This window comes from Amphiprion ocellaris, chromosome 15, assembly GCF_022539595.1.
Source record: "Amphiprion ocellaris isolate individual 3 ecotype Okinawa chromosome 15, ASM2253959v1, whole genome shotgun sequence".
In the NCBI taxonomy this organism is placed as follows: domain Eukaryota; kingdom Metazoa; phylum Chordata; class Actinopteri; family Pomacentridae; genus Amphiprion; species Amphiprion ocellaris.
In genome coordinates this window covers 7746649-7875402 of record NC_072780.1, presented here as the reverse complement: position 1 = coordinate 7875402, position 128754 = coordinate 7746649, and the positions used below count along the sequence as shown (strand labels likewise).

The following is a 128754-nucleotide window of genomic DNA, read 5'->3' as shown; positions in this document are numbered from 1 at the left end:
GGAATTACTGGAATTTTTTTTTTCTTTTTCAAAGGTTTTGCAAATTTTCCGAAATTTGGGGAATTTTTTTGCTGAATTTTTGGATTTTTTTCAGACAAGGAAACGGTATTTTTTGGTGCCTGTAAATGAAGACCACAAGAGGGTTAAATGTTTTTTTTAACTAAAACTTGAGGAAAAGCAATACTGGTGCCACACTGAGAGTAAACGGCTTTTCCAGGCTGAGTGTGGATGTGTTGGTTTACTGTAAATAGGAAATAGTTGTTCCAGTGCACTTTAATCAAGGTTATGAAGTGCTGCAGGGCCGATCCATTCTCTGAGTACAGTGATGAGAAGGTCTGTGTTAATTGAACCGAAAAGGACACCTCATTCTGCTTCTAATTATAGAACAGCGCAATGCCGTGGCAAGGAGGACCCTTTACAGCTTTTGCATATAAAAACAGTCACTGCAGTCTCATGACATTTGTGTTGTCATGAAAGAGTCTCTTTACATAAATCCCATGTTTTCTCATTTCCTTCATGTTGCACTCATCTAGCAATGCAGACGCAGGTGGTTTGGCTTTTGTTTTCGCTGAATTTAAACCTGCAGTGCAGAACTTTCCTCTCCCCCTTTTGGCAGCCCGAGTAATTACACAGATACAGTACAAAGTGTTCCTCACTATCTGTTGTTTTGTTTTTAAAATGTCATTCTTCTTCTGTATGCTGAGGTTTGTTTGTTGTTCTACCTGGAACATCAGAGCCTTGTCTTAAATATTTCCTACGTTTTTCCGCCACTAGTTGCTGCTGTCTGCTCCATCTCCGTTGCTATGGTTTCTTTAGTTCTCAGCTCTGACGTTAAACATATCATCACCAATGTGTAATAATGTAACTACAAATTAAAAACTCTAGTATACTCTGACAGTTAAAGTTGAGAATATAGACGAAAATGTGGCAAAAACTCATAGTTTAGTATGTCATCCAAAATATCACAAAAACATCATAGTTTAGTATGTCGCCCAAAATATGAAAAACACGTTGTAGTTTGGGATGCCGTCCAAAATGTGACAAAAAAGTCATAGTTTAGTATGTCGTCATTTTTCAACATGTTCTGAAAACATGCCATATGATGAAATAATGTAAAGCAGGCTGTGAAAAACACTCCAGAAAGGTTTTCTTTGAAAGAAAATCATCATGAATTTGGGTGCAAAAAAACGCCTTACTATACTATGTCGAAAAAAAATTCGATTTTTCAAACATGTTGTACAAACGTGCCATATGATGAAATAATGTAAAGGAGGCTGTGAAAAACACTCCAGAAAGGTTTTCTTTGAAAAAAAAATCATGAATTTTGATGCAAAAACACGCCATAGTATACTATGTCGAAAACACAATGCGATTTTTCAAACATGTCGTAAAAACGTGCCATATGATGAAATAATGTAAAGGAGGCTGTGAAAAACACTATGGTAAGGTTTTCTTTGGAAAAAAAAAATCATCATGAATTTTGGCCCAAAAAAACGCCATAGTGTACTGTCGAAAAATGTCATTTTTCAACATGTTCCGAAAACATGCCATGTGATGAAATAATGTAAAGCAGGCTATGAAAAACACTCCAGAAAGTTTTTCTTTGAAAAAAAATAATGAATTTTGGCCCAAAAAATACGCCATAGTATACTATGTCAAAAAAAATGCTATTTTTCAACATGATGTAAAAACGTGCCATATGATGAAATAATGTAGAGGAGGCCATGAAAAACACTCCAGAAAGGTTTTCTTTAACATCTGTAAACAAAACAAAAACGTATCAACAAAGTTTTCTGTTGTGTTCTTCTTCTGTTGTTTAACTCCGTCATTTACGGCAAATGAATATCTACTCCAAATCTCTCACTAATAATCATTATCAGCCTTAAAAACCCAGAAAACACCCCTTTATACTCGACCACACTTAGTATAGTCCGGTTCCCCCTTCTATAAATCTGCTTGGAATCTTCCACTTCCTGTTTGTCAAAGTGGCCTTCTACCTGGACAGGTTTTGTTGGAGCTCATGCAACAAACATTTTGGGTAACTGCACTTTAATATGGATGGATGACACTGAATTAGAGACTGTTTTAATGAGGCTGAGTTAAGATGTGTAGCTCTGTCCTTGAATAGGAAATTATTTCCCAGAATTCACAGAGGAAAGTCTGAAATGTTTGCTAGGTTAGCTTCCCACATGTTCTTTGGCTCAGCTAAAGCTAACTCTCTCCAACTTCTGGATCTCTTGAGTTGCTTGTTAAAATATTGTGCTAGAAGTGCTGAAGCTCAGAAAGTCTGAGATGTTTGTTGAGAATAAGTTCATTCTCAAGTCTTATCTGAACTGTCCTCTTTTGTTTTAACTTTCCTTAAACTTAGGAGTTAATGACAGAGCAGCACATCCAGACTCAGTCTCATTTATGTAGAGATTAAACTTCAGTGTCATTCATTGGTGTTAAAGTGCAGTTTTTCAAATGTTTGTTGCACATGGTCCCGATCAAACCAGTCCAGGTGGAAGACGATGTGAAGAGAAAGCTCCAGAGGATGAATATCACACATTTACATTGGAAATAAATGTCCTTTTATTAGACATTGTCATGCAAAATGTGGATTTCCCTTTAATGATGTTCAAATCTTTGAGTGTTTTGTTGATGTTGGTTTCTAAATGTTTTCTGACACTCGGCCCCAAAGATTGAAACCTTCTACGGCTCACAAGCTGCAACAATTCACACATTATCAACTATAATTCTGACTAAACTAAGATAAAAAGTGAAAAACTGTCTGATTCCCGCATCATGAATGTAAATCTTTTTGGTTTTTATGACAGTAAACTGAATATATTTGGGTTTGACATTTTATAAACCAAAACAAGAAATGAATTACTGGAGAAAACAATCAACAGATTAATGGACAAAGAAAATGTGTTTTCCAACATATATGGCTGAATTACTCCAACATTACAAGATACATACAATTTGAATTCAATTTTATTTATATAACGCCAATTACAGGTCAAATTGTCTCAAGATGCTTTATATTTTTTGTCATATTTAAAATATGACAAAGAAATTTAAAATTCTTGACTAATCCAATTTATTGTTTTTTAAGAGACTAATGGACAATTAAAATAACTTTCTCCACTAAAACTAATAAACATGAGGTCAAATAGAAGGAACAGTTTTAAATACTGCAGTCCCACAACAAGAATAAAGTTTGTAAACTACACTAAATCTGCTGGATTCCATTAAAGTCCTAAGAAATGATAATAAAGTGTGATACTAAAGGTTTGTGGTGCTAAAAATGTCAAAGTAAAGATATCAAGTTGAACATGTGGATGGAGGTTGATAAAAGTTGACCTCCCTTCATTTCTCTGGAGTCGACTCCATGGATTTTATGGATGGTGGTTAAAGACCTGCTCTTCTAGTCGTCTTCCTTCTCGTCGCTGTAAAAAGTCAGTCCATCCTGGCTGACTTCAACACCTCTTCATGACAAATTGTCCTGCCTCCGACCTCGTGGAAACTCCAGAAACTCAGGAAAACTCGTGGCGACTCGAAGAACTCGTGGAGACTCGAAGAACTCGTCGGGCGGGGGAAGGTGTGGTGGGTGGTGGGGGGAGGTGGGGGAGTAGAGGGGGGAGGCCGCCACCCACCTCCCCGCCCACTCTCCGCCCTGACTCCACCCAGACTCCGCCTTGGCTCCACCCATGTGGTCACTTGAGGAACTACGATGTCAAAGGGACGACGAAATCATTTCTTTTCATCTGATCTGTAGCTCAGTGAGTTAAGGATTTGCCTATGGAGCTGCAGGTCGCTGGTTCAAGACCAGACACTGGTTAAGTTTTATCAAAATTCTGACAAAGACAAACAAAGAAAAAAGGCCAGTGGCGGGTCTTGAACCAGCGACCTTCCAGTCACTAGTCCATCTTCTTATCCCCTGAGCTATTCGCTCAGATACTAATTCTTCTTTTTTTTGCGCATTTATCATCTATTTTTTGCCATTTTCGAGTTTTTTTTTAACTCGAGTCGCGACTCGACCGATTTTCTCAGGAGGTGGGACTTCAGCCTTTGTGCTGGAGGGTTGAACCCTCAGTTCCAAGACTTTCCAAAGCCTCCAGACCTCCCAAGTCTTCAGGACCTGAGCTTTCACACAGTCTGAGGGCTGAAATTTTCTAAGTCCCACAGTAGTTCTCTGTTAGATTTAACTTTCAGACAGTCCAAGGACTGATATCTTCTCAGTTCCTGAGTAGTTCTCTGTTAGTTTGAACCTTCAGACAGTCTGAGGACTGAAATTTTAAAAGTTTCTCAGTACTTCTCTGTTAGTTTGAACTTTCTGGTTAACAGAAGCCTTAAAACTTGTGACCATGAGTCTTGATTTCACATTTAGACCATCCATCTGAGTTCTTCTCAGACCTTCACCTGTGGGTTTTTTAGAAATCCTCAACAAACTTTGATTCTCTTCACTGAACAGTAAAGTTTGTGGCGATCCGAAGGTAACATTAGTTTGATCAATGCCTTCAACTACTAGTAGTCTTTATCTGGAAAGCAGTTTTCTGAAATGAGCACTTAGTAAATCTGTCTACAACCAAACCAAGAACATAGAAAGAGGAAATGTTTGAAGAAACAACGATGTTTTCATTTCAGACTAGAAAACGCTTTTAGATCTTTATCTGTTTTTGCTCTTTTTGATCGTTTTGTTGTCTCTTCTGTTTAATTTGATCTTCTAAAGTCTAATTGGTGTCTTTTCAAATGTTTTGTCTTTAGTTTGATTCTTCTTAAATGTTTAGTTTTGCTCTTCTCACACCTTTTATTCTTTTCTAATGTCGGATTTGATTTCCAAATGTTTTGTCTTTTTAATGTTTAATTGTTTTTTCAAATGTTTTATCGGCTTGTTTGAATTTTTGTTTTTCTTTCCCAATGTTTAATTTTTCGATTAAACCTTTAAGGTTTTTCTTTTAAATGTTTTACCACCTTTTAATGTTTAATTTTCTTTTTAAAGGCTTCATTGTATTTTCAGTTTATTTCCTATTTTAAAGTTTTATTGTCTTTAAGATTTAATTTTCTAATTAAACATTGGATTTTTTAATTAAATGTTTTGTCTTTTTAAAGGTTTAATAATTTAATTAAATGTTTTGTATTTTTTTTAATGTTTAATATTCTTCTTGTTTAATTGTATTTTTTAAATGTTTAATTATTGAAAATATTTCCTCTGTAATTTTTCATATTTTTATTTAAAAATGTTTAATTTCATAATGACATGTTTTGTATCTTGTTTATCTGATTCAATATTTTGTCTGTTTAATGTAGTTTAATTGTATTTAAGGTTTATTTACATTGAACAGACAAAATATTGAATCAGATAATTAAACAAGATACAAAACATGTCATTATGAAACTAAAGAAAAATTTTAAAATAAAAAAATTAAAAATTACAGAGAAAATATTTTCAATAATTGAACATTTAAAAAATACTTTTTAATAATACAACTTCTTCAAAGTTTTATTGTATTAAATTTTGTTTCCTTTGATTTAATTGCTTTTTCTTATGTAGTTTATTTCTTTAATCTTCTTTTTCTTTCAAGATTTTAACCCCAACCTTAAAAATGAAATAAACCCTTAAATCACAATGAAAATACTTCTGTTGTCACAATCATGAGTTAGTCAATTATTCAGTTTATCAATTCTTTATTTGTTTAGCACCTTTTACACAGATGACAAAACTAAACAAGCAAAGAGAAAAAAAACTATGCTAAAACTAAGATTAAAACTCAAAAACATTATTAAAAAAAAAAAAAAAAAAAAAAAAGATTTAACATGGTAATAAAATATGTTGTGTCCAGGGGATGGAGGGAGTTTATTGAAGTCTTCTTGGGCTTACATGGTAAATCATTTAAAATATAAACTTGATATTCAGTCTAAGGAAACTGCAGAGTGACAGAAGAACCAACAATATCTCCTGTTTTCTCCCTTAATGAGTCAACTCTTCTTGTGCTTTCAGACCAAAGAACTACAGACTCTTCACAACCTGCTCAAACTCTTGGTACAGGACCTCACCACACAGGTCAAGAAGGTTTCCGTCTCATTTCTACTCTGAAGCTCACCTTCTCCTGCTCAAACTGCTGACAAATGTTTCTGCTGCTCTAAAGTCTGCTCTCCAGAACTTCCTAAAAACTCTCAAAGTCTCTTCTGCTGCAGGTTGCTTTGTAGAACTGTTACAGAAAACCTCACTAAACCACATGGAGGGGACTCAAGATAGTCGTCCAAATGAAGCCGTACAAAAACCAAACTAGTACAACCCAAACGCTAAAGTCTCCTGCAGCCTACCAGAGAACCTCTGAGAACAGAGAATCAGGACAGGAACTCTTACCTTCTGGACAACCAACGCTGGTTCACAAACAAGAATACAGAATGTGTCTGACCAAAAACCTCTAAAGACTCACTACAGCCAAGATAAAGACACAACTCAGCTGCATCAAATCCACTAATCACTGCACACATTAGCACCATGTGCAAACTGTGGCTAAAGAACCACATTTACCAAGACAGCTATCCAGTACAAAACCCTAAAACACACCAAGAAACACATTAAAGACGATTTTACTGCTGGAAGCTGCAAGCCAACGCCTAAAGAAGAAACTAAAGCAACGGACCCAAACCCGGTTCGGTGGTGAAGAGAAGCAGAGGAAATGTTTGTCTGCAGCTAAATAAAGCAGGAAGACACCAAGCTGCTCAGGTGTTCCTGATAATACCAAGCAGCCACCTGGAGAGCCAATAGGAACACAGCTTACTGGAAGTGCAGAAGGCTGGGTTAGTGAAGGAAATTTAATTTAAAGTTGAAGCAGAAAGTTAAAGAAAGTTGAAAACCACCTTCTGATACTTGAAATCTCTGAATTTTCACACAAAGAACACCTGAACATGTCAAACTGGTTCCATAGTAGAACCATCATTGTAAAAACGCCCGAGTATACTATGTCGAAAAAAAAATGTGATTTTTCAAACATGTTGTAAAAACGTGCCATATGATGAAATAATGTAAAGGAGGCTGTGAAAAACACTCCAGAAAGGTTTTCTTTGAAAAAAAAATCATGAATTTTGGCGCAAAAAAATGCCTTACTATACTATGTCGAAAAAAATGCGATTTTTCAAACATGTCGTAAAAACGTGCCATATGATGAAATAATGTAAAGGAGGCCGTGAAAAACACTCCAGAAAGGTTTTCTTTGGAAAAAAAAATCATCATGAATTTGGTCGCAAAAAAACGCCTTACTATACTATGTCGAAAAAAAATGTGATTTTTCAAACATGTCGTAAAAACGTGCCATATGATGAAGTCATGTAAAGGAGGCCCTGAAAAACACTCCAGAAAGGTTTTCTTTAAAAAAAAAAAAACATCATGAATTTTGGCACAAAAAAAACGCCTTACTATACTATGTCGAAAAAAAATGTGATTTTTCAAACATGTCGTAAAAACGTGCCATATGATGAAATAATGTAAAGGAGGTCGTGAAAAACACTCCAGAAAGGTTTTCTTTGAAAAAAAAATCATCATGAATTTTGGCGCAAAAAACGCCTTACTATACTATGTCGAAAAAAAATGTGATTTTTCAAACATGTCGTAAAAACGTGCCATATGATGAAGTCATGTAAAGGAGGCCCTGAAAAACACTCCAGAAAGGTTTTCTTTGAAAAAAAAATCATCATGAATTTTGGCGCAAAAAAACGCCTTACTATACTATGTCGAAAAAAAATGTGATTTTTCAAACATGTCGTAAAAACGTGCCATATGATGAAATAATGTAAAGGAGGCCGTGAAAAACACTCCAGAAAGGTTTTCTTTGGAAAAAAAAATCATCATGAATTTTGGCGCAAAAAAACGCCTTACTACAGTATGTCGAAAAAAAATGTGATTTTTCAAACATGTCGTAAAAACGTGCCATATGATGAAGTCATGTAAAGGAGGCCCTGAAAAACACTCCAGAAAGGTTTTCTTTGAAAAAAAAATCATCATGAATTTTGGCGCAAAAAGACGCCTTACTATACTATGTCGAAAAAAAATGTGATTTTTCAAACATGTCGTAAAAACGTGCCATATGATGAAATAATGTAAAGGAGGTCGTGAAAAACACTCCAGAAAGATTTTCTTTGAAAAAAAAAATCATCATGAATTTTGGTGCAAAAAAAATGCCTTACTATACTATGTCGAAAAAAAATGCGATTTTTCAAACATGTCGTAAAAACGTGCCATATGATGAAATAATGTAAAGGAGGCCGTGAAAAACACTCCAGAAAGGTTTTCTTTGGAAAAAAAATCATCATGAATTTGGGCGCAAAAAAATGCCTTACTATAGTATGTCGAAAAAAAATGTGATTTTTCAAACATGTCGTAAAAACGTGCCATATGATGAAGTCATGTAAAGGAGGCCCTGAAAAACACTCCAGAAAGGTTTTCTTTGAAAAAAAAATCATCATGAATTTTGGCGCAAAAAAACGCCTTACTATACTATGTCGAAAAAAAATGTGATTTTTCAAACATGTCGTAAAAACGTGCCATATGATGAAATAATGTAAAGGAGGTCGTGAAAAACACTCCAGAAAGGTTTTCTTTGAAAAAAAAATCATCATGAATTTTGGTGCAAAAAAAATGCCTTACTATACTATGTCGAAAAAAAATGGGATTTTTCAAACATGTCGTAAAAACGTGCCATATGATGAAATAATGTAAAGGAGGCCGTGAAAAACACTCCAGAAAGGTTTTCTTTGGAAAAAAAAATCATCATGAATTTGGGCGCAAAAAAACGCCTTACTATAGTATGTCGAAAAAAAATGTGATTTTTCAAACATGTCGTACAAACGTGCCATATGATGAAGTCATGTAAAGGAGGCCCTGAAAAACACTCCAGAAAGGTTTTCTTTGAAAAAAAAATCATCATGAATTTTGGCGCAAAAAAAACGCCTTACTATAGTATGTCGAAAAAAAATGTGATTTTTCAAACATGTCGTAAAAACGTGCCATATGATGAAATAATGTAAAGGAGGCCGTGAAAAACACTCCAGAAAGGTTTTCTTTGGAAAAAAAAAATCATCATGAATTTGGGCGCAAAAAAACGCCTTACTATAGTATGTCGAAAAAAAATGTGATTTTTCAAACATGTCGTAAAAACGTGCCATATGATGAAGTCATGTAAAGGAGGCCCTGAAAAACACTCCAGAAAGGTTTTCTTTGAAAAAAAAAAAATCATCATGAATTTTGGCGCAAAAAAACGCCTTACTATACTATGTCAAAAAAAAATGTGATTTTTCAAACATGTCGTAAAAACGTGCCATATGATGAAATAATGTAAAGGAGGCCGTGAAAAACACTCCAGAAAGGTTTTCTTTGGAAAAAAAAATCATCATGAATTTTGGCGCAAAAAAACGCCTTACTATACTATGTCGAAAAAAAATGTGATTTTTCAAACATGTCGTAAAAATGTGCCATATGATGAAATAATGTAAAGGAGGCTGTGAAAAACACTCCAGAAAGGTTTTCTTTGAAAAAAAATCATCATGAATTTTGGCGCAAACAAATGCCTTACTATACTGTCGAAAAAAAATGCGATTTTTCAAACATGTAAAAACGTACCATATGATGAAATAATGTAAAGGAGGCCGTGAAAAACACTCCAGAAAGATTTTCTTTGAAAAAAAATCATGAATTTTGGCGCAAAAAAAACCCTTACTATACTATGTCGAAAAAAAATGGGATTTTTCAAACGTCGTAAAAACGTGCCATATGATGAAATAATGTAAAGGAGGCCGTGAAAAACACTCCAGAAAGGTTTTCTTTGGAAAAAAAAAATCATCATGAATTTGGGCGCAAAAAAACGGCTTACTATACTATGTCGAAAAAAAATGTGATTTTTCAAACATGTCGTAAAAACGAGCCATATGATGAAGTCATGTAAAGGAGGCCCTGAAAAACACTCCAGAAAGGTTTTCTTTGAAAAAAAAAATCATCATGAATTTTGGCGCAAAAAAACGCCTTACTATAGTATGTCGAAAAAAATGCGATTTTTCAAACATGTCGTAAAAACGTGCCATATGATGAAATAATGTAAAGGAGGTCGTGAAAAACACTCCAGAAAGGTTTTATTTGAAAAAAAAATCATCATGAATTTTGGTGCAAAAAAAATGCCTTACTATACTATGTCGAAAAAAAATGTGATTTTTCAAACATGTCGTAAAAACGTGCCATATGATGAAATAATGTAAAGGAGCCCCTGAAAAACACTCCAGAAAGGTTTTCTTTGAAAAAAAAACCATCATGAATTTTGGCGCAAAAAAACGCCTTACTATACTATGTCGAAAAAAAATGTGATTTTTCAAACATGTCGTAAAAACGTGCCATATGATGAAATAATGTAAAGGAGGCTGTGAAAAACACTCCAGAAAGGTTTTCTTTGAAAAAAAAATCATCATGAATTTTGGCGCAAAAAAATGCCTTACTATACTATGTCGAAAAAAATGGGATTTTTCAAACATGTCGTAAAAACGTGCCATATGATGAAATAATGTAAAGGAGGCCGTGAAAAACACTCCAGAAAGGTTTTCTTTGGAAAAAAAAATCATCATGAATTTGGGCGCAAAAAAACGCCTTACTATAGTATGTCGAAAAAAAATGTGATTTTTCAAACATGTCGTAAAAACGTGCCATATGATGAAGTCATGTAAAGGAGGCCCTGAAAAACACTCCAGAAAGGTTTTCTTTGAAAAAAAAAAATCATCATGAATTTTGGCGCAAAAAAACGCCTTACTATACTATGTCGAAAAAAAATGTGATTTTTCAAACATGTCGTAAAAACGTGCCATATGATGAAATAATGTAAAGTAGGCCGTGAAAAACACTCCAGAAAGGTTTTCTTTGGAAAAAAAAAATCATCATGAATTTGGGCGCAAAAAAACGCCTTACTACAGTATGTCGAAAAAAAATGTGATTTTTCAAACATGTCGTAAAAACGTGCCATATGATGAAGTCATGTAAAGGAGGCCCTGAAAAACACTCCAGAAAGGTTTTTTTTGGAAAAAAAAAATCATGAATTTTGGCGCAAAAAAACGCCTTACTATACTATGTCGAAAAAAAATGCCATTTTTCAAACATGTAAAAACGTGCCATATGATGAAATCATGTAAAGGAGGCCCTGAAAAACACTCCAGAAAGGTTTTCTTTGAAAAAAAAAACCATCATGAATTTTGGCGCAAAAAAACGCCTTACTATACTATGTCGAAAAAAAATGTGATTTTTCAAACATGTCGTAAAAACGTGCCATATGATGAAATAATGTAAAGGAGGCCCTGAAAAACACTCCAGAAAGGTTTTCTTTGAAAAAAAATCATCATGAATTTTGGCGCAAAAAAATGCCTTACTATACTATGTCGAAAAAAAATGCGATTTTTCAAACATGTAAAAACGTACCATATGATGAAATAATGTAAAGGAGGCCGTGAAAAACACTCCAGAAAGATTTTCTTTGAAAAAAAAATCATGAATTTTGGCGCAAATAAAACCCTTACTATACTATGTCGAAAAAAATGGGATTTTTCAAACATGTCGTAAAAACGTGCCATATGATGAAATAATGTAAAGGAGGCCGTGAAAAACACTCCAGAAAGGTTTTCTTTGGAAAAAAAAATCATCATGAATTTGGGCGCAAAAAAACGCCTTACTATACTATGTCAAAAAAAAATGTGATTTTTCAAACATGTCGTAAAAACGAGCCATATGATGAAGTCATGTAAAGGAGGCCCTGAAAAACACTCCAGAAAGGTTTTCTTTGAAAAAAAAAACATCATGAATTTTGGCGCAAAAAAATGCCTTACTATACTATGTCGAAAAAAAATGGGATTTTTCAAACATGTCGTAAAAACGTGCCATATGATGAAATAATGTAAAGGAGGCCGTGAAAAACACTCCAGAAAGGTTTTCTTTGGAAAAAAAAATCATCATGAATTTGGGCGCAAAAAAACGCCTTACTATACTATGTCGAAAAAAAATGCCATTTTTCAAACATGTAAAAACGTGCCATATGATGAAATCATGTAAAGGAGGCCCTGAAAAACACTCCAGAAAGGTTTTCTTTGAAAAAAAAACCATCATGAATTTTGGGGCAAAAAAACGCCTTACTGTACTATGTCGAAAAAAAATGTGATTTTTCAAACATGTCGTAAAAACGTGCCAAATGATGAAATAATGTAAAGGAGGGTGTGAAAAACACTCCAGAAAGGTTTTCTTTGAAAAAAAATCATCATGAATTTTGGCGCAAAAAAATGCCTTACTATACTATGTCGAAAAAAAATGCGATTTTTCAAACATGTAAAAACGTACCATATGATGAAATAATGTAAAAGAGGCCGTGAAAAACACTCCAGAAAGATTTTCTTTGAAAAAAAAATCATGAATTTTGGCGCAAATAAAACCCTTACTATACTATGTCGAAAAAAATGGGATTTTTCAAACATGTCGTAAAAACGTGCCATATGATGAAATAATGTAAAGGAGGCCGTGAAAAACACTCCAGAAAGGTTTTCTTTGGAAAAAAAAATCATCATGAATTTGGGCGCAAAAAAACGCCTTACTATACTGTCGAAAAAAAATGTGATTTTTCAAACATGTCGTAAAAACGAGCCATATGATGAAGTCATGTAAAGGAGGCCCTGAAAAACACTCCAGAAAGGTTTTCTTTGAAAAAAAAAACATCATGAATTTTGGCGCAAAAAAATGCCTTACTATACTATGTCGAAAAAAAATGGGATTTTTCAAACATGTCGTAAAAACGTGCCATATGATGAAATAATGTAAAGGAGGCCGTGAAAAACACTCCAGAAAGGTTTTCTTTGGAAAAAAAAATCATCATGAATTTGGGCGCAAAAAAACGCCTTACTATACTATGTCGAAAAAAAATGCCATTTTTCAAACATGTAAAAACGTGCCATATGATGAAATCATGTAAAGGAGGCCCTGAAAAACACTCCAGAAAGGTTTTCTTTGAAAAAAAAACCATCATGAATTTTGGGGCAAAAAAACGCCTTACTGTACAATGTCGAAAAAAAATGTGATTTTTCAAACATGTCGTAAAAACGTGCCAAATGATGAAATAATGTAAAGGAGGGTGTGAAAAACACTCCAGAAAGGTTTTCTTTGAAAAAAAATCATCATGAATTTTGGCGCAAAAAAATGCCTTACTATACTATGTCGAAAAAAAATGCGATTTTTCAAACATGTAAAAACGTACCATATGATGAAATAATGTAAAGGAGGCCGTGAAAAACACTCCAGAAAGATTTTCTTTGAAAAAAAAATCATGAATTTTGGCGCAAATAAAACCCTTACTATACTATGTCGAAAAAAATGGGATTTTTCAAACATGTCGTAAAAACGTGCCATATGATGAAATAATGTAAAGGAGGCCGTGAAAAACACTCCAGAAAGGTTTTCTTTGGAAAAAAAAAATCATCATGAATTTGGGCGCAAAAAAACGCCTTACTATACTATGTCGAAAAAAAATGTGATTTTTCAAACATGTCGTAAAAACGTGCCATATGATGAAATAATGTAAAGGAGGCCGTGAAAAACACTCCAGAAAGGTTTTCTTTGGAAAAAAAAATCATCATGAATTTGGGCGCAAAAAAACGCCTTACTATAGTATGTCGAAAAAAAATGTGATTTTTCAAACATGTCGTAAAAACGTGCCATATGATGAAGTCATGTAAAGGAGGCCCTGAAAAACACTCCAGAAAGGTTTTCTTTGAAAAAAAAATCATCATGAATTTTGGCGCAAAAAAACGCCTTACTATACTATGTCGAAAAAAAATGTGATTTTTCAAACATGTCATAAAAACGTGCCATATGATGAAGTCATGTAAAGGAGGCCCTGAAAAACACTCCAGAAAGGTTTTCTTTGAAAAGAAAAAATCATCATGAATTTGGGCACAAAAAAACGCCTTACTATACTATGTCGAAAAAAATGCAATTTTTCAAACATGTCGTAAAAACGTGCCATATGATGAAATAATGTAAAGGAGGCCCTGAAAAACACTCCAGAAAGGTTTTCTTTGAAAAAAAAATCATCATGAATTTTGGCGCAAAAAAATGCCTTACTATACTATGTCGAAAAAAAATGTGATTTTTCAAACATGTCGTAAAAACGTGCCATATGATGAAGTCATGTAAAGGAGGCCCTGAAAAACACTCCAGAAAGGTTTTCTTTGAAAAGAAAAAATCATCATGAATTTGGGCGAAAAAAAACGCCTTACTATACTATGTCGAAAAAAAATATGATTTTTCAAACATGTCGTAAAAACGTGCCATATGATGAAATAATGTAAAGGGGGCCATGAAAAACACTCCAGAAAGATTTTCTTTGAAAAAAAAAAATCATGAATTTTGGCGCAAAAAAAACCCTTACTATACTATGTCGAAAAAAAATGGGATTTTTCAAACATGTCATAAAAACGTGCCATATGATGAAGTCATGTAAAGGAGGCCCTGAAAAACACTCCAGAAAGGTTTTCTTTGAAAAAAAAAAACATCATGAATTTTGGCGCAAAAAAATGCCTTACTATACTATGTCGAAAAAAAATATGATTTTTCAAACATGTCGTAAAAACGTGCCATATGATGAAATAATGTAAAGGGGGCCATGAAAAACACTCCAGAAAGATTTTCTTTGAAAAAAAAAAAATCATGAATTTTGGCGCAAAAAAAACCCTTACTATACTATGTCGAAAAAAAATGGGATTTTTCAAACATGTCATAAAAACGTGCCATATGATGAAGTCATGTAAAGGAGGCCCTGAAAAACACTCCAGAAAGGTTTTCTTTGAAAAAAAAAAACATCATGAATTTTGGCGCAAAAAAATGCCTTACTATACTATGTCGAAAAAAAATGGGATTTTTCAAACATGTCGTAAAAACGTGCCATATGATGAAATAATGTAAAGGAGGCCGTGAAAAACACTCCAGAAAGGTTTTCTTTGAAAAAAAATCATCATGAATTTTGGCGCAAAAAAACAATGTCATAGTATGTCGTCCAAAATGTCACAAAAACATAATAGTTTAGTATCTCGTCCAAAATGTGTAAAAAAAGTCAGTTTAGTATGTCGTCCAAAATGTGACAAAAACGTCATAGTTTAGTATGTTTTCCAAAACGTGGAAAAAATGTCATAGTTTAGTATGTCGTCCAAAATGTGGAAAAAATGTCATAGTTTAGTATGTCGTCCAAAATGTGAAAAAAACATCATAGTTTATGTCATCCAAAATGTCACTAAAAAGTCATAGTTTAGTATGTCGTCCAAATTGTGAAAAAAATGTGATAGTTTAGTATGTCTTCCAAAATGTCACAAAAACAACATAGTTTAGTATGTTGTCCAAAATTTGACCAGAAACGTCATAGTTTAGTATGTGGCTGATAGTCTGCATCCATAGCTTTGTTCAGGATTTCCCATTGCGAGATATCGCTGCCGACACAGCATCGCTGTGTCGTGAACACTGTGTCAATTACCTGCTGAAGTTCACATGATTGCGATCCTACTACAAATTGACTGGGATTTTTCAGTTGGAAATCATACGAGGAACAAATGATCAAACTGTGGAGTGTTTCTGAGTCCCATCAATTCCTGCCGCCCGCTACATATTTAGGCCATGTGATGTAGCAAACCCCAGCCAGACAATGGTGAAGCTCCTGATGTTTCACAAAGCCTTTATTTACGTTCAGCCGTCAGCCTCATTTTGAACACAAATTCACCTTTCTGTCCTTCACTCCTTTCTTCAGGAGACACTGTAAGAGCTTGTCCCCATTCCAGCTAGGTGCTTCTAAGTTTAGACACATCCTTTGCTAGACAGCAACAGCGTGGAACCATTTTCTTTCATTTTCATATGAATTTTCGGACTTTTCGGCAGCGTCTTCGTCCTGTCAAGAAACCGCTTCTTAGATAAACACTTCCTGTGCCGCTGAAATAGTGACAAAATAAAAGCCTGTACCATTAAAAATATGCCTTCAGAATAAAAGCATAGAGGGAACGGTTATTTTAACACCAGCAAAACAAAGGCTTGCCAAAAGTGATGAACTGATCAACAGACCTTTATAAGAGTAATTTACACGCAGTTCGGTATCCATACATAATATGCAGATGCGTGACACATGCCTGTACAAAGCACAAGGTAATTTTTTGATTAAATATTTCATCCGTCAGAAATGATATCTCAACTGAGCAGCCTTGGCGGAGTACTGTGCTCTCTGAGTGCTTTTCTAGTTTTTGCCATTAACCTAATTCATGTGCACTTGTTTCCGTTAAGCTGAATGTGAGTTTCTGTTGCTGTTTTGCTGCTGTCCTCTGCTTCTCCTTCACTCTGCTATGTCTTTATGGTGACATTCAGAACCACCAGCATCTCAGACCAAAACAAACGGGTACACTAGCCACACTTCGGCCATATTTTTAGGTGTTATTTACAATCAGAAAGTTTCTGTACATGAGGACAAAAAATGATCCAGCAACAACTATTAGCCCACAGTAGCATTGTTTTACCTTCTGTGTCTCCTTTACTGTGTTACAAACTTATGGTGAAACCGACACACATGGACTGGAGTGGAGGCAAGTGCAGTGAAGTCAAGGCAACATTACTTGAGCTGGCATGGCATTTTAGTGTATTTTATGATGCTTCCATGGACTAACAGTTGTGGATGGGTTAGTCTTTATTGGTTCTTGTGTATGCTAACTTTCTGCTTGTAAATGAACTGCAAAAAGAAAGGGAAGGTGTGCCTCGGTGCTCTTGCGACATCCAGCACTTCTTAATGTCACATACAGCACCTCTAAAACTCTTCTTATCAAAGAGCTTCCAATTAATTTTCTGTCAATCAATTATTTAGGTAGCTGTATTAGGTCTAGAGAAGATATGGCCAGAGGTAAGTGACAAAAGAATTCTGTAATTTCAGTGAAAACCTAAATGATGAGCCTGATAAAATCATTTGTTCTTGCAGTGATGTCAGACGTCTGCACACAAAGAGACACACAAGCAGGTTGGAAAGAAATGACAGTGAATTGTCGGTAAGTTTTTATTAAACCTTAAGTACAAACTGCAAAAGTAAAAAACTGTCAATATAACCAACATGAGACTCTCTTTCCGAATGGAGGGAAAGGCCGAGATACGGCACTAATAAATTAAGTCACCAGAGACCCCACTGTGAGCAAGTAGTTTATATTGTAGAAAATGGAAGTAACAAACAAAAAAAAAAGAGAACTGAAGAACAAACAAAAAAATCCCATCAAAATAAAATATATTGTAAGGCCATAAAAACTTGACAACCACTTTTTTTATGTTGAAAACACCCGACTTGGTATTTCATTAAATAGTCCTAAAACAGTTCAGTCTTCTGCAAGGGACAACAACCAACAAACTGGATTATAGGATTTTTCCTTGACAGTCACCACTGGCAAGCTCAGTGCAACATGAGTAGCTACTACATTTTTGTTGAATTTTCAGTAATGAAAATGTAAAAACCCATTTTTTTGTGAAGATATCTTTTTTTCCCTTTTCTTTAAAAAAGTAAAGCTAAACAAACAAAACTAGGTTGGGGGGCAGTCGTTGGCTACTCAATATCTTCTTTCTTAGTGATATAAGCAGCACTTAAAATTTTTATACACATTTACCAGAGCAACCCTGTAAGCGTCAAACTCACATGGATGAAGAAAGGGAAATGTAAGGCTTTTTCTTCATCAAGCACTCTCCTCTGAACATTTTCTCTATTTCTTCCTTCCTTTCTTTCTTACTTAACCCCAGAAAAAGGCTCAAGTATTTAAAGAAATTTACAGGATTATGTACAAAAAAGTTGATGTTTGTTTGTGTTGGACTTCTTTTTCCTCTCTCTAAAAATCACTCGTAATATATCTGGAAAAGGGAAAATATGCAAAAGCCAAAAAAAGGACGATGAAAGAAAAAAAAACTTGGATTTGATATTTCACATTTTACACTCTTTGACTAGTGGCTCTACTTGAGATAACACATCAGATCAACAAAAGTAAAAAAAAAACAACAAAATAATAATAATATAATAATTAATGTTTACTGGTACAGATGAAACAAGAGGACTGGAAGAATGGAATGTTAACACGATTGCACATCTAGAACCAGAAAAGCCTGGAAGCCTTTCTGCCCTGTGGGGTGGGGGCGCGTGAGCTAGCAGTTAGCCGACAGCAGGCGCTAACCCCCAGATTTTTTACTTTTTGTGTTGTTATACAGTAATTATAACCAACAGCACCAATAGAATGGATCTCCTCGCTAAGTATCAGGCACCGTTTTCACTTGCTAGCGAAGAGGGGATCCCTCCACACAACCAGGAAGTGAGGTGAGCGGTGACCTTTCACAGGTCAAGCAGCTGTAGCTCTGCCCCTCTCACATCCACCAATGAACAGAAACATCCACAATGACAAAAAAAAAAACTACCAAAAACAAAGCTAAAATTCAAAATAGAACTTGGGGGAAAAAAAAAAAACGTAGCCAACCAACAGTAAACCAACATCGTCTTTCAAGTTTTTACCTTGCATCACCAACCCTCCTTAAAAAAATAAAACAAACAATGCAGGAACTGCATCATAAAATCAATAAAAAAAGGACTCTTCTTCCTCCAACCAAGGACAGAGAGAAACTTTGGGTAACTACTTGATGTCATTTTCATTTCACAAAACGGGAGGAGGGAAAAAAAAGGCCGCCTTTTCATTCGTCCCATGTTCACAGTTGAGTGACGCGTGATGAGAAGGAATTGGGGTTCAGTCTCAGGGGCGAGAGGAGGGCAGGAACGAGTGATGCAAGAAAAAGGTAACAAATGTAACCCATTTCAGTTAAGGAGGGTGGAGGTAAAGGGTAGAACAGGACCCGTCAAGTCTTCCTGTGAACGTCACACTTAATGCTTGTAATGTTGATTGGAGGAGGGGCGGGAGAGGAGAGGAGCGGTGGGGGGGGTGTGATCTAAAATCATCCAGAATAAAAACAAATTCTTCTTTCACACTAGTGCAAAAAAGACATCTTGCTTTTCTTTTTTCCATTTTTCTTTTTACAAACAAGCCTGTCATTACTAAAGGAGAAGTGAGTATTTTTGGAGATGGGGGACTTTCAAAGCTCAAAAACAACCTGGAAGGGATTGTTGACAGTGATCCTGCTTAATGTTTAAAAAGAAAAAAAAAAACAAACTAAGGGTTGGGGCAGATGGAGGGACGTGGGCACAGCACACAGAGGGGTGATGTCGAGGCGTCGCCCTCACGATACAGCCGCTGCCTTGGGTATGTGGCTGGAGGACAGGCGAGCCAGGGACACCTCTACAGTGGCGCGTTTTCGGGGCCCTCGCTTGGCCGGCGATGCTTTGGCAGGGCTTAGGCCGAGGCAGGGGTCCCCCCCTCCTCCACTGACGATGACTCCTCCACCGCCTCCACCTCCGTTCTTCAACATGGCCCGACCACACACCTGGTTCACCAAACTGTTGATTTGCTCCTGTTTGGGAAAGACATAGAAAAAAGTAAGATTTGAATTTATTTATTTGGAAATGACACGAATATATACAAACATTGATGTGAAGGGAGAGGGAAAAAAACAACTGGTTACTGATTATGTAAATGTGAGAGAAAATCTAAATCATTCATCCTTAGAATATTTCATTTATTAAAATCTCTGCTTTTAAAAGATTTAAAAACTTGGAACCCAGTGAGAATAGGGGTTCAGTCTGTTTGGAGGGTCAATATATAATTGAAGGACTTTTGAAGTCCATGGAATATATCTTACATACATTTTTATTAAAAGCAAAAAAACTAATGTTTTTATGTTCATTATGATCATGTCTTTACAAATTCCATAATTATTTATTATGGAAACAATCACTTATTAATTAATTAATTAAATTAATTAAAAAATTAATTAATTAAAAAAATGACTGGATATCACTAAAATGTCAATAACCACCCGAATTTAACACAACCACCTTCTAATTAGCTAAACAATAATAAAATGAGTTTATTCAAAAGTTGTTTTGATTGTGTTCTTTTTATTAAGTTGAGATCATCATGACAGATATTTCTTTTTTGGCAATATATCAAATTTTATATGAAAAACAAATTGTATCTGTGTCTGAGAAATCACTTTCAACTAAGTTAGCCATTACAAAAACACCTCTCAAGGAAGTGTGTTAATTCCAGATCACATGACCTGCTCTACATGATGTCATTTCCTCCTGAAGAAAAGACTGGCAAGACTCCAAGGCTTTCTGAGTTATTTAATATAAAGTAATGTGTGAATCAAGTGTGGATTTATGGCATGTCAACAGGTTTACTACAATATCTTTATAAATAACTTTGTTTCAATTTTACTCAATTTTATATATAATATTTAGAAGAATCTTTCTGTAAAAATGCCATGTGGTGTTTGGTTATAGGAGGCCGTGTTGATTTTAGGCCTGAAAACAGCAAAAATGTCAACTATGATACCTGTCAACTATGATACAAAAAGTCCCGCAATTATACATTGACCCTTTGTATGTATTTGGGGGATGAACATTAACTGTCTGTGTGGTGGAGTAAAAGTGAACCAGTGAGTTTCAAAATAAAACCTAAGATATAAAGCAAATTGTGAGAAGATGAGCGTTAAACTAGCATAGATGAACAGTAGAGTTTTATAAATAAAATTTTGCTAAGAGTTGTGAGAAGTGTAGCTCCCTAAATTATTTTGCAACTTGAAAAGTGAACACAGATTACAGAATAAGGAACTGTTTTGTTTACAGAGTCTCTCCACCTCCTTACAGTTGGACCAAAAGAAGGAAGATAAACATAAATTTGACTGATAGCATTATTTTTCTAGTTTTTAAAAAATATATTGTGAAAATATTATGAATTCTTTCAAGTAGTGAAAGTCTGAAATCATGACAGCTCTACTATAAAGCCATAGTTTCAAGATAACAGCTATATATGTTAATTAAACTAAAAAAAACTAACTTCTCAGCTGACATAATAAATGTGACCTTCTCTGTAAATGTTCTCATCACTCATGTTCTGAGGACATTATTTTTTGACACTTTAAGCATACCCTTAGACGAAAGTGTGATTTTTGATTAGTTTCAATAACGTTTTTTATCCACTTTAAATACACACACTAGGACTGACACCACTGGCAGAACAGCCCATACATAACCACAGTCATGGTGAATGATCTGCTTTGTAAACCTGGCTGATGTCTCCCCCGTCTGGACAGAGAGGGAACTGAACCAAACGGCGGCAGCTTACCTCATCGTATCGATACATCATCTTAAGGCCTCTGCAGGACTTGTGCTTCTCCACGTAGCGCAGGGCACACTCCAGACAGAAGACCACGTTGTCAGTCTCCTGAACCACCTGCACAGGCGAGACACGGAGAAAAAGACATTACCATAGAAACCAGGGACTCGGCTCGGCTTATTACTATAAGGTGGGAACCCTGATAAATCATTTAAATGTCTTCTACTCCTACTCCTTTATGCCACTGGCAAGTAGAAAGTGTGTCTGCATTCATTTCAGCTACATTGCTGGAAAATTTCATCAACTTTCATCACTTGGTTGATACACTTTGGTTTAGATGCTTTTAAAATATTGAGACAGAAAATGCAGTAATGCAGTCTCACCTATTAAATCAGATTAAATGATGTATAACAGAGTTACGACAGTATGCATATAGAAACAATGATCACTAATCATGACTTTGGTTGGCAAAACTCAGTGGCACCATTTCTGGTATGTTAAGTCGTCACATTATAACTATAGTGTGTTAAGCTCTCACCATGGACAAGTAGCAAAGATGCTGACAGATTTGGCAGCGTCTCTCTGAGGACTCCAGTGCCAGCCATTTGCCACGGGGCTTCTTGCGTCCCTCGCCGGGCGCCAGGCTGCCGTCGTGTGTGCCGTAGCGGGCAGAGGAGAGCAAACCTGCCTGGTAAAGTTCCTGACGTTGGCGCATCTCAATGTTCCTGTTGGGCAAAAGAGATGCTAATTAAATAAGAGCCAGGAAGCCTCTGTTGCTATCGAGTGAAGCAGAAACTACCACAGTGCAGTAAACTGGGTGATTGTTGCTACTCTGGGAAAACAGGAAGAGTGGGGCTTCCTCTATTAAAAACATCTATTACCATCATAACTTGGATGGCTGTGCTACGTTTTACTTTCGCTGTTCACAGACCGAATTCCATTTTTAAAAAGTATTATTGTGCATTCAAGGACAAACTTCGTTGTACTTCTGCACAATGACAATAAAGTCTCTTTATCACAGAATTAATACATTTGGCCAGTAGGTGACAGACCAAACCAGTAAAGAAAATAAGTTGCTTAACTCTATAAATCAACCAAAACATAGCAGCAATCAAGCCCAGTCGCTGAATTGATTTTAAAAAATACTAGAGTCCATTTTATTCTCATTTACAGGATTATAATTTTATTTTATTTTTTGGTCAATGAGCATGCGCTACCATGCTTTAATGTTCAAGAAAACTTTGTCTACCAACAAAAGTGAGCCAAAAGGAAGTGCAGACAAAGAGATGTGGCAGAATTAGCTCTAGTGAGGTAATAATGGTGCTCTGCAAGGAAACTGTTAATTCTTTGTTAGGAGGAACAGCTAGCTGCTAGGCAGGTAATATGCAGATGTGTTACATGGTGACATAAATAAGAAACAGAAAAAAAGCCTGGACTTCAAACAGGGCTTTCAGACGGGTAAGGAGCAGTGTTTTCTGTGGGAGGAAATACCTCCCTTCATGTGGACTTTGGGACCTTTTACTTTCACAAAAACACTAACACACTCATAGAAACTGTACACACACTCCTTTAAAAGGGTCTCTGATGACCAAACTGATCTTTACTTTGACATCACTTTAGACTTCTGTCTCCAATTGCAAATAAAATTGGATTTGTAGCTTTGTTGTGCTTTTAAATGTGTTAGTGTGTGTGTGCGGTGCTTTACGTGCCTGAGGTCTTTGAGTAGGGCGGAGATGGTGGTGAGGAGAAGGCCGTTGTCCCTTTTGGACTCAGCTGTGGCGATCTGATACAGTAGCTTCTCCATGGAGAAGGGTTTGGCTATACAACGACATTTCAGGTCCTGAGCAAAAAAAAATCACAACAGATTACAAATTATTTCATTATAATGAATTCATTAACAGTTTATTTTTTGAATTTTTGTTCAGATGGAAATCAAAAACACAACACTTTTTCACCAAAACATCAGTCATTTATTGAACCATTTTTGTCCATCTTTCAATGCTTTACATATATACAGAATTAGTTTTTTATACAAGGGGTGGACTAATGAGCTCCAACAATGCAGACAATGTCCTTCAGAATCCAATAGTTTGCATAAAACCAAGGACTATGTAAGCTCAGATCTATATTTCCTGTAAAAATGTTATTTGGAAGAAAGTATTACAGGCAGTGCACCACAATGCAGTACATTGTATGAATGTCATATTACCCTTGAGGACAATCTTGGTGTGGCTATGAATATGATGGTAATGCTGAAGGTATATGCACTTCCATCACCATAATGCGCATAATGACAGTAAGGAACATTTTCTTCTCTTCTATTACAGCTATAATGAGGTCTAATGGTCCAAAGGGTTGGTCATGATCACACAAAAAAAATAATTCTAAATACACCCCCCAAGGAGACGTATGCCTGCAATTACTCCTTAAAGTTCAGCATGCCGACTGATTAGAGAATCAAGCTCTAAGTTCTAAGTTCATTTCAGTTTCAACATAAATCAGAGCTTTATCTGCTGCAGTCCACCGGGGCCAGAGCTGAAAGGAATTGAAGCGCTGCAGCGAAACAAAACAAACAACTATCATGCAAAATCTGTCATTATTAATTCAACGTGGACGGGCCTTGGCGCTGCTCGGCCCATTACTGATTTATATGCTGACCTTTGCGGCTTGGTAACCCAGGTTCATCCAGTGTGGTGTGGCAAAGTGCACCGTCTCAGACACGCTGTAGCCACAGCACACTTTAGAGACAAAGGCACCGGGGAAGCAGACCACAAACTGGCCACTCCGCTGGACCGTACGGTAAACCTTGATGCCTTCACGGCAGAGCACCTCTGGAGAGATCTGGAGGATTACAGAGAGGGAGAGAAGGAAACGGTGTCACATTTCTGTAGCCGTATACTTCTGCTAATATACTGGATCCAGAGTCAGACTGAATAAATGAGGGGCAGACTGCAGATCCTAACCATGATATTCTTCTCCAGCATTTCTAGTCCTGGGGTGCCATTGGCCTGAAGCAGTGTATGGACCACCTTGTCCAGCTTAGCCTTCTCCTCAGCAGGGACAGAATACCTGAAGACACACAGAGGCACCAGCATGCACATTCAAAATGCATTTCTCTTAGTTTTTATGTTTGATTTCTTTAGGGTCTCTTTAATTTTACATGAAAGGGACAGAGTGTAGTGAGGTCATAGCCATGTCCATACTCACCAAATGCAATCAGCACCAGTGTGTAAGTAATCAATATATGGAAGGCGATTTTGGTCTCGAGACCAGCATGAGGTAGAAAAGACCATGCCAATGTTTAGCCAGGGAATGGTCACCCCTGCAGAGAAGAGATGGATTGAGAAAGAGAAGCAGGAACACTAACAACAGATTTCTGGAACACACACTTCAAACTATGTTACAAATGACTTAGTGGTTTCACTTGTGTAGAGAAATCTACAGCTCTTTTTAGCTTAACTCTGCTATCAAGCTGCTGCAATCTTTGCACTGCATGAAACAGCCTTTCTAAGTGTACATGCAGGGTTCAGAGGCATCCTCACCAGGCACAGCACCCAGATGCCTCAGTATGGATCCAGAGTTATTGGGGAGGACAGTGAGGTTCCATCCATGTCTGAGGAAGGGAGCAAAAGGAGTCATTTGTTGATTTGTAAGAATTTCTGAGACATACATACTGAACAGCAACAGGAGGCAGCTAAATAACACCTCTGTGGTTCCTCTACAGGAAGCAGACAGAGTTGCTTTCATAGATTCATAACAGATCTTCAAGATAACAGGTCAAAGCTACAGTGGAACTGGTTGACGAGCGGCGCGGACTAATACGTCATCACACAGCGCCAGACGGCTTTGTTTACATTCTTCAGTTGTACGCCACCTTGGATTGTAATATATTCGCTAACTTTTTGCCCTTCATTATGGCTCCGAAGCGCAAGTCAGACTCTTCTGATGGCAGCGCTTCGAAGAAAAGGAAAGTCATCTCCATGGAAGTGAAATTAGATATAATAAAACGCTCAGAACAGGGCGAAACACCGACGAACATCGGTCAAGTTATAAAAACAGTGCAACATATTGTAGCGATCCTCTGTGATGAATGAGTGAGACTTTATCCCGTTCTCCGGTCGCTTATTGAACCTTCACACAGGCTACTGTGGGCCGTAGTTAACGCCAAAATAACTACAAAACAAACACAACTTAGCTCCAGAATTAGCCGCTGTTCCCAGCTCTCTCTCGCTCGACACACACACACTACTGCTGACTCTCAGCCAATCAGAGGTGAGCTAACTAAACATGGCACGTTCACTGACATTAGGTAAATCTCAAACTGAACAACATCAAAACCTCAACATCAACAACAATATCAGTCCATTGCAATATTCTGTTATCTTCTTGTAAATGACTCATACATACATGAAAGTCCTCGGTATTCATGACTTTTCAAAAAAACTGATCATAACATGATGCACATAACGAGTTTGTTTACATTTTCGCCACAGTTCCGACTTGCGGCGAAAATCGACGTACATCAGACTGTTGGAAGGGAACTTCGACGTAAGTCAAGGACCCCCTGTAATGTCACAATATTTTGTCCAAAGTTATTAGGTAGATAGAAGATACTTACTTTGAAAATGGCTCTGACTTTCCTGTGGGGAAACCACTGCCATGTGTACTGGTGTCCACCTTCCCACAATGCACTGCCACGTGGCTGTCCCTCTGTTCCACGATCCTCCAGTACTCTTGCTGCATGAGGGAAATGAGAAAGTTTCAGGTGTGGCACGCAGTTACTTATGCTGCTAACTGCAAAAATGCTGCTAGCTGATGTCTGTAAGAAGACAGCAGGTTTTCTTTAATTGTTCTTTATTTAATTTCAACTAATGTTATATGGCAATAACTAAATGTTTTGTTTAAAAAACTGAAGTGCATCCTTTTAGGTCAAACCAATAAAAGCAGTTGCAGAGAAAGCAGTTAACTCTCAGTACAAGTGTGTGATTAAGGTGTTCGCATTCTGACCTCAACCTCAGCAGCTCCTGGCTCCTTGTTAAAGCACATTGTCATGGTGTTCCGGGCTATCCTGAAGAAGTTGGTCAAAGACACTGATTTCCCCTGCAACAAGGAGACGTGAAGCATCATGAGTCACAGCACTCTAAATATTTATAGTATTCAGTCATGGAAAAAGCAACTACAGGGAACCAAGAGTGGAATGTGAATAAAAAATGAGCAACGAAAACACTGCTCGGACATCAGTGGCTTCTCCTCTTCCCCACTTTGTGTTTGCATGAGTTAAGAATTCAAAGGGAATCCATTCTGGGAAAAAGACTGCATGCATGTTCACAGTCAAATGTATGAGCGGCACGTGTTTGAATGCGTCTCTACAAGGCTCCACCTCTGTGCCTCCTTCTATTAGTCTCAGACACATTTCCCCTGGATTTGACCCTCTCTCCCATGGACACTCCTCGTACAGAGAATCTTTGAAAGTGACCATAAATCTGCCAGCTCCAGGCCTGGAGATATACAGGCCCTGCTGACAGATGACCTTGTGGATACCTTAATGCTCAAAGTGACAGTTTGTCTTTCTTTTCTTTTTTCCTCCTTAGGTGTCCAGATGTTTTCAAACAGGGACCGATCTTGATTTTTTATTTTTTTTTTTTTTTAATGATTGCTTGAGCTGCAGGGCTGTGCAATAATGCAGCTAAATGATAAAGTAGAAGTAGTAGTCTTGTAAGCGCTGACAAGACTTTCTTTTTTCCACTCGGTAGCAGCACTTTTCTGGGCTTTTCCTGCCGTAATTAGAGTTAATAACACCCATGACGTGCACTTTGTTCTCGTGATTGAAAAAGTGAAATTGAACCTCCTCTTGGGGGCCACTTGTGATGAAAAATGCATACAAATCTGAGCTGGGCAGAAAAGTGATGAGTCATATTTTGACAGGCCTGCCCTGCCAGGATGGTGACGGCCATTCACATGTCAGGACGCTGAATAGTCGTTCCATAACTCAGAGCTCTATGGACTGTACAGGGTCATGTCTGTTGACAATATCTCAGCTCTACAGAGGGAGGTCATATACAGAGATTTAGTTACCAAAGGAACTGGGGGGGATCAAATGAGATCCAGATTTGAGATGGGTGGAGTGCAGCGTGTGAGAGAGCCAACGGAACCAAAGTTATGTTAATTACAAAAACAGTTACTGTTTCACCTCATCAAGACGCTGCGGCAAAATGCAGCATGAATGAAGTAGGTTTTTATGCATACAGTGTGCATGACAGAACTGCATTTTTTACATGTGCATGCAGCGTTAAGCCTTGCAGCTGGGGGCACAATAGCTTGGCAGAGGTTTGGCAGGAGGACGGTGCATGAGGAGAGCGGGTTTGGAGAGGAACGAGAGGCCTGGAGATTTGAGAAATGGCTAAGAGCAAGGACACCGGCTGAAGGAGAGAAGCCATGGGGAGACGGGGCTGGATTAAAAGGAGCTGAGGGGTGGCGAGGGCTTTGGAAGGCGGGGCTTTTATGAAGGGGGGGCGGGGCAGGGGTTGTTGAGGGGAAGGGCTGTTTTGGGGAGGGCTGCCTTTTCTCTGACCTACATTTCAGCCAGCCAAAATCAACAGAGCTGCCAGTAGGCCGCAGAGGTGGGAACACATCCTGAGTGTATACACACACGAGCAACACTACTGACCAGCTCACCACACACACACGGCTGGACAGAAATATTCAACAAAACCACAAGATGTACAAGGTACAAAAACTGCTGCCCCTCATTCTCACACACAAAGAACTGCTTTTTTTTTTCACAGTTGCACAAGTGTTGCTGCATGTACACAGGTGTGGTGTGCGAACTCCTTTAGTTTGCTTTTATACTCTACAAACTATGAGAGTTAACAGCACGATGTTACCAAGAACAGAGTAAGAATTTCAATAGACATTAACGTCTTTGCTTTTAGCACCACGCCAACATCCTCCCTAAGTGCAAACCAGCCACAGTGTTGTAGCAGTTCAGAACAGAAGAGGAAGATAAGGTGCACATTTTACTTAGGAGCTGGCACAGAGATAGCAAAACACTCACATTTCTGTGACAAGACTATGAAAGGTGCAGACTCTTAGCACCTCATGTGCAACGTTAGTCTTGATTCAGTTAATAGTGAGATGGCAGAGACCTGACTGAGCAGGAATAATGTCTTTGAAGAGCACTCAAGCATCAACAACAGACTACAACAGGTATAATCACAAGGGCATTAACTGTATAAACACGGTAATGTGAATAATGTTTGAATCAAGGAGTACAACAAACCCGATAATGGGTGCCAAAATATGAAACAGTCACACCCATGATGAAGCAACATTCAGAGAAACTTCTCTGAATGAAGCAACATTCAGAGATGTTTCCACACCTCGGGGCTACTAAAGATGTGAAGATGGCAAACTGTAAACCGCTGACCTTTAAACAGTTTTAACAACACTTACTGATCTAATATTATTAGGAAGAAAGCAGAAAAGTAAATAAACATCAGTGAAAAGAAATGACACACCATAATAGTAAACTATGAATCAATTTCAATGTTAGTTAGTACTTTGTACGTATCATCTATCTTATCATGCATGTATCCAGCTGTGTGTTATATATTCCTTGTTCCCCACCTTCCTCTTCTCCCATCCCTCCCCCTCTCTACCCCTCCACCCTCCTACCCCTCTATCTCTACCTTTCTACGTCTCTTCTGTCCCTCTCAACCCGCCGGCCAGCAGGCAGATGGGTTCCCCCCACATTAAGAGCCGGGTTCTGCTCAAGGTTTCTTCCCTGTTAAAAGGTGTTTTCCTTGCCACTGTCGCCTTAGGGCTTGCTCCGGGGGTTCAGGCATATGGGTTCTGTAAAGCATCTTGAGACAATTTGACCTGTAATTGGTGCTATATAAATAAAATTGAATTGAATTGACACTTACATGCCTCTTGTCTGTATGCTTCAAATGTGTGGCGTAAACAGCAAATGTCTTCTCCATCCTCACCTTGTAAATACATTTGTGCTGGTCACTGAGAACGCCCCTGTCCTCCTCCTCCTGCTCCTCCCCATGCTGCCTCTCCTCTTTGCCTTGTTTTTCCTGAGCGAAGAGCCGGCGCCGGCCCGCTTTGACCTGAGCCTCCAGCTCCTTCAGACGGTGAAACACTCCATTGGTGCGGTGGTGCCCCGTCGTCGCTCCCACTAATCCACCCACCAGCCCGTTTTTGGGCTCATAGCGTGGCAGCGAGAGCGCGCTAGGTGCTGAGGAATCCGAAAGACCCTCCAGAGGGCCCCGGCGAGACTCCAGGTTCTTTTTCTCCTGCAGCACCTCGGCCTGCAGTCGGAGGCGCTCCTCAGCACTGAGCGAGTCATAGGAGAGGATGTACTGGAGGTAAGCCTCCTGCAGCTTGGCCAGCCGGTCCTGCGCCGATTTAGGGATGCGCAGAAGGTCGGCGAGCTTGGTCCATTTCTTCAGGTCCATCACCTGCTGCATGCCGCCCATGTCATTGATGAGCTGGAAAAAACGTGACAGGTCCACTTCACAGCCACCTGGATGAGCAGAAAGACAAGGAGAAGGTCAGTTTAAAAGAACAAGAGCAGTAAGCTTCGTGTGGTTAAATACCAACAGGGTGACATTTCAATAGAATTAAACATGTCTCAACGATTAACATGAGAATCAACATAACAGAAATTTTAACCCATTCAACATAGCTATGTGGGTCTACAGAAATTGTCTATTTTCACTTTTATAAAAACAAAAAATCGAGTCAAGAAGGCTGCCATCTTCGGCCATCTGCTCCTTTGGCAAAACATGCCATTTTCTCCAGCCCAGTTCATTTTATTTGAAACGGCCAATTCACCTTTTAAAAATGATCTGAACCAACACTGTGCCAAACACAGGCACAAATTACTGTTAATGTAGAACTGATCTGCTGGGGACAGTAAAGGAAGTCGTTTGGAACCAGGGTATCCTGGCTGGCTGAAGCTGTTCCACTGTGGATCGCTGGCTGCCAGGTCTCTCTGGCTAACAGCTGCATACCAACAGTACTCACACTGGGCTGGTCTGTACGAAGCTGTATATAAAAGCTACAAACACAGCACAACAAATCCATAAAGCCAAGCGGTGTAAAACTATCAAATTTCAACAACCGTGTATCTGCATGCACAGGAGCATTTGCGCATACAGAAAACTCACACCTACGGATTCTGTCTGAACTGGGGCTGTTTAAATGCTCATAAAACGCTGATGTCATTGTGAGAAATGGAAGGTGACAGGGCAATCTGGGAGAAATATTGTTTTCATTGGTCGTCAGGCTCCTCGCTGAGTTGTTCCACATTGTTACTGTCATCTATAAAAAGATTTGGGTATAAAACGGGGTGAAATGCGACGGCAGCTTTTAAAACACCACTGATGCCAACGGGAACAGCAATATTTGTGACACTTGCATACGGGCTGCTTTCATTCATGGCTTTAAAGAGCCCAGAAAGAGTGACAAAATACAGTTAAACTGCAGGAAACTACAGTTTTATGTTATTGTGTTTTATCTTATTATGATGTGAAGACTCTAGTTCATCATCTTGATAACTTTCAAAAACAGCTATCAAATAGAAATAACTGTGAGTATACACAATGCTAAGAGGGGCCTCAATTTGGAATTGGAAGCCTGAGTTCAAGTCACTCCTGTAAAATCAATGGCTCTGGTCCTCTGTGGCAGCCTGCAGGAAAAAACCTGTGGCTTACTGTTTAGTTAATTTAAGCAATACAGGAAGCATTTTTGTTGACTAAATTGCCTTGCATACATTCACATATACGTGTGTGTGTGTTTGGCTCACTTACCAATGACAGGTGGCTCATCCATGGTAATGCCCTGAGATTTAAGGTGCTTGCGGATGCAAGCCAGACGCTGCACATTGGGGCCCCAGCGTCGGCCCAGCATGTGGACCCTCTGCACCTGTGTAACAAAGCGCATCTCCTCGCTCAGCTTGCACTCTGGCCGCCAGTCTGGTGGGGGCACCACACGGCACATGCCATACACCTCGGCCTGTTCCCTCACTGCATCCAAGTACACCAGGGGGTCCTGGAACTCCCTCTGAGCTGGTCGGAAGACAGGGACCTCACCCAGCGCTGGCCAGCCCTCTGGTTTGCTCCGCTGGCGCTCCCACTCCTTCTCCTGCTCACGTTCCTTCTGGCGCGTCATCTCTTTCTCACGCTCCCACTCCTTGTCGCGGTCAGCGGGCCGCGATGCTGCTGGTTTGAGCTGTCCAGGGCTGTTGGTGGAAGTAAGATGAGAGGAGGTGGAGGAGGAGGAGGACGAGGACACAGAGGTCTGTTGGGGGTCTGAGGTAGTGCTGGCACGACTGGGATTCGGCGAGTGATTCTGGCCTAATGAGGGGGAGGAAGAGGAGGAGCTCCGACTGTGAGACCTGCTCTGCTGCTGCTGTGCTTGTCGTATCAACATCAGCTTGCCAGCCGATGCCCGCTTCGGTCGCTGGTTCACCGGTTCCACACTGGCTGCTGGTGTAGAAGGAGGTGGGGTTTGTTGAGGAGGGGGAGTAGAGGGTGGAAGTGGGGTAACAGGCTGAGTTTGTTTAGGGGAAGGGGTCGTTTCTGATTCATGTCCATTAGTAACTGGAGTGGTGGGGGTGGAGTTTTGTGTGGTAGCTTTCTCTTGATTGGCCACCTTCTTGCTGCTGCTGCGCGTCTCCAGAGGCGTGGTCTGAATCTTGGCCTTCTTGGCCTCAGTGCCAGTTGTTTTGGCTTTCTGCTCAACAACCCCTGTCCCCACCGTGTTGAGCACCACCTCCAGACGCCGTTTGGAGTTGCGCAGCCCTTCTCGACCTGGACACTCCCCCTGGCCCTGCTGGCACTGTCTCTGCCCGTCCTCCTTGGCCACGGTGTTGTGCCGCTGCCCGTTTAGCCTGCCGTTGAGTCGGGGGCTGGCAGTCACATTGTGCAGCCCATTGGATAGTAGCACCTGTTTGCGGGTTTTTGCATTGCTGTGGTGGGCTGGTGCCACTGCTTTTCCTGAGTTGGCCAGCCCATTGCTGGCTGCTGGCTGGCTGTGCTGATTGTGATTGTTCGCTGACGATGGTGCCGAGGCGGCGCTATTGTGTTTGTTGCTGCTGCTGAGTTTGGTTTTCTTGCCCAGTTCTTTCTGTTTGGCTTTGGTGTAGGTGACGTGGCCCTTGGACACGGTGGCTGTGTACTTCTTCACAGTTTTGGACGGCAGTCGGAAGTCGCGGCTCTTTTTGGCACCACTGACAGCTTGTGCCGAGCCTGCCCGCGTCAGCCCGTTCACTTTAGAGACCTGAGATCCACAGAAAGACAGAGGGCATGTTAGACCAACAGAATAGAGCTGTACCCCAATACTGTGCATTGATATATATATGAAAATGAGTCTTTGTTGGAAAGGAAGCTGATAAAACTTAAATCTGAAAGAATCCTGTCTGCTTTGGATCTTACACCTGCCAGTGATAAGAAATACTGTTGCAGGAAACACAGTATAAACATACACACACACACACACACACACTCCACAATGATGAGGCTGTGCAGTACATTTGGCTGGTCAGACCAAAGCTATTTGTGGTAACCTACGCTATTCATTAGAGAACCAATCATTGGTCTAGATTACTATACTTTCAAACGCAGTGCACTTTTGCAAACTGCAGTTCAAACTGCTGTCAACACAATGGCTGAGATTTAGAAAAGGATATGTGCAAACCAAAACCAAAACCACTACATCCCGAGATAAACAACAGTTTAGATCGAGTTGAAAAAAAGGAGATGGGAGACATGAAATGGAAAGCAGGGTCGGCTCCGTGGTTTCTGCTAGCAGATGGCTGGACAGTATGAGGTAGGAGGTCACTGGAATGGAATAAAATCCCATCCGGGCGTATAAAAATAGCCTTTTATTTGCTATGGGCTTTCTAAAATGCTCAAATTCAATTTTTGTGCTACAAATAAAGGTCCTGTGTGTGCTTAAATGCGCACATATGTGAGAGAGCTCAAGACCTAGAAAGAAGGCAAAAAATGTGTATGTGCACATATGGGAGTGAAGTATTTAAGACCCCCAGCTGTAGATCTGAGGTTTGGTACAGTGGTGTCTAGTTCCACGGCTGGTTTGCTGGATACAGCTGTGGAAAGAAACGCAGTCATTCTCCGCCTCAGTTCAAAGAGCTTTACAGCCAGCTGTACATGTTAAAATCCATTGTGTATTTCTGGCTGTTTTTCCATTTGTGTCGGTCTCACAGTCTGGCTTTTTTCTGTCGTGCCCACTTTTTTTTTACCCACTTTCACTCTCTCCATCACTTCATTCCCTGCATCTCTTCCATATATACTTCCTCTGTATGCATTTCTAAGAATATCCATTTCTCTCTCTTCCTACTCAACTCTTTGTTGTTTTGATGGCCCACTTTCATTGCTGCCAGGAGTTTCTCACTCCTTTTTTCTCTCTTCCTTTCTACCTTCCTTTTGATTGGTGTGTGCGCTGTGCTAGAGAGGACCCAGCAGAGTGTTAGAAAAGCTTGTAAAGTTAAAGATCAATATTTGCTTGCCAAAATATGAATGGTTTGCGCTCGAGGATATGTTTCTGTACTTGTGCTCAAAATATGTGGGATAATTTTGTGTCCTGCTGAATTTTGTTACGTGTTATTTTGAAAACATTTGCAACAAAAGCAGAGTTTTTTTCATGCCTCTCTGCTCAAGTTTCTAAAACGAGCACACAAAGTAGGGAAATGAAGCCCTGATTTTCATCAGAAAAACATGAAAGAGGAATCGCATCTATGTTTCACTGCCATCTATCTCCTGTGTCTGTGTGTCCTTCTCTTTAGACTAGCTGGAAGTGAACCACAGAAGCAAGAAAGGAGGGAGGATGGGAGAGATGGAGTTATCAATCACAGCCGGGGCGCCACAGGAGGGAGGTGACAGCCGGCCCATTGACAGGTTTGCCTTTGAAGGGCTCTCATGTCACGTGTGAGTGTGTGTGTGTGTGTGTGTGTGTGTGTGTGTGTGTGTGCGTGTGTGTGCGTCTGCGCCTGTGTGTGCGTGTGTGTGCATGCGCATGTATCGTATTGTGTTCGTCTCAGGTGGCGGGGGGGCCGACACAAAGACCAGGCCATTAAAAGATAAGGGGGGACTGAAACCTAACCCTGTCTCTGTCAATCACTCCCACCTCCTCAACACACACACACACTCTTGCCACACAATGGAAAAAACACGGGGTGACAAGGAAAGAGGGAGGACAGAAGGAGCAGTGGTGAAGGAGTGAGGAGAGGAGAAGGGTGAGAGAGATACAGAACAGAAAGCAGCAAAGATATGAGGGGATAAAGGAAGGCTGCACAGCATTAACTACCTATGAACTCTGTTTTCATTTGACACACAGCTACTGTGTTTTACGCCATGCAAAAATGTGCACCCCTCACAAAATTCTGTTTTTAAGAACTTGTTACCAACATTTCAAACTGCCTTATTCTACCTGTTTTAACAAGCCAGATTAACGCAAACATCAACACGAAAGTTGATTTTGTGTAACCTCAATGCTAGGATGCAAACTAACTACTAAAGCAGCGGTTGTCCAGATATCTACTATATTTGTCCAGCCACAGTTTGCTGACAAAACGTCTCCAACGCACAAAACTGCCGTGACCACTCCTTGCCACAGGAGGGCTCAGTGGACCAGTGCTCTCGTATGGGGCTCGGCACGTCTGCTTCACTTTTCTCGCTTCAATTAATTTGGTCTGGTGGAAAAGGACGATGGCAGGGGAGTGATGGTGAGAGGGGCTTATGCTAGTAAGAGGTATCGAAAGATGCAGGTGAGGGTGAAGGAAGAGAAAAAGGAAGAAAGAATGCAAGAAAGAACCCAAGAAGTGATGCATAAAAGGACGTAGAGGTTCATTCTTTGCTGAGAGCCACTGGCAGCGAGAATCTGTACAGAAATGAAAAGGATAATGAACAGAACAAGTGAGACAATGAAGCCAAAGGGGAAAAAATAGAACGCGCAGACACACATAGGAAGGCTGTTCTGGAGTGGATTTTGGTCGCACGTGAGCGGGGAAGGGGAGGGAAGGGGAGGGAGAGGGAGGTGGGTCTAGATGACATCATGTGTTGCTATAGCCCAGCTGAGGCCTGGCAGGAAGATTTTTAACACACAACATCTGCAGGAGCCGGCCCCGAGAAGAAGAAGAAGAGGAGGAGGAGGAGGAGGAGGAGGAGGCGAGGGGGAGATGGAGAGAGAAGGCCAGCCAGAGGATAGAAAGACAGGAGGAAGTTTAACCCTTGCAAAGCCTTGCTGACCGCCGAAAGACGGGAGATGAAGACAAGCGCTGCCCTACAGGCAGGATTAATGCGCTCAGCAGACACTTTTACACACATTCTTTACGGTCACAGCCAGATTTCTAAGTGGTTGTCAGGATGTTGCATGTGTTCTCACTGCGGCTCTGTAAAAATGTGAGTGCACAGTGGGGCAATGCAGATCCTAAGCAGTGACCACAACAACTGACAACGGAGACAAGTTGAAGGAAGGCTCAGTAATGCTATTTTAGTGATCTCCTCCCCAGAACTGGCTCAGTCACCAGGAGCATGAAATAACTTCATGTATAATGAGAATTTGTGAGTGCATGAATCATGATAGCTTGCGACACCTAAGCCAAACGTTACAGCGGTGGGATGACGCTCAATGGGTTAAATCCTATTCTGAACTCATTTACGGTGCGACCGCCAGAACACCTCGACAGTAAGGCATAAATCTGACTTAAGCCTTCTTTCCCCTCTGCTGTCTTATTAAGGCGCAAAGCAATCCGGCCCTGGGCAGGTTGATTTTTAAGCAGCTCAAGAAAAGAAAAAGTCACTACTACCTGGCGCTGATAACATACACAGTCTGAAAGCCTATTTTAGAAACTAACAGGGAGGGATGTGCACACAGTGGTTGGCAAATGAAGCTTATGTAATCTTAAACAAGCATTTATTCTAATTTCATACATGTAGTAGCATAAAGGAGGTTAATTGAGGACTGCTGAGGACAAAGAGCAAACAACTAAATAAGAGAGTGTTTTTCAAATGATGCAGAGTCGGCTAAATGCTTTTGGCCCTGCAAACCCCACCTGCCCTTGCTGCTGTGTACAGCTGCTTTGCTGACATGCCCACTTTTGTTATTTAATTAAAATGGATAGAATCATATTGTTTTACAAAAGGTCCTTTTACAGTGCCTGTATTTTGTTGATACAAGCTGCTATTAAATTAGGGAGAACTGAATCATGGTGAATTGAATTATGATAATGCCTTTACCCTTCGGTTTTACACACACAACCCCTAGTTCGTTTTACAGCTACATAATCACTTAACCTTTTATATGGCTTAGTCTGTATTTTCACAGTTGGTTGTGTGTATAAATGTGTGTGTGTGTGTCTTGAACACACATGGTTAACACACACACATACTGTTCATGCTAATTGGAGGGAGAGCGAAGAGAAAAAGGGGAGAAAAAAAGCACTAATCCTTCCAAATGATTGGAGCCATGTTGTCAAGGGCAAGATCCGTCTGTCTGACACAGGAGCAGAAAGAGAAGCGAGACGGTGAGGGAGTGGAGCATGAAGAGAAAAATGAGTGAACGAGAGCGAGATATATATAAAGAGAGAAAGGTTGAATGAGAGTACAGGAGGAAAAACAAAACACACCGCATGAGAGGAGTCAAAAGAATCACACAGGGTGCCAACAGAGTGTGAATTGAAAACGAGAGAGTAGAGGAAGAGCTGTGGAACAAAGACTAGTGGCAAAGTGAGGCTGAAGTTTGTCTTGGCAGGCAGTCGCTCTCATTGAGATTCATTGTTGGATTTACTGGACGATTCAAGGCACTTTTAAAAAAAACAAAACCCAAAGCACATGTCCAAGTCTGCATCAACAGCGGCAGCACAGTACGACAACACCACCACTACAGGACAGAGGCTGGCATTTAACAGGAAAAAAGAAGAAGAAAAAGAAGAAAGACAAGAAGAAAAAGGGGCAGAAGTAGGAAAGATGAGAATGTAATGTGGAGCCTCAGCAGACGACTGCTTTTAATTAGCTAATGTGATCAGACGAATGCCAGTTTTCTGACAAAAGCCATCTCCAGCCCTTCTCCTTCCTGCTTTCCCCTTCACTTTGTGGGGTTCCTTGAAACCTGCTAAGTGCCATGGAGAGGGAGGAAGGATTTCACAGCCCCTAGCCAGCACTACTAAATATAGCTGCAGTTGGGGCCGGCCAAAACACAATCATTACTCACCCAGACACAATAGATGGAAGAGGAGGACGAGGAGGATGAGGAGGAGGAAGAAGAGAGGAGAGGAGAGGAGAGGAGTTCAAAGTGGAGAAATAATAAGACAGGAGCTGCATAAGAGTGGTAAGCAACAGGGAGCGCAGGAGGCAAAGGAGGAAATCAGCAATAAAAAGAAAGTATAGGAAGGAGACAAGCAAGGCACAGGAGTAGTTAGGAGAATCACTGAGTGGGAGTTCAAAAAAAAAAGAGGATGCTGCAGATGAATAAATGAAAAGAAGAGTCAAGAGTGGCGAGAATTTCAAATGGGCGTAACAGCCATGCAGCACCTCCAAGCTTCATAATACAGAATATTCCATAATGTGTCCAGTTATAATACAGGTGAGCGACCTACTATAGAGATGTCTCTACAGTGGGATCCTTTCTCCCTGCTTTTCCCTTCTGTGGGAATGCTTATCCCCTTCCCTATTTTATTCTGTGATATATATCATACTTTTTCTCTGTCATCTTACTGAAAGTCTAATGCTGTGTGCTTCTGGCCTCACAGTACCTGCTTGCGTAGCTCCTCGGCAGCTCTCCTTGGTGGCAACCCGTTGGCTGAGCCTCGACTGCTGGCCATAGCCTGCTGCTCCCTCACGTGCTCCCGTGCCTCCGCCCGCTCACTGCGCTCCCTCAGGAGGGGCGGCGGTGGAGGCGGAGGAGGCGGCAGCGGCGGGGCAGGCGCATCCCTGCCGTGAGCCCCCGCCTTGGGCCTCGGACTCTCCCTGGTCCCTGCTTTACTGTGGCCGTGAAAAACTGGAGGAAAAAGAAGAGAGCGAGAGAGAAAGAGGATCAGGTGTCTTTCTTTTGTGATTCTTAACTGACATGGGAGGGTATTAAACACAAGTTCAGGGCAGCTTTCTTTTTTTGGTATTCGCATCTGTTTACTGTAGCGCAGCTGTATGACACAGCGAAATTGGAAATTTGCTTAGTATGAATGGCTTAAGAGGTAAATTGCAGAAAATATTGTAGATTGTTTTTCGAAACAGAGCTACATGGGCTAGCAATATTGTGTTGTTGTGACCAGTAATCACAGAATATGATATCTTTTAATATACTTCTAAGGAAGGCAGAAAAGGGGAGAGTAAATAAAAAATCTTCATGACTGATTCTGCAGTAAAGCTGTGCATTAACAATGCACATTAATGGATTTTTGCAGATATCCAATATGCTAATATTTTACATCTCACTTTGACTGAATGCTGATAGCAGAATATGCACATTTTTCTGCCTAATTGCAGACAACATCGTGTATCTCCTGTGGAATTAACTTATTGCTATACTTACTCTAATTGTGATTGGTCCACTGGCAGATGCAGACATAAAATACAAATCCACATATATACAAGTTCACAGGGTAACAGAAGAAAAGTACTTCAAACAACTTTTTCAAACTAAACTGAACTTTTAGAAAAATACATTTTGAGCCAATAGTAACATTCCATTTTAAAGCCTTTATCAGCAGGTATCAAGGATGATTCTACTTTGCTTTCCCTACTTTGCACTTCACCTTTGAGATTTATATTTACCACTATGGTAAATGTATACATTTTATATTTTTTTCTACAGCCTAGTAGCAATTTATAATGTTCACAAGAAGTCAGAGGCAAGTAAAAGAAAAAATTTAAAAATCAAACTACTGTAAAGAAAACACTTGGGAAAGTTTGAAAAGTCGGCTGTTCACATGCATAGGACATGCAGTATACTTCTATGCTTTTTCATGGCACCGTCTACCTGCCAGTAAGCAGAATGCGCTCTCACCGCTTTGCAGCAAACCACAACGACCAAGTGGAAACACCCGCACAAACATTGAAGTGACAGGCTTTTGGCAAACATATAGCCCCAATCAGTAAAATATGCATGATTTAAGGTGCGCATGAAAACGTCTTTATGCTACATGTCAATGAACCTGTTCAAAATGTGCTTCGACTGCGTCTTCCCCTGAACACGCTCCTATGCATAGTGAGGCAATTAACATACACATTCAACAGCACTCTCTTCAGCTTTTATGAGGCTCAATATAAAGTTTCACCAGGTCTTAAAATTTCAGCATTTACAGGAACCATGCAACCCTCCTTATAGAAGTGTAAATTCTGAAAAGCAACACATGCACTGCTTAATGATCTGTATGTGCGATTTGAAGCAATAGTGCATGCTGCTGTCTGCAATAGTGTGTGTGTTTGGAATACTGTCTGCGTGTATCTTCTCATAACCACGAGTGAGCGTCTGTGGGTCTCTGGGGCCCCAATGAATGAATGAATGAAAAATGAGAGAAATCCTGACATTTTGAGAAGTGAGCTAAGCAAGAAACTGAGCCCAATAAAAGCTGTTTAATTTAGCTATGTCAACATGGCACATGGCCGAGAGAGAGAGGGAGAGAGAAGTAGAGCGCTGATGAATGGTCTACAATGTAGGGCCTTTCCTGTCTCCCTTTACCTCCCAGAATAAAATGTTTCTCTCCTTCGCTAATTCTATTTCTCCTTTTTTCTCAGCTTCTCCCCCTCCTTCCTCCCTCCTTCCTCCCTCCTTCCTCCCTCAGAGCCCATATAACTGTGCTCCTGCTGGAGAGCGGCCCAGGCTGCATATTAAAGTGTCACGTTTGACACCAATCTTAATACCACAAAATGTACTAAGGTGTGAGGGTGTTTTTCTCCATGTGTGTGCTCGATATCCAGCACAGCATAAACACTGTCAACGCTGGAGCGATGACCCAGTCTTGACTGTGTGTGCACACCTACTTGTGTACACAAATGTCTTTTTCAATGTCCTTAACCCCCTCATCTCTATTGTCCCTTACAAAGTAGATCTGCCTATTTCCCCCTTATCTATTTATTTAGCATATCACAGTGAAGGCGCCAAGCTGCTTTGCAAACAGTGTTTGTATACGAGATAAGAAAGGAGAATAAGCTGTCCTCATGCACACAACAAGCCTGGATTTGTTCAAACAGGTTTCACTATCCTACTGTTCATGCTCCTTATACAGATATGTACAGTTTATGTTTCAAGCCGCAGCTACAGATGTTCTTGAAAGGATGAAGGAAAAGCGTATGTATCTATAAGTGTGTTGTGGGTAGGTACAGCCTGTGAACTATACAAAGGAAGTGCACAATTCTCAAAGAGTTCAATGTAAGCAAATCTATGGACCTCTCTCCCTCTTTCTCTCCTAATCCCACCAGTCTCTGTGCTGTCTTTCTCCTCCTCCACATTCCAGCTGAGAGGATGACAGGGGAAAAAAGCTGAGCAAAGTGTTCACCTTTTAAACCTTTCTGGTGGCAATTCTACAGACTAAGGAGGGAGTGAGAGTCAGGGAGGGCAGAGAGGGGGAACTATGAAATCCAGCCCTTCTTTCATTGGGAAATGCCTGGCCAGAAGGATAGTGCATCTCCAAAGTCTGCCAGGGAAGGAGAGCCTCCAGGTTAAAATTTTTCTGTGTAATGCTCTGTAGAAAACACTACAAGTTGAATATAACAAACACATCAAGTGCTACAGTAAATAAAAATGGGATGGGAGGTAATATTCTGGATTCAGTGAAGTTTGCCATGTGTTCTGTCTTACACGCTGCAAAAAGCCCGCATCTTAGAAAATTGTATCTATTATTGGACCTTGAAAATCTTATGTCTGGGCAAATAAATTAAATCTGCCTCTTCAGATGGACAATTTCTGCCAGTGATTTTCCACAATCAAGAGTCATTTCCTCCAGAAATAGAAAAAAATGACTTGATAAAGTTAAATCTTTCAGCAGCGTATTTTTGCATGCATGCAATTTTCCAAACGTTGTGCACAACTCTCTCTCTCTCTGTGTGTGTGTGTGTGTGTGTGTGTGTGTGTGTGTGTGTGTGTGTGTGTGTGTGTGTGTGTGTGTGTGTGTGTGTGTGTGTGTGTGTGTCAAGGGCCCCGGCCAGCTGTTGCAGTGTGTGCATAAACACCTTGTTAGAGCTTAGTAAGCTAAGTGTTAATTGGGGTGGAAAGAGTTGATGCACTGCTCCACTATCCCAAGTGACTTACCCTTCTCTCTGCAGTGGAAAACAAGAGTGCAAACGTAGGAAACTGCCCACGTGCATGGACAAACAGAAATGCACACTCGAATACTGCCAAGAACTACAAATATGTCTTTTGTCCCATGACTCATTCTGCATTTGTTGTTAATCTTTCCATTTCTTTCTAGCTATTCCATTGGTGTATCATCCTTGACTCCTCTTCTTCCATCTTCTCACACCTTTTTTTATTTCTATTTTTCTCCCCTCTCTCATTCCTTCAGTGAATCCCTCACAAAGTGCATGTGAAGACAGGAGACTGGTGTTACTAACAAACGTATGGCATGCTTTCTTCACCAGCTCCAGTTCCGTCCTTACCGTGCCCGTTAAGTGGCTGCCTGGCGGGGAGTTTGCCCTTGCGGGGTGTCGAGTGGCAGGAGGAAGAGGCTGAGGCTTGGCTGCTGCTCCCCACGCCATGAGAGTGGACACCACCTCCGTTCCTCACCTCGTCCTCCTCCTCTTCCTCCTCCTCCTCCAGGTCGTCCTCCTCCTGGGAGCTTCCAAAGTAGGCCATGTTACTGGGCAAGGCAGATGAACCTGAGAGGTGGAAGGAACGAGGAGAAAGGGACCCAGAGAGGGAGAGGAAGGATGAAAAAAATGGTGAGGGGAAGGAGGAAGGAGAAAAGGGAAAAAGATAGAAAATAAATTACAATTCAAAAAATAATAGAAAGGCACAAAAAGCACTCCTCATTGAAAATTTAGTCTATTTGAACACAATACGTTTTTTCATGGAGACTGTCAATGTAGGGAAAAACATCTTTTCTTGTTTCATTCTAATTTCAGACGTTACAAATGAATCAGTATGTAAGTGGTGAAATATTCATCTAAAAATAGAAGTTGCTCAGGGCTTTAAAAATAATGTGGATTGTGCTACTATTTTTTCATCTGTTATTATCCCGGCTGGTGGCCTATTGATGCTTTGTAAACTGCTCTGCACATAGCGGCGGCTCCATTGTTGCTCTCGCTCACACAGTTAAATGCACAAACATAATCAAGGAGATGCAAAGCACAATGTTGGAGCGATGACAGTTTTACTTTCACAGCATTTTCATCGAGTTTGAATCAGGAGAAACCTCAATACTTTCTGAAGTGTTTCTTAAAATTGCATGTATGGAATTTGACATCATTAAGCTTGTTGACCTTATTTTATAAAGATTGTGGTAAAGAGGTTTTGACAGCAGTGTTTTGCAAATGCATCAATATCGGTGGTAGTTGTGGTTGTAAAGATATCAGGGCAAATATCACACACAGAGCAGAGGGAAAAGACTTGCAACATTTTCTGATAGCTAGAACTAAAGCCAGAGCACTGGGATTGCGTAGCCAGCAGTCTCTCCACAGTGGCTCTTGATGTTGACAGTTTTATTGAGACATATATAAAGTACATGTGCTCACATATCTAACTCTGTAGGAGAGTTACTTCAGAAAACCAAAGAGTCTCTCTCGCGCGCTGCTGAGCTAATCCCAAATCTGTCGCTTTCACTCTTCCAAACAGGATTACTGTCAATCTCCCCCCCTATTGGAGAAGAAAGTCAACGTTCACTCTCTTTCCTTTTTCTGTCACACTCAATCACATTCATTGTCATCTCCGAGAAATCTGGTTCAATATGTGCTCGAAGGAGGTAAATAGTGTTTGTCCATGGATGGCCTATAACGTTACCTCAGTTAGCTGAATGTAGACACACAGTCACTCTCATAAAAGGTCAGAAAGCCCAAAGCTATGTTATTAAATTTCATATTGTTGTACTCATAAATCAGCGTGCAAACAGCTGGTTGAGTCACACAGATGCAAGAATAAAAATGTTTTTAAAAAGAAGAGTCCAACAGTAGTGACTTGTGCTATAAGCGTGAACAGAAATAAAAATAGAGACACACTGGTATAGCTGTAAATCATTCTAGATGTTTTTTTTGCATTTTACTGCATCATGCCTCACTATGCTTCCAGAAATATTACGATCTTTGGTGCCAGACATTAAACAGAGCAAGAGAACACTTAGTTTCTGAATCGACATCATGCTGGAGCCTTCTATCAGTCACTGCAGGTACCCTCAGCAAGCACTCCACACACCCTGCTGTCTCACATGTCATAATTATCTGTGTATGTGTTTACTTTTACTCCTGAGGACTGGAAATGAGTTTTCGAGCCAAAAATGTAAGAACATGCTGGCAAACTTACAAATGCAAGATCAAGACAGAACTAAAGTATGGGGGAGAAGCTTTAACTGACGGTTGGAAATGCTTTGGGCATGAAACAACAAATTTTCTCACTCATTCTTCACACTGTACTCAGCTACCTCTGCAAGGCCAACATGAAGAAAACAAAAGATTCCTGCAACTACAAAACCTCGTATATACACTACCAGTCAAAAGTTTGGACACACCTTTGCATTTAATGTTTTTTTTTTTTTTATTTTCATGAACTATTTCAGGTGAGTACCTCATGAAGCTCATGGAGATAATACCAAGAGTGTGTAAAGCAGTAATCAAAGCAAAGGGCTTCTATTTTGAAGAATCTAAAATATGAAACATGTTTTGACTTATTTCACACTTTTTTGTTTACTACATAATTCCATTTGTGTTCATTCATAGTTTTGATGCCTTCAGTGAGAATCTACAATGTAAACAGTCATGAAAATAAAGACAAACCATTAAATGAGAAGGTGTGTCTAAACTTTTGATTAGTACTGTACATAGTGCATGTACAATGGACAACGCAACCTATCATTTATCGTTTATTGTCATGCACTACTGAGAAACGTGACAAAAACAGACTCCTCCCCAGTGACAGGAGCCTGTGTATATGGCATGCATGTGTGACTTTGAGTGAATAGAAAAGGCAGGCACAGTTGGCAAATTAAATACAATAACTTCCAATTTGTACAATTAAGTTTTGTAATTTTGTAACTGTATGTTTGGAATTGTTGATTCCTAGTTAACGAGAATGTGTGGTTATGCAACATTCTCACAGCTTTGATTAAATCTGGCTGTGAGCAGGAAACCGTGGATTTTACGAAGTTGTGAGGCCTTTATGACTAAATCGATTGCATAGCATGAGCAACTACTGTGGTTTTTATTACCCTTTTAAGGGCCTCTGTGCTTAAAGGGCATTAATGGAAAGTAATGTGTGATTATACGCCAATTAAAATAATGTTAAGCCTCTGAAAAATAGGCTAAATTCAACAACCTCTATTAAAATATAAGAGGACAAAAAAAAAAAAAAATACACATAGTGAATTAAGACTTAGCCAAAGCAATTATTTAATTAGCACACTTGTTTTTGGAGATTGCTGAACAATTATCTTAGATTTTACACATTCAGTACATTATTAAGCTAATTAGAAGATAACACAAGTGTGAGGACACCAAAATTATTCCCTTTTGTGAACTTACAGAAAGGATATATCTTATACACTTTAGAACAAGACAGAAACTGGCAGCAAAACTGAACGTAATTCATAAGCTCTCCAGTTAGACAAAAGGTTTCAGATCGAAGAGAATATGCTCATCAGTGAAAAAAATTTAATACCATGCCAAAGCCACTATCGAATGAATGATCACTTAGTAACCAGCCTTGTGTAATCTATATCTGTACAATGTGTCGCACACATACAAACACATCTGCACTCAAGAACTCTGCTTTGATATACTTAACGTTTGTGTGTGTGTGTGTGTGAGAATACACTCAGTGCTTAAATGGCACCCTGACTAAGCCTGGGCTTTCCTAATGACAAAGGAGAAAACATGATGCAAGGCTTAAGTGCTGCAAACTGAAGCAGTCTGCTTTAAATAGTCGACACTGCAAAGTCCTTAAGGGAACACTGGAGCGTGAAAGCTAGAAAATCCCTGTCCCTTCCCCACCAACAATTTGCTGTAAATCAATTTCTTAAATGACGCTGATTTAATAGCTTCCTTTCTGCCTATTGGACGAGAATGTAAAATAACAGACATATTGAAACCATTATTCTGACTTTCTTTTGTAAAACACATCGTTGCACTTAGATTCATTTTAAAGTGTGCTGACTATCATTGCCCAGTCGGGGGACCTGTGGGTCACATTACATTATTATTTTGAAAACTTTATGCATCACACTTATATCAAAGCTCTGCCAAACACATACATACACACACGGCCTGGTAATAATAAATCTGGCTGTGCCTTGGATCACACTTTTCACACAGCAGCTCTGCCAGTTTCTAATTATCTCCTCAGAAAGCTGGGGAGAGAAACAAATCTGTAGTGGCAGCAGATTCCCTGAAAACTGTGGTGTTACCTGCTCACTTTAACTTTATAAGGAGGTCAACAGTGCAGAATGTGACGTGAAATATGGTTTAAACATTAACCCACATGTTGAGGAATGTTCCTCTGCAGTTTTCTCACTCTCAGTCTAGTTAATGTAACACGCTATGACAACACAAGTCCACATGTGGTTTCTTGACACCCAGCATGTGAAGTGGGATGCAAACAATTAGAAGTGGTTGAACATGTATAGCAGTAGCACTTTTTCTGCTTCAGTTTTCCAGATTTCAAACAGTGGATCAGGCCTCGAGTGTTGGATGAATGTAACACACACACACAAAAATACAAGAGGTCGCACACATGCCCTGAATGGCACACACAAACAAACCCAGCGTGCACAGACACCTCGTTTATGTTGGCGACAGAGCAAACGCTTCTCTCTTAACCCAAACAAACACACCAATGCTGCACACACACTGGCCCAATCAGCTTCTAATGACTCGTTTCATTAGCTAAATGGTTATAATTTACTGCCCCAGGTAGGGGTCAGCAGGCCAATGGTAACAGACCACAGGGGCAGCTGGGGGCAGAAATGTGTGTGGGTTTGAGGCTGCACAGAAATGTAGAAGAACAAAGAAGAACAAACTCAATAGAGGAAGCATGAGTGTACCTCTACTACACTTCTATCCTCCTGCGAACCACTTTAACAGGGTTTCGTGTGGGTTTGAGATTAAATTAACTCAGTGCTACAGTCTTTAAAGGTATAGTCTGATAACTGCTGATATTAAGAGGAAAAAGAGAGGAAGAGTGAAGGAGCAAACTGGGAAAGAACGATTGAAGACACGGACCAGACACCAGACAGAAACAGATGTAACAGTGCAACCGTATCCTCTAATGTGTTCAATATCCTCAAAATAAGACTTTCTAAAATGTTGGAGAGAGAGCAGGGAGATGGCACTGACTGAGCCTGCCAACAGATCTAGTGGTCCAATGCTGACCACTGGCATCCCAACTACAGGAGTGGCAGCGATACTTCTGGGGCCGATACCAGAAATTTACAGCCCCCATCTCTGGCACTGACACCCCAAATCCATCAGCTCCTAGAAAACACACAGATACAAACACACACACATTCGAGGTGAAAAAAAAAAAGCAGCTCAGTCCCTCTCCAAGATCTTCAACAGGGCTTGAGCCCAATCCCTCAATTACACCGGCTTTTCTTCCACCTCATTCCGGCCGCAGACAAATCATAATTAGGTCTGAAAGAGTCTATTAGGATTGTCATTTTTAACAGGGCTCTTGGGTGGGTGGGGGGGCATAATTATAAACCCTCCATTCTCTGGCTACCCTTCTTTTGTCCCCTTAGCTGGAACTGAAACAATGAGGACAATTTAAATAGTCAATCAGGAGGGTTTAGCTGCCATGGGGACATGTGGACGTGCTGACTTAGAACTGAGTGCAGCATGCGAGGAAGCACAAGCTCGGTTTTTAAGTGTAGGTAAGAAAGGGAGACAAATGCAGATTCTCTGGCGAGGAGAAATAAAGTTACAACAGCCAGCTGAGCTCTGCCAAAACTCTTCATCGTTCTCTTAGAGGAGAAACAGAGTGAAAGAGGATTAAGGATTACATCTCCAATTCACATTCCTTGATGTCAGCAAAACCATTAACCCCACAAACATCAGCTCTGCTCCTGAAGAAGGAGGCAGAATCTGTCAGTGTCGAGCTCCACACTCCTCTACTGACTCGTCATTGAGAAGAAACACACAACTATACCCAAAACATACAGTTTCCAGCTTTAATCAAACAGCAAGCACACATTAGACGGAGAGAAAAGTACCATATCCCTGAGGGAAATTCAGTTGTCACAGCAGCAATGCACTTGAGAGACACATGAGTAGCTGCCGGACCTGAAATCCTATTCCCTGTGGTGGAAATGTGCTTCTAGTTAAGCAAGATTCTCAGACAATAAAAACACGTTCCAACAATATCAAATCCAGCAATCTAACTACAAAGATGGAGGTCCTGAGCACAATTCTGAGGACTGGCTGTCTATTCTTGAAAAAAAACAGATGTGAAAAGTCCACAGTTGTTTCACGTGTGTAATCACGTACTAGGAATCTATGGTCTGTAGTTCACTGGGTCAGAGCTGGGAGGTTATGTAAGCAGAGCGGAGGGATTGGCCTCGCTGAACCTGAGAGAGAGAGCAGCACCACACTGGGTTGGCAGGCAGGATAGGATGCCCAGAGGGTGAAGAGCCACCGGGCACGACACACACATACATAGAAATTTACCAAAAAATAATCACACTCCTGGAAGCGACTTATGTAACAGCCTTATTTCCAGGAGTGTGTGTGTGTACAGACAGTTATTCATTTACTCTCTAATCTTATCTATGCCAATGTGTACACTATGCGTCCGTGTTTTCCTCACTGAGAACAAATTTTGTTGAAAAGTTTTTTTTTAAAAAATACATTATATAAATAAAGGATGACAAAGATTCCCCAATATTTTTGCTGAATAATCAAAATATAAATGATTGCTCAAAAATATTAAGTGAAGGTCAGAAAGCAAATAACATCACTTTTGAGTAGTGCAGTTTACATGTATCCACAAAAATCATTCCTGTTTAGATTGTGTTACTAACTTAAATCTCTGTTTGAAATGAAATCCTTAAAAAGATAATTATACAGCTTTATTCTGCTCTGCTCAGTGCTGCCCCCACCCTGCTGTCAGCAGCAGTACACCCTCTGGGTTACCAGAGGCAGACAGGGCCAGAGGCAGACTGTCTGGCTACCACCCAAATGGCTTTCTCCACGGATATAAACAGCCCAACTACAGGCCTGGACCACACATAAACACCATTTTGAGAACACAGGCAAAGGACTGAGCACTCCAGCTTGTGTGCACGAGGGTGTGTGTGTGTGTGTTTGCAGGAGTGAGAGATGAACAGTGAGATAAATACACAATATAAGCCCTAGACAGTGTGGGTGGTGAGCATACATGATGAGCATCCTTCTATACAGTAGACAAAAATGCTTTTTTTAACACTTCTCTGTCCGGTTACTCCCACGTTGCATCAGAATAATCAGGCACCCCTGCCCCCCCTGGAGGGATTAAAAATAACTTTGCCTCGGATACAGAAACAACACAAACCACCAGCAGCCAACCGATTCACTATCATGGGGAAAAAAAATCCCAAAAGAGCAAGATGTTGCCAATTACTAGCTCTGATTGGATGCAAAGGTGCATGAACAGCATGCAGAGTGATGAAAAAGTTAGCAGTGATTTCACAATACAGAGTGACACAAGAGTCCCGCTTTCACAACACGTTTCTTTCTTTTTTTGTTGCTCACGTTATCACTTCAAATCCTTTATGTTTTAGCTGCTTTTATGTAGCTGTCAGAATGAGTGATGGATAGAAGCCTTTGGAGTGGATGCGTAATGTTTACCAGATAAGATAAGCAAACACTGCAGTGGATGTGTGTGTGTGTGTGTGTGTGTGTGTTTACACACTGCGAACGTTTGACCTGGGATAAATCCCAGTAATCGCTGCTGATGGGGTTTCAGGGCCGAAATGTCGCTTTTGGTCCCCATTACAACTTCAAAAAGTGAGTCAAAATCATATTGAATAGAGAGAAAATTAGGCGAGATGATGGATTTGAGATTTCCATAATATAGCTAGAGATTCTGTCAGAGACATTTTGGTGGCAGACATGAAGGAGCCTAATGTGTGTGGTGGTCAGATCACCAGAGACATGTATCAGAATCTTAAAGGGGATTGGGGGTTTCAGACCATATCAAAGACTCGAGTCCCTTTGAAAAGATTAACCAGGCTAACACAGATGTCCTTGTTGGCTGCGTCTCCTCATATACCCTGGATAGTGAATGTGTGCAGATAGATGCGCACACACACACACACAACCACGCAGAGACACAATGATGAGAGGGCACACCGGAGATAAGCAGGACAGGCGACATTAGTGGTTAACGTGGATTTACACTCACACACACACACACACACACGCACACGCTTGAACACACACACTCACAGACGCAACCTCAAGGGCTCTGCTGACATTCTCCCATGTCCCTCTCTTGGTAAGGGTCCCTGTATATGGGTCACATGAGAGGCCAAGGGGAAAACAGAGCAGAAGAAGGCCCTGCGAAGGAAAATGTCATCCTCACAGCATGGACAAAGCACACACATACATACACACATACACACACACACACACACACACACACACAGAGCTAAAGTGCGTCTATAAATACGGCGGTAAAGCAGGGAGCAGCAGAGTGGAAAAAGCCAGTGGAAAACAGTTCAATCGTTAGCTTAGCAGCAATAGCTCTAAAATTAGCATTAGCAGCACAGTGCAGTATGGCAGACCTTGCACATGGAGACAAGAAATCAGCTTGCAAAGCACCAAACCTTCGCTTTAATTATAAAGACAGAAAGCAGCAGAACTGAGTCAGGACCAGTCACCTACACCTCATTAGTCTACCTCTCCACACATGTAAGGGTGGAGTTTAGCTTAGCACCCAGAGCTGAGAATAATCTCATCTTCAAAGAATATGGGACGTTATATCATTAGCCTATGTAACACCGTGGCCTATATATGCAAATCAAGGCCCCTCACGCTGAACGCTTCAGTCACTTTTAGCAACCTCCAATTACACATTTTTGAATGAGCCCTGTAAGGTTAAAATGACATTCCATAATAGAAGTATTCTCCTCAGAATAGAAACGTATAGCCATCACGTCCCAACAGACTTGAATATAAATTTGCCTCTCCCGAGTCTTGAGCCTACTTTGTAGAAGATGGGCAGAGGTTAATAATGATAACAGTAAATTAATCTGAAGCAAGGCGTTTTGTCTTCCAAAAGGAATTAATTGTGGTTGCGGCGACGTCGTGAAGAAAAAAGGTGGGTGGGATATTCAACCGAGGATAAAATTAAGATAGCTAAGAGAAGTCACGGCCAAGGTTGTTTGAGAAAATGGTCCTAAACTTTTTATTATTCGGGCCTAGATTGTGTCCCTCCCTTTTCTTTTATAGTTCACAAGAAAAGGATGAGACAGAAGCATGAATGGAAAGTGTTTAGGGGTCCTTTTACTTCCTTACATCTTTTGTGCAAGTCTGTATCCACTCAGGAGGTATAGTAAAGAATGTTAATGGTCAAATCAACAATGCGTATATAATGAACATAGAAATTTTGCCTATTAACGAGCTACTGTAGGACAAATGTTTTATCCAAAGTGGAGTTTTGAGAGAATTTTATAAAGCACACTTGACATCTACTACTGCTGCTACTGTGTCTTCCTTCTGCAGAAAGACCGATTTTGGAGTCACTTTTGTGTGTGTTTTATAAACTTTGAGTTGTAAAATCTCATTGTACAAAGCTTTCTGAAAGCTCACATTTATAAATTACAGATTTTGAAAGCAGATTCAAAGTCTTGGAACTTTGGTATTTGGTCTTGAAAGACTTTAGCACATAAAATACTATATAATAAAACCACTATTTTGAATCTGCAGCAGGACAGAAACTTTTTGCAGTGTCCTGGCAGTGGACTCTATTTGCTGGCCAGCAGAGCATAGATTATAAGTAACACGAGCCCTTCATTTAACTCTAAAGGGAAGAAGAACTCATTTAGTTACCCTGAGTGCTGAGGGGGGTCTGACCTAGTTCAAGCTACTGTACACTGGATTGATATGGGTGTGAGATAGTGTCCTGGTGTATCTATTTAACCCACAGAGTTTTCTCTGTACTCCAAGTAAACAATGTTTCTGTCTGAAACAAAAAAGAGCTGAGTACCCACACACAAAACTCCCAATGCGACTGCTAATTACACAGTCATGGCCTTTACAGTTTGTTTGACATTAAAGGTGCTACATAGTGTCGATGAACCTGTGTAGTATTTGCAGTACAGGGTGTGTGTATCTATGTACAAACAGCTGCTGGAGTAGAGGGTGACAGGCAGGGTGTTAAAGAGACAGACAGTTGGTGAAAGGTAGGAGGGGGAGATGTGTAAGCTGATGAAATGCAGGATAATCTTGGCCTTGGGCAAGTATGCAGTGAGTTGCAGTATGTGTGCAAGGTTTCGAGTGGGCGGAGGCTGATCAAAACCTGACTTAACAAAACTTACAATAAGTGCTCTTGAGTTGTTAATGTATGTTGATGTGCAGTAGTAAAATGTCGTCAAGTCAGAGAAGTAATATGCAGCTCTGCTTTCTACCAGAGACATGCATCCTGGATAAGAAAAAAAGCCCTCTAATATTAGAACAAGACATATCTGCAGTTTTCTTGTTAAACAGCATCCCTCCCGCTCTGCTGCCGGTTGTAAGCGTGCATGTAATTATGCCTCCATCTGCTCCACTCTGCTGTTTCCTACCTCTGAGGCAGAGGAAGGTGAGGAAGTCCTCCGTCTTGGGCTTGCGCCTGGACAGGTCCTGGATGGAGGAGGACAGCGATGATGAGGAGAGCGATGAGAGGGATGTGGATGGCACAGTGGCCAGGCCAGTGTTCAGGCTGCCTGGGTCGGCCACTTTGACGGGCGTAGTGCTGGGTGAGTTGGGCTGCGACTGGGCAAACTTCCGCTGAGCCTGGAGCCGAGGTCTGCGTAGGAAAAAACGGCAAAATTAATACTCTATTCACATGGAGATAAATGTATTATAATAAAACGAGCTAGAAATGTGAAGAACTCACTCACACACACACAGAAGTTATCAGAAATTGAACCCAGTGTAGCTACAGCAGATTTTGTGTATCCAGAATGTCATTCCTCCTGATGCAACTCAGCAAAAGGCAAAGCAGTCTCAAGTCCATTAAAATCACAAATTTGCTCTTTTATATGCTTGCACAACCAGTCTCTCACTCGACCACTTTCTCATCTTTTTTATACTCCCGTGGCCTATAGCTAGTGTCTCACTGTGGAGATCTGTGCTGAAACAATCACGCTGCAGTGAAGAATTTATTATGTATGTGTGTGCAGGGACCCCACACACCTATTGTCTACCGTGGTCATTCAGTAGGTGTGTGGGTGTCTTTGTAAATGACATAAAGCTTCCATGTGCATAGCCCCAGATACACACACATACACATGTACATAGTAGTTCCTGTTTTAATCATGTTGTCTGTATGGTAAAGCGTGTGCAGTCAATGGCAGCTGATAACAACCATCTGAACCAAATGCTGCCAGAGAACAACTTTTTCTTCATTTCCTCCATCTTTCTGTCTCTTAATTTTTTCCTCTTTTACTTCTGTCTCTTTCTCATTTTTCCGCCATTTTATTTTCCTGCCTCAGCCTCCACAACTGTGCTTGCTTTCCTCTGTGGTGCACAAAGCTTTTGAGATGTCTCTCTCATTTTTCTCTCTGCTTGTCTCTTTTCTCTCTTTATTTCACAGTGTGTGTCAGTGGAGGCGAGGGTAAGAGCAGAATATTAAAGAAGTGAAAGCAATGGACTGAGCTGTCACGCTGCTTCCTTCATACACAACACACGCACCTCTCTCACATGCACTTATCATGCCGGCACATGCACGTGCACACACAAACCAATCGGGGGCCGCGTGCACCAGCGCGTGGCCTCAATCGATTAGCGCTGCTGGTGTGTGTGCCTATGTGTGTGTGAGAGCATGAGCTACGCTATAAATGTTGAGGAGTAGTGATGGAAGCAATGTGATATCCTGGTATTATTTGTCAATTTGTTGCGGACCGGACTGAGGTAAGGGAAGATAGGATCATGTCTGGAGAACACCCACAATGCATTTGGCGCAGCCACTGAAAGGTGCAGAGCTCCGATTACACTCCAATCAGAGAACAGCGCAGAGTCAAAACGTGTCAATTTCCTGCCCTGACATGGGTGTAAGCTCGATATGTGAGAAATTGAGAGATGATTGCTCACACGTTGCCAAAGTCCTACATTTGAAAGCAAGGTGGGAGAACAACTGTTCATTTAGCATCAAACATTTAGTAAACAAAATGATTAGCTTGGCATTTTATAAGCTGGAATACAAAAACACACAACAGTGAATCTGCATTCAATCTAATTGGCTTAGATTTTGCTGATACTCAGACAAAATTGGCAAAACACACACAAAATACAGACTTTAAACATCCAAACAAAAAAAAAAACTTATTTCCTGAAAGACAAGATATCCTAAAGCTGCCATATTTCAACATTTAGTTAAAAGCTCAGTACATACATGAGGTACTGTTATCCCCCGACATTATAGAACAAAGAATATGACGATTCAATAGGCAAAAAAGAGCATGATTATTCAATAGGCAAAACAGCACAATGGGGACAGGTGTCACTTCACACAAGGCTGTGATCTACTTGCAAAATATGGAGAAAAAAAACAGCAGGGCAGCAGGCCAAAACAGAGTACAACCAAAGAATGGAAGACGAAAAGAAAGAGAAAAAATAAGCGATGAAGCAGAAAGCTGAGTCGCTCTGGTTGCCAACCAGTTTAGATTAAAGATATAGTAGTACAGGATGGCAAATTAAAGGACGAAGAAGGTGCATAGCAAAAACAATTGTCAGGATAAATGTAAAAAAATAAAGCATATGGGAAAGGAAAGGGATCAGAGAAGTAATTAAAAACTAAGAAGTAGAGAATGAAGCACTGAAAAAAAGTCTAAATGCACTCCTGGGTAGATGGAGAAGAAAAGTTTGATAAACAGGGGTGTTGGGAATACTGAGAGAAGTACGGTGAGGGATGAAGCCAGGAAGTGAGATGAAGTGACGGAGAACAGAGAGGAGAAAACGACGGAGGGAGGCTGATGTGCAGAGGGGAGGTTGTAATCAGGGAGGTTTGCGTGACTGTAGGAGCTGGAACTTTAAAGTGTGAGAGATAAAGGCAAGGAAGGAAGAAGGGAAGGAATGGCATACAGTACAGAAAGCGATTATGTGGCTATAATGTATATATATATATATATATATATATATATATATATATATATATATATATATATATATATATATATATATATATATATATATATATATATTACATATACATATACTCTGTAGATGAGCACAGACATGTTTGACAGTGCAAAATCCAACATTCATCACAATTTTATTTTGTAAGCTAAAAAGCAGCAAATTAACATAATAAAAGTTGACACTGCTTTTATTTGAGCCAGATTTCTTTGCTTGACAAGAATCAACAGCCAGTTTGCTGCTGCCCAATCCAGTTGTCCAAACTCAGCATGTTTCCATCTCTTGTTTTAAATCACGTACAGTGTAACTATTATACTGAGCAGAGCTGCTTATTAAAGCCCCTGTGGTGGCTACTTCCACTCAACTGTGTTTTACAGCAATAAAACTTCAAAAATTGTGAACAAAGATAATGAAATCCGCTTTAAAGAGAGAGAGGGGAAAAACTGACATGCACAAAAAGGATCAACAGGGAGTATAACAACATAAGGACAATCAACTGAGCGAAAGAATGAGGACAGAGACAGATGTGTTACTAAAGCGATGTGCTTACTACATCCTGTCGAGACAGTCAGCCATAGCCTCTTTAGACAAACCCTATGTTTTCCTCGACTGATCTGCTGTTATCTGTTACCTATTAACCAGCATGGGAGACTTGCTGCAGGGCCTTTCCCAAAGTCTCACTGAAGATTCATACAGGTAATTCTCTAGTAATTGGACTAACCTCTATTTATGTACATTTTTATATGCAATGTCAGTTCTCATCCCCTTTCCCTTTTTAATGTTATGCTAACAACGGAGTCATGGCTAATAAAAAGGTAATGAAAACAGATATGCTTCACTGATGATGTGATAGTGCAGGGTTTGGCACAGAATATAGATAAATAAAATCACTAGGCACCTTATTTTGAAATTCCTGTAACAAGCAATTATTTAAAAAAAAAAAAAAGATGACAGACACCTCTTTGAAAACAAGTACTCAGGGGCAAAAGATGATTAGTGTTATTATCACTATTGAGGTGCCAGGAAATTAGAGCATGAAAAACAATTAGAGTAACATTTATTTAACAAATTCAACCTATTTTCCTCCTGAAATTATGGAAAGTCCCCAAAGTTTTGCCAATAATGTCGATGCTGAATCACATCTGTTTATAGGAATAACAGATGAGGAGACAATCAAGCATGCGTGAGAAAGGCACAGGCATAGCAGACAGACAGACACACACACACACACACACACACACACACACCAGTTCAAAGGACCAGGTACAGTAAATACAGGAAATTAGCATGGGAGCAATTTGCAATGACATGACTGTTTTTGTAAGTGCTGCCACTGCGCTAAGGGCTGAGTGGTAATATGAGCCCATGATTTAGACCTCCGTCTGCCCAGAGGAGGGCTGCTCTGTGTGTGTGTGTGTGTGCGTGTGTGTGTGTAAAAGCGTGGGTACACCGTGTTCCCAAACATGTAGAGCTATAGAATACTCATTGGTGCGGTGCGACAGTGGGAAAGTGAGGCTTACGTAAGTTAAAAATTAGTCTGATTGCCCTGATTGAAGGAGAATGAGAGGAGAGCTGGAGAGACACAGTGAAAGGGAAAAAAAGAGGAGACTCAGATCCAATAGCGGGAGAAAAAGCAAAGAGATTACAGCAGGATGTCCCCATTCATCCCTTTCTAATCCACCTATCATCCATCCCTTCCTCCCTCCATTCCTTCTGCTACCCCCCAGCCATCCACCCTTCAAACGGCTGCTCTAATGTCTAATATTACACATGCCATCGTAGGCGCGAGAGCATTGATTATCTCTGAGAGAGGCAGAGTGAGAAAATTTGACGACCCTGTCAGCCAGCAATCCCGGCGAAGGAAGACGAAACGGAGGAAGAAGAAAGGAAGAGAATAAGGGGCCATTTGTGAGTTCCTACTCACATATGAAATGAAGTGAGATGAAAAATGGGGAGAAAGTGGTGATGATGAGAAGGGAGAGGCTGGGACAGCGAGGAAGATGAGAAACAGCTACAATGTGTTTTACTCGGCCAAAAGTACAACGCTGTGTGTTCAGGCTGTACAGCTGTCAACGGTAGACACAGATCATATATGCACATGGACCCTGTCAATCAACGCTGGTTTCAGCTCTCTTCTTCAGTCTCCATTTTATCAATATCATTCCAGCGACAGCCATTTCCATGGGAACTGCAGAGATGGTAGGACTTCTCCACGTGGTCGTACTACGAGGGTGTTGGCAAGAATCCACCCTGCTGAAGTGACACTGAGCAGCAGGCTGTCTAAAACTTCAGTGGCGTTGATCAGTAACTACCCCTTGTCTCTTACATCTGCCAGCAGAGGAAAGCCAGCAAAAGCTGAAATCCTTCGTCACACTCAGTCAATAACTCAGGAACCCTCAGTGTGGGAGGAGAGTATCACAAACACAAACCTCCAGCCTCAGCTGGCTCCTGAAACCAGTTTACTGTCAGCCAAAGCACATCAGCAGGGCGCAGAGTGCAGGAAATTAGATGACTAAGCGCATGTGCATGTTTGTCTTTAGGAAACTGGCAACAACTGTTTTATTAAACTGCCTATCAACTCATTTGTGCACAAAAGACTTAACAATAGATGCAAAAGAAAATATGTTAAATGTCAATTAAGCAGGACTGATTGTTTTAGAAGTGGCCTTCCATGCATGTTTGATTTATTAAATAAGCTGTTGGCTCAGCATCTTTCAGTTCTTTATTAAATATTGATAAAGCCCAATATGTGCAAGTCGCCCACAAGCAATATATAATTTTAGCAACAGGACAGGGGATGAAGAAGAGATACAAACAGTCTGGGGATTTGAACTAAACTGCAAGTCACGGATGTTTTAATCGCCTGAGCTCGAGAAAACATTTGTCTTTGGCATTTGTATTAATGAGTGAACTCAAGCTTGAAACAAGTAACCAACACCAGATACCAAGCCTGTTTGGGATTCTAAAGTTAAACCTGAAGCCAACACTCAGGTTTCAGTTAAATCTCACAACAATATTTTGATTTTAGTAACACTTAAAGCCAGGTTCCACTTTTAGCTGCAAGTTTTCCATATTTTGCCAAATACAGCCTCAGAGCTAAATCCTTTAATGAATTAGTGGATAGAACGACACGCTGAGTGACTGAGCAGCTTAACGTGAGAAGACCTTTAATGGCATGTGTGTCTGTGGATGTGAGGTCACATACTGTACACTGTGTGCCGTGTAGCCGATGCCTGGGTCCTCCACAGTGGAGAGTTGGCTGCTATGTGTGGCAGTCGCCGTGTGGTTTAGTTTCAGACCTTTGCTGTACCACTGTAACCAGATATTTGGATAAGGCCGGCGAGGGGAACATGAGCTGGTAGAGTGCCTGAATTGATTTGTGCACTGTCAAGCACCTTGCTCTCTTAACACTGTGAAGTGCTTTTTCGATGCAAGTAGTCACCAGTGACACCAAAATTCACTATTTATTCTAAAACAACCGTGGACACAGACAGAAACTAAAGCAAACAGCAAGAAAAAAGTTTTTCAGAAATGTAATAATGTGCATACCGGCCAAGAAACACAATTAGAGTCTCACTTATTTCTAAGCAAAAGCAACCCCAAAGCTATGTAAGGCACTGAAAATTGGATTACTTCTGTTTTTCACAAGAAAATGCCACATCTGAATCAAGGAGAGCGTCCACAGCGGGCCCAAGGTTTGATAGATATTGGCATGAGGCTGGCTACACTCAGACTTTGTATTCCCTCCCATGGTAAAGGTTATAGTTTGAGGAGAAGAGCAATGATCCAGAGTGTGTACCTTAGGGGCTGTATTAATTGGCTCCAGATGGTCCACATGGTCCTGATAAAATACTACCTCAGTGCAGCTGGCTCTGTGAGAGCATGTGTGTGTTAGCAAACGTGTGTCTGACTCTTTTTTGTCCACATAAGAGAAACACAAATGCTCGTTTATGCGCTTCAGATTGAAAACCATACGAATGTTTACATGTAATGATTAATCTTCACAGTGTGTGTGTGTGTGTGTGTGTGTGTGTGTGTGTGTGTGTGTGTGTGTGTGTGTGTGTGTGTGTGTGTGTGTGTGTGTGTGTGTAATTGGAGTCTTCGGCTGCTCTTCTGTAAATTTATTTCTGTGAGTGTTTGTGTGTCTGGCAGTCTGTTCAGATCGAATCCATCAGCAGGCAAGTGAGTTGTTGAGATAAATGTGTATGCACAATTTTTTGAGCCCTGAAGATTGTTCTTAGGCGATAAAATGGAGATGCTGAAAGCAGTGATCACACTGTAATTGACACCATGTGCATGTGTGAATAGAACCACTAAAGCATGAAAGAAACAAAGGCCCACAGCAACTATGTTTAGGCATGGATACCAAACCTTTCCTTTATTACATACAACAAACTGAAGCGCTTTTAGTTTTACATATAACAAATTAGAGAATGTGTGTATCAAATGAAAAACATGAATGTCCTGGGCTTTACAGATGTTCCTTTTTAGCCTATATGGAGCAACACCAGTGCTGAAAATGTATACTGATATATTCAACTTGAGCCAGTAAAACCTTTTGCAGTTTCCCCAGTACAAACCCTAAAATGGATGATGAGTGTCCAGCGTAAACACTCCTAAGTGAACACTCACTTAACTCAATGTGTTTATTGCTTTTCTGTCTCCCTGCATTTAGAAGAGGGATGGTACCACAGTGAGCTGACCTGCCAACCCTATGACCTTGACATATGCAAACAGCCCACCCATAGGCCTGCAGTCACATATACACTGAGCATGTGCATGTAAATAAACACAATCATTAGTCAGCAAGCCAGGGCTGCCACGAGGACAAATATGTAAACAGAAGTCCACTAACTATTCTCTTTATCAGACTAAAAATACAAACAGTAGTTCACTAGGAGAGGCCATAATAAGCAGGATAGTGATGTATATAGCAGCATATGGTTTGTAATGTTTAACTGCTGTGCATTGACATCAAGATAAATGCATGAATGTGTTTTTCAGGAGTGTGTGTGTGTGTGTGTGTGTGTGTGTGTGTGTGTGTGTCAGTTGAGCGGTGACAGCTATATGCTTCAAGCAGTCACAATAAAGCTGATATTCATTTGAGATAAAAGATTTAGCGGTGCCTACGTGCACATTTAAATATAACCTTGCCCCCCCCTTCCCACCAGCAGCCCCCATTTTGGTGGAGGGGGAGTGAAATGATGAGAGGGGAGATGGCGTGATAGGCAGATGTGGAGAGAAAAGACATCTTGACAATAGATTAAGCTAAGCTGTATCTGTGTGAATATATAAATGCTATATTAGGTCAGATGGAAGTCACCCATTGTCCCCTTTGTCGCTTTAAAAATGTTAATGTACAAGTGATGCTACACTTGAACTAAATGCCACTAAAAGAACCACCTTGAAAAAAACAAAAACAGATTCACACTAATGAATCCTGAGACAAAAAATAAGAAAGTACTTCTTTTGCTCGTGGCCACAAAGAAAAGACGGCGCACCGTACTTAAATGTAACCTTTGTTAGCAGTCAAGGTCCACAGCTCCGGGCTTTTTGCCAATCCCCCTTCTCAACCCTATGACCTCTGACCTTGTAGTCCACCTTAAATCACCCATGGGAGGGGCTGACCACTGCCAGGTTGGGTCAATAAATATCAGAGCTGGTGTTGTTTGTGCTGAGTAATCAGTCTAATTAACCCTGAGTAGCATATGTAGACCTTCAGAGACTGAGTGGATTCACTTGGGGCCAGAGACACCAGCATGAAAGATTATAAGACGACTGAAGAAAAAGTAGTTATGTATTTCTTGTATGTTTTCTTTGGAAAGCAGATTTGTCTTTGATTTTCAAGGTTTCCAGACAAGGACATCTTGCTATCCTGTTGTGCAACTATCAAAACAACCAAGCAGACAGATGCAAAAGAAACGGAGGCACACATGTATCCACAGGCACAGTGATTTAATACAAACACACACACAAACAGATTGCTTCCGAATGATCAGTCTTTCACCTGTGGATTTACAGTTGAGACAAAACTCTCAGGTTGAGATGACAAGGCTGACACTGCCAGTAGGCCTCAGCGCTCTACAGCACAACACCTCTTGGTAGACATTTGAAATAGTTTATCCTTTTCATGTACAACCTCCAACTGAGCCCCTGGCTTTAATAGCACAGCAAGGTGTGCGTTGCCTGCCTTTACTTTAAAATGTGTGTTTTCTGAATGTTCCTGAAATATATATCTTCATGTACAAGGTTACGCTTCTCATTTGAGGATCTCTTCTTATTTTTATCAAACCATACACTACTTTAATAAACTGATATCAAGCAGCTACTCAAACTTGCTGCGGTCTGCTGAGACATCTTAACATCTTGGCTTCAAACACATATCGGCAGCTCGGTAAAGTACTTTATGACACAAAGATGGCAGCTTCAATTGCACTAGATTTAAAAATAACAATGTACAGTAAATCCCATGAAGCATTTAGATTATGCTGTGTTATGCTATAAAGAACACCATGCAAACCAGCTTTTATATTTTGATCTATGCTACAATCACACTGGTATTTGACAGTGATTATGGGAGCGAGGTTGTGTGCTGAGTGACATTATTCACTGTGGCGGATGGTTAATACTCCTTCACCCTGCCATTTTCCAGTGGCACAGAAGGCTTTCATAAAGCCGCAGCAAAGCAGCGACAATGAGAGAAGAGTTTTAGGAGATTCTGAACACTGACATGCAGGGTGAGTCACCAGCAGAGAATAAGGGAACACGGAAAAACAAAACAAGGCCATTTAAAACTGCAACGGACTAAGCGCAGACACAGTATTTACTGGTGTAAAGACAAACAGACACCGTTTTGCAGAAAAAAACAGAGCTCAGTTGACTAAATGTCCAGCTTTGCTTCACATATCTAACCCTGAATATGTGGTTGATGTACGGCTGCATCATTGTAGGGAAAACATACATTAGCTGAGTTTAAGTTTGTTCATGTTTGATTCCACTTTGTATTAATCCATCCATTAGGTGTTAGCAGTACAGCAACTAGGCTGCTTCACAATAACATCTAAAGCAAATCAATAGACACATTAGGGCCCTCTATTAAAACACACCCACATGCCTGCGCGCACATGCATGTAATCCCTCATAAATGGAAACGGTGATTATGCATTACTGACAAGAGTCATTGGTTATGCTAGACAAGACAAGTGCGTGTGTGCATGTGTGTGTGTGTACACACTTGGCATTCATTAAGTCGAAACAAAACAAGCGGCAGTAGCTGAGTGTGTGTCTTGGCTGAGACAACAGAGAGAACAGATTCAAAGGGAGCCAAAAGTGGGGTTCAGTAAAAAGAGGCAGAGGAAAAAAAAAAGAAAGAAAAGTGGAACAGAAAAGAGTGAGACAACGCAGAAATTAAGTTAAGAAGTCTGTCTAAGAGGGGTACTCAACTTGTGATCCACACGCTCATGCTCTGCTCACACTTTTGCAGGGCTTCATAAGTTTGTACTGACTTTCACACACAGTCGAACTACTAGCTAAACTGCTGCAGGCAATGCGGTGAAAACTTCAGCATTAATCAAATGAACATCTTGATCTAATTCTTCTGGTTCCAAAACTCTTAAATCACATCAGAATGTGCTCAAGACTTTAGAGGGTAGAGAAAACGAGCAGATTAACGATGTTTAACATAACTGTGAAGACTGACATCCTACCTACATGCCCCACTGTATACAGAATCAAACCACAAAAACGTCCTCATCCCTTAAAAAGAAACCACACTGGAAGACTGTTTTGATTGCATCCTGTCAGCGCAGTTATACAAAATGAAAATACTCATTTAATTTAGGACTATACCACATATGTGAGATGCTGACAAAGTGTGAAAACCATGACAGCTTATTGGAGAAGAAACTCCAGTAAGAGCAGTAGATTGTACAGCTGAGCTCATGACTTTTTTCATGGGTAACACAAAAACATGAAACAAGAGCCTGCTAAGGGAATTGTCTTGATTAGCGGCAGGTAAATACACAGGAAGCCACTTTGTCAGCCTGATTCAAATACAGGAGAGGAAAAGAAGTGAAGGAATATAAGTAGGTCAGTAAACCGTGGTTTTGGAGAGATTGTGCTGGGTTGTGAACACAAGTGTGCGTGTGCACAGCCCAAGCTTGGCAAGGGGAACCCCATTTGGAGAATACGGTCATGCTGGTAAGAGAGGGCTACAATGAGTTGGCATGTTTGAGGGGATGTGCTGCCAGTCTCTCCACCAATCTCAGGAGCATGGGAAGGCAAACACAGAGTTGATCTCAAAGACTTCTAAAGGGGGCCGCTTCCTGCCAAAAATCACTCGCACCTGTCCTTCTGTCTCTGCCTCTCTTCCCATTGCTCTCTCTCTGCTGCTCCACCCAGTCTTTCTCTCTCTGTCTGCACTCGATCCCTTCATCCTCTCCCTCCGCAAACTTTTTGTTCGCTCAAAATTGGAACCAGTTAGGCCACTGCTCCTCCCTTCTGTTTCGGCCGGTGCCAGGTGTAAAAGCTCCTGGCATCATCACAGTTAGTCCTGTTTAGGAGCTGTGTGGGGCAGCCATGCCAGGGCACCGGAGTCATCCTTCATAAAGTACAGACACACACACGAGTGCAAAATAAGCTGCTTTTTTTGTTTTTTAAAAGATGCATTGCCAAGTATTGGCTAGACTTGTGTGTCATTAGCATCAGATAGAAAGCTTTTCTTCATTCAGGTTTAGTGTGTGTGTGTGTGTGCATGTGTGTGCATGCGTGTGTGTGCGTGTGTGTGTGGTGAACTAATGAAAACCACAGAGCAGCCTGGCCTCTGACTGAACTCCACTCACAGAGCGCTACAGGCCATCAGAGCAAGAGGAAATAAAAAACTGAGTGTATCTTTGTTACACTTCAATGCTTCAGTCCTTTTCTTTCTTGCTTAAGAGAAGAGTGCTCACGCTTTACAATAATTTAAGCCACATGATCGCTCTGTTTCAGTGCAACACTTTCTGTTGTTGTCGTCAGTCAGGCAATCCACACTACAGTTCTCTCACTATACAATTCAGTTTTACTCAGTTATCTCACTCTAAGACCAAGTGCTGCCACAACTTTCAAGTTTTCTTTCTGTCGTGCACTTCTATTTTCATTTCACAGTCAAGGCTGTACCATTTTTATCAATTCTACAGTCTAAAAACCCCTTTACAGCTGAATTTCAGTCTGGAAACAGCCTGTAATATCAGTTTGCGGAGGGTCCACCTGTTTCAAACCCAGGTAGATGAAAGCTTGTAATGACCAAGCTGAGATTTTGAGGTTACAGTATCGAATGACAGCTCGGAGGACTTGGGCAGGTGCTTGACATGCAGTGAATGGAGCCTGTATGGGCTGCTCATTACAGAAGGACATCTGCTGCAGTCCAGCCCCCAGACTCCGCCTCTAGCTTTACACCGATGCTTGGATGCCCTGTCAATGTGTGCGAGGGACCAGGGGCAGAACAAAACCCCACACACACACACACACACCCACACACACACACACACACACACACACACACACACACACACACACACACACACACACACACACACATACACCTGCCACCAACAAAAATATAAGAAAAAAGCTCACGGTTGCTGAAACAAAAGTATAAAAATGGATGTATCAGTGCATTATATAAGGTGTAGTCAGTATGAGTGTATGTGTTGTTGAGCTCTGAGATATACATCAGCTATTTTAAACCTGCTGGACACTCTATAGAGCATGATGTATTGTAAATTATGTTTTCCAGCTTGTGATCTCAAAACTGTCTTCATGCTGGATGCATTAAAAGCATCACATTTCCCAAAGATCATTAATGCATCATTTTCCGAGAACATTTGTCTAAGAGAGAAGTATTTTGTAACAATCTCTGAAAATTACTATTTTTCACCAACATAATCAGTTTAAATAATTCACGCATTACATAAATGCCTTCATAAAAAAATTAAAATGGCTGTAAATTAACAGCCTATTGTGCTCTGCAACAACTTCAGTGTTTAAATGATTAATTTGGAAATGCATGACAACATTCTTTAAAGTGGCTAATTATAAATGGCTGAAATTGCATTTGCATTAAACAATTGAAGGAGAGTTGTCCTCATTAAAGAAGCTCAGCACTCCTTAAATGGTTTCACTATTTAAATCATTTTCAGTTTAAAAATGAAGGGAACTTGCTCTTCTCTAAGCATTTTACTGCAAACACTTGAAGAGGAAAACAGAAGAAGCAAGTCAGGAAGAAGAAAAGAAAATATGACAAAGTGAGTGCATAGAGTAAGTTTATAAATCATTGCAATGAACAATGCTGCACCGAAACATTTTGAATCGATTTTCCCAAGGATGTTGTAACAGAGGATACATGTGAGGCATGGGGAGAGAGAGCGAATACATTACAGAAAAAAGAAGAATAGATGAGGGAAAAGAGGAAGATGAAGCGTGTGTGTGTGTGTGTGTGTGTGTGTGTGTGTAAAACAGTGAGCTTGAAAGCAGCTGGTATCATGTGGCAACCTATGAAAGAGCTTAGGAAAGTCATCACAACTCAGCTGCATACAATTTACATCATGTGTGCCAAAGTTTCTCACACACTCACAGTATCAGCAGCAGCAGCAGCAGCAGTTTTTGGTACCAACTCGCATGTACAGACAGCAGCGGGCTCACATGTCTACGCTGATACAAGACTCAGGGCTCTGCAAAGCTCTTTATAACCCAGTGACACAGAAACAGGATTAGGAACCGTGCATGCACACACGTAAACCCACACACATAAACTCACCTCTTCTTTGCAGGGCTGTCCTCGGGGTACTCGCCGCTCCCATCCAGGCCCTGAGAGCGCAAGGACCCATCTTCTTTGTGGCTGCCCTTCGACCCCGAGCCGTTCAGCTGCCCATTGGCTAAGGAACCTAAAAACGCAAAACAAATACATCCATTTACCAACCAGTTGTTTGGAAACCTTCCATCTCCACGTATCTCACACGGTTCTCTGTCAATTAGCCATTCCTGAAGCTAATATTGTTCAAAATGTATCTCCCGTCTATTGGGAATAAACTGTTTTCATCCGACAGTGTTAAATAAACCTTCTATTTTTTCTTTGACTTCATGCAGTGGAGAGGCCTGAATACAGAGTAGATACCTCTTTTCATAACACTATGGTAGTTTTGCTTTACAGTACAGTGCACAGATGTGGAAAAGGGAGAAACAGTGAAAGGGAATATTCAAACATTTCAACTGTACAAATATATCGAGCTCCTGAGCCAAACACATCTGCAGTCAATGTTGTTGTTGTCTAGCAAATCTGAAGGGACAAACTCACACACACTCCTTAAAATCACATTTTGCCACATCTATTGCAGCACCATGGGGGCCGTTTTGGACAGAAAGGAAAGTTACTCATTACTTTTGCTATTCATATTTTCCCTTGCCAAATGCAGCTGTTTTTGTCTGCTGACATACGTGATGCGCACCCTCTGACAAGGAACTAAAAAAAAAGAAAAAAAAAAAAAGCCCGAGGCAGTGAGAGAAACGGACAGCTATTGCAGGGCTTGACATTCTTAGCGAGCCCAATTGACAGAGCCCTAATTAAATATTTAGTGAGCAACTCACACAAACAAAATAAGCCCCCAGACAGATTCTGAAATCAAAAGCAGCAACGGGCACCAAGAATTCAAATCAGGTCAAACAGAGGAGTGGAAGTCAATGGTAATTAAAGGAGACAACCAAATTAAATAGATATCACAAGGCTTGATTTCCTCATGGGCAGATCTTGCAATTCTTGAAACGTGTCATCCGGGCCTGTCTGATTCAACAACAGAGCATGAATGAGCAAACTTAGTGGAGAAACAACTGGGAGAGTTTGGAGTTTCTCAAGGTTATTAAAAAGGAATAACGCAGGAGCTGCCAAGAATTCTATAACCAACTGTAGACCGAGGGAAAGCAACGTGTTTAAAATTGTAGGGCCCTTGCCAGCTCAAGTGTGACTTTGCTGAGCTGAAAGCTGGAGATTTTTATCAGCGAGTGAGCAATGCAGCAATCAAACGTCTGAAGCTGACAAAAATTTATGACGTTTTACCTCTTTCGACCTGTTTTGACAAGTGTTTGTGCCTGACTGGACTTTGGTGTGGCAGGTTGTTAAATTATTCATGCTCATTTTTTTCAAACACCAATGATGACTCGCCAATCATTCAAGCTCTCAGTGGTTTGTTTAAGCAGCAACTTGTAAACTCTTTCATTCATCAACACCTTCCCACCGGCATGTCATTTTCTCATTGGTTGAATAACTCTGTCTTCCCAGCACACCCAGTGAAATTCCATTTGACTGATGAGTTAGAGGAATGTGTCACTCACACTGCGCCGCAAACTCCTAATAGTGGGTGTCAAAAAGAAAATAAATTAAGGGAATTACGACAGTGGAGCACGGGTTAGGATAAGTGGCAACTTGAATGATATCCTGTTAGCGAAGACACTACTGTTGAACAAGTCCGGGCACTGTGTCATGTGAGAAAGACGCGATGGGGAGGAGAGTAGTAAGATCAGATGACAATGTAGGAGACAGGATGAAGATGAGTGATTGTGCAGCAGGTAAAAGCAGTTTTCAAACATATGATTTAACTGAGATTTATACATGTGCTTTGGGCTGAATGAGCGCACACACAGTCACACTTTCTCATTACTGCATAAGCACATGGGCCGTTAGGTTTGCTCGCACACGATGGGCAGGTCAGCACCTGAATGCGGAGGTACAGTCATCAGGCACAATGCTGCGGTCAGAAAGTTAAAAAGAGCCGGCACGATGAGTAAGCTTGTTGCATTGCTGGCAATGGCTTATGTTGGTGTTGGAGAGCCTCTAAGTCTATAGGCCTGGGGTGAATCACTGCCTTACAATGTCTTGGTTTGCACGAAAGGTTTACATCCGTATGCCCTTAATGAATGAAGAGTTTCGCTTAAAATCCTTTGAAGTTTCCCTTTCAAGTCAAAGTTACCAAAAGAAAAAAAAAACTCATGGCAACAGGGAATTCAATGGAGCTCCAATTCTTTCATATTTTTTATGGATACATTCCAAGTTTGTAAGATTTCAGAACTTAATATGCAACCACGAAAGGAAATAAAGTAAAATAGAGACATTTGCTTATTAAAGCTGATACAAAAATGGTGCAAAAGAAGTCCAACTTTTAGACAATGTTTTGCTAATGAAACTCACACCACACAAAAAACACAACTCATTAACTTTAATTGTGCTTAGAAAATGACTGACGCATAATGTCCCCAAAGCATGGAAAACAAACAGGCGAGAGGCCCATTTTTCTAGTCCCTCTTCTTCTCTTTTCCACTCCCTCCCCTCCGTGTATCTTCACCATTTCTCCAAAGGGTTGTTTGACATATGCTGGTTGCACATGAGTGCCCATCTGAGGGGCAGAGCTGGGAATCCTGGGAAAGCAGAGGGCTGGGGATGGGCAAGTGTGGCAGAAAGGCAGGGATCCTGAACTCCAGCTCCAGGAGCAGCAGCAGAGACGCCATCCCAATAGCTGGTCCTATGGGGGGTGGGGGGCGCTAATCAGATTTAGACGTGCTTAACTAAGCCCATCGCCGTGCTACGTTCACCTCGATGTCTCGAGAGAGCGGGAGGGAGTGAACGGAGGTACATAGCATAACATGGCATATCACAGGGCTGAGAGGAGCCTATTAGAGAGAGCTGCAGTAATAAGTACAACTATAGCAGAGTAGTCATACCATGGAAAAGACAATAATCTGGGGCAGAAGGTGCCCTTATAGATTCTTTATTATACTTATAAACCCAGGCTGTATGTGAAAATGAGTGCAATGCCATATCTAATGGGCAGGGAATCAAATAAAGGTATGGAATATAGCCACGCTTAAGTGCTTACTTGCTCTTAAGTTTGCAGATATAGTAGGAAGTAATCTGCCTTTTGCCATCTTTATGTACAGTTGAAATTCTGAAATCTAATACAAGATGTATATTTATCTTTCTCTCTTTAGTAAATAAGCACTAAAATTCTGTGCTATGCCCTTTTTTAAAGCAATCCTCTATCCCTGTTTACAATTAAAATTGCTAGATTAAATAAAAAAAGAAACAATGGTCAGTTTCATTTCAGGGAAAACCCCTCGTAGCATTCATTTCCAGACATCTTTTCAGAGTAGAAGCACGTGCTAAAACTGACTGCCTGGCAAGATGATTCGAAATAACCCCGAATATATTGTTCTTCCCTCTAAAACTGGACCTCACAACGCAGCATGACACTCACCACAAGCCAGAACAAACGCATACAACAATGTGCAGTTCAGAAACATGGCATCTGCTTTGTGAAATTCAAGGCCATAAATCTAAAGCATCAAAGTCAGAATTGGGATCCTGTAATGGCTGGAGCCTGCAAGGACAGACCAGATGCAATCTCTTTCACTTGATATGATTTCTGATATGAATTCTTTGAACTACTCTGGTTCTTTCATTATTATCTGTTTATTCCAACTTTTAGCCTTCTCTATGTGCTGGTACACCTTCATCTGCCCTCGTCTTGTCTGCCGATGCTATCATCACAGAGAGAGAGGTCCCACACAGTGCTACAGACACCACAACTGACACTCCGGCCATGCAAGGGGCTGGCAGCAAGGGAAATACAGACAGATAGCAGAGTGACAGCGGAGTGAGTGCTGGAGGAGAGGGCATGACGTGCATAAAAACGGGTAGGAACAGCGAGTCCTGAGACGAGCAGACAGACAGGAAGAGAAAGAGAGGGGACAGTCGGAGAAATGGGTAAACAGAGAGCCCTCTCTTCAGCCCCTCTTGGTATTTGGCGAGCAGCCAGCTCCTCCATCAACAGCACTCAGGGAAATGGAGAGGGAGGAAAGGAAAGGATGGGAGGGGAGACGCACTGAAGAATACGGCGGAGGGAGATGGCGAGGTAGAGACATAGCTACAAGGATACGGAGAACAGGAGAGGGACGAGTGGGAAACAGGATGAAGGGAAGGGAAGGGAGGGAGAATGGAAAAAGAGGAGAAGGAGGGAGGACGGGTTTGGGTGACAGATACTGTAGATAGTTAAGACAGATGGGGCAGAGGACAGGAAGGACAAAATGGAAAAGAGGGAGATGGTGAGAAAGAGGGGAGACAGAGACAGATGAAGGAAACAGGAGGGAAGAAAAGGGCTTGGGAGAGGGGAGTGTGGGTGTGGAGATACATAATCGAGGAGATTGAGCAGCAGGAGGGAGAGAGGAGACAGGAGCTTGCAGAGAAGGCAGTAACCAGAGTCCTATTGATGTGTAACGAAATCCTGCATCGGGGAGAGACGAACCGAAGGACAAACGGATGGAGGGGAGATATGGAAGAGCAAAAAAAAAGGAGATGAAGAGGAAGAATGTGGCTGCGGTAGAGTGGGTGAGGGATGCGTGGGTGAATGAGCGGAAGCTGGGATGCAGAAGGGCATAATGTCATTTGTTAAATAATGCAGGGAGCAAGCGTGAGAGGCAGGAAGCCTGATGGACACAGAGACGGACCGCTGCCAACAGCGAAAGGTAAAGTGGCAGGGGAGATGGCATGATTGCTGGTTATGGGCAGAGAGAAGGCTGGGTGGGTGGGGAGATAGACTGACACATGCAGCTGAGTGACAGGCTGCCACACCCCCCTCGAAAACAGATAGCCACCGCTGCCACATGGTGACGGAGACGGAAGGAGAAGAGGGAGGCGCTGGAGACGGATGGAGGTCTGTGGGGAGGGAAAGATGGATAGGTAGATGCCTGAGGAGGAGGAAAATGCTGCTTTATAGAGGCTTAGAGCCACGTATTGCTCTGACCTCCTTCAGTCAGATGACACCAACTTCCCAAAATGGTGGATGCATACATTTAAATATATCCAAACACAGAAGGCCCTTTCTAGATTAGGATCAGATAATACAAGAGCTTCAACAAACATTTTCCTGTTATTCTTTCAGCGAGAACCAACTAAATTTTTAATAATCAAAGTCATTTTAAAGCTTAAACTGCAAAAATTCTGTGGCCATCTTCTCAAATGTGAAGACTTTAAGCCTATAGTGTTGACAAATAAAAGAAATGCTGGGGAGTACTTGATTTTTATTTTTTTTAATTCTGCCATTTTGGAAAACAAATAATAAACTAATTAAAATTGCTTGTTGTGCACAACAGTCCAAATCCCAAAGATATTGTACTTATGATGACATCCGGCAGAGAAAAGCAATAAAATTTAACATCTGAGAAGCTGAAACAAGTAAATGTTTGCCACTTTTACTCAAACAGCCATTCAATATTACAGTTTCCCTTGATTTATTTTGTGCAGATCAAGTAAGCCATTATGCGGTAAATCATTTCCATACGACAATTATCTCTAATCCATCATCTTCTAAAACTCTCCAATATATCTTATCTGACCATTTATATTCGTGCAGGGTCTGACTCTCCAAAATGGCTGAAGGTTTCACAATAGTGCCTGTGTAAGACTTAAAACTGTGGCACATGTCTGGCCCCAACATAAGCCCAGACTCTCTAACCCACAGTCCTCTAAAACAGCAGGGGCTGCCCATTCAGGATGTAGTGCATGCTGAGTGTGATCCTCCAAAATGGCTGACAGTTTCACCACAATGTCTATGCGAGATGGGAAACTGTGCCGCTTGTACAGCCTCCAAAGCCTTGCTAACCCACGGTGCTCTAAAACAGCAGGGCCTGTCTATTCAGCCCGGCTCCCTTTTGTGTCAGCGTGGGCTGCTGTAGTTACCCCCGGTGCGACGGGCCGCCGACGCTTTCTAATGAGTCATTTTTATTCAGGCGATAAGGTCAGCTACCCGCGGCGGCTTAAAAGGCCCTGAGGAGCTCTGGAGTGGCAGCGATGAGATGCCAGACAGACGCATGGAGACGCACTAGCTATAAAAGAAGGGGAGGGGGCACTCGGCACAGGCACGGAGAGAATAAATAAAAGGTGTGAAAAAACATCTAATAAAGAAAACATGACAAAAATGGAGAAGGAGAAAAAAAACATTAGGTATAAAAGATAAGCTACATTTCAAAAGAGACTTCCCTCCTTTCTGTCTGCCTGTCTCCCTCTCTGCGTAGCTGCAAGACTGGAAGACTGGGCGTGAACTTTCAGAGGCTCTTTTTCCCTCCTGGTTCCTTTTCTTTCGGTGTCTGGCTTGTGTTAATGTCAACTGAGAATAGCTTCTGAGGCACGTGTGAAGTTCAAATCTCCGCTGTTGGCTGGCTGAGGGCTTTTTTTGTGCGGGAGCACCAGTGTCAAACAAAGACATGGTGGCAGCTCGGTTCAAAACAAGCTGTTCATCCCCCAGTGCTCTCACTCTTCTTGTGCTGCTTCAGGTTTACACACCACAACACACCAACTGTTATTGTAGCCGGCTTCCACCTGGAATTGGATTTCTGTCTAAGTAAGCAATTTCAAGTATCAATTCCTGTCGAGGTTTCTATTAGCCCATGTTTTAATGAGTCCTGACCCCAGGGTGCGTGTAAATGTCCACAGCTAGAAAAGATTAACAACACTTATACGCATGTTTTCTTATGTGTGGCACTGTGGAAGACCTAATCAGAGTACCTCCGTTTGATGCGCAAACAACATTTGAGAAACAAGAGGGGAAATACTTTCAGTTCAAGGGTTCCATTGAGGATGTGACACTGAACCACTGAAGTGAAAGACTGCAACTTGCTGTCCACTGACCCACAGCTTAAAGCAAATGAGATTCTTTGATCATCTGCTCGAAGATCATCTGACAAATCTGGCAACTCTGACGTTAACTCCACAAAACAGCAGTTTATTTACTTCTTTCATTTAGGCAAAATACAGTGAAAGTTCTCAATTTGTACCCTGTAAAGAGAGTAATTTTTTTGCATCCCTTTAAATTCACTTTGTTGTAAGGTAAGTAAAGATCAACAAGTGCAGGATTTGAGAAAAATAGATAGCTGCTGCAAATTCTGCTAAATCTAAAATAGCCTTTTGAACTTATAGGGAAGGAAAATGTTAAAATCTCTTAAATTTTGGATGAAGTTTCAATTCACAAAAGCCATACATCCAAAAGATCTCAACTTTAAGAACAAAAAAAAAGGAAATGGTGTGCTCACACCTCTGGCTTCATTTGTATTCATCAGAATACAGCATTTCTATATTCTTTAAATCATGCTGGTTGCTGCCTCTTTCGTTCAGTTAAGCTGCTGTTACATAGCACACCACAACAACAACACACATCAGTGCTGAAATCAGACGGAGAACGGGCAAAGGACGTGGAGGAGGCGACAACGAGGACGTACAAGCTGTATCTCCCTTCTATCATCGTGGACAATGAAACGGACGGGCTAACAGTCCTGGTGAGAAATTAAGGGGACGTCTGTGAGTGTACTGTTGTGTGTTTCAAAGAGAAATGGCAACAGGATTTACTCATTGGTAACATCAATGGCTTTCAGTAAGTTTAGCCAGACAGAAATGGACCCAAGAGTGGCAAGAATAAAGATGGAGGGCTTGTTGCTTTAATTAACAGGTGGTGCCACTTTGGTCACAGTACCATAAAGGAACTTTTCAGCGCTCTCATATCAAACTGTTAGCTGTGGAGTTAAGTCCATTCTCAGTAGGACATGACATCTGAGTTGCTGTTTACATTCCTCCCTCCGCTAACCTGGCAACTGTGTATGAAGTCATCCATTTTATTTGACTGTGCACACTCATGTTTTCTTGTATTATAATCTTGTCAACTTTTAACAACTTTCATATAGTTGAGCAACTGTTTACAAAGCAGCTTCCCAGCAGAGATTATTAAAGTAATTATGAAGTAGTTTACAGTTGTGTGTCATTGATTAGAACAAATCTGGTGTCAGCTTGCTTTATGAGCAAGCATGAAACTTTATAGCGGACATCTGCATATACTCATCTGGCACCTTTACCAGTGTCTACCCCAGTAAACGCATAAGTGTAAGGTTCAGTTATACAGTAAAACATGTGCACAAAAATTACAAGCATAAAATAAACTTACCGTTGGAGTTTGTGGTTCCATCGCCATCCAGCTGCCGTTTCTGTGCAGTCCTAAACTCCTTTAGGGAGAGGTAAAGCACCTTTCGCATCACCCGCTCCTCCGACCACGGGATCCCATCACTGTCATCCTGTGAAAATACACAGCGAGGGAAAATTGCTCAGTATAAACTATTACCACAGACAGAAACCATGGGACACCTTTACAATCGTTATCTCTGTTTCTGGACTGGAAAAACATTTTCACATAAACAATGTGAATCCTCACATCATGTTTCAAAAAATTAAATCTAACTTGGAAAAAGAGACAATGAGCTGCAAGTTAATATAGAAAGCATGTTTGCAAGTTGAGCAGTTGTTTATGATGACGTCTTTCCTTTGTTTTTGTTGCCTGACAACAGCGTTTCCAGAAAAGTGTGAGCTGAGGTCAAGGTCAGGAAGTGTTCACGGTCGAGTTATGTTGAGATGTCCAGAACAAAACAAGCTAATGTCAACACAGTCTGTAAATTTTCATAGTTTCAGCCAAGTTATTCTCAGTACTTTTTATGCACTATGAAAACCAAAAAAATTGTCAGGAGAAACATTTGTTCAGTCCCCAACAATAGCTGCATGAAGCATTTTAGTAGTCTGAGGAATGTGGAATATAATGGATGTTTTTTATGTCATGCATTTGTCATAATAGCAATAAAATACAGGCAGCAGAAATGTGGTAAAGAACATGTCATATTGATGTCACTGTGTAAATGCACGAAAAGTTATGTAAATAGGAAATTACAACAAAGTTTTCATATAACAAGGAACCCCCCTACATATTGTTTTGGTTGCATCCGCCATTTCTCACTCTATAGTGACATTACCATGCCACAACATTAGCATAACATAGCATTAGCTAGCAGCTAGACAGAGGACAACACATTAGCATAACAATACATAAAGGGCTGCCTCTCCTCACAATGCCATGCTAGCAGAGTGTTATAGTGATGAATAGGTAGGAAGCAAATGAAAAAAGCATCATGGGACTGTGAGTTCATGTGTTGCTAATCTCTCCCAGTGAGACGGAGACAAAAGATGTTATTGTCAAAGAGGTCACCAGAAGTCACACACACTCTCATACATAAACAGCACATCCTTCTGCGAGACGTGGCCTTTTTCTCCAGTCAGTCTCAATCTGAGCGACAAACGCATGACGGCAGAACGTACAGCACATCAAAGCTGCTGTTTATTCAAAACACTCTACTGCTCGTATTAAGAGTTTTAACAGCTTATTAGAAAAATATTCCACTGCACAGAGCATTGTTAAAAGGGTCTTCAGTGAGTGTCCAACAGCAATAACCATACTTCTCTCCCCCCTTGCTGCCTACACTCATTGCTCCAGCAGCTGTGTTTGATGTCGAACAACGCTAATGACTAAAGGAAATGAGATTAGGACATGAGCAACAACAAAGAGGTATTAATAAATAATGGAAACTGGAAATAGCTTTTCTCTAGTCAAGCCATGGGGCGAGTGGATTTCAGCTGCTGGGTTTGAGAAAAGAAAGCACTCTCTGCCTCGATACCAAAAAAAAAAAGCTAATATATGCTAATTATTTGAATTAAAAGCCCATTTCCGATCCTGTCGACTCATCCCGGCGAGCACACTTCCTTCTGTTTGGGTCAAATGTAATGTAAGAGGCAGACGTGAAAAGCAACCTGTGTGGGAGCGCAGTGTTCTGATCATTCAGTTGACTCAGATCATTTGAGTTGGCTCAGCTAAGTGGCTGGCGGACACCGCAGTGACATCAGCACTGGCTGTGTGCATTAAAACTCTCCACCTCAAACAAAAATAATTACACCAAGATGTTTTATCACCGCTGTAATAACAAGATAGCAGTCCCAGCATTCCATTAAAAGCAAATGCACTCTCAAGAAAGAAAAAAAGCTAAACAAAAGCAAAAAAAACAGCAGAGCTGAGATGACTGTAGTCGAGAAAACACAAAAACCGAGTCTGTGCGTCAGCCTGTTTCTCTGTGTTTGTGTGTGAAAGAGAGAAAGTTAATATCATCCTAAAATTATGCATTCATCCGCAGTCAGTGAATAGAAAGCCACTGAAAGTATTTTTTTTTCCACTGCTGCTGATTCTCAGCCTAAGATATTCTATTCACAAACAATAAAACGCGAAAGCTAGAGATGATATGATGGAATAAAAAAAAAATGTGTTGTCTGATCAGCACAGACAACTCGCTGCTAATTATAGCAACAACACAACAGTGTGTGTACAAATGTGTCTTTGTGTTTATCTCAAAGATTTACGGTTTAAAACGCAAGCTTTGCCTTGCTGCTACTTAAAAAAAAGAAGTTGTGAAACTGTTCATCATAGTTTGGGTTAAAAGTCAGATTCAACTTCATGCTGTCTCATCACTCACTGTATAATGTCTGATTCAAAGTCAGAAATGATCTTACAGTGCTTCTCAGTAGGTTAAATAAAAGCTACAGGTGGCTTGCGGTGGTTAGTGAGTATGATTTAGTGTCTTAAGTCACTGAAAACATCCTGTAATTAAAACAAAACTGGCATCACTTCACTCACTAACTCTTAATGTTTTCCGGAAACATGACAATATTGACACGTCTGAAGATTGTGCTTGTTTACTATGCTTTTGTGGTTTTGTCTCTTGAGCAGATAAAAATATGTTTTTGCACTGTTTTGATTTCCCAGGTCTGCTCAGGGACCTTGGGGATAAGACCTCAACAGAGCTTGAGGGGAGGTGAGGGGGGGCAAGATATTAAAATCTGTGTGTCTGCACATGATGGAGCTGATGGGTGACAGCCATGTCTGCCTGCATACAGTACGCATGCTGGCACACACACACACAGACACACACACACACACACACATATATAAGCTAGAAGACCACTCTGTGCACTGATGCTTTGCAGACTGTGACAGAGGTTGATAGGGTATGTTTTGTGTGTAACGCGCAGTCCCTCATTACACTGTCACTTGCGAGCGCGCACGTACACACACAAGCAAGAGAGGTAGTGCAAGTATTCAATTATGCCATTTTCTCCTGTAGTTAATGTCATCTAATCCATTCCCCGCGTGTGCATGTGTGTGCACGTGTGCAAAAGCCTGCCAGGTAAGCACCAATTACCTAGACAGCTCACTAGCATGCTTGCCCTCATGGTGAGGCACTAGGCCAAATGTACTCTGACACACACGGCACTGAGACGGTATATCTCAGGGTTACAAACACTCTCACATATACAGCTTCTATGGTATCTCTGGCTGACATACAGAAACACAAATCACAGCTGTGCCCAGAAGGGAAAGAAGTCTTCCCTCTAAAAACTGACCTTAAAGTTCGTCTGCATTTCTTTTTCCTCTTACTTTCTCTGTGGTTTCCTCACAGTAGTTGGCAGCGTGCCACAGATATTTCCTGCGCTATGTACACATAGCGACACAGTCTGGAAAAAAACGGGGGAAAAATGCTGACTGACTTTTCATCTGGGAAAAGAGCGACGGCTAAAGCTGTGCTCTGTTGCACCTAAAACCTCGCCGATACTTCTTTATAACTTCACAAGTTCCAGTAAATGGGCTTCAACAACCGTTGCTCAACTGCAGGGTAACCATTTGTCTGACCTGTGAGGTAGTGTGCCATCTGTTTTTTGCCAACGTGTTCCTCTCCCTTCACTTTCTCAGCCACAAAGCCAGCCCCTGCTTTAGCCTGTGTTCTCTGGGTATTAAAATCGAGAGGTGATGGTCAGCAGTGGCTCGCAAAATCCTTCCAAAGACGTTCACACTCTGCATGCTAGAGGGTGAGTGCAGCATCATGGAGGAAGGGAAATATCTACTCCAAAAAATAAAGCAAGAAAATGTGTTGCAGCTTGGCTTCTCAGTCAAACGTTGCTGTGCATATGTGTGTCTGTGCTTCAGAGGTGCTGCCAGATCTCTTCAGAGACAGCTTTTACACAGAGAGCTACCTGGCACTGACACACACATCTACACCCCGACCAGCTCCCACCAGGCTAGTGGAATTCCACTAATGAGCGCTGGGACCTTTTCAGTGCACATGTGCGCGTGTACAACCAAGAGTGATGCCTCAGGAACATTGTGTGCCTACTGTCACCCAGCAAACCCACCCCCCAACTCTTTGGAACACACAGGTAATCTGTCCTGCAAACACAGACAGATACCTTTTTGAGCATCCATAGGGACACTGCGCTTGAAAAGTATGCCATATAAGATCAATCCATGTCTACTTTCCCTGCCTGCCATGTCGCTCTCACTGCCAAGATATGTAAAGTGCAAAGACATATACAAACATCTTATCCTATCTTACCTGCTGGGCTTCTTAAACGCTTTACACCATGAAAGCTCTCCAAAAAGATCAAATGCAGGGGGAGAACATACTCGTACCTTCCTTGCATGATTAGAATTCTGCAGGCTTTTGTGCTTCAAAGTATAACAAATCTCTTAACCTGCATTTTTTTGTTGTAAGATTACTCTGAAAATATGCATATTTATATTTGTTAGGGCAGCGACAGATCCAATTTTCACAACAACAGAATAATTACGGCCAACACAAGTGAATAAACAGCATTGAGCAAATGTTAAAAAGCTGACTGCAGTGTGCCAATGGTAAGACCTCAAGACTCCGAGCAGGATCAAATCTATCAGTGCATCTGTATCTGCTCATTAAACCGGATGAAAAGTGGAGACGGTTCCACTTCATAACACCCAGCCTTGCTCAAATGATCAGCTCGGTAAAGGCAAAGGCAAACTCAATAACCCCGATGCCTGACGAAGAAACAAGCGGATATCAATGGCAGTGTGTAGCAGTGGATGCTGGAGAAAAAGACCTTGGATGGAGTATTAGACAGCAGGGAAGGTGGAGAGGCAGGGAAAGATGGGGAGGATGATGAGAGCTGAAAGTCCACTGAAACTTAACAATCTCATTATCTGCATCAAAATCAAATCTGACCGTTCATCTGCTCAGCAGAGAAGAACGGGGGAAATACAGATTTCCTCAGAGACCATGTTTAAATCCCGTACTAGAATATTATGCACAAACAAACAATGGATTAATTTCACACAACAAAACCGTGTTGAACACCAGCCCAGGCTGATTTTATTACAAGAGTATAAAAATACCCATGTGCCAAAAATTCAAAGCTGTACTTCACCAGTATTTTGTAAAATAGTTAGCGAAAAATGTGCGAGAAACCGCATTCCCTGAAAAACACACACTGCGACTTTAAGAACATCAGAGACTCTGCATGTTATGCTCTGGGTCTGTGTAAAAGTGTGACATAAAGTCAAGCTAGGTCACTGTCAGTTAAAGCATCCCAGTGCTGACTGTACGGCAGAAAGGGAAGCCACTGAACAAACAGCAGTGAATACAGGCCTGTGGAATATTTTGCCATAATTGTTTCAGTTTTTGTTAAACAATTAATTATTCAAAACGTCATTCTGGTATAAACAAAAAAGGCAAGAAAGCTATCAAAGCTGTCAAAATAATCAAATTTAATCCAACACCACTACTGTATGAACAAACTGATTTGCATTTTTGCATTTTAATCCACTGCATGCATACATTCTCATACTTGTGCAGACTACATATAAATATATTTCTGTGTGGTGTGTGTGTGTGTGTTTGCATGCACTAGCTGTTCTAAAAATAGTGTTGCGCTGCTGCCGACTGTGCGGATGTCATGGCAGAGGAATGTGGGCCAAGCGCCAGCTGCGATCTGCTCTACAAAACTGGCCCAAAATCTGTTATTCTAACACACATTTCCTCTTGAAGGAGCGACGGAGAGATGGATGGATAGATCGATGGAGGAGAAATGTTATTTTAACAAAGCCTGGGTTATTATATCCAGTAGTCAGGACAGTCCCTACCACACTACAACCACCACTCTCCCTCTTCTTTTCCCCCACATCTTGATCTTTCTTGCCAACACATGGGCCCCAGATGACTGGCTGCGAGGATACGAACGCTCAGGGTTCACGAGCGGTGCAGTGTTAAAAATTATTTAATTCCCAAACACATCATTGTAAGTTCTCTTAGAATCATGACCAGCCATTTGTGGATTAGAAGACATTTATGGCATCATGATTATGGCCCTGTGGAGAAACAAAAACATCTGCAAAGTATTAATGAAAGGATTGACAATGCCACAAAAAGTCCAAATTATGCCCACTTCAATATTAAAGGGCTCCTCAAAACAATTCTTTGAGTGAAAGAGACATTTAGAAGTAAGAACATCTAAGCAGCATTTCTAAGCACAAATGACCTCTTTTGAAACTAAGTATTTTCAAGCCCACGGCTCAGTTTTGGTGTAAACAATGACAGCTGTTCCCTAAAAAAGCCCTGATCCCTGAATCTGTATCCGCACGCTCTCCAAACGTCTGAGGTAGCTGCTAAAACCAGGCCAACCCTCCCCAGCAATGAAACACGCGTTTTCTCCCAAAATTTACATTCCAGTCCTAACTACATCCTGGTCCCCACGTCCCTTATAGCTTCAAGTAGACCGGATGCTTAGCTCAGCTTGGAGCGGAGAGAATAGGCAAATGGAACAAGGTTTTCGGGGTTGCCGCGGACAAGAGGCCCTATATAATCGCCTCATTACACCACAAGCTCACTGCATTGGAATGTGTGTGTGTGTGTGTGTAGCCACAGGGCCTTCCCTTTAAACTAGTCCTGCTGGGATAGCCCCAACAGTTACAGAGCATTTCCATTTGTAGAGGAGAGGAGCGGAATGATACAAAGGCTGAAAGGTACCTCCTGCAAAACAGTAAACATCCTAAACCGCAGTATTTCCATAAACAGATAACGCAGTTGCACATAACTTTGTGGAGCATATGCAGCAGACAAATGTTGCTCTCCATTAGAACAATGCCTTCTCTCTGGCCACAATGGTCTGTCCTGCTGAGCTCAGTATCAGACGCACACCAACCTCCTGCGTCTCCGCTGCCAATCATATCAGCTATCTGCATTTGCACGCTCACAGCGTCTGAATCTATCTGAGCGTACATAAGTGACAGACTGCCAGCGCCATTCAGCCCTGTCGAGCATAAAACGCTATCAGGCTGGTAAAAGTAGAGCAGAGAGAGAGAGAGATGGAGTGAGAGAGACCGCTTTTAAACACAGACTGTGACTAAGTTTATTTTGATGGAAAGCAATAAATGTCACGGAGCTTCAAAGACATCAGTGTCTGAGAGCACATCTACATTTAAGCTGGCTGAACTAAATTTTGTCGATGATGAGTGTTTCATCTCATCTCTGCAAGTACCTCTGTTCTTATTAAAACGCCAAAAGAGGTGACTCTGGTACTGGCCATGCACAGATGACACAAGAACAGTCACTGAAAAACAGTAGAACATATTTTTGCTTCTGCAGGGGCTTTTTGCTATTACAGGTTATTGCAAGCAGATTACAATGATTTCAGCATGAGAAAGTCTTGAATTGGGACCTCATCACAGAGCAAACTGCTTTCAAGAGTTACCAGGGCATATAAAGCCTGCAAAGCATTGTTTTCATCGTTTCTTCTCTTTTTTTCTCCCCTCTGCTCTGTTCCTGCCAACAGCTGTTCTGTATGCAATATGACAAAGTTCCTACACAACTGCATTTTCTCCCTACACACTATAATGCCAAATAATTGTTGTCAGATTAACACATTCTTTTTTTTTAGGGGGAGAAAAGTGTCATTTTAATCTGGACAGAGAGCCAAAAGAGGCAGAAAAGACGTTTACATACTGGCTTAGTGTGTCTGTGTGTGAGCAGAAGATATCCATCTGGCTGCATAATGAAGGTTTAAATTGACTGCATCGCCCACCTACACTGGCTATGTGACCAAGTGACCCCAGTTCTGACCCTTAACCTCAAACACACACAAAAGACTCCAAACGCAAACTTGTCTGTTCACTAGAAGCCCTTCAGTAGAGCAATACATTCACAAATACTGACTACGGTCCTGACTTTAAAGCTGTATTTCCTACATTTGGTGTTTAAAGCTAGAAAACAGAGTAAAATGTTGGATAAAAACAAGAAGGGCCTTGCTAACCTGTACTGTTATTTTTTTATGGAATATCCTGGAACCCTGACTGTGTTTATAGCAGTATTGACAGATTACCCAACATTACATGGAAGGAGTTTAAGATTCTCTTCCGGTTTCAGTGCATGGTACACAGCGCCAGAGGAGCATTACTGTAAAAAGCCAGGCTCAAAGCAACCATTTCCTGTTCACTCGGTACCACAAAGCCAAGAAAAGGCAGTGGAATTGTTGTTATGGGAATTTCAAGTGTCTCTCATAAAGTTAAATGTTAAAGTAATGGCATGGTATCAGCTTTGCAGTGGTGTCTCTGTCAGTTTCACAGCCTTGTTGCCATGGTTTTTAGGGCTCAGCTGAGGAAAATTCTTCATACTGTGAAGTTACATTTGGCAGGTTGAGAGTGCTGAGCCACGTCTGGTCTTACAAAACACTAAAATACGGGCCTCACGGTAGAATCGTGTGTTAAAATATATTATAAAGGAACCTTTGTGTGCGTGTGCGAGTGCTGCCTCTGATCTGACAGGTTGCATAACAAATGGCTCTTGTTCAATAATAACGCCGTCGTTCAACCCACTTACCCTCCAGCTCTGTCACAATATCATTTTCACTTTGGCTACGTGCCGCTGACCAGGGGTTTGACTCTTTGCAGGCACAAGCACTCACACAAGCAGCTCGGTCACATGGACAGTAAGGTCTGATCGACGGAGCTCCACAACATGCATTCATTCATCATGGAAGCAGCGGCAATGGCTGCTACATCTATCTGCCACTCCCACGGGATCATGGGAAGACCCTGCTGTTGATCCCACTTAACAAAGCTGCATTTCTAACCCTCTGACTTCCACACACAGGCTGTACTGGTCAGAGATAAAATCTGAAGTATGGCTTATTAATCAGTCATAATAACTGTATTTAGCATCAGACAGTTAAACAAATGTGCTTTTCAGATATGATACTAGAAGAATTATTCAGTCTTCTGTCACACATATGTACATGATGAATAACTAAAATCTTCTAGATACATAAAGTTCTGCTTTACAAACACAGCCACATTTTTGCTGTGGAGCCTCAAAGACACAAACTAAATTAAAATAACATTTTATTTTTAAAATCAAAAACTGGGAATAAACTTTCTCGGGTCATAAAATTAGCCAGGCACACTGAAGAGTTAGTCACCTGTTGATCAGAGCAACAAGAAAAATTCTAAAACTGCACTCTTTCTTTCTATTAAATTTGTTTTGCTGAAGTGAAATATTACCAGCAGCTGAGCTGCAGCTTTTCTGGCTGCCAGTTGAGAAGGTTTGGCCTTTTAATGTGTCACTTGACACATTCCAGTGTTTAGAGGAGTGTTGATGTTCATGTTCTCATTATAGGCTAAAAGATCTTATGATTCTACTGGAGTCAAAACATGCTAAATACTCGCTGCAGTGTGGTTTGTGCAAACAAATCCACACGAGATATGTCTAAAAGCATATCCAAGATACTGTATATTACAGTGTGCAGACATATTGTGCCACAGAGCTGAAGACCTTCCCCTCCTGCAAACACAAGAGAGGAGGGGAGACAGGAAGGCAGAAGCAGGAAACAGAGTAACCTCATTAGCCTCATGCCTTGTCTGACAGGAACAGCCTGCAGGCTAGCAGGCTTCTACGAATATACAGAAAAACCGCCGGCCTCTGGTCAGTTTATACAGCATCCGTCTGCTACTAAGCGAAGATGCCATTTGTATGGAAGCAAGCTGGTGTGAGGGAAACACCTGAGGGAGACTTCTAGAAAGTCTTGATGTTGGCCTTGGACAGCCAGGCTCATCAGACAGACTGCAGGATTACATCTGGAATCCAGTTAGGTAAGGCTGTAAACAATCACACAGGAAGAAGCACACAAGCACCATCACACACTCACACTTACACAACAACAACAAGTCATAGCCTGAGGCTTTAACCTCATTTACTCTTACAGAATTTTGCACACGCACAGACGAGCTGCTTTACTAGAAAGACTCATTAATTCCCCTTTCTACAACCAGGACATTAAAAAGATATTGAGCGTGTAAAAAAGGCCACCGCTTGCCCACACAAGTTTAAAGCTAATGATGGTGTATTGCAAGACACAGGTGAGAACAGCCCAAATGAGTGTATATGAGGAAAAAATAGGACACATCAGAAGCATCTCTTGCTTTGTGTAGAGACCTAAAATGTTGTCGCTGGGTATTTGTATTCTGCTTGCATCTCTGCCTAAATTTAACAAATGCAGCTGAACAGAAAAACAGACAGGCCATCTGTTTCTGAACCTCCTTCTCTCATCTCTTGATTCCTTGTTGTATTTCCTCCAATCAAATTAAGCTGAATTTTAGTGCAATCATTGCTAGATAAACTCAAAAGGTGGTGTCATTTGATGGAAGTCTATTAAAGGGGTGGATAAGAGTGCTGCAGCCACACTCTTGCCAGGGCAGTGCTTTAAGTTACATGCTGACTTTCCAACTCAACTCACTAATGTTTTAAACAGCTGACTGGGAAAGCAAAATAATATATTCTATTGCTAGATTTATGTGTGAGTGAGGAAACATTTGATCCAATGCTGCTGTAACACCCTGAAATTGGCTAAACCTCAGTGCTACACCCTGATTCGCTCAGTGTGATGGGACCCCAGCCATCATGGGCTGATAAAACCCTGACATTAATCTTGGCTTTCACAGAAGCATGAATCAGTCTTTACACAGTGACCTTTAAAACTACCGTTTCACCTTTTATTTTTTCTCAATTAACTTGGCACCTGGACACTTGCAGTCATAACAGCAGCTCTGACAACACCACAGACAATGAAGCAACAGCAACAACAGTGTAGCACAACAGCTGTATTATGATGATACAACAGGAGATCCCGGTTTTACCCACGAACACAAGCGTCTCTATATGGTAGAAGAACAGAGAGACACACCACGAGGAAAGGTGTAAGAGCCAACTGACCAAGCAAATGACAAAATGGAAGGCCTGAATTTCTGTTACTATGACATTTCTGCACCCTGCACTGCTTCTTTCGCTCACACATGCATCAAGTACGCTGTCCAATGTTGTTTATTGAGATGGATGGCCTGGATCCATGCAGTCACACACAGTGACACTTCATATTAAGAGAAGAGAAGAGAAGAGAAGAGAAGAGAAGAGAAGAGAAGAGAAGAGAAGAGAAGAGAAGAGAAGAGAAGAGAAGAGAAGAGAAGAGAAGAGAAGAGCACAGTGACTCCTGTGTGGCCACTCTGGGCCTGGTGCCGCTTGGCATTGGTTGGCATCACCCCCTCTGCAGCTGGTGGCAATATTAACCCGCCTGTTGGCAGACGCCTGGTGGGGGCATGCGGGCAACAACTAGCCAGGCTGGAGGTCGGGCAGCACTCTGTGGATGTGTGTGTGTCCTGAGTTGCCCTCTGTTGGCCCTCATGCTTGTGCACACTTGTGGGTAAGTCACTTGAGGGTTAGTCTGACTTTGTCTATGTAACTTTGCACACATGCCCTGGGTGTGTGTATATGCGAGACTACTGGTACATGTAGCTGCTTGCAGTGGTAGATGGCGTGAGGATCCGCACCATAAACAAGCCAAACTGAGCCGAGATGGGAACATGACAAAATATTGGCCTGAGATCCAAAATCCCATTTGAAAACACACTGCAAAAATCCAGGCCTGTGGATAACCTTGGAATGGAACATATCGACTCACAAAAGGTCAGCCTCTCGGGCTCTGTCTTCACTGCAAGTTTTTTGTCCACAACTGAATAGACAGCTTTGTTTGACTTGAGGCTGTTTCTTATTTTTTATCTGTCAGGTACGTGGCAAATACTTCCTTTCATTACAGATGTAACTTTTTATAACAGCAGGCTGTGCTTTACAAAAATCACTGCCATTAGCAAGATTCCTTTTGAAGTCCCACATCATTTTCACAAAAAAAGTCTGCTGTGAAAAAGTAAAATTCACCTCTTCTAAAGTAACTTCAAGACTTTTGTTTTTTTTCCACCAAAAAAAAAAAAAAAGCCCAGCAAAATGCTTAATGTTTTTAGCCTGACATTGGATGCCAGTGAATGTAAAGCCCTAAAGAAAAAGACCTCTATGCTAGGGCTGCTTTTCAAAGTAAAAAGACCCATTTTCCACCAGTGTGACTGGGGCTGATGACAGCAACAACAGAGTAGCTTGTACAGACCATGTAAGGTCAAGTCTCTGTCTGGCTGACAATCTCACTAACAAGCACGTTGCTTGCAACACAGCACTCTTTCTACATTGTACACACACACATAGATACACAAGACTGTCTCTGAAGGACTTAAAAGCTCGCACTATACAAGTGCTTGTCTGCATCATTACAGGCAGATTGTGTACTGTTATGTACTCATGCACACATAGTCAAGGCCAAGAGGTCCATATCCATCCATTTTCCCAGCACCTACTTCTGACAAGCAAGTCACTGCTATATGTGTGTGTGTGTGTGTGTGTGTGTGTGTGTGTGTGTGTGTGTATGCATGTCTGAATGTGTATGCACATCTACAGTCGTGGGTTGCTAATTATATGCCTTCAAATGTATGAGTCACAGAAACTGTCCAAGTTAAAAGGCATATGTAAGGAAATTACCTCCTACACGTCATCCTTTTCAACTGTAATAAACAGGAATACATTTAAAAGCCACCTTGAAAATCACCCTCATCCACCGAGAATGTTGAACGTCTGCGAACAGAGAAATACTACAAACTAAGCCAATTTAGAATATATGTCAAGTGTTAATTCAAAAGACTGGGTACAGTTAATATCTTTACGACATGTTATTAACAATACTCTCAACTGTAATTTTTCATGTAACTTGCCAGACAAATGAGACCATTCCAACAAAGCAATAATTAGGCAACATAACTATTATTTCATAGACAACACAATTATTTCACAGTCTCCCATTGCTAAATGGAAAAAAACGAATCAAACTGTTATGAACAAGCCACAAATATCACTTGGGTGACAAGTTAATTACCCAATTTAACAAAGCAAATAATTACCCTCTGGCTCTGGGTCTGCTGAACTATTTTCCTTATGGAAATGAGAGTTTGTGTGCACACAGAGGCCAGTGTTGCATGGTGGGAGCTGATGTCAGCAGAGTTATTCAGAATAGAGTGGTGCAGATGCTTCAGGATGGGTCAATAGTTAAGGCCGGTTATTACTTCTCATCGTTCTGTAATTCAATATCAAAGGCTAGACTGGAAAGGAAAGCAGTCTGTGTTGAAATGAGTAGGAACGTGATGTAGATACAATGTTTTTCAACTTAATTTAATCCTCCCAGTGTGTGGATGTCATTTGTCTCTAGTGAGCACATAAGTTTAAGCACATAAATGCACACACACACACTAAAAAGTCTGCCATTGTACCCTCGTGGCAGCATTAATTGAGAACAACAGGGGTCACAGTAAACATATGTTCGACATGACAAACTTCTGCAGAGCTAAGTGGGTTTTCTACTGGATGCAGACATGCACACACTTCACCGTGTAACCAAGTATATACAGACACATGACCAAGTGTGTTGTGCAACAAAATGGCTGCTTTGTGGCCTCTGCAATCCTTGTTACATACCAATTTTTTTTTTTAGAATTTGGCAACAAAGACCAACTTATGCGCTCTCAGTTATGAGCCGTATGGAAAAGACAGCTGTGACTAGTGTGCAAAATCTCAAATGAGTGGCAATATTCAAGTATGCTCCAGTCAAGCCGAGTTAGATAAAACTGTAAACTACAATCAATTTGTGATATAAATGATGAGAGGCAGCAGTACATAAGCATGGACACAGTCTCTCTATCACACACACACACACACACACACACACACAAATCCCCACAAACGCCTAAAATCTTTGTTATTTACTGCCCCGTTCAAAAGGCTAAGCTAGTCCACAAGGAAACTGCTAGACAAGCACTCTGTAATAAATCTATAACTGTTCACAGGGGAATGGAAAAATCATCGCAACCTCTTATTCACGGACCGTCTCACCATTTGACTCTTTATTGCAGTCCAGATGCATTCTGTTTATTTACCCCAATACCGTGGCCCAATTTAGCCCGAATGAGGGAAATTAAATCAGGCCTTGTGAAATCGCTTCACTTCCAAAGCCCTTGTTTCGTCCATTAAATCGTCATTGTTGGCCAGCTTTTACGAGACGGTGAAACAAATGTAATGCTCGAGGAGCAGAGCAAAAAAGCAAGAGCACAAGGGCAGATCTACAGCTCACTAGGTGGCCGGGAGGTGGGGTACCTGGGTCAAATCAAGTTTTAGTGTCTTAAAATGATGTCATGCTGGTATTTACAATGCAGGTAAAAAAAGTGCATTAATAGCCGAGATGAGAGAGAATGGAAGGGAAAACGTGAGAAAGCCTTTTTTTGGATGTTATACATATATTGGTGAATTTATAATTGATGTAAATGGAAAAATAAGCACAAAATATTCACAAAAGCTTACTTGCAAAATAACCAATTTCTAATCAAAGACTGCATGCAGTTGGACCCCACATTGACTTCATGTCCAGAGCCTTTCAACAGAGAAGTCCAGCTAGAAAGGTCAAGGGTTGGGGGCAAGCAGGTGGCCGGAAGGGGTCAAAGCTGACCTCCCGGCAGACACATCAGTGGGCGGGCCTAAGCCACTCTGCTCAAAGGACCCGTCAATCACAGTCACTTATTTACCATGCGTCGATTTCTGTTGGCCCCAGGGATCCAAGCTAGCTATTTCTCTCCGGCCCCTTTTACCCCCCAACCAGAGCCAGATAAGGGCCTCTTTACATGACAAAGTGCTGTGGAAGACCAGGCCAAAGAAAAGAAAGAGACTCCTTTCAGTTGCCGATGGGGAGCAAATCCTTTACCCACAAGAGGTTATAGTCACATGGTTGTAATTTAAAGCTGAAAGGTGAAATAGGAATTTTAGATTCACTGATATTAATTTATATCAAGCAACTTAAAGCTGACATGATGTCCCAGATTGTCGCTTGCAATCATTAAAGCCTAGAAAACAAGTTTCAAAAAGCAATTCATTTTACTCTTTAGGTTCCAGATGTTTTCAAGTTGGGCTACATTATAATAATAGCAAACAGCTCGCACACTAGAAATCAATTAAATCAAGTTGCTATGAATCCTAAAACTCTCAGCTACTGTACAGAATGCGTTACAGGTTTAGTGTTCAGCTCCAAGCTCACGCACCTTAAACTGATCCTCACGCTCATTAATGATGTGCAATGTGCTAAAGTTGCTGCTGCTTAAAGCAACAAGAAGACAGAGACAACGCATCGCCTTTTGTCTTCAAATGAGCTTGGATTCGGAAAGATGTTTTGGCACGTGAAAGGTAACGTTTTTGAAATAGAGAAACAAGATGTGAAAAAGGGGAAGCCTGGTTTCCATGGTTTACAAAAACTGGCAGACAAACAGGGCGTCTGTTGTTATGAGTAAAATTTGAGGAAGAAAAAAGAAGAAAAGAAAGAAATATATTTGTACAGAGAAGATTGGGGGATTTGAGGTTTGATTTTGTTTTGAGTGCGAGCTGGAGAAACTCCCATTCGAGCCATCTGCCCCTGTGAAAGCAATCGTAAGTAAGATAGTTTCTGCCAGCTGAAAGAAAGAAAAAAAAAAAGAGGAAACGAAGGGATGTCACAGGGGAGTTGGTAGGAGAAAGAGAGGGAGGGAGGACAGGTAGGTATTGTGTCTCCAGTTTCCCTTTCTATTCATTCACCCTGGTTCCTTTTTGGCCTCATGGGGAGATCGTAACTGAAGAGGGTGTTAGAAATGTCTTGCTGCTCGAATGCTGTCATCTGTGGACAGAAGAAAGTTTTGTATGCTGTGCTCTTTAAGGATGAAGGAATTCAGTCAGCTGGCATCTGTAAAGGACAATAGAGCCCACTGAATATCAATAGCTTTAGGATTTCAAAGGGACGCTTTACACATTTGCAGCTGAATGTATATGGCTGTAAGCCTCAGATGTTGCTGTGATGAAATCAAGAAAATGGTGTTAGAGGGAAACTTTGATTAGCCTATAGCCTGTGATGTGCTTCGCAAACTAATGAAATGAACTCATGCTGTTTGTCTTTGACAATCACAGACGGCCCAGTATTAAATGTGAATTCCTCAAAAGCAACTGGATACACACAAAATGCCAAATACCTCGACTTGAGCAGCTTCTACACACTCAACTGGTCTCTCTGACACAAATACAATTTGCACCGCAAGGAAAATAAGTGTTTACAGTCCAGCAGAGTGGTGATAAAATGGTAAATTGCTGAGTTACTGCTGCACTATAGGGGATATTTAATTTCAGACAAGGTGATGGTATGATGAAAGGTTGTCCCATAGGCCCGCTGCTAATTCTCCTTGGGGAAGTTGTTTTCTGTACAACCCCCTCCTCCCGCTCGTCACCATATTTCACACAGACTTTTCAAATGTGCACGAATCTTCATCCATCACTGACAGCCAAGCAAAATAAACAATCATACTGTAGATCAATCACTGTCTGTTTAATGCCGCACGGCGCATACGCTGCAAGGTGGGGAGGCTTAACGCATTGGCGTGTGTGCTCACACATGCTCACAGCAGAATGCATTCAATATGCATATTGTTTTTAAGTCGGGTGGCAAAAACACAATCAGAGGAAGCTAAACCAAACAAAGCAAACACTATTTCTCTAAGTGACTTTGTAAATAAGGAATCTGACCCAACAACCAGTGAAAACCAGACAGCAGCTTCTCTGTCGGTCAAACACTCTCTTCTTCATATTCGGAGATGTGACACTATCATTTCACCTTAAACACAGCAGATTGTGTTTTTACTGTAGTCCATCACCTTTTGAAGGCAGCAGACAAAAGTCACATTCAAATTTAGATTCTGCCTTGCAAAGAAACCTTTGACATCCACATATAGCCAGAGGTGAAACAGAAACATTAAACGCTGTACTGTAAATACGGACCACAGAGAAGTGCATCAGGCCCTTGTGCTGATATCAGTGCTGCCAGGACTGATCCTGTCTTTAATCTAAATCTTAGATCTGCACTCTCCATCACCGTGTCTGCTTTAGACCCAAAGTCCACTGGCCGTCATCACCTGGCCTTTCCTCCTCTCATCTAACACTTCATAAAGACCATTCATCCCACCATCCTTTCATCCGTCTATACCAGGGGCCTCGTTAATCCTCCTCTCCATCCTGACCCTGTACCACTCTACTGGACTGGGACAAACTTCAAAGAGGTAGAGAGAGAGAGCCAGTGTGTGTGTGTGTGTGTGTGTATGTGCGTGTGTGTGTATGTATGTGCATATGTGTATGTGCGAGTGGGTGTGTGTCTAAATGAGTGTGAGTGTGAGACAGAGAGACAGATTGGGTGGGTGGGCAGCTGTGTTGTGCTTGGCCTACACCACAAAGCCTTTAGAAGAGAAGGGCCCACACACACACACACACACACACACACACACACACACACACACACACACACACACACACACACACACACACACACACACACACACACACACACACACACACACACACACACACCACCACTCTCCCGTAGTAGTTAATCTCTAAAGAAAATGAGTAACTAGCCATGGTAAAACCAGACCAATTCACCAAAGCCGGCATAGTGCATAGCAAAATACAACATGATAGGGCTGCATCTAATTAATGCTGTCATTATTGAGTAATCTACCATTTATTTTTGCAAGAAATTAATTAGTCATCTTGTCTAGAGAAATGCCAGCAAATAGAAAAAAAGGCCCATCAGAAGCTCCAACATGAACCTTAACCTCACATACGTAGCAGCTTTGGAAAATGTTTCATCTAAAACTCATAGAAGACAAGAAAAAGCAAAAATATTCATGTTCTTGAAGCTGGAACCAGACAATATTTAACTATTTTTGGCTAAAAATACATGCATTCAACACATCAAGTTAGAAAAAACCATAAGCAACTTTTTGGTTCGTGCTTGTACATGTAGTAATGTGCAACATTTATCAACACACAGAAACATAATTATACAGTAGATTATGACCAATCACAGCTATCGAATGACAGGGACACATCATTTTCCCAGAGGAAGATGTTCCATTTAACCAGCTAGAGTAGAATTACACCATATTGCCCTGGTGATGAGCAGCCATTAAGTGGACTGGTACACAGTGTGCTAAGCTAATGCCCGGCCCCATATGTGCTCCAATGTGCCTGGGGAGGGGCGCTAACAGAGAGAGGGCTTTGACAGACAAGCCCCGGCTAAAAGTGACAGTCTGTGTTAGAAACAGACTCTCTCACACACACACACACACACACACACACACACACACACACACACACACACACACACACACACACAAGCATCACATAACACACACACATACACACTGCCGATGACAGCTAAGGGAGCCTGACATGCCTGCCACCGCCACTGGTGGATGTATGTTTATTTTATTAACCTGCCACAGACTCGGCAGGAGGGGGGAGTGAAGGAGGGGAAAGGAGGAGAAAAGGCTAAATATGAGTGTGCACAGACTATGACCTGTTAATGTACATATAACCTGAGATACATCCATGTATCTGAAACATTTAAGGTTATGTGCTGATGTGTATTTCTTATATTTTAAATGCTTTCTAGCTTCAGAACCTACAGACACTGCATCAATTGCACGTTTTTCCCAGTAGATATTTCAGACTGACATTTTACTTTGTGTCAGACTGTGACCTATTGTGTCTGGATACAAACACAGCAGTCTGTTACAACTGACTTTGCCGACATGTAACAAAAGGGCTAAAACGGGTGAAAACGGTGGGAACCAGCAGCACATGGTGCCCAACTGGGATTCATTTTGCCAACATGTTTCCATTCTGCTTTTACATGTTGCAACTGCACCTAATAAATATATGCTCTGTAGCTTATTCCTGACACTCCTTCATGACAGAAACGATAAATGTGGGTCTGTGTGTTAAATACAGTTTGACAAGATGAACAGGTGAAACTGGAATGGCTTATTTATACATCAGGCTGTTATCTTGTCAAAAATCACAGTTAAAAACTCTAACTGCCTCACTTTTCATGGGAAAGGCTTGCAACTGACACCCAACCGTGCATGGCACACCCTGCCTTGATACTAGCCAGTCCTGCTCTGCTTAATATTGGCGTTTTCAGCTTTTTTTCCTGGCGAGCTCCTACATAGGAGTGAAGAGTGTGCATGTGTCTGCGCCCCCAGCACCGCAGCTCTTAACTGATTCATGTGCTTTAATAACAAGCCCGAGCTCTGCCCCCACCCAGAGGAATGCACCTGTCACATGAAATCAGCAGACGAGTGGTGCTAACAAACATGGGTCTTTTAAGGTCCCATGCCGCAGCTACCACGTCGCACAGATGCACGGCGAGAGAACAGCACCAAGAGTGTGAATCTGAGGACAGACAGTTGCAGCTGATGTGCACGTGAAAAGTGTGTCAGTAGAAAATCGTGCTGCTCGGCGATGAATGAGAGACAGGGAGTGTGTGTCGTTCTTTGTGAGCTGTGTGTGGGTCAGCTGTTGCTCTTGGCCCGGTTTACTCGTGCAGCCTGCTGGCTTCACGGCACAGTGACACCCTGTCCTCATGTTTCCCTATTTCTCTTTGTCTCACAAATACGATACAACCGTCAGAAACGCACACTGAGGCTTAAAAGGCTCCCTTTAAATAACAACAATACTTAGCGTTGTTTCTCGACTGCCACCGTGTCCCACCTTTCCAAAAAAATAAGGTGCCATCAGTGTAAGTGCCGTTAATTGTACCCAACATACCATTTAAACCAATGCTTGTGCTTTTAAAATCTCTCTGAGCTGAGTTGGGTGATTTACACAGCTCTCATAAAACGTGCAATTTAATTTAAGCTGATGTTCTGTTAGCAAACGCTCACAATCGTTTTTCTGTAGTAGCTCAGCGAGAAACGTGTGGCGGTTTTATTTCTTCTGCGTTGTTTCTAACTGGGGATTGGAAAAAGACAGGAGGGAGTGACTAAGAGGGGAGAGCAGTAAAGAAAGAGAGGAAATACAGAGGCATAATTGCACGCCACTTGCAATCATCTTGAATTCTGCTTTTGTGCTGCTTTCAAACACACACAAAAAATTGCTTTAGACATCAGAAATATGGAATCCAATCAAGATGCTGTGTAAACTTTTTCATCGCCCCTAGCACCCTTTCCCCCCTCTTCTGTTTGAGCAATTGTCAAGTTACATTAGACATTAAAAGTAAAGCTGAGAAGAGGTGAAGTGATTAAAACAAAAAAGAACATTTGTTTATTCAAAGACAATGATGAGGGGAAACTGTTACACATTTTAGTGTGTTAGCTCGGGCCATTACGGTTAAGTAAAAGCCTTTTTTTCTGCACTTGTCTTACAAGACAATAATTTATAAAGACATTGGAAATAATAGCAGGTTTTTCTCCTTGTCTCCTCTCCTAAAATTATTCAGGCACAAGTATTCATAGATAAATGAAGGACGAGGTTTGGACATTTTTACCTGGCAGCATTTCTCAGCACTGCTCTGCAGATAATTTTAGGAAAACCTGCTTAAATTCCATCAGTGTCTAGCAGAAACTTTCAATCCAACAAAGTTAAATTGACAATTATGCTGACATTTTAATTCATCACTCTTGACATTAAACTTATCAAAACTTCTAGAACAACATCGGGTGTCAAGTTTAATCAAACATTAACAAAACCTGTTTAAAAAAGAAATGCATATTTAAGGGCTATAATTGTCACAATTTCATCAGCAATGAAACATTCAGCAATGAAATATTACCACTAATCATTCAAAACACATTACAACCGCTGTTTGAATGTGGCCCAATTAGCAGAGTGTTAAAAAACTACAACACGAGGGGCGTTCTCTCAGCACAGACAAGGCAGCCAGAGACTCGTTTGCCAAATAACAAATGCTTGTTCAATTACTCTCACCTGCCAAAAAATGGTTGTAAATATTGCTGTAGGCAGGCAGGGCTGGCTGGGGAACAGCCTGCAGCTCTCGGGCCAAAAAGGCTGTTTGTCCTCACAGAGTCTGGTTGTTTCTCCTTGCCCTTTCCAACCCCGAATCATGCCCTTCCTCACCTGACTGCACTCAGCTCTCTCATGGCAGAAAACAAAAGCACATTCTACCAGCAGAATGCATCAAAAATGATGCAATTCTGCACTTGTCAACCCCTTAGCACTCCAGATTCAGGAGACACAATGCCCATAATGCTCCAATGGTGCAAATATATGTACAGGTTCATACATACACAGTCTGCCAGCCTGGCGTCTGCTGCCTGAGGTGAGAGTGAGGTAGGAAGACAGAGATAGACAAACACAACATCCGGGAGGCGCCACCACACAGGACTTCTACTAAATGAGGTCATCTTTTTCCCATGTTTGTCATTTCTCCCCATATCTCACTCAACCCTACCTTCTCTTTAATGCTCTCTATCTAATGCCGCTCAGCACATTAAGACGATAGCAGCTAAATATAAGCTAAGACAGTTCCCGATAAGGCTCTGCTTTAAGAAGAAAACCTACTTCTCCTTTTCAAACCTGAAAATATTACTACTAGCATTACCACCCGTGGGGGGCCTCTGCAGCTTAATGAGATTTGGGAATGCTGGAGGGGATGAATGAGCTGTGAAGCCAAAGCGACCGACCATTTTGGTTTCAATAAACTTCTTTCGCTTTTGAAAATTTTAGCCTTGGGTTGGTGATAAATGAAGTGTCGAGCAGCCGCTGGTGGTATTTCCTGTGTGGCGGAAAAAGAAATATTCAGCAAATTCAGAAATTAACCTTCTTGGGAGCAGGCTCCTGTTCGTGGATTTCTAAAGGTCGCGTCAACTGCACGGCCAAATAGCGCACAAAGTGGAGTGTGAGCTGCTTCAACAATACTCTTGCGATTTCAGTGTTTGTCCGGCACTACAAACACTCCTCGCATTGTGTGGATCTGATAGCAATTTTAACTTCGGGCTGATTCATCGTGTCAGAAGTGCCTCTGAAACAACAACACCTTCGCACATTCATAAACACAACAGTGACATAAAGAGCTCAGACTTTCAAGCAGGTACAGCGGCCTCTATGCTTCATTAAACATGCTATGATTCCCTTGGCCCTGCAACGTTTATCCAATTTAGACAGGAAATGACTTTGTGTTGCCGTTACCGAGCAGGGGACGGAAGAGAGTTGAGAAGAGAAAGGAAGAGACCACGGCAGGGGGGGAGGAAAGAAGTAAGTGAGATTAGATATAGAAAAGTCAGAATGGTCTACCATGAAACCATGAAGAGAGGGGTTGATAAAATGAATTAGCACACAGCAGAGGTGCACAGGAATGAACCCCAGCATGGCAGTACCGCAGCTATAACAGGAAACCGAGAGAAAGAGGCAAGAAAAGAGAGACGGGGAGACAAAGAAAACAGCATGCGGGAAGCAGGCACACAAGCTTAATCACATTAACACTGACTGGAGGAAGGATGGAGGGAGGAAGCAGGGAGCAGAGTGCTGTAAGACAAAGCCATATTGGAAATCAAGTCTCGTTCTGTGAGCTAAAAGGTCAGCGTGGTCACAGTGCGCGTGTGTGTGTGTGTGTGTGTGTGTGTGTGTGTGTGTGTGTGTGTGTGTGTGTGTGTGTGTGTGTACTTAACAGGTTGGGGCCACTGGAGAGCCCAAGGTCTGCAAAGTAGAGGAGGTCGATAGTGCATTACTGAGAAAGAGAGGGGAAAAAAAGACGAGGAGAGAGAGGGAGACCTCTGCTGTGTGTGTACAAGGTCCTGTCTGTCTATTTGTACTCGCCAGCAGCAGCAGAGACACTATCTCCACTGGGAGTCAACACCGGCCTGCATCAGGAGTGTGTGTGCAGGAGTTTGACAGCAGAGAAGCTGAATGAGTCGGCAAGCTGAGCAGCATTCACAAAGTGTCTTCAGAGTGGTATTTATATCCGTGCCAACTTCCCCAAAATACCTTCTCCGGTTGCAATGAGGTTTATAAAAAAAACTTCGAGATACAGACACACAGTCTCTGACAGATTTAGTCGGCTTCTTGTTGCTCCAGCAGACATGACATCATGAGGCGTGGCCTGAGAATGATGTGGCAAGGATTCTCACATTCACATCCAACCCAAATCTGAACTTCCTCATGCTTCCATTTCAGCACAGACAGCCACTCTGGTGGATTAAGTTGAAGTCTTATGAATAAAGGCGAGACGGGGAATATTGCAATTATGCCCCCATTTTCTTATACTGAACTTCACTGATTTGATTAAGATATTTTTTAAAAACTGGTGAAAGGACGGGCGAAAAAAAAAAGGAGCAAGAAGCAAAAAGGGAGGTAGAGGGATGGTGAGAAAGCAGATGAGAAGGAGATGTGTGGGAGTGTAGTCACAAACTGACTGGCAGTCCTGCTGAGGGCTAGCAGGAGGTGCACATGCACACACACACACACACACACACACACTTATTTGCACAAACACACTTGCACACATGCAAAGTGGGCCAAGGCATCTGTGCTGGAGACCTGTGTGAGTCAGGCTGACGAGATGACGAGCGCAGAGAGGAAGACACAGAGAGGAATCAGGCCCGAGTGAGGGACAAGTGATCTTGATGTGCAGCCAGCAAATGTAGCTTCATCACAGCAGAGCTCAGCAAGCACATAACTTGTCAGACGGATACACTAACTAAAAGCATGCACACAAACGCATACACATGGAGCTGAACAGCAGAAGGTCAAGCTGATATTTATGGAAATAGTCTATGTTTCCATCTGGGGATCAACTATTACTGCTTGCACCTGTACACCTCAGTGCAGTGGAGCTGGAACATCTGATAGGATCTTTAGCCTAACAAAGCCTCATGAAAACACACCAATTATGTATGGAGTCATTTTGCAATAAAGAAGATCTTCTGGCAACACTTTAAATAGGTCCATATCATGTGCTACAGTTGTAAATTTGGGGAGCAGCTGCATGAAAAATTTGCCATTCTACACAAGTCAAGCATATCTGTTTCACAGACCCACCCCTAGTATATCTATTTCACCTATAAACTGAACAACAATCCAACTATTTCCAATATACCTGATTTATCATCTTTTAAAAGAGATACCGCATACTCCCCTGTAAACTCCATATATTCCATAGCCAACATAAACCTTTGACATAATCCTCCCTCGCTGCACTCAAAGCACCGCCGCCTGCTAGAAATCCATATAAGAGCATCAGCATTTCCGCATCGTAGTATAAACTACATTCCAGCACTGCCCTCAGTGTCCCCACTTTAAAAACACGGACAAGACACTCAGGCACCGGCTATGACCATTCATCTCAATTTACTCCCTGCTACGGAATCAGCATCTGGATCCTTTTTTTTCTTATTACAGTAGTCTATTGGGAGAGGCACATGCATTCATCTGCCGCACCTACCCCCTTGTTTGGCTGGCTGCAACAGATTTACCAAAGGCTATTATTAGAAAACATCATCCCACATCAAACCCTCTCGACACAAATGCATGCTCGCACTGGTTAGGATCTTGTACATGCACACACAGACAACTTCCTCAACCAAACTAAGCCCTCTGCTTAATCATCGACCATGTGCAGGGGGTGGGGTAGGGTTAGCTCAGCACGATCAAAGCAAGCTCGGAGACAGGCCTAAATAACCAGAGGAGCATGGTCGGGTGAGCGATATGGTGTCCCGACCACATTAAACCCCACTCGATTTATTGGCCACTTTATTGGGTCTCCAAAATGACTCCAGCCAAATGGGCTCTTAATGAAACACGGGAGCGCAGCGAGGGAGACCTATGTAATCCATGCAGCATCACTGGTGAGTAAGATGAGTCTGTGCTTTGATATGGCCGAGAGAAACGGCAGCCAGGGAGAGGAAGAGGTGGGGAGTGAGGTCAGCGTCATGTCAAGAGGCGAGTGAGCTGTCTGGTTAAAGGTCTGCGAATGCTTCGTTTAATACGTCAGCTTAGACCCCAGTCTGTGAATTGCCCTGAATCAAGACTTTACTGTTTGCCTCTAAATCTCATCTTCGCTGGCTTCTTGCATCACCGTCTAAAAAGCAGCTTTGTCAAGTAACCTATTTGAAATCTTTCCAAGTGTGATTAATAGTTGGTGGCATCTCTGTCTTTTAGTGTGACAAAAAAAAAAAAAGTGTTGCAGTGACTCAGACAAGCTACAAGAAACAGAAGCACTCTGAACCACAAATGAGATTTTGATATTCACCACAGACCAAGCAGTAACAATCTGCTTAATATCACCTAAAATCTCGGCTTGTGCTGCGTCCTCTCAGTTGCAATTTTATCCTATTTTGTCTGCTCTGGTATGTCCATCCAATGACAGGATTTTCTCTGGCCATGATTACTGTCTGTCTTTAGCTGGGAAATTGTATACTCCAGAGGACAGGTCAGACCACGATGTCAAACCACAAAGCTAATAATACCGAAAACAGAAAACACGTTTTAATCATAGCCAGGGTTTCACGTTTATCTCCAAAGAACCTGATTTCAGGTTGCATCAATGGATTTACCATTGCATCATCAACCCGTGACCAGTGTCTGGGAAATGGAAATGCCTCTGAGACTCAACTTGTGTTTGTCTCAGGAAAATGATGCCACGACAACAACCACAATAAAGCCTGACATCTTCATGATGTGGCTGACTCAAATCTGTGTCTGTGTCATGGTGCAATGACCCGCTACGGTTATGAAGAAAAAAAGACACAGAGTACATGACTTACAGTGATGCAAGGCTGGAAGGAAAGGAAAGAGAGGGAGGGAGAGTGAGTGGAGGTGATTCCAGGTCTGAGTCAGAATCCCCTGAATCACTCTTTCATGTCAGCGTCATTATTTAATGAAAGCCAGAGGAGGTTTCTCGCGAGGAAACATTTGAGTACAGCGGGAAAGCAAGGTATGCTGGAATCAGCAGAAATAGACTGGAAGCGAACAGCTTTGAGAGAGCTGGGGGAAAAAAGTTGTGCTAACAGTGACTATGTGGGCATGCTGTCATCAAGCTTTGAAAAATAGAGCTGACAGGTTTCTGTGCAAAAAAAGGAAAAAAAGTTCCATTGGTCATGTGCACTGCTGCCAGCTTTTCAAAGCTGCCCTCATTGCTTCAACTTTAGGATGAAGCAAAAACGTAAGTCACAGTATGCTAATGCACTCCATCTCTGAAATCACTGTGCCATGTGAGAGCATCCAGAGAGTGCCAAAGAAATCTCAAATGCAATCATTTCCATTACAAATTTATCCTGCCCTGCCCCAACATTCAAAAAAAAAGACATAAATCCTGGATTTAACCTGGCAGTGACCCCTTTTCCTCATGACTGTTGTCTTCCTTATCAGAGCAGGAAACTTGCCTCTCAGTCGTCGTATCTTTTTTTTCCCTTCTTGTAATCAAGACAATTTTTCTCTCTCTTTCCGTCTATCACAAACACACCCACACACAGCAGTTGGACAAGTGCCAGAGTCTGAGAGTCGAGGAGCACATTTCAGCAGGGTAGAGCACGTTTAGGGCTTCAGACAACAACTTAAACAAATCTACCACTCAAATGTCACTTTGCATTGGCCTCGACTTCAGATTGTTGTTCATAGATTTTACCCTCAAAGGAGCCAAGAGCACGAAAAGACAATCAAATGTGGGCTTGTGTGCATTTCAGTTTGTGTGTCCTTATCTCTGCTGAGCAGGAGGAACAAGTTCAAAATGATTTGCAATGCATTTATCCTGCCCTAAAAGCTCAACACAGACACGCACAGTGTGTACACACTCAATTCTCTGTTTTTGCCCCAAACAAAGGGTCAGTGAAAGCAATCAATCACGGGGAGGCACTGAAGAAAAATGTTCACATTTGCCTGTGCAAAAATAATCAATCTTAATCTATCGTGTCCCTTTCATTTCACATTGACAGAGGGAGTGGGAGGAAACCAAAATCAATAGCAGAGAAATGTGTTGTGGCGACAATGACGTGGCATTAGGTGTGTTTGAGCACTGATACTGAAGTCTATACAACATTCCTGGGATTCCTGAGGCAAAGAGTTTGGTTTGACCTGAGGAACCTGACAGTAGAGCGGAAGAAAACCGAGGTAAAGAATTAATAAAGAATGAATAAAGGAACAAAAACAATCACTTTTTCACACACTGGCGTCAGCCCTGTAACACTTAACCTGTTAGATCGACTGTAAATTCCACACACTCTTTGAATTGGGGACAATATGACTCTGGTCCTCTAAAACCACAACTCCCAGGGGGCACTGGGGATTTATTGACCACAGAGGCAGTCTGGGAGCTAACACAGTCTCTAACCAGACCAACTGGGAAAAAAGCAGAATTAGTACAGGGAATGCCACAGGGGAGAGTGTGTGTGTGTGTGTGTGTGTGTTTAAATGTGTGTGAGAGATCGTACAGAGAAGCGTTGCAGTGCACTGGAGACAGGTTAACTGCTGGCGTCTGCACACAGCGGAAGACAGGCCAAAGAGCTGCCGCCCTATACATCCGTTATTCAGGGAGCAGCCACTGATCTCTCTCTTCTTCCCTCCCCTTGTCTCCTATTCGCTTTCCCTCTCTACACCTGCTCCCTCTCTCTCCCCTCCGTCTCCTTGTGCCTACAACTTATTCTGCCTTCCCTCCCTCTGTCACTCCCTGCCTCTCCCCTTCTTCTCTTTGCCAAGCTACGTCCGTCAGCAGCTCGACCACCGGGCTAAAATCACTCTGCGCTGAATCCAGAGTCCTGTTTTTTTTCCCTTGCCCTGCTCCATCCCCATGTAAGTGGTGGGTTTGTGCGGTGAGGAAGGCGATTTGACTCAGGCTACCCTTGACAGCGTGTTACTGATAGCCATGCAAACCGCATGAAAAGAGCCTTTGGATCTTTTTTTTCTTCCTCTCTCCCATTTCCCAAGATTGTTTTCCCACACAGTCAATCCCCCTTGCGTTTCTGCAGAATGATGTGAATCTCAGGAGGCTTGCTTTTTTTCGCCGTGAAACCACTAAATGGGAGACTGAGGAATTTTGACGATTGTCAAGGTTTCCCCCCAGTTTGAAATCACTCACTATCCGGGTTCCCTTTCCCACTAAAGCTTCAGAGTGTGGGGGAGGATGGTATCCTGTCAGTGAGATCCAGGAATTCTCTGTGTGAGCGCTCAGTACAGTGAGGACTCAGTGGGAAGAGAGGCCGGTACACTGAAGCCTTTGTAAGCCAGCCAGCCACCCACACGTGGTGCTAGGCTAGCAGATACACTCTTGTGACTGGGGAGACAAGGGCTGAGTCTGAAGCATACAACATTGTATGCTAACACAATAAAGTATCCCCTCTTTATGCATGCCGTTTTGGCAATTAGTGCAGCAACAAACACAAACCTTGAGTTTAGAATGAAGCAACCAATTAAAGAGACAGCAGTGTGATTTTCCACCCTTTCTGCAGACTCACATTTTAAATTTGGTTTGCTAAGATGTTTGGAAGGCTGTTTCTACTCTGTCCACAATCAGTTTTTTCCAGCTGTGACTGAGTTTCTTCATTCCCTTTGTGCATTGCATTCTGGAACAACTGTGTTCATCAAAAGTAAACTCAAAAATGAGGGAATTTTAGCATGACTGGTCTTTCAGCACACTTAATTTAGTCACTTTTCCTCTGAAACAACTGCATAGTCAAATCCTAAAACTAGTATGCAGTATTATGACTCACTTGGGTTCCAGCTAAAGACTAATTCTGAGAGACTGGACTCGGCTAGAACGGAAAACAATATGCCCCAGCTGAGCTATCATCAAATTCATCAAAAACTAACATGTCACACTCTAGTTGTAGCAGTTGGATGGCGTGTTTTCACTGCGTTAACCTGCATTTTATCACATTAGTGCCTACACACACCCATTTCTGTGGTGTGACTCTGAGCTTTGCATTATATCAGCACAGCTCATCACAAATGGAGGAGTATGTGTGAGTGTGCGGCTTTGCATCATCTCAGCTTTGCTCATCACAATGGAGGAGTATGTGTCAGGGCATTTACGTTTGTACTGACTGCACTCCCTCTCGTTTCCACACCTCCACTTACCACCCAGGTCATACCCGCCACTTTCCCGGTAAAGTGAAAAGCTCCTGAGCCTGATAGAAGGCCTATACAGCGAGAGCAAATATGACTTGTCGTTTCAAACAAACGCTACTCCCCTGCTTGCTCACACCTACGCACACTGTCACTCACTCGTCTCACATATACAAACAATAAGCTCTCTGAAATTACCATCTACAAGATGTAATGATGTGGCTTGCTATACAGACACAGCATGGTGCCGTTTCTCTTTTGTTGTCTGTGGATAAGTGGGATCAAAGACAGTTGCACCACACTGGGGCAAATGTCAGGTTCTGTTATTAAGTATTGCTTGAAAACAGTGTGGCCATAGGCAGCACTAATTTCCTGAGTAAGAACTGTAGCAGTTGAGATTCATTTTAGGCAAAAACAAAAATCCAAAGCTACGTGGGACCTATTTCCTAGCAATCAAGCGCAGCGTTGGAGAGTTGAGTGGCCCGGACGTCAGAGATTGTGGATGTGACGACTTTTTGGAAAACCAGCGGTGACGTAATAAGAGTTTCCCCTCTAAGCCTTTGACGTTTATTGGTGATGGAGGCTTTTCTTGCCAGCTGTGTCATAATGAAACTCATTTGAAATCAGGTAGTCTTCCTGTCAGTACAGCTGAGGAGGAGGAGGAGGTGCAGGGGAAAGTGTATGATGATGACTAAGATTAAAATATCTGAAAGTAACATTTCGTGCAAAGGTCGAGCAGCTGTTCTCTTATTTGTCAAATGTTATTTCTTGGGAAACGCGCGTCAAGAAAGCCAACCTCTAAATTTCCCTCATTGATAACATTTGTCTTGATGTCAAAATAACAATTTTTACTACAGTTCCAAAAACACAATCGTTCAAAGTAGTTTGCATGTGTGAACGGCAGCAGGCCAAGGAGAAGGTCCCTGCACTATCCCTGGGGAAACCCTGTGCACGTTTGCTTGCCAGGCATCTCTCCTGCTGATTTGAATAATTAACTTGGGGCCTGTTTGTCCTCTGAGCTTATTCAGAGTTGCTGGACCGTTGACTCGGCCTTTTTAATTCCTTCAGGTTTTGGCTAAAAATGGCGAGACGGTTCTGGATCTTATGGCACTGCGCTTAAACACACCACACACTTTCTCCTCCTCGGGGTGTGAAAGTTTGTGGTTTGTAGCAGCTGTGTCATCTCAGAAAGAAAACAAAAAGAGTGAAAGACTGATGCATGGCTTCTCTGATCTGTTCCCAGTTACCCAAAATAAGGGGATTTCTGCTAATTATGTATGTGTTTTGAGTCTCAGTGAGCGGGTAAGAACGGAGTGTAATACAGACATGATGAGACATTTGTATGAACAGAAGTGACAGTAATGGAAAACACTGTTAGGAGAACAGTCACAACGAGCGGAATTTGTGAGTTTGTTCTCTTCCCCTGAACCCTTTCTACATGTTTACTGTTCAGATGTGTTAAAAGCTTAGTAATGTTGACCCGATTTTTGGCAACCCACGCTGACGCTTTCAGGGCAGGCAACAGTCTGATTAAAAGTGAAAAACACTGCCTTGTCACTTTTTTTTGGTTAATTCATGAAAGTTAGCAAAAAAAAAAAAAAAAACATCGCTAACATATATTCAATGTCTTGCTGACCTGAAGTCACTCAGCAAAACGCCTGCATTTCCAAATCGATGTTTTATTGACGCACTGGTGGCGAGCAGCAGTTTTTATTGTATTTGGCAGACCATTGATTTGAACACGTGCTGATCTCTCCCCTCATCTATATTCATTTGGATGCTTACGGCATCTCACAGGGACAGAGAGATGAAGGATGGTCACAGATACACACAAAATTGAGGACCACTGTTATGTTCAAAATCACTCAAAGGAATACTGTTCACATTTAACAGCACGTTCTTAAAGTGTACATGCCGTGTACCTGTTCATTCAACGCTTCTACAAAGACGGACATGTCAGTATCTAAATCAAATCTTACAGCCAGCCTGAAGAGTATGTGAACAATATCACTGCCCAACTTGGATTTGAGGTATGCTTGCTTATGCTTATGTTACATTTTCCTGCCTATTATACAGCTAAACAAAATGCAGCTTTTGTATAGTGTACAACATACCCAAGGACATAGCTCAGAAGCCATTACGGAGCAATCTCCAGCTCTGGTTTCACTTCCCATTAGCCATTCAGAGCCATGACAATACCCAGGGGGAGACAGTGCAGTCGTGGCTTTTCCTCTGTGCCAAGGCCCTCACATTAGTCAGTCCTTTCTCCCTCTCTCTCTCTCTATAGCTCACAAGCCCCATGTTTTGCAGGACGATGATATTTTTCACCAAATGTCTGACTAAATTTAATTAACCTACCTACTTCATCTTTCTGTATTACAAAGTGAAGAGTGTGTGAGAAGTGGCAGTCAACCCTGGGGAGACTTCATCAAGGACTACGGAGCTGTGGTTGGAAACAGAAGCTGCACACGGTAACTATGTGCCAGAGTTACATGTTGCATTAAGTGTGTAGTCAGTGTCCCATTCAGAGTTAAGTGTCACATTCAAATTATGGTTAAAGCATTTAAAACATAAGTGCGACTGCCTAATGTTCTTTAACAGTACAAAAAAAAATCCTCAAATAAAATATATAGGTTAAATTGTAACTGATTAAAATCATGTAATTGTACACCTATATCCACATTCTTGCCTCATCCTACTGTCCCAATGACCAAGTTCATTTTACCTCACCCCTGCCCTGAACCCCTTCCTCCCCCCTTCCCCCAGCCCCGGTCCCAGATTACCCATCAATCCCATTTTATTCCACTGGCTCAGACAGCCCACCAATCAGGCGGCAGGATGAGGAGGAATATGATAGTGGATTGGCTCGTGGGGGGGAAGGGGTGGAGCAGCTCAGCCATCCCCTAACAACAGCAGTGTGCTGTGAAACGAGTCAGTATGAGAGACTGAGAGAATTCGCTCGCAGTTTCACTCTCTGTAGTTTTTTCCTCTTCCTCTTTATTTGCTCGCTGGCTTCTCGTGCCAGTGCCCTTCTGTCTTTCCTCCACGTTTCTCGTGCACACTTGCTCCATCTCACAAAGTGCTCTCCCCTGTCCACTTTCTCCCGCCGTCCTCTGCTCTCACTCCCTCAGCTGTCAGTCTGCATATGACTGCTGACTATGTTGCTCGCAGCGACATTGAACAGAGCTCTGCCGGGGCTTCGGCCGTCACACACACACACAAATGCACACACAAATGCACACACATACGCTGTTGCCTGATGCTGCTGAAGTCGGAGGAGGTCAGGCTGGTTCCTGGCGGAAGGAAACAAATTACACACTGTGCTACACATGCCCACACACAAGAGCACGCACACATGTATGCAACTTGCACACGTGCGAGCAGCTCAGCTCGGGTTGAACAGGGTCTCTCCGCTGACCTACTTCTTTACCGTCACTCAGAGGCGCCGGGCACACTCACACTCAACATAAACTTGGCAGCAAAGCCGCCGTTTAAGACCGTTGTTTCGCATGATGTGAATGTTTAGGATCAAGAGGGACTCCTAACCTCACAGTCCCACTCTTTCTCTTGTGGTGAGGTGCCTCTTGTGTAGACTGGTGGTGGTAAAAGCCAGCCACAGCCTGAAGCAGCCATCTTGTCTGTTTGTGTACGTGAGAAGAATAGAACGAGAGTAAAAATGAGAAGCAGAAGGTTGTCCTGAGAGTGCATGCGTGTTATCGCACAGGCGCCTTTTAAACTTTAAGCTCCCCAGTGGGACTGTGATCGTTTTTGGCATTTTGTAAGATCACATTTATAATTCTGTTCTATGACAGTAAGGGATCCTTTTTCATCACAGCTGTGGGCACCACACAGGATCTCCTTTCAGAAGAATTTTGACCAAAAACAACTTTGACATGCTTTCTCTGCTGCCTTACTTTAGGAGATTTTCTTTAGAAATACTAACCGTCTGTCCAAAATTGATAAAGGCAGCTGTAAAACTGCCACGGTCTCTTTTCTTCATAATGATATTGGAGCACAAACCACTTCAGGCTTTACAACCTCGGCTTGGGGTCACTTGTTTTTTGTTTGCAGGTCACTGCTAACAACGCAAAACCTCAACCTAAGTGTTGAGAGTGGTTTTCAACACATCGTCTGATCATAAATGAACATCTAATCATTCTAAACAGGCAATTCTTGGGTTACAGTAAATGAAGACACTAAATCACAGGTAAACTTCATAACAAAAGTCCTTCTATTCACATTTCTTGTCATAGAAACAGTAAAAGGAGTTGCACTGCAGTTTTGTCCTCCTGTGTGGACAACTTTGAAAATAGTCTCAAATGATTTACTCAGAAATGTAGCCTGCAAACAGTGTCTCTTGTGCTAAAATTAAAATACGTTTGGGTGGACCCCTCTCAATTAGAAGTTAGTTACACCGGTAAATTCAGGTAGTTTCCACATGGAACTTAATATATATGAAATCTCTCACTAAAATCACAGGAGTGTAACATTACCGTGCAGCTGTGTATGTTGCGGTTTGCTATAATCACTGATTCATAGCTGGTTGATTTTAACTGTTTGGTGCTGAAACACCTGCAGTTAAAACAGGTGAATGTGAGAGAGGAAGACAAGGTGCTTCCCAGACCTTCGGCCATCTCACACACACACACACACACACACACACACATATTCACACACATACAGGAAACCCACAGAGGGGGAGGCATGTGCCCATTGTAAGGGGGTCTCATGAGCACCCCTGCTCTTTGAGCCCTGACAATAGCTGCACTGATAACACCTAGCAGCTAGAGCGATACTAACGGAGAGGGAGAAGGAACAGGAAAAGGACAAAGAGAAATGGAAGGAAAAAGCTTTTGCAGCCTGCAAATGGATATCCATTCACTTCCTTGCCAAGCAGAACATTTCTCCCATAAGGGAAGTCAAGTCTTGAGAGCAACTTTTTCTCTCCTCCTCTCATGAGACACTAAAAATGCAGCCTACTCCTGAAAAATCAAGCTAAGCTACAGTAAGATGAATGGAAAGAGAAATAACTCGATAACCTTGCTTTGGTTATCAGTCAGTCAGTAATTCAATTAGCCAGTAAGTCATCTTATGATGGGTCAGGTTGGGCACGATCACAATAAACTCTGTCAGTGAGTGACAGCCGCCTTCGTAAATCAATCCGTCTGACAAGTCACTCATACATCAACACCCTCGTTTATGGAAATCATATGCAAACTCGCTGTCAAGCGTGAGACGCACTTACACGGGTTGGACTTATTCAATCCCCCCCACAAGATCATTTTCTGTTTTTGCAGTGCATAGGAAAAGAGATAATTTTTCTGGTGAGCTTTTCACCAACAGGTGGAGAGAATAATCAACTGCACTAGGCTGAAAATCTCTGCAGTGTTGATACGTCCACACATTTCTTAGCACAGATGTGGGAAGATGGAATAAAGCTAAATGTGGCTGCGAATAAAAATACAGCCAAACATCCAAATTCACTTTATAGCCGCGGAGGCTGCAGGAAAAAAATAGATTATGATCTTGCAACCGCATGCACAGCTAGGAATTCTGGGCCTCATGTCAACAGCTCACTCCAGACCTGAAACAATAAATATCTAATCCCTGTCATGTTACAGGGCCCCTGCGCCGCTCTCGGCCCAATGAATCAATCAGGGTTTCCCCCATATAGGTGCCCCAGTCGGTGACACACGTAAAGGGAGTATTCAGTGGGATTTACAGATCCAATAACAAGATAAGTGAATGAAAGAGTTGGAGCTGTGCAAGTGTTTATTTGGATGGTTTTTGTGGAAGGAGGACTGGCAGCATGTTCAGTGTCTTGCTTAAATTCTCATGACATGTGTTTAGCGTGCACAGTTGTACAGTACCATCATAGGAATATGAGAAAAGACTAAATTGAAGAAAAGCCAATGGAGCTTGTGTAAAACCAACAGGGATGCCAAGTACAAAAGCAGCCTCATTTCCCATGATACCACCTCGGCCACTAGCTCCATTTGAGACAATATGTCACAAGGTTAAATGGCTTTGCTGAAACCTGTAGACAGTCATTCAGGGTCAATGAGTTTGACCGGAGGAGAAAAGCTCCTGTGATCACCTCAGCAACCTCTATTTTCCAGTAATGATACTACAATGACGGCTCACTGTTAGCCTTAAAAACAGGCTTTAGAGTTGCCATGTTTAGCTGTATTCTTTCAATGCCATGAGGTAACAAAACTCTCTTATTCCAGCTCCAACTACAGCGGTCAGGATGAAGGGTACGTCACGTAAGCCGAGGTTGACACTGAGATTAAAAATTCAATATAGGCCAAGTCACTCCATATCACAACCATCATATTTCAGCCACACTAATCAAATTCACCAGCATGACCTCTGGGGTATATTAAATGTGTATATAACATGTGTCATCCTTCAAATGTTTTGTGGGCGAGATATCCATCTATTCTGGTAAATACAGTGCAAAGGCGAGCCAGCAGCAGTCACAGTAGCTACAACAAATTCGCTCCCCATAAAAATGAGCAGTGGATGGATTTCAGCATGCAGCTTGCCAGAACCACGGGAGGGAGACTAAATGATTATGTTACAACAACACCGCTCCAGCTCTCAGAAATCAACAATCAGGGTCTAGGTAGGATATTGCGGCCGAGCAAAATTAAAGGGGAGTAAGAGCGAGACAGACCGAGGGAGGGAGAGTGGGAGGCAGATTTTATGGAGATCATCAGAGGCTGCAAGCGTGTTTGGTTGTTTGTCTCTAATTGTGCCGTAAAGTGAAGCAACCAGCAACTAGCCTGGCCCGGAATTCATGCAATCTCTTCATGAGCTGACGCGAAGAGGAGGCAATAGAAAGATAAGCTGCTTCTGTGTCCACACATCTATGACAGACTGATCCTGTGCAGAATACAACCTGTCAATCAAACTCTGCCTTTTCAACACACCAAAAGTTTAAACCCCCAAATGACAACACTTCCTCTCAACGTTTAGTGTTGCACCACTTGGGATGTAAAGAAAAAAAAAAAGCACTACGCAGGGGCCCGGAAAGGGTTAACTGGCAGTAGGTTGAGCCTAATGCAGATTGTCAGGGAGATAAGATTACCAGTTAGGGTGATGGTTAATGGAAGCCACCACAGCCCTCCACTGACAGCTAACAGGAAAAGCAAGAGCAGGGTCTGACCACGGTCACACAAACGCACCCTTTCAGACGGTCTCAGCGACACAGGTTTGACCCACTGTCACGGTCAATCAGATAAGGTCAATGCGCATCTTCTAAACTGACTTCACAACTTCCCTCCATCTTAAATAATGTGAGAAAGTCAGTCATCTATTAACTTGCACAGACTGTTGCACAGCAGCAGTTCAGTCTTCCTGGGTCGCTGCAGAGTTGTCAAGTGTGACCCACATCAGTTTGAAAATGCTAAAAGACAGAAAAATATTCAGAGAGAAGAAGATCCATCACCTAAAGCAAAATGTAAAACATGGCTCAATTTCCAAGACACCTCAGGCAAGAAAGATTCACAAGTTTCACAGACCACAATTTGATTTAAAACCATATTACACTTGTTCACAGAAAGAAGAAAAATCATAGCAAAGCCATAAGTGATGAGACAGTTTTTATAATGCAAAATAGGTCTGTAGATATTTGATATATAAAATATATATACACAATATTGACTGACTCATTTTTCGCTGACACAAAATGTGTAAATTCCCACATCTTAAACTCCCACGTACGGAGTATAATGTACAAAAAAATGTGAGATTAAAAGCACAAAAGAAAAGCAGCATGTGCTTAAACTCAAAAACACCAACTGCCAAACTAGCATCTATGCTGAAGTACACTCCATTCACAACGCAACACAACCGCTCATTTACTACTCACCTACACCTCACAGTGCTACATCCAAAGCCTATTTTCTTTGTATACTGCTGTGTCCAACATCTTAAGCCCTTTTAAAGCCTCTGTTTGTGTGTGTGTGTGTGTGTGTGTGTTGCTGTATGACTGCAGATTACACTGTAGCCAGAGAACGTTATGAAACAAAGCCAGGGCTTAGGCAAGAGAGTTCCTGCTTTGGGACTTGTATTGCAGGCTCACTCCCTGCTACAACCACTGGCAGAGGCAATTAAGAAATGATTTTCACCTCGCAGTTTGGGACAAAACCCTTGTACCTCACCCTTTCACCATACTATCGCACACAAAGGCAAATTCTTCGAGGTCTGAGGGGCCCATTGAAGAGAAGGGAGGTAAAGACTGACAAGAGTATAGGTTACGGGCAGAGGAAAGGGAAGAGATGGCATGAAAAGAGGAAAGAAAAGATGTGCTTAAAAGTGAAGGAACATGCAGCGTAAGGAGAGGTAGAGTGGAAAGCATAACAGTGTCAGAAAGAGGTGAATAATGGCATTGGTACAGTGGAAACCAAGAATGAAGGTGATGCATGAGGGGCGATTACATGGCGTCAGCTGAGCCAGCAACCTACTGAAGATCAAGGCGCCCACACGCTTGTAGCAGACTGTATCACTGCTAGTTGACGCCCGAGGGATAGCTGAACAGGAAGTGAAATAAATTAATTTAGAACCTCATACCTGCCCGAGCTCAAGCTACAATGCTTGACCAGGCGTTTGCATCATTGATGTTTATATCACTGGTTTGATTTTGAATCACCGTGCTAGCTGCTAGTCATCTAGTTATCTTTGTTACTGGATAAAATCTGTCTGACTGAGTGTTTCAAGTTAATTCATTAATGTTACAGTCAGTAAAACAAACCAAATTGATTGAGCGAGATATAGAATTTCCCACACACACACATTATGCCAGAAAGATTTGTTAAACTTCAGTCGAAACTCCAGTTCACCATCAGACATGCACCTCACATGCAGGGTTAATGTTACTGGTTCCAGCTTTTCCTGAACCTTTTCATTCATGAACAAATCCAACCTATAAGTAATACTATATCTGAGGTATAAAGACAATCTTTTATGGTCTGCTAAAATATGCATGGTCGATCTCTTCTTCTTTATTGTAGCTTTAAGAGGTGAATTATGTGCTCCAACCAACCAAATCACAACAACAACACACTGGAGTTTTCTCACAGATCTCTAATTTTACCAGATAGTTTTAGTTTTATGCATTGAGACCCTAAAAACCCTAAAACAATTGAGTTGAATGCAATATTTAGTTCTACTTTAGGAATGAAAACAGAAATTTTAAAAAAAAAAAATGTTAGGAATGGAAAGGTCATGATGGAATCTCGTGATAAAAGTGAAACTGTCTGCAACATTCACCACGTTTTTTTTGTGGTTCATGATCAACACGTAATCATTTAGTTTGAAGTATTTGGGTGTCAACTAACATGCATAAGGTACTTTGACTCAGAACTCTTCAAGTCATAGCTACAATGTTCCAGACATACACACACACTGCTCTTCCATAAGTACATCTACAGTAAATCTACACGCTACTGTTTGGTTCTAGTCATTTGTGTTAATACATCTGGCTGATTCAGTTGTTGTAAATCAGTATAACGTACAATAAATATATGTATCACTTCTTGGGGAGCAAGAGAGGAATTAAAACTGGAATTAAAAACAACTGTCATAAGTGGATAAGTGGTATGACTAATATGAAATTCCACTCTTGATTTCTGCGACTGAATGACGGGGTTATTTGTTCAAAATGAAAATGATTCTCAATAATGGCACCATAAACGATTTACTGTCAGGAAATAGGCCGCTATCATGAATTGTGAAAGTTTACCGGTTTCTTATGACTCTTACAGTTTACGGAATACATCACAACATCTGGGTAATACAAAACAAGAAACAGTATTTACAAAAAAGCGCAATTTCTATTATCAGCTTCAAAGACTTAACTTTGTAAATTTATACTTCTAAAACGATTTCTAGGGGGGGAAAAAAAAACACTACATACCAAGTTTGGGAGATAAAATCTCCCCTCTCGAATTTTTCAGTTTCGCAGTTTTACACCTGATTTCTCTGACTCACATGATTGCAAGACAGATCTAGTAACTTCCCCACAATGCAGCCAGGAACCAGATGCTCCAACAACAATTTTACTTAACTCTTTAATCTAGTTCCACACCCTCATGTGCTGGGCCTAAAACAAAAAGGAAGACATGCTTGACTCGCTCAGAAACCTTGTCAGCATGTCAGTTTCTATAGAAACCTCAGGGTGGGAGGTATAAGTCCCCCTATTCACAGACGCGTAACCCCCCCCCCCCCCCGCCCGCCCCCCCCCCCCCCCCCCCACACACACACACACACACACACACACAAAGCCATAGAGGAGAGCGTAAAGCGGTCAGGGGGGTATACTTTCGTCACCATGGTAACTTCCTGCTAGTTGGCTCTCAAATTATGTTTATCCAGAGTTTGTTTCCACATTACTCAATTCAATGTGTGAAAGTGAGCATGCGTCTGTGACAGTCGGGCTGGGAATCAACCAGTGGTTAGCTCATTTCCGATCCACATTCTCAAACAATTAAATCTAGAAACAGCGAACGCCTGCATCGGCCTTTGAGGTGTGCTTTTCCAGGAGCCGCATTTCGTAGAGCCAGTCATTACAACAGAGTCGAGCAGAAAGGCCTCCCGTTTACCGCCGTCACTATAAATATTCCACTTGAGATGGTGCCTAATTTGATTATTTCTATCTTCTAGGATTTCTTCTCCTTGACGATCACAGGTTGTGAATTCCAGAGCTGGCCCTCTGCCCCCGGGCCTCGCGATGTTTGATCCAGGGCCAGGGGAGGCCGGCCAGACATTCAGCCCAGACTCTGGCGCCCTTCCCTCAGTGTACCATGCACTATAGCTCCCTGCTGTGAGGCCTGGAGGAAATCACACAGCCAGAAGAATTGTAAAAGCCCTCATCTATTGAGCCGAGGTTAAAACAGGGGAACAATACCTTCGACTCACGCTCTGCTTCTCTCTGTGGAGAAACTTAAAAAGCACCTATTGCTTAAAAAAAAAAAAACTCAATGAGTTAAAAAAAAAGAAGGAAAAATCCATATTCCTTTCCCAGCTTATCAATTCATACCTTTTTCAGAACACTTTCCATTTATAGGAGTAAAATAAGAACAACCCCCAAGGACACCCTTCAAATGCTTCACATAAGATTAAAATGAAGAAACCTTTAAACAGAGTATCACAGCAAAGTCAAAAAAATTACAATCAAAAAAACTAGACTCAAACACAGAAAATTCTTTATATCAAAATTTAAAGAAGGCATAAGAGAAAGGTTTACCAAGTGCCCCATGACAACCGCAGAGGGCCAGACTATACGTGTGCACACATGTTAGTATGTTATGAGTGCATGTCTGGCAGGGTGCTGCTGGAGGGGGCTAATTCACACAGACGCATCATATCAAACTGGAGAGGATTCCAAAGTTTCCTTTGGCAGGCCACATCAAAACAAAGCAGATGGAAGAATGCAAGATGTCAACTGAACGGGGGAATCAAAAAAGAGCTGCAAAACAGCCTAAACATGTCGCTGAGAAGTCTGATCTTTTAAACAGATGATTATCACTTGCAGAACACACTCCTTGTAAAAAAAAAAAAAAATTAACAACCATGCATCAGCTTCTCCTCCTCTGCAACTAAAGGGCAATTTCACAGCTCGCTCAGGTGAAAATAGCCCCTCTTCTGAAATCCTTTCTGCAGTAGTATCCTACAGAAAGCTCCCAACACCTCTTTCCTCTCTTCGTAGCTGTGCTGATGAGTTAAGAGGGAGGAGGTGAGAGAGACACAGTGGAAGAGAGTCTATTACAAGGCAGGATGGAGTTGGGGGGGTGTGTGTGTGATGTGTTTCTTGTAACATTTGGAGAATGGAGGTGTGGGATGGATGAGAAGAGAGTGTGTGTATATTCACCTGCATATCAACTAAACCATTTATTCGTCTTCCTCTTACAGTCCCTGAACGCCCACCGCTACCCCCCGATTCCTCCTGTTTTCTCACATAAGAGCCGACAAGGGAACCAGCATGTCCGACAACTCAGCAGCGACAGAGACCCCTTCCCCCAACCATGTTTCAGCAGGAAAACATGCTCTTGTCCAGCCCTTTAAATACAGTTTGGAAGGCGTAATTGTTGCCAGTGTCGGCCAGATGCAGTTAACACCTTCTTCTGTAACCAGTCGTTTTACCCTAAATCAGTCAGAAATCATAAGATTTACACCCGCTTGAATCAGTAAGCTTTGTATAAAACCTCTTTACCCCATGCCACATCTACTTCTTCCTTTTTTTTTGAAAATCATTCTGTGAGGGCTGAAAAGTAGAGATTAGGCAGCAACAGTGGTCACCCAGCCACTTTGCTCCACTGGCTCATTACTCCCCCGGTTAGGGGGTGGAGGGTGGGGGTGGAGTCTGCCATCCTGAATTAAGGCCTCCCTCATGAGGGGCCAAACGCTCGGTGAAAAGGGTTGCATTCAAGAGCTCTTTAACAGAGGGAAGGTCACTGTTCCATAACTAGCCACGCATGTTGGAGAGCCACAAATGGCTACAGTAGAAAAATAAAATAAAATAAAAAAGGGGCTAATGACTGTGAAAGATTTAAAAAAAAAAAAAAAAAGTTACCACTGGAAAATACTCTCATGAGAGATTAAATGAGAGAGCGATTCATCGGCCAAGGCAGCTCTGTGCCAAAGAGGACCTGAATAGAGCGGCCGGTGGCTTGTTGGCAGAAAGAGACAAACTGCTGTATCATAAAAAGAATGATTCATAGATTACCGCACTTGGTAGAAATCTTATGAGACTATAACGCATAACAAGAGCAGTTATGAATGTACACTGACTGGTGAAACCGAAGAGGATTCCCGGACTGAACTCTGATGATACAGTATAACCAGCTATCTTCACGGAAAATATGATATGTCAGCATATATCATTACAGAAAGCTTGAGGATTTCCTAATCTTAGCACCATAGTCTAGAAATTTTGTGACGCTGCATTTGACCTTTTGCTGTCTGCCGTACGTTTGACAGCAAAACTGTGATATTCTAGGTAGAAAGAGAGGGAGTAATGAAGGATCGATACCAACTGAGCCCCTGCTCTGTTGCTTCATCCCTCGAGGCTTAATTCACTGGATGTTTAAAGACGACAGAGTCACAATAGGGGATCAGATGGGATTGACCACAGGATGAAAATGTGAGGAGTGTTTATTAAACTGATGTAGTTGAGACGAACAGAGGAGAGAAGGAGAACAGAGATCGGTCAAAGGGGTTGTCTGTGAGACATAAACGTAATGATCATTAAAAGCTGACGCTGCTCTGCTGCAGTAGTTTGGGGAAAAAAGGCTGGAAAACAACCTAACACCTCCTCTTTCAGCTTTTCAGAGCTTAAATAAAAGCCTGGGGCTAAGCTGAATTTTGAACTAGAAACAGAAACACCTAGAGATTATTTGGTGCGTTTCTTTAAAAACAGAAATACATTTACAGCAATGCTTGGCGAACGATATGGTAAATAATGAAGAAAAATCAAGTAAATTGCTTTCTTTCTTTCTACTACAACTGAATGTCCTTCATGGACCTCTTTAAAGCCTGCAAGGCCAAAGCAAAGACAAAGCTAAAGTGTTGATTCAGCTTCATAGGGATCCTGAACAGATAAGCCACTCACTTATTCACACACACACACATGCATGAGTGAGTATGTGTGTTCACGTACACAAACACACACACGCACACACACACACACACACACACACACACACAGCCTCTCAGGGCCTGACCAGCTGTCTCACTCCCCCATCTCCATCCAAACCTACAGGGGCAGGAGGATATAAATCACTCGAATGAAGACGCACACGGACGAGAACGCAAGTGGTGTACGTGACACACACAAACAGACACACACACACACACACACGCCCCTTTCTGCATTGGCTCTCCACAACTGCACTGTGTCCAAACATGCCTCGTGTCCAACTACTGGAGCATTTACTGCACAACACACCTACTAAAGGATTTACACACACACACACACACACACACATTGCTCATGACAAACACAGATATCGTGTAACAAAGACAGTCACACCCAGTTTTATGTCACTACTCCTGCAAATATCCAAAGCTGCTGATACGCGCAAGATGCCTCGTAAGGTTGGTCTGAAAACCAGTTTATCTCACCTACTGTCGGCAGGTGCACACCTACAGACCTTTGCCTGTGTGTGTGTGCATGTGCGAGTGTGAGTGTGTGCTGGTGCTAGCAAGAGCCGGAGATTGTGTTCAATGCCAACAGCTGATAAGAGAAAAGGTCATATTGCATAACAGGAGTTTGTGCTGCGTGTGTGACATAATGCCGTAGAAAGCAGATGCAGAGAAGAAGAAGAAGAGGGAGGCACAGAGTGTAAAGGGTAAACACAGAGTCTGTATTTATGTCAGAGAAGAGAGCTGAGCTGTGATGCATTTGGCCGCTGAACATCCTTCGCCGGTCCAAATCTAAGCCGGCAGCGCCTGTAATGATGCAGTAAACTCTCTGTTGGCAAAGCGGACTCTATTTAAGCAAAAAAAAAAGAAAGAAAGAAAGAAAAAACAGAGCCTTCTCCTCATTTCAGCACTAACTTAATAAATGCATAAATAAATAAGACGGAATTTAAAAAGGCCTGGGTAGCCAACTTCACTCCCAGAAATTTCTTCTGGCAGTGTTTGTCGAGTCTGCAGGCCCTGCGAGGGGAAAGATGAAGCCAAGGGGATGTGAGGCTGGGCCTGCAGCGTGGGAAGGCTTCCTCCTGTTTAGGAGGGGACGCATAAACTAAGCCTGGTGATGTTCACATACCTGCCAAACTTCAGAGCATCAAAAATGTGTCACTAATACAAGCAGAGATCGGGCAGAACACATATGCGTGTGCTTTGATGTTTAACGTTTTCTCTGCTTGGTGTGACTGACTCTCACACAGTCACTGATTCTAATGTGTGCAAATTGGTGATAATCTTCATCAGGACTTTTATGTTCTTGGCAGTTACTTTTATGCCATGCTGATACAGTTTGGCAATAAAATCAAAGTAGCCCTGCTTTTATTTTTCCCAACTGGTGAACAGACAACAATAAAGCGGAATAATGTTATTTTCAAAGTAAGAACTATTATCCTCTGTTGCTTTTTGTTCAATCTTATCCCTGTAACATCCCGCTGGTTTCAAACTTGAAGCACTCGTCACTTTACACTCTGCATGGTAGCACATTTGTGAAAAAAAAAACTGACAAAATGAAGCAAAAGCAAAGCATGTATGCAAAGCACTTTTATCTTTTACCGTAGTGCCTTTTACATGCGCCACGTGGAACGTAACCATAGTGAACGTAGTAAAATAAACAGGCAGTAAAACTTTTCTTTCGCCACAGTACACTTTGGTTTGCCATGGTATCCATAGTGACAGAGGGGTTGCAAAGTGAACCCTGCCATGTTGCACACGTGAGGAGAAGGGAGCTTATGAAAGAAGAATTTGCATTGAAACATAAGGTTAAATGAAGCGCATTGAGGCTCAGGCACGGTGAAAAAACAACCCTGTGACCCTCTCTTCATGGTCCTACATGAGGCCCACATTTCATTTGGACAGCCCAAGAACGAGAGCGAGACAGAAAGACAGGGAGAGACGGAGATAAAGAGAGGAAAAGGAGGAGAGGAGGGGGAGAGTCTGTGCCTTTGCACTCCCCATTCTGCCCCTGCTCTCTATTTTTGTTTCCTCTTTTTGTGCACGCTCAACACACACACTCACAGTGCAGTGGATTTTCAACTTGGCCCTCATCAGTTGTGCGCCTGATGAAACAAACACTGACAGCCTCTTTACATTTGTAAAGGCCCCTGCAGCAGCTGTGCTTGTCCCACACACACCATGCGTGCACACAAACATGCACTCACACACACACAACCTTTGAATCAGAGGCCTAGGCCCAGCTGGGGCCTACAGGAAGAGCCGACTCTGCACAAAATGGCCCTGGCTGCATTGAGCTGCACTCGGCTGTGCTCTCCTGCTACCCTGGCTTACACGCATTCACAAACACACACACACACACACACACACACAGCGTGTGTCATGTTTCGTTAGACAGAACAACACTGCCACACATTAGTGCTTGAGACCTCAGTCATTACATAGCCTTTACCTCTCAACCGCTGGCTTGAAAGGCAACAACAAAAAAGAAAATAAACCTGCAGAAATTAAGTTTTCATCACTGAACTGGAAGCAGACAGAAAGTATGTTCACGTTGTTCTGCAGTGACACACACAACCTGAAATCAGTGACAGGGCAATTTTGTGTTTCTTTTTGGCTCTGTTGACTAATGTTTATAATCCTAGTGGAAAATAATTATTGCCTTGCTTGTTTGGTTTTATTAAGGACTCATCCCCCTATTTTAAATCATTTTATGACCAGCAGATTTTAATATCACTCGCAGATAGCGTGTGTTTGTTGGGTGCAGGAGGTGGGGGTGGAGGGGTAACAACTCACACTCATGTTTCAGGGGAAATGGTTAAGCCAAGCATGTATAATTGTCTTACGCTAATTAGGGGGAGGGTGGATGGGGAGCAGAGGGTGGAGAGGGAAGGAGGGGGGACACTAAGGGCCAAGAGTCCTGTCTCAAAGCCTGGAGGGGGGGCCGGAGGATCTGGTCTCCTCCAGGTTATTGCATGTTTGCGAGCCCATTTTGGTCTGAACCAGACACTACGCATGCTGCGGAAAACACATGACAGATGTGACACACACACACACACACACACACACACACACACACACACACACACACACACACACACACACACACACACACACACACACACACACACACACACACACACACACACACACACACACACACACACAGGACTGAAACGTGCATCCTGCAGTCGGGCACACGGCCACACCATTTCCCCCAGCCTTGATGCTCTGACTCTAGTTCTAATTATACAACCACGTTATGAATAGAACAAATAAAAAAAGCCCATCCAGTTTTAGAAAGTGTGACACTGCTGGCCACTGTATAATGGCTGGATTTTAAACGGGGACTTTTTACTCAGTTACTCATGATTTCTATGGTACATCCTGTTTCCTCAATTCAGGGAGAGACCGACAAACAACGTGATTGGATCAAATGCTTGTTATCTTTTGCAGTGCTCAATCACTTCTTCAGCACACAGCAGAAAAGCACGAGTAGTGACAATGAATGTGACTGAAACTACTCGGTCACGGTCAGAGAAGGATTCTGTCATTGATGAATATAAAAAGTCACGAGGAGATATTAACTGCTGCTGCAGAATACATCAAGTAGAAATGTTGCAAACCACTGAGCTGCAGTTTGAGTAACTTTCTCTGCTATTTTAAACATCCGTCTGTCTGAGAAGCTGCTTTCCAATAAATAAATGCAGATGCCAATACATTTCAGCACATTGAGCTACTGACACTGACCATAAGAAGTCATGCAGATGCAATCAAGCTTGTTGTCTTCCAAAATAAAACCCTGCACCATAAAAAAGTCACTCTAAAAGCGTCAAATTAAAAGCTCAACTCTAATTGTTTTTCTGTTTATTCAGACATTCACCAGGCCTTGTGCAGCTGTGAGGCAAACGGAAAAAGTTCTTGAGGAAAATTGCAATTCAAACTAGTATAAATACTCCTCCTGTGCTTACACTGCTCTGTAATTCTTTACACTTGTTGAGGGAAACATAAAAAGCCCCCACAGCTGAATGAAGAGGAAATCTCGTGAACGCATGGCAACAAACCTCTTTGTGTTTGACTGTTCACTCGCTCACACAAACCTGTTGCTCAGTTTTGCACCAAAAAACGCCTCAAAACACAAAGCTTAATGGGATGAAATGTTTTGTTTTGGATGCATTCAGTTGCAAAACAGTTCCTCAGAGACACTGCACATGGTGGGGTAGGTGGATAGGTAGGTAGGTGTGGGAGGAGGTGGGAGAGATGGAGGGGCTTGGGTCATTGCAAGACATGAGATGCTTCGTGCAATTAAACGCAACAATGTGCCCATGAGGTGCCTGACGATAATTCACAGGACATGAGAGAAGAAGTGCAACAAACTTTAAAGCCCAAACACCGAGGAGGGTGGAGTGGGGGGCAAGCACACTTTGCACGATTAAAAGCGTGAATGTGCACAATTATTAACGCACTAAACCGAAGCTGTGCGACGAAAAGCCAGGACCGGGCTGAAGTATTCCGTTTCACAGCCCCCCTTCCCCATAAATTCAGCAGTGTTACTTGCAGAAAGAAAATGGTCGCTTCATACATGAGCCTCTGCAATGCGACTGAACACAGCCTGCTTTTAAAAAAAAAAAAAGAAAAAAGAAGCCAGAATCGTGCAGAAACAGCCGAGCAGTGTTGCTGTTTAATGGGAATTCGGCGGTGAGCTAAGCCCCCCTGTAGTCTCGCATTTAAAAACAAAACAAAACAAAACGGAGTTATCCCTCAGCTGCTGCAATATGTGCTCGTTCTCAGAGGTCACACGGAGACCTGCAGCATTTACATCAGCGACTTCACGTGTGCAAGTGTTAAATGGCAAAAGACACAACAAGAGGAAGAAAACCCCTGCGACCGGTTTTGCTCAAGTGCTGTTGAAATTGAATGAATATGCTGAATCGCATGACCCCCTTTTCCTGCTGCTCTCACTCTTGATGGAGAAAATTAAAGAGCCACAACGAGAGAGAAAAAAAATAAAGAAAATACGCCACACCGACACCCCCCAAAACAGCACACAACCGCTTCGGCACGGGGACAGCAGGAACGTGGGGTTGAGATATTCTCCAGATAAGAGCTCAGTTTGAGATGAAAACGCTCAGCATGGGACGAAATGGAAGCCGAAATAGCTGAGCCATGGCCGACAGGCTCGTCTTCACGGCTCTGAATAGCAAAGAGAGAAACGAGGGGGAGCGAACAAAAGCCTCTTTTCTGGAAACTGTGGTGCCAAGTGTTTTAATTTCAAACCTTTTCCAGCTCGCAGAGACGTGCTAGCATCCCCCCCCCTTTCCAAAAAATAACAAGTGAAGCTATAAAAAAAAAACCCTCCACCTCAATGTTCAAATAGCTTAAAACATGTCTGGTGTCGAAGAAAACGTTGCAACACAGACATTGAATAAACATTGCTGTCTCTTTAAATGAACAAAAAAAAAAACAAAAAAACAAAAAAAAAAACGTGTAATGTGTAACAACATAGGTGGATACATTTTATATCGGGGCTAAATAGTGCACAAGCTGCCGGCTGGTAACCTTCACAGTCCGTGATGAAAGTTTATGCATTTTCATCGAACTTGAATAAAGCGACGAGCAAAAAAACATTGATAGCAAAATACAAGGCTGTACTCACGTATTTCTTTTGAATGATATTCCTCTTAGGTCTTTCCTTGCTCATTATGCAATCCCACCAAAAAAGAAATGTTTGGCTATAGAGAGAATGGCCACATGAATTTCTTTCTTTGACTCTCGCCTCTCCCGGAGCTCCACCAAACGACGATTTAAATCCCCGGCTCTGTAAGGAAAAGCTTGCTGGCTTTGCAGAATCCTCCCCTCGGTGTTTTTTCCCCCTTAAAGTATTCGGATATAAATCCACAACAAAAACAAAAAAAAACAACAACAAAAAAAATAAACACTCAAGGGTCGACGACGAACAGAGACGCACTGGACCCAAACTCAGTTGGGGATAACATAGTCAAAACACAACAATAAGTTCCATTCGGCCGAACAGCTCGGCTCTCTGCGCACTCACTCCCGGCTCTTTTCAAATGCATGAATATGGTTGAGGTGATGGCAACGCGTTACATCTTGCTCGAGGCGAGGACACGGGCGACGAGATGAATAAATAAAATTAAAAAATAAAACGTTAGGTAGGCTGTCGCGTCTTCTTTTCTCTCTGTCTTTTTTTCTGAGCCGGAGCCTGCGGTCGTCGGTAGAGCTCTCCAGCGGCACTGCTCTGCTGACTGAGAGCAGCTCCTTTCTTCCCCAGCCTCAGCCTATCACGTCCCGCAGCACGCAGCGGCAACTTTAAAATCCCTCTGAGACGGCCCCGAAACACCAGACAGCAGCAGATCACCCCGAAGCATGCTCCTTTACGGTGTTTATCCTTACTCTAACTCTGCTGATCTTACACATGATGTCGTCCATGTTCGTTTATGGACTTACAGTATAGAGATCCACCTTTTTGGGTCGAAATCAGTGGCAGTTGTTGGTAATCCAGAAAGGCAGATGACTGATATTTAGAACAGGTATGCATTAAATGTAATGTTTTAAAAGCATGTTATAGCAGAGAACCCCTCACTCATAACCAGGCTTCTTACTTTGTGACGATCAGCGTATGTTTGTCTGTCCGTCTGTTATTTCATCTGTGTGCAACATTACTCAAAAACGGATCAACGGATTTGGATGAAATTTTCAGGGAAGGTCAGAAATGACACAAGGACCACCTCATTAGATTTTGGCAGTGATGCGGTTTATAGTCTGGATCCACGGATTTGTTAAAGATTTCAGTATCAGTGCAAGATAGCACGTAATCACTGTTACTGGGTCAATATATAATTGCAGGACTTTTTGTAACATAGTTGACAGGTATCATAGTTGACATTTTTGCTGTTTTCAGGCCGAAAATCAACATGGCCACCTAGAACCAAACACCACATGGTATTTTTACACAAAGATTCTTCTAAAATATTATACATACAATTGAGTAAAATTGAAATTGAAAGTTATTTATGAAGATATTGTAGTAAACCTGTTGACATGCCATAAATCCACACTTGACTCACACACTACTTTATATCAAATAACTCAGAAAGCCTTGGAGTCTGGCCAGTCTTTTCTTCAGGAGGAAATGACATCATGTGGAGCAGGTTATGTGATCTGGAATTAACACACTTCCTTGAGAGGTGTTTTTGTAATGGCTAACTTAGCTGAAAGTGATTTCTCGGACACAGATACAATTTGTTATTTTCCATATAAAATTTGATATATTGCCAAAAAAGAAATATCTTAATCTGTCACCGTTCTATCACTTTTATTGCCCACTGAGGTCCATACTTCAAAGAACGATTAATTATTGTTTTTCAGACGCTGTTTTTAGATTAATCTGTGGCTGCCTTTTAGACTTTAGCCGTTAGCATAGCCTTATGGTACCTGTTCACAGGATCAGTCAATCTAACACTTTCCATTCATTGTCTATGTGAAACTACTCGCACTGATAGTGTCTCGTTGCATTTCTAGGGACAGGGCATCATGTTGCCTGTCTCGCTGCCCGCACCTCATTTGCATAAAGTAGCCTAGACCTCAACTTTATGCAAATGAGGGAGCGGAGGTCAGACGCCTTGCAAAACTTTCATAAAACTTCTCAGCTAGCCGTTGTTGAAAGAAAATGAGAACAGATTCAGCAACCTCAAATGTTTTCAGAAATATTTTTCACTGAACTGTTGCAATAAAAGTGAAAACTTGCGACCAAGCCACCATGTTCCTCTGACGCCTCTACAGGACTGAAGGTAACGCGCCTGTCATGTGACCCACTAGTTGCCCACTAGTGACACGCTTATCAAGCGTAGATTATAACTTGGCCACTAGCCATTAGCATGAGCTTAGCCACTGTGAAAGTAGCTAATTTCCTGCAGTCTTTGCTTGAAAGACATTTCTGAGACCACAGAGTCACAACAGGGAGCGTTGACTACATCAGACCTGAAATAGGGCATTTAATTTATCAATAACTGGCCAATAAAAATACTGATACCGATAATCGGAAAAATGCCAAGTATCGGCACAGTTATCGGCTGAGTCACTAATCGGTCTAATCTATTATAGTATGTTTATGCAGGATATAAATATAGTGATGTTGCTCTAAATGGTGGCTTTTAAATCCAGTAATACTAATTTTGGGGTTTAATGTTGCTGTGTCATTTTATGGAAACATGCATATTAACAATAAAGTTTATTTTCTTTTTATAATTATTATGATTTATTTTATGATGATTATTATTTTTCCTCTAGTACCACCAAGAGGTTCATGGTTTTTGAGTGAATCATCTGAACAACTGTTGGATGGACTTCCATGTAATTTGCTGTGACAGTCATGTTTTTCTCAGGAAACATTGTGAAACATTTGGTGATACCCTGACTTTTTGTCTAGCTCCATCATCAGGTCAAACTGTTAATTTATTCAATGCTTATTCACTCATTCATTCAGACTTTATTTAAACTTGCAGATACATTGACATAGAGGCCTCATTTACAATATAGTCAAAGATAAAATAAGATAATCCTTCATTAATCGCATAGTGAGGAAATTTTTAACAGTTGTAATTCAAGGGAAGATTATTAAAGTTAAGACCAAATTCCTGCATAATATTCTAATCAGTCACAGCTGTATATGTAACTTTGTGCTAATTAGAAAATGTTAGCGTAAAAACATGCTTTAAAAAAGGTGGCGAACTCACATGCAAAATTCCAGCATGTTTGCATTGTCTCTGCATACAAATGTTACCATTTAGCTCAAAGTACTGCTATGCCTTGAACTAGAGGTCTTATTACTTCAGTGTGCTGCTATAACCAGAGATTTTTTTCCGTGCTTTAATCCTGAATTTAATAGAAAGTCACCTTAGTTTTTTTAATTCAAATTTCCTAGTGTGATTGTTGATACGTTGCGTTTATGCTGCAGTTTTGAATTTGTGTCTTTTAAATCCCTTCTTAAAACACTTTTACCACAAAGCCTTTCCCGATTTTCCATGAGTTTTAATTGTCTTGAACTGTCTTTTTTATCTTTTTACTGTTCCTCTCATGGAAAGATATTTTATAGGTCTTTTACTTGTTATGTATTTTTACCTTACTACCAGCATTGGTCTTTATATAAATCATTTTTTTTCTGCTTCTAAACTTGATGATTCACTTGCTGCAGATGTGAAACACTTTTTAACGTGTTTTGAAAAGTGCTATATAAATAAAGTTTATTATGAGTAGTAGTAGTTTCACTCTCAGAATAGGCAAAAGGGGACAAAAAAGAAGGTAGGGGTTCCCAAGTCTTTATGCAAATGAAGGTCCCCAACCCCCACCCTTCACCACACACCCACAACTTCCTTCAAATCCCATGGTTAAACATTAAAGCACAGACTTACATTTTATTTTGAAATGTAGCGCTTTAAAGGCCCCATATGGGGGGAATTCATTTTGTTGTGATTTGTGGTTGTTAGAAAGTTGGAGGTGTGAAATAAAAGCTGTGAAGATATGAAGCTGTTTGCTTCTGCCATTCCTCAAGCATTCCCCATAATTAGTTAAGGCCAGTTCATGTTTTCGCATCCGTATACAGGCCAATAAGCGGACTGTGGTTCTTTTCATACAACAACGGTGCCGAGTTGGCCTGCTACATGGTCAGTTGCATTTATCCTCATATGGAACACTGACAAATACACAAAGCAACAGCTGCTAACAGTGTTTGTGATTATTCTTGAGGTGTACCAAGCACAGTTGGTAAATGTAGCACAGGATTTCTGGAGAAATTAGGACATCCATTGTCGCAAAGTTTGTACAAATCAAAGCTCTTTCAAAGTCTGCATCTACAACTTCAATTATAACCCAGATGGTCTGCATGGATCCTCTCAAATTTGGGTGGATGGTTTAATTTACATAATACATAACATTGCAGACCCGGAAAGCAAGAACTGACACCTAATTAAACAATAGTCATTGTATAGACAGAATGTTCTTCCTGAAGGGGGCAGGAACAGCAGCAGCTCATTGGTTTTTAGAGCAAAACAGCCAATCTAGAGCAGTCCTAAAACCAGAAGTTATAAAATCACGGTGAAATGAAGCAAGTGGCACAATATGGGACCTATAAGAAATCTTCCATATCTCTTTTGCTTAAAAAACATTTATATAGTTTTGTATAGGAATTTGAAAGCCAGAGTTATGTGGTGCTATCTTTAATTCTTTTTGCTCACACTGCATGGATCAGCTGCATCACTATATTTTCAGTGTCCAGCAAGAAAATAAATGATCTACAGACATATTTAGGTCTTATTAATTTTGCCTGAATTGTGGACTCATATGCATATTTGCTCGTATAATCAGGATTTTGTGTGATCCACTCTGCTATGAATGTTAGCAGACTGCTTGTCCTCTTCTCAGTAGGAGTGGGCTTGCTCTGTCATTACTCTAATGTACTGAGTGGGTCGGTTTGCTCTGCTTGAACCCGGGAGGCAGTTAAAGGTAATGTGTGTGTGTGTGTGTGTGTGTGTGTGTGTGTGTGTGTGTAGTGTTAAGATACAGTTACAGCCTTGTCTCCAGGGTATGACTTTGAAGAGAGCTCTAACTCTAGATTATTGTTTCATCAAGTAGCTTGTAATTCCTTGATGACCAGAACTAGTCAACTGCACCAAGACTGTTGGTCCAGAATGAGATATTTCAGGTATTGGATAGATCTCACTGGTTTGGTGATGGTTTTTTTTGTTTTTCATTTTTCTACATTCACCAAGCGGCTAACATTTTATATCTTCAATGCAGTGTCTATAAACATTTTTTTTTGATGGATTGCATTGCAATTTGTCATGTCATATATATCCATTGGTCCTGGTCTATGAATTTTAGTGACTTCTGCAATTTTTCTTCCAATACACACCGCTATTCTGTGAAATATCTCAACATACAATGAATGGACCATTTTGTGCAGACATTTGTAGTCTAATGACAGTAATCCACTCATTTTGCCTCTAGTGCCACAAAGAGGTCGACATTCATGGTCTTTGAGGGAACTGTCTGGACAACCGTTGGATGGATTTCCATTAAATTTGCTGCATACATTCATGTTCTTCTCGGGAAGCATTGTAATACATTTGGTGATATTTCAACTTTTTATCTAGCCCCATCATCAGGTCAAGTTGCTAATTTATTCAGGGCTTTTGTTGATCAATTAATTAATTCAAACTTTATTTAACCTTGCAGATACATTGAGGTAGAACACTCACTTACAATATAGCTGAGCACAGAAGATAATTGATTATTGATCCCATAGTGGGGAAATTTGCAAGAAACACAACATGCAGGCATAGAAATAAGAAACGTCAATAAAATAAAACAAGGAACATAAAACACACAATTTGATACATGCATGATAAGCATTTGTCTATAACCAAACACCACATGGTATTTTTAGAGAAAGATTCTTCTAAATATTATATATAATTGAGTAAAATTGAAATTGAAAGTTATTTGTAAAGATACTGTAGTAAACCTATTAACACGTGATAAATCCACACTTGACTCACTCTACTTCTGGCCAGTCCTTTCTTCAGGAGGAAATGACATCATGTGGAGCAGGTCATGTGATCTGGAATTGACACATTAAACATAAAATTTGATATATTGCCAAAAAAATAATATCATGATTACCTCAACTGAATAAAAAGAACACAATCCAAACAATTTTTGAGTAAACTCATTTTATTATTGTTTAGCTAATTAGAAGGTGGCTGTTATTAAATTTGGATGGTTATTTAGTTGACATTTCAGTGATATTCAGACTTTTTTTTTTTAATAAATAACTGATTGTTTCCATAATAAATAACTATGGAATTTGTAAAGAGATGATCATAATGAACATAAAAAACATTATTTTTTTTTACTTTTAATGAAAATGTATGCAAGATATAGCCCATGAACATCAAAAGTCCCTCAGTTATATATTGACCCAGCATACTCAGCAGATCACAAATCTTCTACAGACCCTTGCATACTCACGGATGTGTAAGACTGCCTAAACCAAGCTGCTAGTGTGGTAGCAACCTCTTGTTTGGACAAGTCCTTTAGGTTTGTTCTAAGTGTCAATGAGTGCAATCCATCTTATGAGCTGGTGAATGAATATTTGTTCAGGCATTTCTGTGTGGAGGTCTTTAGGTTGAGTCAGGTGGTAAACTGAATGGGGTTTGGACTGACTCAACAGGCAATGTTACTTCACAATTATCCTACCTTAATCTTATCAAGG

At 41.6% G+C, this 128754-nt stretch overlaps 1 protein-coding gene across 2 annotated transcripts; it reads right to left on the bottom strand.

Annotated features, from left to right (window-relative positions):
• Positions 1–17058: 17058 nt before the first annotated feature.
• On the bottom strand, positions 17059–122728 carry jarid2b (jumonji, AT rich interactive domain 2b). 2 transcript variants are annotated; one of them, XM_055017962.1, is made up of 18 exons: positions 122119–122728; positions 73760–73886; positions 65545–65671; positions 52196–52419; positions 41892–42110; positions 38051–38295; positions 31089–32559; positions 29196–29800; positions 26278–26370; positions 25889–26007; positions 24813–24883; positions 24478–24592; positions 24234–24339; positions 23929–24111; positions 22980–23110; positions 21809–21995; positions 21280–21387; positions 17059–19501 (listed from the first exon to the last, which is right to left on the bottom strand). In XM_055017962.1, the coding sequence occupies exons 1-18, from the start codon at positions 122161–122163 to the stop codon at positions 19271–19273; spliced, it is 4407 nt and encodes a 1468-aa protein (XP_054873937.1). In that variant the 5' UTR covers positions 122164–122728; the 3' UTR covers positions 17059–19270. The 2 variants fall into 2 exon arrangements, with proteins under 2 accessions (XP_054873937.1, XP_054873938.1); XM_055017963.1 differs by having other exon boundaries at positions 29259–29800.
• Positions 122729–128754: the final 6026 nt, after the last annotated feature.

What these genes read in the sequence shown, in the direction of transcription:
- jarid2b (XM_055017962.1), bottom strand. Translation starts at nt 122,163, where the DNA reads ATGAGCAAGGAAAGACCTAAGAGGAATATCATTCAAAAGAAATAC. An exon ending in AAGTCAGAGCCATTTTCAAA is followed by an intron (nt 24,884 to 25,888) that starts GTAAGTATCTTC and finishes TCCCTTCCTCAG; the next exon opens with ACATGGATGGAACCTCACTG. An exon ending in TGGGTTACCAAGCCGCAAAG is followed by an intron (nt 23,111 to 23,928) that starts GTCAGCATATAA and finishes TTTTTTGCTCAG; the next exon opens with GACCTGAAATGTCGTTGTAT.